At 33.1% G+C, this 144,179-nt stretch overlaps 6 protein-coding genes, 1 long non-coding RNA gene and 1 other non-coding gene across 13 annotated transcripts; 2 read left to right on the top strand and 6 right to left on the bottom strand.

The window, feature by feature from the left end:
- Positions 1 to 44,448: 44,448 nt before the first annotated feature.
- Positions 44,449 to 44,567, bottom strand: LOC113510230 (5S ribosomal RNA). The gene has a single exon (XR_003402087.1). It is a non-coding gene; the product is annotated as a 5S ribosomal RNA (ribosomal RNA).
- A 10,571-nt stretch (positions 44,568 to 55,138) lies between these two features.
- LOC113512683 (uncharacterized) lies at positions 55,139 to 63,277 on the bottom strand. Of its 4 annotated transcripts, none has more exons than XM_052902472.1 (3): positions 58,020 to 58,149; positions 57,537 to 57,651; positions 55,139 to 56,562 (listed from the first exon to the last, which is right to left on the bottom strand). In XM_052902472.1, exons 2-3 carry the CDS (start codon positions 57,630 to 57,632, stop codon positions 55,360 to 55,362), a joined length of 1,299 nt encoding a protein of 432 aa, XP_052758432.1. In that variant the 5' UTR covers positions 57,633 to 57,651; positions 58,020 to 58,149; the 3' UTR covers positions 55,139 to 55,359. The 4 variants fall into 4 exon arrangements, with proteins under 4 accessions (XP_052758432.1, XP_052758433.1, XP_052758430.1 ...); XM_052902473.1 differs by lacking the exon at positions 58,020 to 58,149 and adding an exon at positions 57,784 to 57,976; XM_052902470.1 differs by lacking the exon at positions 58,020 to 58,149 and adding an exon at positions 63,172 to 63,277 and having other exon boundaries at positions 55,140 to 56,562.
- Positions 63,278 to 65,216: 1,939 nt separating this feature from the next.
- On the bottom strand, positions 65,217 to 78,740 carry LOC113520871 (T-complex protein 1 subunit gamma). The gene is made up of 12 exons (XM_052902475.1): positions 78,606 to 78,740; positions 78,465 to 78,526; positions 78,196 to 78,372; positions 76,957 to 77,154; positions 76,126 to 76,250; positions 75,563 to 75,758; positions 73,998 to 74,152; positions 72,462 to 72,630; positions 71,027 to 71,119; positions 69,866 to 69,980; positions 68,874 to 69,055; positions 65,217 to 67,778 (listed from the first exon to the last, which is right to left on the bottom strand). The coding sequence occupies exons 1-12, from the start codon at positions 78,634 to 78,636 to the stop codon at positions 67,659 to 67,661; spliced, it is 1,623 nt and encodes a 540-aa protein (XP_052758435.1). The 5' UTR covers positions 78,637 to 78,740; the 3' UTR covers positions 65,217 to 67,658.
- A 4,624-nt stretch (positions 78,741 to 83,364) lies between these two features.
- LOC113517969 (uncharacterized) lies at positions 83,365 to 111,593 on the bottom strand. The gene is made up of 2 exons (XM_031907258.2): positions 111,513 to 111,593; positions 83,365 to 85,591 (listed from the first exon to the last, which is right to left on the bottom strand). The coding sequence occupies exon 2, from the start codon at positions 85,586 to 85,588 to the stop codon at positions 84,575 to 84,577; it is 1,014 nt and encodes a 337-aa protein (XP_031763118.2). The 5' UTR covers positions 85,589 to 85,591; positions 111,513 to 111,593; the 3' UTR covers positions 83,365 to 84,574.
- A 6,067-nt stretch (positions 111,594 to 117,660) lies between these two features.
- LOC113510653 (centrosome-associated zinc finger protein CP190) lies at positions 117,661 to 123,499 on the top strand. 2 transcript variants are annotated; one of them, XM_026894131.3, is made up of 2 exons: positions 117,661 to 117,816; positions 118,026 to 123,499. In XM_026894131.3, exon 2 carries the CDS (start codon positions 118,078 to 118,080, stop codon positions 122,146 to 122,148), a length of 4,071 nt encoding a protein of 1,356 aa, XP_026749932.2. In that variant the 5' UTR covers positions 117,661 to 117,816; positions 118,026 to 118,077; the 3' UTR covers positions 122,149 to 123,499. The 2 variants fall into 2 exon arrangements, with proteins under 2 accessions (XP_026749932.2, XP_026749931.2); XM_026894130.3 differs by having other exon boundaries at positions 118,023 to 123,499.
- A 32-nt stretch (positions 123,500 to 123,531) lies between these two features.
- LOC113510626 (ubiquitin-conjugating enzyme E2 J2-like) lies at positions 123,532 to 126,591 on the bottom strand. Its single transcript, XM_026894091.3, has one exon. It carries the CDS (start codon positions 126,420 to 126,422, stop codon positions 125,742 to 125,744), a length of 681 nt encoding a protein of 226 aa, XP_026749892.2. The 5' UTR covers positions 126,423 to 126,591; the 3' UTR covers positions 123,532 to 125,741.
- Positions 126,592 to 127,242: 651 nt separating this feature from the next.
- Positions 127,243 to 143,908, bottom strand: LOC113510785 (centrosomal protein of 120 kDa-like). 2 transcript variants are annotated; one of them, XM_052902509.1, is made up of 19 exons: positions 143,751 to 143,908; positions 143,532 to 143,679; positions 142,513 to 142,645; positions 140,754 to 140,864; positions 140,164 to 140,263; positions 139,294 to 139,442; positions 138,708 to 138,790; positions 138,137 to 138,288; positions 137,409 to 137,614; positions 136,889 to 137,058; positions 136,014 to 136,333; positions 135,159 to 135,262; positions 133,596 to 133,778; positions 132,976 to 133,152; positions 132,367 to 132,453; positions 130,973 to 131,133; positions 129,746 to 129,876; positions 129,047 to 129,089; positions 127,243 to 128,307 (listed from the first exon to the last, which is right to left on the bottom strand). In XM_052902509.1, exons 1-19 carry the CDS (start codon positions 143,800 to 143,802, stop codon positions 128,154 to 128,156), a joined length of 2,664 nt encoding a protein of 887 aa, XP_052758469.1. In that variant the 5' UTR covers positions 143,803 to 143,908; the 3' UTR covers positions 127,243 to 128,153. The 2 variants fall into 2 exon arrangements, with proteins under 2 accessions (XP_052758469.1, XP_052758470.1); XM_052902510.1 differs by having other exon boundaries at positions 127,243 to 128,301.
- LOC128202371 (uncharacterized) lies at positions 134,881 to 137,549 on the top strand. Its single transcript, XR_008253742.1, has 4 exons — positions 134,881 to 135,000; positions 136,445 to 136,615; positions 136,896 to 137,046; positions 137,424 to 137,549. It is a non-coding gene; the product is annotated as an uncharacterized LOC128202371 (long non-coding RNA).
- Positions 143,909 to 144,179: the final 271 nt, after the last annotated feature.

Genomic DNA, 144,179 nt, shown 5'->3' with positions numbered 1-144,179 from the left:
CAGCGTCATTTGTTAGCGCAGGCGGGGCTATTCCATTTTCACTCATCAAAAAAAAAAAATACATACATACATATCTGTCAAACCTGTCTTTCAATAAGGTAGATTTTATTATATTATTACTATTTAAAATATACTGTATAACCAAAGAGAGCCTGGAGAGATGTAGAATAGGTTAAGACCTAGTTCAGATTCAGTAAAAAGTAATTTTTTTTTTGTTGTCAAGTGATCTTTATTTCATATCCAATAAAATTTTTTATACACAATATAATAATTAAGCAACTATTTTATTAAAATACACGTGTTGATATATTAATATCCTCAATATCATTTCTCTAATTACATTATTTCTCGGTCTATTAAGTACCTACACAGTTTTGTTTCACTTATACCCCACAAATAACGAATTTTTTTACCACATAACCTTCAGATCGACATATACTGATATCAAATAATGATTGTAGCTTTATAACACAAAGGAAGAACCCGATGTTTCCAAACAATCGTCGTTCGAAGCGCTAACATCTCAATCTGGCTCCATTCATTCAGCCCATCGCTTCCATATCGCGAAGCGACCATTCAATTCGACGCCGGCGCATCTCGCGGCTCGATCGCCTGTCGCGGCCTGCAATTATGATCCATTTAACGATGTGAGTGAATAAGTACCATCCTCCACAGTTACTGCAAAATAACGTAGGAATAATGATAAAAATCAGTTGGTACTTGTGAATGTTTTGACACTCAATTTTTTAGTAATTTCCTTTTGTAAATTATATATTTTTTACAATGTACAGTCACTGATTAAAAATGTATTTGAGTTTATCATTGTTGCTTGATAATATAAATATAACTAATATAATAAAAAACAGTTTCAACGGCAGATTAAAAGCTGATATACCGGTGCAAAATGTACTTAATAACTAATTAAAATATAATATGTTACAAAGCATAAACAGTTAGAAAAAAATACATATGTAACCATACATACTTCGTACACGATAATATATTGTAAGTAATACCAATAAAGTAACGATAGAGATCAAAATTGATGATGAACTACTTATACAGCTTCTTCATAAGAGATTCATGGACTTTTTTTAAAAACAAATTTACCTTATAAATAACTTATAGCTATTCTTATGGTAAATCCTTGGCACATTGTAAAATCAATTCAGATGTTCATACGCCACCCACTTTGGAGCATTCAATGTCGTACTGTAACTCGATATGGGTATTGATGCTTTCAGAGATTGTAAATTAGATGTTGACTAACAATGGCCGTCTGTGACTCACCGTGTGAATTGAAAGGCATTCGCTAATCGACAATAGCAATGATGGTGGATTTATAGCTGTTTGTTTGGTCCACAATCTTAATGATGGGGAAAATTATAATTTACAAAAGGTTGCCATCTGTAAAATTAAACAATATCCAAATTTAATAATTAAATTCTATCCATTAGTTGTGATTATACAGAGTGTTTATTAGCTTTTTAGAAAAACAAATCAGAAAGAAGAAACATTTTTTTTATTTATATATATAAATATATAAAACTATAGTTTTTTTTTAAGAAATAAAATTTGAAAACGATTAAATATTTTTTTAAATGTGTGATAATGGTATGGTAACCCCGCCAGTGTATACCGATAGTATACATTGGCGCAGCACCAATGAGAGACGACGGATGAGGATGAAAGCAGGTCATTAGCCCATCCTGACGAATTCAACTAGAATTAAACACGATAGTTTCTAGGGGGAACCACGTGGAATTCGATCTGATAGGATATATTGCTAGTAATGAAGCTATTTGACCCCATTACCAACGATCCCTTTCCCCCAACAATTACTACTTGGTGTATATTACAACACTTTTAAGGAATGAATTACGTTAATTAACACACAGTATATACAAATTATGGCCGTGTGATCCCGGCATAGAATAGGCCACCCCTTCCTATCTCGTCAATGTCATAAGAACCGACTAAGAGAAGGCTAGGGATGGGCAGCAACGTCCCTCTTAAAACGTCTCTAAAGCCTAACTGCGGTTGCCATTCCGTCTGCCAAGCGTTGCAACTACTGGTGAAACACCCCAAAGAGGAGGCTTATGTTCAGCAGTGGACAGTTAAAGGCTGATATGATGATGATATCTTTATATGCAAATTATATGATGATGATGATGATAATGATGGTCTAATTTGTGCAAATCTAACGACTCACCTGATGGAAAGTGGTATCCGTTGCTAATACAAAATGAAATCAAAGTCAATAGCATCGTTATTAGATAGTGTTCAACAAGCGTAACTAAATATTTATCCTAAAGGAACGTAGACAGAAAAAAATGGTGCCTTCAACACAATAATTACGATTTCACTATACCTTTATATATATTTATAATTTGGTATTTTTAAATTGCTTCATGTATTGAAATCTGATTCAGTAGCCCATATCCAATCATCAATACAGTTTTTTTGGGGGAAAGGGATTGTTAGTAATGGAGACTGAGAATCCCATTGCTAGCAATATACCCAGCCAGATCGACCTCCTCGCGGTTCCTCCTGGAAACTATCATGGTTAATTTCTGATGAATTCATCATGATGGGCTAACTGGCCTGTTTTCAGTATCCCGTTAGCGCAGGCGGAGCTACCATACCAGTTTAACCCATAAAAAAAAATACATGGTTTTTTATTTTTATAATATCACAATAGGATAATTATATTTTTCTTGATTAATATAAATTATTATAATAAAAATAACAGGCAGGATTATTTTCAAAACTGACTCGGAAAAAGTTCATAACACTTAACCCTCTCTGTTCCGCACCGTTTTTCCGACCCCACCCAATAAAATTGCCGTGTAACCCTTCAGTTGTAAAATCTCGAAAAACTCCCCGAAGACGTCTATAAGACGGCATCAAGGACATAATTCATAATGAAAAAGTTAATTTTCACGGGGCAAAAACTCATTTGCATATTTTTGTGTACAATGCTCAATTATTTCAGTGTAGGTAACGGCTCACTCTTTCCTCGGGACCCCTAATAATGGTCCTCTGGGCCTCGTTCTGAATGCGGAACCCCTTCGCAGAATTAATTTTTCTTAGCCAATTAGCGAGCGATGTTAAGAGGATGTTCCTCTATTGATCTGCTTCTTAATGGTGAAATTTGCGTCAAAAGTCATACCGCGCTTTGCCCACGGGCTCTCTTAATAAAAAAAAATTTTAGTACTTCAAGATTATAATCATAAATATATAGTATGTCCTTAATCTCTTAATATCTCTTTAACCGGAGAACAGAGAGGAGATTTTTAGTAATGGAATTAGTGTCCCATTGTTAACAATATAACCTAACAGATAGGGGAAAGCAATATAATTATAGCAAAATCTATATATTGCAGTTATAATACTATGATATTCCGATCCAATAATAAATATATTAAACATCGGTTATACAACATATATAAATTAAAAACCCGGTATAAATGAATATAGATTTATAGGCGACTTATATTTATAGGTAAAATCAAAGTGGATGACCTTTTTCCCCATAACCCAATATATAGATATCAAAGTGATATTGATATTAATCATACCTACTAACATATCGACCTCCACCTGGTACCTGGAAACCATCGTGAGGAATTTTTAACGATGAGCCTAAGGATCCTCTTTTTTTTATAAATGTAATACTATAATTTAAAAAATATTTAATACTCGTATGCTAAATAGACTAAACTTTTCTTTTAACCAGCAAAGATTTTACTCCTGCAACTGTTTATTTAAAAATAAAAATTGGCACACAAGAATATTATTATACAAAAACATCAGAAGGTGTACTGTAAGAGACGTCCTATTTAGAGCGCCCATTGCGTTCCCTGAAAGCCTTTCGACCCGACCAGCACTCACTAATTGAGACCTGTCTACCCACTCAGACGTTATTCATGTCTTGCAATGTATACATTTTAATAAATGTATCGCCCGTGAATGGGGGCTTTTATTAAAAAGAAGCCCGCTTACATAATGTACAAAGTATACAAAAATATACGAATTAAGTGTAGGTGGTTGAATAGGCCCCGGGCGCGTATAAATGAGTGCTGTGCCCATGTACTTATTTAGGATTAAGTATACAATATCGGCGTTGAATTGAAACGTTCGTGCGAATAATGTAAGTGTGCTGAGGTGGTTTACATTTTACGTTGTGATTTATTTTAAGGTTGTTAAAAAATATATATTTTTTTTTTATAAATCACTAGCTTTTCGCCGCGACTTCGCGTGACCGGAATATTTTTACTGACCAGGATAAAAAATAGCCTATAAAGCTTCCCCATGCCATATAATACGTGTGTGTTAAATTCCATAGTGATCGATTAAGCTGTAAGGGCGATAAAAGGTGACAAACAAACAAATAAACTCACTTTCATATTTAGGTATAATATTAGTAAGGATTGTAGAGTCCTACAGGTGGTCGTTTAAATTTTATAAATCGGTTTAAAACTGACGGAGATGTGAGGTAAAAAACATAAAAAAAATACGAATATGAACTGAGAACCCCCTTCTTTTTGAAGTCGGTTGAGAAAAGAACAATACCTGACCTAAAAACGCAACAAAAAGTTAAAGTCGATAATTCAGTGAACTCCTTTTTTCGAGAAAGACGAGTTAGAGGAACAAAGGCTTCGGTAACGAAATAAAAGATGCGAACCGTTACTCCCCCCCCTCGCCCCCACCCTACAGGGTGAGTTGTGCTTGCGAAGTTGGTAGTTGTCGTTTTAAGTTATCTGAATATAGTAGTAGAAATTTTGAAAAAGGATTAGTTTTTTAAATTTTCGTTGCAATCGAGGAATGGGCAGCAGCGTCCCTCTAAATATGTTGCCAAAGCCAAACAGCGGTTGCCAACCCGATTGCCTAGCGTGGCTACTACTGCCAAAACCCTCCTTATGGGGAAAGCTTATATATATTCTTTATTGTACTATTTTTTATTATACAACTTAGAATGGCAAACAAGCTGACGGTCCACCTGATGGAAAGTGGTAACCGTCGCCTATAAACATGAGCAGTACCATGGACATAACAGAGTATACTGTTTCGCCCATGATACCCCCATGTTCCCATTCCTCTGTTCGTCATATTTCAACCGTGAACACAGTCATGTTTCACGCATGAATGTGTTTCGACTTTGTACAAAGTCTCTCTCTGGTAAAGCTGAAACTATTAAAACATACAGTAACAACAATAAGTTAATAACAATGTTAGCAAAGGCGAACTTATCTCTAAAAGAGATTTCTTCCAGTCAACCTAACACAGTGATCATTAAAGACTGATATGAAATAATTATTTAATAATAAATAATAAATTATTACCCTTTGTAATCTGTGTCATCCTTTGACAGGAACAATGAAGAATTTTCATTTGTTCTGTTCTTAGAAAAACCAATGGTAGTAATCCCAGACAATAAATTAACAGTCTTGTACCAGAGGGAGACTTTGTACAAAAATCAATTGCTTGGGTACCTCTGTCCCATTCGTGTTTCAACCGTAAAGCAGTTGTGTTTGAATGGCTGTGTTTTGGTTTGAAGGGTGAGATATGGCGTGAATTTACAGGGTACAAAGAAATAACACCTGAGTCCTCAGGAATGGCAACGCATGGGGAGTATCATGGGCGAAACAGTATACTTTGTTATGTCCATGGTACTGCTCATGTCTATAGGCGACGGTTATCACTTTCCATCAGATAGGCCGTCAGCTTGTTTGTCATTCTAAGTTGTATAAAAAAAAAACACAAAATCTTTACTAGAAACTTCTTTCTAAAAATATATCAAAATATAACATACAAATCAGTTTTTATTGCCTAGTAGTAACCGAGATATATTCACTAAACGAGATATAAAGTAGTCTATACCTTCTCCATCCCTTATAATACGCGTATAACAAATTTCATAGTAATTAACCATTAAGGCGTTATAAGGTAACAAACATACTCTCTTTCAAATTGATAAGTAATATTTATAAAGATGGTTAAATCCTTATAAACCTGTCTTTACCTAACTTCTTATAATACTTTTTAGTTTATATATTTATCAATAATTATATCTTTCTTTAAAGGAAAAAAGCGAAAAAGGAAAGTGCGTTTTTCAAGGCACTTTCTTCCTCGCACAACCATTCTTTGGAATCAACTTCCAGCAGCAGTGTTTCCGAACCGATACGATAACATAACCTTCAAGAATAGAGTATATTCCTTTTTAAAAGGCCGGCAACACACCTGCAATGCCGCTGGTGTTGTGGGTGATCATGGGCGGCGGTAGTCACTTGCCATCAAGTGAGCCGCATGCTCGTTTGCCCCCTGTGTTTTTAAAAAAAAAAAGTGAACCAAAAAGAATTTTTATTTACATTTTGATGTTACAAGGATCAGGCCATTAAGAAATTCCAATTTAACATTTTAAATTTTACCATTTAAATATCGAAACAATTTCAAATTTACACGAATACATTTTTATACAGGAGTAAAAACAGCATCAAGGACATAAGTAAGGGGTAACAGGTACGTATGTTATATCATGCTATCCTACTGATCACCGGTTAATATTTTTTTATGTGAAAATACTGAAAATATTTGTTATTTTTTTTTTATCTTTATGTATTTAGGAACTTTTGTCCTTTTAGGCACGTCAGTCCCATCGTATCTTAATCAATTTTAGGACATCATTGGATATATTTTAACAAAGTATAATCAAATTCAAAAGACACCGCCAAATCAAATAATATGAATGAAAGGAATGTCGTGGGACAAAAAAAAAACTTAATAATCTATAGTCCGATACAGGCCTCGAGGCAGGTAGATCTACATTAAAACCTACATTCAACCATATCATACACCAGCCTCGCGTCGTCAGACGAGAGGTCTGCTACAAGAAAATATTTGTTATCAAAGGCATTTGTTTAACGAAAGTTAAACTTAATAAAAACATAATTAATTTAAGTACAAAGTCTATTTATATCAGCTCTAATATCTTTCTTAATTAAAATAAAATGAACATATAATAAAGATTATTAAAGAATAACTCTTGTTACACAGAGTAATTATAAAATTAATTCCACTTACAAAACCTTAATAGGCTCCCAGCCTACCTACTAACCGCTTTAAGACTAAACAAGCATATCATATGAGAACTCTTTAAGTATACATAAAGTGAGCCTTATCCCTACCATAGACAATCTTGGAGGCTTTTTAAACGCAGTGACAAACCGAAGTTGTCTCCCTCTAGCCACGCCCATTGGCGACAAAGCCTTCGAGCACGCCCAACGCGACACTTTCCACCAATCAGAAACAGGATGGAACTTTTTTATGGAGACATTACGTCACTGGATAGCGCGGAATATTATGACAAGTTTAATATAAGAAGGCGGGAAACCGTGGATGGGTTTATAATGGTTATAACCAACTTAAGTCAATATGTTAATACTTATCACTAGTTATGTTTGTACTTACGTCATACTGTTAGATCCCTTACAAGTTGTATAGATAGTTCGAAGGGAAGACGACTTCTAAGAAAATATCATAAATTCAAATAAGTTTGTTCAATGTCTAATCTCATCTCTAATTATTACCCATTTCGGTACGAGCTCGTGCAAAATATGTACTTAGATTACGTACTTAGGTAGTGTCCTCTTAAGTGAGTAGTTGGTACCAACCTAAGTACTTCGTTACGCTTGAATTAATTTTTAAAGATTACTTTATAAAAAAAATAACAAATACATTGTTCAAAATAGAGAATACATAGGACATAGAACAAGAATTCCTAGACAGTACGTATTCAAATTACACCTACCTAAATACTTAACTTTATTTTTATCACAAAACATTTAATTGGATACTGTTTAATAATATTTTTGTATCTCGTTATTTTGTATTTTACTACAATTATTTTATTTCAGTTGTAAAAAAAGTATATAATTTAAAACACTTATCATCTTAAGTAGATACCATCATACTACCTATCTAATTTCATACTCCAATAACCGAATATCCTTTGAAATAATCAAGGGAAGTGAAATAAAACTGGGCATAAACATAAAAATGGCACAGAACAGCACCAGCAAGGGGGTGAGAGTGCGGCGCGGTGGGAGGGGGGAGCAAAAAGCTCAAGTGCAGAGGCTGTATCGATCCAGGGCGACCGGCGACATGGCCGGGTCACATCGGCAGGGGGTGGCCACGTATAATAAGAGGAGCGGGTAGCGGCTAGCGGCTAGCGGCTAGCGGAGCGTTGGTAAATAATGTAACACTACATAATATAAACAAAATAAAAATCTATTTGGTCTAATAATTTTAAATATTAATTATAAATACACATAGGTACTTATGAGTTTATAAAATAAAGAATTTATATTGTTATTATTTAAAAATAAATAAGTATATATTTATTTATTTTCTCCACAAATTTTACAGAAAAATACAGTTACATGAAAAAAATACAACAATATATGTATAATTACAATGGTCTGTAAAACTTGTGGGAAACTGGACTCTAAACTAGATCAGAGATCTGTATCTCAGAAATCCAGGCCCCCAACTCGGACACCATGTACATAATGAGCTTTCTTTAGAAATATTGGATAGTAATTCATCTGAGGATTTCTTCACGATCCTCATATAAACGTGAAGCATTTGTCATAAGGAAGACACCGTCATGTACTAATTTACAATTTAATTTCTTAATAAACTGAAGCTTATAACAGCAAAATGGATATTAGAGCAAAGATACCTTTTCATTTCAATATGGAATATCAAAATTTTTAGGATCAGGATATAAAAAACTCCTACATTACCAACCAGAGGGAGACTTTGTACAAAAGTCGAATGCTTGGATACTTCTGTCCCATTCGTGTTTCTACCGTGAAGCAGTTGTGTTTGCATGGCTGTGTTTCAATTTGAAGGGTGGGATATGGCGTGAATTTACAGGGTACAGAGAAATAACATCTGAGTCCTCAGGAATGCCAACGCATGGGGGGTATCATGGGCGAAACAGTATACTCTGTTATGTCCATGGTACTGCTCGTGTCTATAAGCGACAGTTACCACTTTCCATCAGGTGGGCCGTCAGCTTGTTTACCATTCTAAGTTGTATAAAAAAATAAACATTAATGCCAAATTACTCAGCGGGCTATGGAGAGAGCTATGCTCGAAGTCTCATTGAGTGATAGAATAGAATCCGAAACGAAGATATTCGCAAAAGAACCAAAGTAACCAACATAGTCCGAAGGATAAGCAGGCTGGTGGCAATGGGCTAGTCACATAGCTCGAAGAACCGACAACTGATGGGGAAGAAAAGTTCTTAAGTGGCGACCCCTTACGGGCAAGCGCAGTGTGAAACGACTCCCTACTAGATGGAGTGGCGACCTGAAATGCATTGCAGGTAGTCAGTGAATGCAGGTGGTTAAATAACCCCGCCTGCGTTAACGGGATACGCTGGTGGGGCACCAGTGAAGGGTGATTGATGAGGATAAAAACAGGCCAGTTAGCCCATCATAATGAATTCATCTAGAATTAATTATGATAGTTTCCAGGGGGAACCGCAAGGAGGTCGACCTGGTTGGGCATATTGCTAGCAATGAGATTCTTAGTTTCCATTACTAACAATCCCTTTCCCCCCGGACCTTATCTGTATTACCCCAGTCTATATGATAGCTTATGTCCAACAAACAGCGGACGAATAATGGCTGAAATGATGATGATGATGATTAATGGCAAAAAAAATTTAAATATCCTAAAAATTAGACGACTGGAAAAATTTTGATTGAAAATTTTCTTGATTCATAACGTTCATTTCTACTTCACCTTCATAGTTTCATGCTTCAATATCTTTCTGAAATCATATCCGGTTCATACAGACATAAAATAATAATATAAACAATATATTATTAATGTTATAAATATTTTTTTTATCTAAAACAGGATCAATAAATAATAATACGGTTGCCACTTTCCATCAGGTGAGCCGTCAGCTTGTTTGCCATTCTAAGTTGCATAAAAAAATGCCTAGAGGACACCGACTCTCAAATATTACTAGTTAGATCTTGCATTATTAATTTTAATAAAGATAATTTGCTTTCCCCGCTCAAATTCAAGCAAATAAATCGATATTTTTCTTATTTGAAATAAATACACATTTGCTGTGGGTTTCGTAAGAGGAGATTAAGGGAACTAAATAGTCGAGAGACGGACAGTAGTGCCCCTCTTAAAACATCACTAAAGCCTTACTATAGTTGCCAAATCACCTGTCAATCCTGGCAACTACTGGCATAACATCATTTATGAGGGAGGCCTAGTATAGATATAATATAACTTATGACTTTCGTATCTGTATACAAAACAATATTTTTTTAAAATAAACTGTGAATTCAAATTTAAAGATTAAATCATATGTCAGTTAATTTTAGAATGATCTAGTAATATTATCACCTAGGAAAAAACAAACAAACCACCAATATTTTCTTATAATTTCTAGGACATTTCTCACAAAAATGTATAATTAAAGGTTCTATACTATAATTAAAAATAATAAATATTGTAAGAAGACAAAACGACGGATTTTAAGATAGTCTAACTATAAACAAAAACAGGTGCGTGCAACAAGCCAATAAACCATACAAACCACTTGTACCGATAACGGCACATACATACATCTGTACATTTATCAATCATTACATCGACAAATAAACAAACGTAAACAAAAATGTCTCGGATCCCCAAAGAATAAGAGGTGTAAATCGTAAAGTGAAGTTAAAGAACACAAACAAACGATCTCTTGTAAATCATTCAGCGGAAGGCGCGAACGGAATTAATATCAGTTTTCTTCGTCTCCTCTGCAATTACACTTTTGTTCGTATCACTGCCGGCGATACGGGCAAAGACTAAAATCCACAGAAGGGCAATTGTGTTAAAAGAATAATGAGTATTCTAAATGTTACATTCGAATATTATTCCTGTTGTCACGGCGATTAATTCGTACATCCTTTGTCATTGTACTACCCCAAGCCATATTTTTGACCTTTCTATATAACATAACACTTAACTTTCCCTTTACCTGTCCCATGTAGATATTTCTTGACCCTCCTCTTTTACTTTCTACCTATCCTTCCAAGATCTTCTTTATAAGATGGTCATATCGTATAATACTAACAGTATAAAGATGTTAAAGAATTAATTTTAGTTATCTATTGGAATGAAATAAATAATTAATTCTATTTTTAACAGTAGATTAATAATATTTATTTAGCCTTTCAAATAAATTATTAAAGTAAACTATAAACTAAAGTTAAGGATCTAAGGAGAGTAACCTTCATCTTAGAATCTAAATCTTAGAATTATAAAACATAAGTGTAGATTCATATTGTTTTGTATTGAATACTTATTTGCCCTTTCTGCTTAAAATACGTATAATCTGTGGCCATGTCTCAAGAGAGCCTAATTTGACTCGCGACAACCCGGCGATTAAATTTTAATATTTGAAAAGCGAACTCGTCCGAGGCGACTGCAGGAACTGCGATGGGGCTGTCGTTTTGTAACTTCGCAATTCGCATTTTGATTGTGTTTCCCGCGTATTCCGCCCCGTAATGGCCGACTTGCTAAATAAATGAACAATATGAGCGTAGACAAAAAATGTTTGCTATTGGCGGCATAGACGTAATAGGATAATAGCATAGATTAAGGACCAACCAACTGTAGCAACCTCTTTCTACGGTTAATAACTATGTATAATGTACTCATTTAGCGATACCTCTGTTATAATTTAGTTAAGGAAATGACAGTCTTTTAAAATCTATAACAGGTATGGTTTCCATGGAATTTATACAATTTATTTAATAAAGAAAACATACTACATTTATTCACTTCATTATTAAATGAAGATTTTTGCTCCATGAAATATAGATACAAAAATTTCAACCGTAACAAAACTAATGCTATTAATTTATTATCATGATTTAGGCAAATTAAGTCTCCTTTTTAAAGCTTAAAACTTGTGTTAAATATATTGTTTTATATACATTTTATTTTCGTTTCGTTAATGATAAACTGAAATATTTTTTTTTTGCATTCTTTCCATATTCTAAATTCAAATACTTTAAACTTAACGCATCAATCTTGCATCTACAAAACATTTCATAATCCATAAAACTCGTCGAAACAGAAAGTAGTATAACTACACTAGGTAGTTAATATTAATTTTGTTTACATTGAAGTCACATTTTTTTAAAAGCTATACCTATGTAAGTTTATAAGTAAATCATTTCATAAATTACTATGTCACGTCTCAAACTTTGAGCAAAGTAAACACAGAGTTAACAGTCCGTAATATTTTGCCAATTACTGGGGTGCAAAGCCAAAGAGTTGTTTACGCTGGGGATCGAAGCTTGGGGCCAGCTATAAAGAATATGGACTCTTTGTCAGTTGGCTCTTATTTATTTATTGTTTTTAATTTATTACTTGTGAAATAACGATACTAGTGTATATAATCCATGGGATGCTTGACCTCCGAAAGACTCTCTCTTTGCATTGAGTGAAGCTTCTAGTTCGGATACTTTTTTTAATCCAAACGCTATTCTTGTTTTATAGAGAAAGTCATCTGTACTAAATAAATTTGTTACACTGTTTCTAAATAGATTAAGATAATATTATAAAATAAATAGTTTTAAACATACCACACAATGCTAATTAGTTCCATACTGATGGAAAAGGGATTGTTAATAATGGAATCTAACTACCCCATTGCAAGCAATATTCTATATCTGGTCAACTTCCTCGCGGTTCCCCCTGGAAACAATTGTGATTAATTTTTTTTTACTTCGACATGATGGACCAACTGACCTGCTTTATCTTCACCTATCATCCCGCACTGCTACCCTACCAGTAACAGTAACTTCGTCCTTTAAGAAGTATATAAATCCATGCTTCAATAAGCCATGTTGGAAAGCTTCATATATATTAAAGGTAGCCTAAAATCACTTGACGTCAAAAATAAAATTCATACAGAATAGCATAAATGCTAATTTATGATTATTCATTTAGTAACTTTTAGTGATATAAAGGGATTATTATATGTCCTATGGATTCTTACTCCGCCAACACACAGAGACCAAAAACACGCAAGCACGTCGCCAATTATAAATCCAAAAAACCCATAATCAGGATCCATTTCCTTATGATTTTGAGTAACATGCGATCCATCATGATTATGCAATTGTATCGCTGTACAAACATTTGAAATTACATTAAAACTGTCTGACCTTCTTTCACCTCCTTCCTTTACATGTGAGGGAGAGGGCAATATGTTTTCCACTTATAACTAATAGTAGCTGGGTTAACGAAATTTGGCATGCGTCTCAGAACTCGACAGACAAAATAAAACTTGCTCGGGGCGTAAAACAGGTAGCCAGGCAATCATTTAATTTGGACCTGTTAAAACTGCACACGATTGGTTTTGATATTTGGGAAAAAGTAGGCAGGTAACTACATATGTACAAAAATAATTGGCTCAAATTGAGTAGGTACTCCTTTTTGGAGTGGATTACAAAATTTTTATTATAATTAGTTTGCAATTAGAAAATTTATCAATCATATTTACATTAGAATGAAAATTCTCTCTTTTTCAACTGATTTCAAAAAAAGGAGGTTCTCAATTCTATTGCATTTTATTTTAAATTTGTTACCTTATAACTCCGTCAGTTCTAAACCGATTTGGAAATTTCTTTTTTTTTATCTGAAACGATATACTTACACATTGGTCCCATAGAAATTTTGTCAAATCGGTAAGATTAGTTTATAAATTAAAATAACTAACTTTGTCACAATTGAAATCGACTTTTTTCTTGTGAGACAGTATCTTTAATTATAATATTAATATAAAACCCCTGTAAATAATTTATGAAGAGATTACATGTGAATCGAATGGTATTGTGAGCACTACAATGTATTCAATGATATCTATGATATTATTCATTACTTGAAACTACAAACGATTTCCACGAAAAGTGGTAACAATCACTTATATTAATGAAGCTGATAATCTGTCTATCGAATCTGGCAAACCATTAGTTTGTTTGTCATTCTTTTCCTATTTAGATCTGCGGTCTTGTCGGTGAAGCTCTTGCCACTTACTACGATTTTCAGCGAGTCTCTTCACCTCTTGACACGACACGACTCCAATTTTTTCCTTAATCTGTCTGATGTAACTCCCCCATCTCGCCCTTTCCCTCCTTCCTTCTATTTTACCTTCTATTATAATGTTCATAAGTTCGTCGTGTCGTATCATGTGTCCAACATTTTCTCCCTTCTGATCTCAATACTTTTTATAATGTATCTCTTTTCCTTAAACCTAAATAGAACATGTCATTGTGATTATACGTACTATTAAACTAGTTCTATTCGTGTATCAAGTCATATAAATCCTTGTATACAGCCAGCAACAGTAATGGTTGTTTATTGAAATTCGCCGATTATTTTAATAGGATATCCGGTCATATTTGGAGATCATACCCTAATGGCACCGCAGTGGAACATCACCGAACCACATGAAGCTTTCGTAGTTAAGCATTAGGGTAATAATATAATAACGCGCTGTTCAGATTTTTTTTCTAATTAAAGGCTAAGCCATCATTTCGTATGCTAATTCACAGGTGCTTGAAGATTTGAGTGCAATACGAACTTTCCTAATTATATAGTGCTATTGTATTCGGTTGCTTCCAATATATCCTCCAGGTCAATGAACCTTTCATAATTGTTAAGTCTCGAAACGTCTTAGTTACCGTCAAGTCGTCAATCCTTTTATTTGTATGTAAGTTTAAAAACCATATCAGCTTTCACAAATTGCAGAATCCCAGGGGTCGTGGGTTTTTATAAATCATTTTTCAGAGAACAGATGAAATTTGCAGTGAAATTATAATATATAATAATAAATATATCTTTATTTCTTTAATCATATCTTTATTAAGATCAAACTTACAGAATAGCGGACAAAACCTGCTACTTCCTACATATTAATTTAAAAAATAGTAAAATCATTGAATTATGCTATTATACTACTTCTAGATGGCGTATCAAAATAAAACATATACCAAATTTTATGTTAGACTCTCAAGAATATTTATTTCTAAAATCAATTCCAATTTCGCATAGTAGGTTTGCATTAAACTGGAACAAACAGACGGATAGACAAAATTTGTAAAAAAATACTTATTAAGTAAGAGCAATAGAAGCCTATTGTCGAAAAAATTACATGAAAGATTTTAATCTTTCATATCAATCTTTCTTCTATGTACAGACATAGTGTAGTTACAATTTTATTATATTGCTAAGATCCTTTAAATAATAAAAAAAAAAAAATATTATTAAATTTCTCGAAAATAACAAAGGAAAGCCTTTTTACTCTAACCTTGTTCTAACAATATATACATAATCTAATACTTGGCAATTTAAAGGTAATATCATACCTATTTGAATCGAAACACAAATGTGTATAAATGTTCAAAAGAAAATAGAAAAACATTAAAAAAGAATGTTGGTAACTGTCAAGCAAACATCCAGCAAAGATTTTCCCACCATTCCAATCTTGGGTAAAGCTAAACTAGCCCACCTAGTATTGGCAGAATTCCCCAAGTCCCACAACGTGTCCGAGATCCCTTCCTGAGGGTCTTGAGTCACCCTTCTTGTGAATTTTATATACAGACGTAGTGTTCAGAGAACTAACAACTTATCTTATTATATTATTATAATAAAATTGTAAATAAACGATGTCTGTACATAAAATATTTAAAAAAATGGTGTTATTTTGATTTTTGACACAGGAAATTTATAATTTTTCATTTCTAATATAAGGATGAAGATTCCGAATTTATTAAAACGGCTCTTTTAACTTACTCAAAAAAAATTAAACCAACTTTATTTAATATATTAGTATAAGAATTTCACTTATACTTATTTTGGTTTATTTCTTTAAATAAAATAAATAAATAAATACGCTGTAAATATAAAATATAATTATTTATTTCTATATATATATATATATATATATATATATATATATATATATATATATATATATATATATATATATATATATATATATATATATATATATATATATATATATATAATATCATATATTAACTAAATTGTAACGTATATTAAAAATTATAAAAAGTAACCTTTTTCCTTATAATACGTACATATATACCAAATTTCATATTGAACGCTTAGGCCGTTAAAGCATTAAAAGTTAAAAAATAAATCCACTTTCACGTATACATTTTTAGTAAGGATATTTTAAATATGCAAAATCATCGAAAATAATTATATGATATTGTAGTTCATAATTTTACGAGTATGTTTGCCCACCGCTATACTCGTGTGTTCCCTGCATCAGGGGTCACGTTCGTGTCACACATCATTTGGATTGTCGCATTTCATCACACTACAAAGGGGGACACATTCCGAATCCATATTGACCCTTAGATGTGGCATTTTGTTGCAAGTGCCCATTATTTTTTTCCTTCCCATAAAGGTTATGGTAATGCCTTCACGATGGGGTTATGGGGTAGGGCGAGAAGTCGTGTAAGACAGATGTTATCATATTATATGCTTTTATAGTTAGTACGATAGCCGATTCGGAAGTTTGTGTTTTGAATATAAAACCGTTTGCTTAGTTTTTATTAATATTTAGTAGAAGGTATAAGACACTTTTCTATCAAAATTCCAATTGATAAAATTAGATATTGATATTACTTTCATTCTACTACATAAAAAATATATAATATTAAAAGAAACACATACAAATATGTAAGCAAAAATGTATGATAAAGTTCATACATTATTTTATTTCGTATTTTTAAAAACTTTAATAGAAAGTTAATCCGCATGATATAATTATTTATTTAGTATCCTTATGATTATGAACTTATAATAAAGAAAAATGCGTCATGTGGTCCCGGCATAGAATAGACCACCTCTTCCTTTCCCGTGAGTCTAATAAGAGGCGACTAAAGGATTTTATTTGTCGAGAGATGGGCAACAGCGTTCCTCTTTCATTTTTTCATAACGTCACCAAACCTGACTGACTGCGGTTGCTAACCCGCCTGCCAAGCGTGGCAAAGCCCGCTTTTGCAGATTGCCTATGTTCAGCAATGGACAGTTAACAGCTGATATGATGACGATGATGATGAATAAAGGAAAAATAGTCTGTAATTACTTAAATTTCAAATCCATAATGGAAAACGTATAACAAAAATATAAGGTTTTCTGTCTAGGGTTTTTTTTTTGTCTAAGTACAGAGCAATAATAATGATCAAATACAATATTGCAAGGAATGTGTCGCCATTTGCACTTTTCTAATCCTTACTTGTTTGTTTGTTATTCCATAGCACCTTAATGACTAAACCAATCGTCGTGAAATTGAGTAGGTATAATATTTAGGATGAAGAAGGACACAAGTTGCTACTCGTATCTTTCTCAGTCAATTAACATATCCAGGCCGGAGGGAAGAAATTTTTAATAATGGGGTCCCCTTGCTTGCAATGTACATTTTTTATGCAACTTAGAATGGCAAACAACCTGACGGTGAGTGGTAACCGTCGCCTATAGACTTGAGCAGTACCATGGACATAACAGAGTATGATTCCTCTGTACCCTGTAAATTCATTGCCATATCCCATCCTTCAAACCAAAACACAGTCATGCAAAACAACTGCTTCACAGTAGAAACACGAGTAGGACAGAAGTGCCCAGCAAACGACTTGTACTAAGTCTCCATCTAGTGACTCTACCAGGTCAACCTCCACACGGTTCATCCTGAAAACTATTGTAGTTAATTCTTGTTGAATTTATTACGAGTACAATAGGCTAACTGACCTACTTTTATCCTCATCCTTCATCATCCCTTACTGGTACCTCATCTACGAGAATGCAGGCAATGTTAACATTCCATTATCATCAGTAAAAAAATCTTACAGGCTAATCGACATATTCCGGCCACGAAAACGAAGTCACACATAAAAGCTAATAAAAGTAATTTTATATCGAATAGTTTTTACATCTGGTAACACAATATATCTTCTGCTAACAATATTTACTGCAATCTTTTGACATCTAAGATGTATAAGTGAGTTAATACTCTGTCCCCGTACTGCGTACACAATACTACCAACACGGACTGCCCTCTGAGGCTAAGTTTTCCACAAGTTATTGTAAGAACTTATCTCTTGCATAATGGATGTGCCCTGATAGGTTTCCGTAAGTGATTGATAGAGGCCGTCCTTGTGCACAGTTCGGAGAATGTGTTGAAATTTGATACTTCTGTGGAAAACAGTGTATTGAAGAAAACAATAAAAAATATTGTGTTAATTCTTTTCTTTGGTACAGTATTTATTTTTTGAGGCAACTCAATTAAGAAAGTACAAATATTTAGAGGCCAAAAACATGTATCAGAGCTATGATGTGCATAATACAAACCTTATTTTAAACAGCATAAAATTTTTATTCTTCCATGTTTATCACATGAATTATTACGCGAAAGCTATTATTATTAAGAGAAATAATTTTAAAATTCATTCGCTACAATGTACTACTATGTATTACAAAATAAGTGTCTTCTGTCATAAATAAAGTTTACCGCATTCCATTAGGTAGGTCTTCAGCTTATTTTCCATTTTAAGGTACATAAAAAAAAATAAGAATTTTAAGCATTGAATCTGCCGACCGCAACGTGACAGTCCGATCAAAATATCTCCATTAAAATATATCAGTAGTCACGCGATGACGGATCGACGTGTATTGTTGTGCAAATGTTGTTCAACGTTGCCAACCAACGTACGGAACTTTTAATGTGCTCGTCATATCTGCTCCTGTGGGCATTAGAACCAGAACCATATATGATAGAAAGCAGGAAAATATGTTTGCAACTTAGATTATAAAGTATACGGATTGGCAATGTAAAAGAGAGAAAACATAACAACATACATGTTAGAGCGAGACAGACAAGTAGGACACTCGCCTACACAATATAAGCTCAAAACTAAGTTGGCGAGAGTACAAAATAAGTTCTAATTATTTCTATATCCTGAAGTGAAATTAGGATTTAGTATCGCCGTGTGATCTTGGCAAAGAATAAGAGGTATCTTATTCCTCTTCCGTGGGTGTTGTAAGAAGCGTCTAAGGGAACTTAATAGTCAAGAGATGGGCAGTACGTAACCTATCTACGACTGCCAACTCGCTCGCCAAGCATGACAACTACTAGCAAAATCCCCCTTACGGGGGAAGCCTATATTTAACAATGGACAGTTAATGGCTGATATGATGACGATAATGGTGAAGTATGTAGTAACTGGATAAATTAGAAAAAAGAAGCACAGAATCGCATATATTTCACGTATTTCTGCTTTAAACATTTATTCCTTTAACATTGTTTCTGCCTACCCTAATGGGAGACAGGCGTGACAGATATGTATGTATGTATGTATTCTTTAAAAGCATTACTATAGAACGTTCAGAACACTATCGTACAAAGATTAGTAGAAAAACGTATCTAATTTAACCCAAGTAAAGTTGTAAACGTCCGCGAAGTAAAATTAAAATTGTGACAAACACGTGATTTTTTTTTTTTTTTGCTATTTTTGTAGTTTTAATTCCATATAAATTTAGAACTGTCACGTGTACACATTTACAAAATACGTACACCAGTGTAACCATTTTCTTATTTTGTTTTTGAGATTGCATTGCCAATCTGTTAGTACGTAATACGTTATACTACGTCTATAGTTTGGGAGGTAATAATTGTTATTGGAATAAAATTTAACTGGCCAGTGTTTTGGGTTAAAATGCCGGGACGGCATGCAAATAAAAAAAAAAGTATAATCTAAGTATCTAAGCACTAGTCTGATAAATAAATCAAAGAATTTATTAGTTTGTAAAATTATATTGAGCTTTTAAAAAAGGAAAATTCCATTTTCAAACATCAAATAACATTCAATACCCAAACACGGGTCTGGTAAATAATCAAAGAGTCGCAACGTTTATTTCGGAATGTCGACCCTTGACTGCCAGAATCGCAATGATGAATGATCCGTCAGCGGGGGAGACGCGATAGTAAAACGATTTGGTCGTACGAACACGGAAATTAACGCGCCCTCGCTTCGTTTGCGGCGCACTGACAGCTACGGAATCTTTCCTGCGACATCTGTGAAAGTGCACAGATAATTAATGAACAAAAATAAATGTACTAAACCATACAATACATAGTGTAAACAGCAGAATGAAATAGTAGAACATAACTATATATATTTCTCAATTTAGTCAAAAACACAAGACATATGTACCTATATATAATATACCAGAGGGAAAGTTTGTACAAAAGTCGTTTGCTTGGGCACCTCTGTCTCACTCGTGTTTCTACCGTGAATCAGTCGTCGTGTTTGCATTGTTGTGTTTCAGTTTGAAGGGTGGGATATGGCAGTGAATTTGCAGGGTACAGAGGAATAACATCTAAGTCCTCAGAAATGGCAACAAATGGGGGGTATCATGGACGAAACATTATACTCTGTTATATCCATGATACTGCTCATGTCTATGGGCGACGATTACAGCTTTCCATTAGGTGGGCCGTCAGCTTGTTTGCCATTCTAAGTTGCATAAAAAAAAATAAGAGACTGTGATATTTAAAAAACAACACATATTCTAAAAACATCAATGTCAACAGCCAGTATTAAAATTCCAACAGTACATATATTTATACATCTAGATGGAGCAAAGTGTCAAGAAACGGACCAAGAAAACGGTCAAAATTTTTTTTAAATGACGTACAATTTGTCCCTATTTACGTATAAGTTCATATCGGAGTATACGTGAATCTTAATATATAATATTCATAATTCTTACTAAAATTATGTGCAAATGAGTTTCCTTTTTTCTTTCTTCCTTTTTGAAAATGAAATTATTTTGACTCGTATTTTATTTATTTATGCTTGTCTAATATCCAAATTTACACTAATATAATCAAATTATACTAAAGATTTAATTTTATTGTAAGCTATAAATATATACCTGAAATAAAAACGTTTTATTTAGTTATTTATTTAGCGGCTTAATGGTTCAGCCAATAAATAATTATGAAATTTATTATACTTACTTATTTGTTATGAAGAAGATTATATTTTATCACAAAAAATCAATATATCCCGATTAACTATAAACTAATTATAAATAAAAAAAACTATTATAAATTTCATATAAATACCAAGTATACTTTCATGTACTTACCCTTCAAATCAGAACCATAAAAATAAATTTAGTCTTATGCCAGAATACTGCATAAAAAGAGATGCATGATAGCGTAAATAGAAAGGGCAGCAGACGACCTTATGAAAAGCTCCATCTAATAATTTTAATTACACATTTTCATGTTTTTAAATTACGAATGGCGTCATTTTTAAAAATGTCAGCTGTCACATTCAATGCAGCACTAAAAAAAGTCTAACAAAGTAACAAAGCTAGTCGTAACAGACAAAACGACAAAACCACAGCTAACGTAAACAGATTCCCAAAGTCAATTTCCAAATTGCGCCACGACTATAAAGTCAACCCTCCTTAATCCAATCACACCCCGTCCTTGTCAACGGTTTGTTTTTCTTTTTTCGGTTAACCCACCATTTAAATAAGACTTCTTGTTACAGAGTATGGAAACACTCTAATCTACGTAACATAAGGGTGAGTGAAATTCGTGGTAGATCATGGTTGAATGGTTGGAATGTAAAAGAACGTCCTGGCTGCAATACCAAAAATTGTTTAAAAAAAGAACACACGAAGAAATAATCCATTTAGCCGCGTCGCGTGGCGTGCAAATGCCTGTGTCGTTGGAGGGATACTACATATAAACAAGATCAAAAAAACATTTTTGTATTTGGAACATCAAAACTCTATATTTTGTAAGCCAACACTCTGGGGTTCGAAATTTAAATTGAAACTGTAAGTTCCTTTGCACCGTCTATAAAAAGTGAGTAATTTATTACTAAAAAAATCTCTAAATTAATTTTTCAATATTACAAATATTATTCAAACCATAATTATTATAAATAAACTAACATATATATATTTGCTAGTTTTAATACATATATATGTGTATGTTTTTAATTAATTATTAAAATCCGTAATTACAAACCAGAGCTCAGCGCATTCATTTTCTTTTTAATTTTCATTCCTACCAATTTCTAGTCCGTTAGTCATTCATAGTTAACATGAGTGATCTTTTATAGGGGCTCTCTGTGAAATTGGAGAGGGCAGTGTTTTTACCTTTTTACTAAATCGAAATTGCTTCTCAATGTCGCTGGCTACCGTAACATGAATAATGTTGTATAGGAATCTATCCATGTATGTAATTTTTCGCTTAAAAAGGGACGTTTTGATAGAAATGTACCTATTCATTAAGACTTATTTACAAAGTTACATAACAATTATTTCTCTTATAATCAAATGTAGAAAAATCATGTAGTGGAAGAAGACGGTTGTGCCTATAAGTACCTTGATAGTGGTTACTACAGGAACATAGCAATTATAGTATAGAAATATTGATAAAGATTCTTGCATCGACAACAATCACCAGTTACCGGTCTTATTAGGTGCTATGATATTGGTAACTCATGAAAATGATAAAAAATTATATTCTATTTTTCTTTAATTATCATATATACTTTTTAAGTTTTAAATTGTGCATGCCTAATTACGGCGAAATATGAGAACTTATACCTATTGTTAACATCTGTACACTTACCATGTTTCTTGTAAATAAATAAATAGAATTAATATTATTAGCCATCCGCCTCGGCTTCGCACGAGTGCACAAATGAACGATTTTTCAAACATTTTCCATACAATTACAAATACAACAAAAAATAATAATAGAAAGCAAATAGGTGCAACTGTTTTAAGCTTAGTACATTCGACCATTAAATTTTTAAAACTTTAAAATGTTCTAATTGCAAAATGATATAGTAAGAAATATTATTAAATGATATATAATGTTTTCAATATTAATTATTATTATATTATTACATATTAATGTTTTTTTTTTAATATTCATGTTTATTTATGTTTGCATTTTATTTTACCAAGGATGATATGATAGTTGGCAGAACTCCAGCCTAGGATATTATCTTAAAAAAACTTTATGATCAATTTATCATAATTATTAAATCTATACATAACAACGTACCCTCGAAAATACTGAAGTTGAAAATCAGTCGTATAACGTAAGTAAGTAGCTATATACTTAAGCTTACAAGTAGGTACAATACGTATTAATAAATCACATAACATTAAGTCTCAAAAATAAATATACATAGACAATTTTCTTTTTTTTATTCTACAAAACATGTTTTACAATTTTAATATTTTTACAGTTTTTTAAATTACATCGATTCCTCAAAAGCAGTTTTAAATCCACTTCAATCTCCCCCTGTCTTGGTGAAATGTGCCTTCAAGTGGCTCGTGACACACATTCTAATAGTTTTATTGGGAAAAAGTTCGCTTGAGTACAACTCACACTGGCCGTTTTAGTTTCAATAATTGATTTTTAAAAAAAAAAAAAAGAAAAAAGATTGAAAGAAAAAGTCGATTGAAAAAGGAAACAAATTTAAATATCGAATTCTTACTAGTGATTGAGATTTTTTATATTCCTTTTTTCTGATGCATGCATTTGATAGACGTATCTACCTAAATATGAATATACTAATAATATAAATGTTGTTACTTAGCCAAAAAGTATGCCTTTTGCCACCTTAATAGCTCAACTAATTGTCATGAAATTTAATATATGTGTAGTATTTTAAATGGAGAAGACCACTTTTTATCGCAGTTAACAAAGAGAGTGCGGTCACACGGGCGAAGTTACAAGTAACAATTCGTCGAACATAACTTGGAACATACCATAAAAAAAACAATAGTACTAGTTTCTTTTTTTAGTTAGTTTTAGTACACTGGCACATGTGAGTTAAACTTGTACCTAATCTATCGGAAACCGTTGAAAAAACATCACTTAAGGAATGCCCCCAGCAGTTGCGGAGATCCGGATATTTTCAATTGAATTTCAAGTGGAGGGACGTACGACACACGGTAGATTAACCACTGGTCAGTCGGTTCAATTCTCGTGGAAATCGTAAATCGTGTGCGTAACTTGATAGGAAATATTGGGGGCTCGAGATTTTTTAGAGTACTTACATGCCAGACATCGCTATAGTGAGCTATTTGTGAGTTCACCCACTACTTAGAATAGCTACCTTTAAATAGGTATACTCCAATACACCTACATTATATGTACTGAGAATAAACAATTACAATATGAATAAATCTTAGGAATAAATATATATCAATACTTAAGTAATAATATTACAGAAAATACGTACCTTATGTTAAAGAAATTGAGTATTGTTTTAAACTCATTAATTATTTTCTCTTTCCTACTTGCTGTTCATAATTAAACCTGCTTCAATATTTACCAACCACATTATGGAGTGCAATAAGAAATAAATAAATAAAATAAACAAATAAATACATTTCTTATAGAGGAAACTATTATCAAATAATTTCTATCAGACATTCTAAGGTTGACTGGAAGAAATCCCTTTTAGGGAATAAGTCCGATATTGTACTCATTCTTTTCTTAAGAACTCTATATCTTATAATTTAATATTTTGGTGTTCAATAAAGTATTACAAACTAGTATAATCTACTCTTAAATACACCATAGACAAAACAACAATTCGATTACTTTATATACGCTAATTAATATATCTTCATACATCTTTATATATTATTAATAATAAAAAACATAAAACACTGCATTATCTAAACTATGAACTTGAAATACAGTTCAATATGATTTTCAAAATTTACATACTTATTTAAGACAAAAATATTTTCTTTTTCTTTTGAATACTTACACTTATTATAAAAAATACTCCTGTCAAAATATTGTAAGCAATGACGTAAATATACCTATGTCTATAGAACACTGGTCATATCAACTATTATCTGTATACTGCTAAAAATAAGCAGCCTATAAAAAACTATATAGAAAACTCTGCTTCAAATCAGGTTTCCAAGCATCCCAGCATCCACTGACTCCATGAAATGTATTTGAGGTCATCGCTCCATCTACCTTTTATTTGTACGAGGTCGCCACTCAAGAAACTTTCTTCCTCATCGGTTGTCGTTTCTTCGAGCTATGTAACCATCCCATTACCACTTCAGCTTGATTATTCTTGGGGCTATGTCGATCACTTTGGTTCTTCTGCAGATATACTCATTTCGCATTCTATCACACAAAGAAACTCCGAGCATAGCTCGTTGAGTAACTTGAAACTTGAAACAAGTGAATTTGTAAGACCATGTTTCAGTTCCGTAAGACATTAGGTACTGCCAACACACACTGGTTAAAGACCTGCGTCTTAAAATTCCTAATCATTATTAATATTATAAATGTGGGTAAGTATGTTTATTGACCACTTAACTTATTCTCTTAAATTTACAGATTTCAACATTAACTCAATCTACTGTGAAAGCTATTTTGGCAGAACAGAAAAATACAATATAGGTCCCCAACCCCATAATAATCCCTAAGCATAACGTTAATTTTCACAAAAACCAAAATTGACTATAAATTTATTAATGTGACAACGAAGTAACCGAGCTAAAAACAAATTGTCGAATATTCAACTTTGTGTCCACGATATTAAAATACTAAAATCACTTTCGCAACTTTGCTATTGCTGATTTTAAACATCAATTCTCATTTTGTTAACCCTTAATGCGTATGGATTGGAGTTGAAAATTGTATGACAAAGCAGTTTTCAGAGGTGATCAAATGTTGGTAGAGAGTTGAGAAAGATACGTAGTTATGCATCACGTCGTACCTTCAGATCATCATCGCGACAGGCGGTCGCTTCCCGCAGCTCCCTGTACTCGGCTAATATCCAATATTCGCTCACCTCACAGAGTCACTACTTCCATTATTGACGAAATTTGTACCTCTTTCTTATGCTGCCTTCTTTCTTTATTTTGCAGTTTCATAGATACTCATACAGTAGTGAGTTGCTGTGTGTCGCAGAAGAGAATGTAATTTCTTTAGTTTTGTTTTTTTTTTTATTCGAATTTTAACTTCTTTTTATAATTTATTATTTATTTGTACATTTTAATCTATATTTTTTTCAAACCATGACTTTCCTTCTAATTAATATGTATAATGAATATTTTTTTTATATATAATTAAGTACTAGTTATTTAACAACTCTAATCTAGCTATCTACTGTTGCATAAAATCATAACGTGAGCATGAACTTTTTTTTACATATATTTATTTGGAAGCTTCCGGATATCTTCAAGCAGTGAGTTCCAGAGTTATGAAGCTAAGATGATTAACAAGTTCATTCGTTTTATTTTATGTAAATAATATTAAACTAAGTTAGTTTGTTTTAGGAAACAAATTTCTCTGAATTAGCGCGGATCTTGGTATTCTGGATAGTGCGTTATGCCCCCAAACATTTGTTGCCTGCTTCCTTATGATACTAGGCATCTTAGCTTGAAAACCAGGTCATAAGTATGATTGTATGGCACTTATTATTCGTCATTATCAGTACCTTGCCTTTTCCCATTTATTTGGAGTTAGCGCAGTATGTCTTCTTCTTCCACAAATCCCTGTCACTCCCTGTCTCGGTATGGTCATTAATAAAACCTGCTAATCTGTAATACAGGTTTATCCTACTTCAGACACCAGTTCTTCACAATACATTAACTTATGTAACCTTCAAAAATAAATATATTAGAATATAATAGATGTACAATTGGTATTGTGAAGAAAATAAATTTTATTATTATTATTAATACTATCAAGACAAATTAATTATTATAATATAATATTTGTTAGTAGCATATTTTCAATCTCGTCACCTTACCGAGAATATCGTGCGACGCAAGAAAATATTTCCTAAATATTAAAGGACTTTCTCCCCTGTCAAACGGTTGTGCGGCATCCCGCAAACGTCGCTGAGTTCGCGTAACGGCAGAACTGCGGAATTCCGCGGAAAAACTTCGCAGATCATATTTCACCGGCGCTTATATTCCACTGGAGCAGATCTTCTGCATTCATTTGTTTTCGCGGACCGCAAACTCGAGATGCAGGTCTTCGACATTTATTTTTTCGCCAACCGCAAACTTTGAACAGTCAGCGCTTAACACATGTCAAAAAATCACTAAGCTAAACGATAAATACAGTGTTTTGTAATATCACATTATATTAGAAAATATCTACATTAACTTAGTAAACTTAGCTCTGTGGGTACTTACTTATGAGAAATAAACCTTAATAACAATTTTTTATTTATTTATTTATAATTAATCCATAATTATTATAAATAAATTCAATTTTTTGAAGATTATACCAGTTTTTTTTTCATTGTTATACAATTTTTAAAAATTCAGGGCAATAATTAAATAACAACAACTTTAATTTCTAATTACTCTAACCTTTACAAAAGCAAAGTATCTATTACCGTATCACCAAATCTTTACACCAACATTTATATTTATACCTATATATTATGATAGGAAATTTATGAACTATTTACTACATAGACATACGACAAACACAGTAAGTTTGTAAAATTCCCATTGTGCATGTATGTAGAAATCGGTCAAAAATATACATAAGTTTTAAAAATAATATATATCTACTATTATTAATATCTATTATTAATTTTAACTGCATACTTTTACGAATTCCTAATAAAATGCATTCGGTTCTACATGTCACTACGAAGCTCTACGGGCCGCGCGTTGAATACAGCTGCGATAAAATATCTGGCAAGTTTGTCTGTCTTTGTTGTTTGTTTGTGCGAATTCTTTTCTGTTCGCTTTGTAGGCATAAATTAATTTTTATGTTTCAACGCATCGTCGTCGTATTCTTTGTTCTTTTGTTTATGAAAAAAGGGCCAGAATGTTTTTTGTCAACTTAAACAACGGTTGATTGCATGTTTTAATGAATTCTTTATTTAGTTAAGGTAAACAGAATGTTAAAGGTAAGAAATAACGATTGAAAAAAAAAAGAATAGACGATAAAATATCCACAGCAAGGAATATCCTGAGTAGGCAATTTTTTACTAGGAATTATCTGTTTTATATTAAGCAAATTTGTTTTATATTATATTGTTCACTATATTATATATAGGACGACGTTGGCCTCGTGTGTGTGGGTGCCTGAGGTAAATAATCCTATACTCTTTAGATTATTTATCTGAGGAAATCATTGTTTTTTATATCGTTTATTTTGTATACCGTTAACGCAAGCCGGGTTACCGGGGTTAAATGGGTGATGGAATCATCATCACCCATTTAAAAAAAAAACTCAAAATTCCCAAAAATATAATATAATTTACTAACCAATAACAACTTATTACTTATTTAACTTAATAAATAATAAGTACTCACTAACTTCTTTGTTTGCTGTGACTGATAACGATTTTCATTGACAAATCGTCGTGCCGCCGCCGGTGTCGCGACTTCCGACAAATATGGCGCGTCATTTCCTCCACCGCGGCCTAACGGAGCGTACATCACACATTGCGTGAGATTAATCGGCCGGCTAATATGAGGATTTATTTTATACTAGCATTTAACCGCGACTTCACCCACGTGACCGGTATATGTTCGCTGACCGGAACATAAATTATATATGGCCTTTTCCACCACTTATAGTACGTGTATACCAAATTTCATAGTGATTAAAATATTTTGAATCCTAAGAGGTAACAAACCAACTCACTTTCGCATTTTAATATTAGTAACGACTAACTGATGCCTGCCACCTCGCCTACATAGAATTAATACTTTGTCTATTTTTAATTCTATTCAATTCAATTCAAATTATTCGTAAGAATATTACATTCTATTGAATATTTTTATAAGTTATAAAAATGTATCATAAAATAATTTTTCACTAAAACTTCACAAAAATAATTTGTCCAAAAATTATAAATTAACAAATGTGTGACACATTGCGTGAAATTAATCGAACGGCTAATATGAGGATTTATTTTATACTAGCATTTACCCGCGACTTCACCCACGTGACCGGTATATGTTCACTGACCGGCGCCAAAAATTATATATGACTATGTGAAAAATGACATGGTCAAAAAGGAAATAACTAGTGAGATGACTGCAAATAGGAATAAATGGAAGAAAAATACGTATTATGCCGACCCCAAATGAATATGGGAAAAGGGGAGGAAGAAGAAGATTAAGAAGATTATGATTTCAATGTGCCTTAATAAAATAAATATATCATAATAAATAGCTTCTTTTATGCAACTTTGAATGGCAAACAATCTGAAGGCCCACCTGATTAAAAATGGTAACCGTCGCCTATAGACATGAGCAGTACTATGGACATAACAGAGTATACTGTTTCGCCCATGATACCCCCCATGCGTTGCTATTCCTGAGAACTCAGATGTTAATCCTCTGTACCCTGTAAATTCACTGCCATATCCCACCCTTCAAATCGAAATACAGCCATACAAACACAACTGTTTCACGGTAGAAATACAAATGGGACAGAGGAGCCCAAGCAAACGACTTTTATATAAAATCTTCCTCTGGTAAACTAGTACTAAGAAAACATGTCATTGAACGCTTATATGTATATTATACAATATGTATGTCCAACATCGTACACGAACCCCGAAACAGCGTGAACATTACTCACAGATTACGGAAACACTCATTCATTTCCTCATTTGGTGTTGTGCAAAATGAGACACCATTCCATCACGGCTGGGTGTCTGGAGGGCGCGGGGGGCGAGAAGGCCTACAAAAATACACAATAAGTGTACAAACGTGCCCCTTGTCCCCTGGCCCGCGTTTACGGTCCTGGCTAATGAAGCAAGCATATTGGCAGGGCGCGACCAACTCCAGAACAACGATCTTGAAATCACTAGAAGAGATAGAACATGAATCTTGTTTGCTTTAGTAAAATCTACATCATGTTACATCAACATCATTTTCGATGTCAAAGTCATCAAGGAAATCACGTCAGCTCTAACCGCTGGCGTTGATGCTTCTTTCCACTTTGGGTTTGCTGGTGCATTTACTTACCTCTTAGTTTTATATATTACTAGCGGCCCGTCCCGGCGTCGCACGGGTGGACATTTTTACATTTTAAAAAGTGACCATTAAGAAAAATTGAGTAACCTCTCTCATTTTCCCAACATTTCCCTTCACTGCTCTGCTTCTATTGATCGTAGCGTAATGAAAAGTATACTACAACCTGCCCAGAAGTATGAAAAATAATTGTACCAAATTTCGTTAAAATCCGTCAAGTAGTTTTTGTTTCTATAACGAACATACAGACAGACAGAAAAAAATTTTACTAATTGCATTTTTGGCATCAGTATCGATCCTAATCACCCCTGATAGTTATTTTGTAAATATATTTCATGTACAGAATTGACCTCTCTACAGATTTATTATAAGTATAGATATAGATTAGTGTGTACAATAAAGTATAAATAAAATAAAATATTAACTGTTCTCCTGTAAATCAGTATAAAAAATAACATATGTGTTAAATTAGAATATAACATATCCGTGTACCATATTTCACTCATATTAATTTAGTCTTTTAAACCTGAATGAGTAATAAACATCCTTCTAAGTTAATATGGAAGTTTCACATTTGTTTATTGAATGAATGAATGAATAAGTATACTTTATTTGCATTATACAATATAGGAAATAAACAAGACAATTTACAAACACAACGATACAATTGTATAAGTACAGTAAGGCGGTCTTATTGCTGAGAGCAATCTTTTCAAGACAACCTTAAGGTAATGGACTAATTGTTGTACAAGTATTAAAAATTATTGTTTTTCGATTCATGTTTATTTGGAAAAATTGTTTAATTTTCAGATATGATAATCATTACAATTATCGCGTAATCCATCCATTTTATTATGTAAATAGGCAATATCATCAGATTTTGACCAGATCATGAACATCAGATTATACTAGTCAGGTGGCAAATAAGCATACGGCTCGTTTGATGGTAAACAGGGTTACCGTACATTATGGACGCCTGTAACACCAGGGATATCACTCGGGCGTTGCCGACCCAGATGGGGCGTTAGTTTAGTTAAGTTTGCGTACGGAGGAATAACACCTGAGTCCTCAGGAATGGCAACGCATGAGGGGTATCATGGGTGAAACAGTATACTCTGTTATGTTCATGGTACTGCTCATGTCTATAGGCGACGGTTACCACTTTCCATCAGGTGGGCCGTCAGCTTGTTTGCCATTCTGAGTTGTATAAAAAAAGTTTGTATTTTTTTATTTATTATTTTATTACTGTATTCATCATGTCTGGTAACCTGGAAGACACCAATTTCTTTTGCCAAATATACCAATTTAAAAAATGTCGCAGGTGAGGGACTCAAATATTTACTGTTCGATTTCTTCCAATACATGTTATCCTAGTCTGCGATCCAAATATTTAAATGACTTTTTACAGTAACGTAGCAAAAAACAGACTTAAAGACTATCAATTAAGCTTCTCAAAAGATCATGTTTCATTTTCAAATAAATAAAAACTGCGAAATTCTACGTGTACTTTTAGCATCGAAACTTGTAGTACATCTATGTTCAGCGGACATTGGTTAATTACGTGCTATAGTTGGGAGCTCCTCGGTCCTCACGAGAGAATGATTGCTTCTCAGTAACGACGCTCTTCGAAACCCGTGCGGCCAGAAATATGGCGATTTGATGAGAATAGGTTACCACTACAGCAATATAACAACGGGAGAAATAGTCATATTTATCTTAGTCTCTTTTCATAGTCACGAACAATATGATGGTTGGAGAATTGAACAAATTAATTCTAATCAAATAATCAGTGATATGGACTTTCGCCAAATAACACCCAGGTCAGTAATATATATATATATATATATATATATATATATATATATATATATATATATATATATATGGGAAAACCGCAGCCGATTCAGTGCAATATGCCTTATTAGGTCGACCTTCACGTGGTTCCCCCTGGAAACCATCGTGAACAATTCTCGTCACGATGGGCTAACTGACCTGCTTCATCCTCACCTATCATCTTTCACTGGTGCCCTGTCGCTGTATACCAATAGCGCGGGTGGGGATACTATTCCATTATCATCCATTAAAAAAAATATCTCCCAATGTACAGACATCGTCTACTTACAATTTTATTATATTTACACCTAATATGTGATGTCCGCTGAGTGTATGGCCCGACCTGAGCAGCACGTAGCCAGTAATGTCATTGGCTAGTCGGCGCAACTGTGTTTAGTTTACGGCCGCACATCGCACTGTTCGCAAACTATACTCCAAGTTTATGTGGCCAGGTGATTATTTTATGGGCTCTCTTGTCGCTACCACCATTACTGTGCACTATTTTCTTACATGGGGTATTATTTTTGTCCGACTAGCGAAAAATTACGGGTGTGAATTTTCGAATGTGTGTATGGATTTTAACAGATAAGGAGTATTAAGGAGTGCTATAGACAAAATTTTACTTTTTTATGCTGTTATCTTGCTCTCTTATTATCTTAAGACTTATTATATTATATTTACTATTGTAATCTTTTGGAGGAAACAATAAAGAGTATCTATCTATCTATATTTAAATATATATTATTAATCTGGCCTCACCTTAGGGCAAGTAGCGAGAAGATAAAATGGAGAACTCGTTGTTAAGCAGTCACCAATAAACTATAAATATTAGACAGATTATATTAAAAAAGTGATATACTTTTTACTTACTTACGTATAATTTTTTCCTAAGGTTGAATGGAAAGGCATTAAGTCCGAAACTTTTACCACCAAATATTTTTTTATAAATGTTGTCAATAAAGAATAAATAAATAAATATTACATATATAATATTATTATCACTTTCAGTACACTTCTTTTGTCCTAGTACTTATTTTATGTCAAATTAACATAACCCTATTAAGCCCTAATCAAAATCAAGGGATGTTAATTTAATAACGTCATTTCACCGCTATTAATAATGATTAAAATCATATTATGCTTTTGAAATTAACAACAGCAATAAAATCACCCAAACTCTAAAACGATCCATCTTGTAAGCTGATCATTAAACTTAATTCAACGAAACTCATTCCAAACCCCCGGCAGGTACGGAAAACAAAAGCTATATCCCCTTAAACAAGTGACAAACACATAAACATTTGTCACTGAACGGACCGTCCAAGTAATTGCGATCCGCCATTATAAAACGACCATTTTAATGTGACCTCTCAAAAACACCTATTACCCCCTTTAAGATCCTGTTCCGTACCAAAACAAAGGGGAGAAGAGGACAAGATGATATGGTCCGGGTATTACTTATTGATGCCCAAAACGCTTAACCGATCCTGTTCTAAATTTGAACAAATAATTTACGAACGGTCACTCTTGACACCGAAATGTTTATAGGGTTGGCACTCGCTAATTGTTTTTTTAATAATGAATTAAAAATATATAATAAACAAATATATAAACAATAGCTAAATACTTGCATATTTTTTTATTCAGTAAGGCAGTTTACTTGCCACATTCTGTGAAATAGAAAAATGTTCTAGTTAATAAACAATTTAAAAGTCTTTCTGTACTTCGTGTCATAATAATTCCTTAGATAATATTTGGAAAATATATTAGATTTGTCGATTTTTTTTTATTATTTTAATATTAATTAAAAACGACGTACAATATTATGTATTATAATATCTGTTTCTTTTTTTTCTTAGTATAATAGGGGGTGTGATACTCATATTCACAGCGTAATCTTGTTCCGCACTAGATTAATATGATTAAAATACATATTTAAAATCAGTTATACACATTTTTTTCTTTTGTCACAACAATTAAAATAATTAATTATAAATAAAAACATAACTAATTCACTCAAACATTCTTATTAATTCTACTCATTTTATCACCTTTATTATCCATATATTTGCATTCTAATAGAATATTTTAAAAAACCATCTATCAAAGTCTATTTGAGGCAACCCTACTAGTCTGATGAATAATTACTGTGATGTCCCACGGCTGCAGGCTGCACACCAGGCATGTTGTGGCTCATTATTGATGTCCACCCACGGTCTCCGCAGTCACCAGTACTTGATACGAACTCACTCATTTCCCGAGCAAATTGCTTTTCTTAAAATTAAAAAATAAAATAAAATAGGAATATAAAAATTAAAAAGATTTTTATTAGGTAGATTACTTATTTTTGTATCGATAACTTGTAACCAAAGCCTATCAAATTAAAATAGTTAATGTTTTTAGAATTAAACATTACGTATATTGGGCAAAATTCGTCTATCTGTAGCATGCATCATTAGACCTCTAGATATGATAATCTAAATACAACTCCAAATTTGTATTGTCTACTGCCTTTACCTGATTATAATCAAAGAAATTTTCAGTATTCGTATTTTAATGGGTGAAAATGAAATAGTGACCCCGTCTGCGCTATCGGTATACACTGGTGGGGCATCAGTGAGAGGTGATAAGTGCGGATGAAAGCAGGTCAGTTAGTCCATCGTGACGAATTCACAAGAATTAACTTTATTACTAACAATTCCTTAATAAATAATAATAAAACAAATACAAATACGTTTTGTTACTGCATTCTGCTTTTGACCTCAGATATTCATAATGTTATACAATATATTAATTTATATATTCTAGCTGCTTTATACTGCAAATTTTCAAATACAATGAACTGGTTGCATAGATTTCTTATAAACGTCTTTTTGTTCGAAGTAACACGGTCTAGATTGTCACAAATTAATAGTATTGCACGACAATTTAATTGTAATTACATGCTCTAAAGTTGTACCAAAATCTACCAATAGAGTAGAAAACGAAAAGATAATAAAACAACAATAGTGTGATAATTACATCACCCATAACATAAGACAACGAAGCATAGACAAAACTCAACTAAAATTGCTGAATCGTGCGAATCTGTGCGTCTGGCTGCCGAGATAATTAATGTGAAGACGTCGTTACGTGTCTTATGGTCCTGCAACACTCCTCCCTCTCCTCACCCCATCCCCCCATTGCCCTCTAGCCCTTGCTGACCGCGACGCCTTTGTTGGACCCTTCTATATGTAGGGCTATACACAGTTGAATGATAACTGAACTATTTAATTTATTTGTGTTATTATTTAGCCATTTAACCAAAAGTAATACACAGAATTAGTGAAAATCAGTCGAGATATGGCGTAACCTTCATGGAAGGTTAAATTTCCATAAACATATTTCCTTATTTACAGAGAGTAATAGAGCATCGAGTGTAATAAGTCCAATAAGTGACACTTTTTTTAAATAGCATTTTTTCTCAATATTGTAAGCAAAATGTAAGTAATTAGGTTAAAAATAATCCAATGCAAGTCAATTTTTTAAATTAATTTTTGGGAACTATTTCCTTTTCTATTATAATATAAATATGTATATGTACATATTGCTTACAAATTAGTAATTATATATATATATATATATATATATATATATATATATATATATATATTAATAAACTAAGCAACTTTAAAACAAAAACCTATGTTAAGTAAATCTATATTATGGTCTGTCTATACTCAAAGAAAAATCAAAGTAACCAGGTAAAGATAAGCATCATTGAGAATTTTAACGCATTCTTTATCTTGTTCTTTCAAATATATTCTTAAAAATTGTCCTAAATTTTATCAGTATCTATTATATATCTCTATTATATAAAATCACTAAGAGTTCTTCAGTAATTGAATAGTATAAAATAATAACACTATGTGTTTACGAATCAAATAACTTTCAAATACTATGAGTACACAGTTAATGGAAAATGAATGCCTCATTATCTTTGTAATAACATTATTGATCTTTATGCCGATGGACAATACAAAAATTTACAAGAATATCGACGGCTCCAAATAAATATAAGCTTATTTATCGCATCAAACAAAGGGCGCGTGTAATTACTTAGAAGGACATCCAGGCTCCCCGCGGAGACACCTCGACACGCGCCGCATATAACACGCAATGGCGACTCTCGCTACATTATATTATGGTATTAGAAATCCATGCTAATATTTTTTTATTTTGTTTTTTTTACTCAAGTAAACTTAGATTTAAGCATTTTTTAATAGTAATTTTTTTCGTTACCGTCCATTCGGAACGCAATTTCAGCCAAGAAGAACGGACAAGAAACTCAGATGTTGCTTTTTTCAAAAAGTTTAACTACGAGTATATAAATAATTAATTTGTGTGATTACAAACTGCTATGCAGTATCAGATCATGAAGTTTAAAATATATAGTATATAATTTAAACAAAGGAATATTTTTTTTAATGAATGCGAGTTTATTTATTATTATTATTTATTATTTCAACCGATATGTAAATAGTTCATATACGATGTCGTTCTATCTACTAACATTGGTGCTCCTTTCCACTGTGAGTTTGCTGGAAGAGAACTCTTTTCGAGTTAAGCTCACCTTTGTATATTTACTCACCTCTGGCATATTTTTTATGTAGTATTAATATGTATAATAAATAAATAAATATAATTTAGTGCAGTAGAACGAAGACAGAAAACATAAGTTACCAAGATCGAGTGACCAACGCTTGAAGCACCTTAATGTTAAATTAGGTGATCCATCTAGGGGCAAAGGGCGCTAAGGGCCCTATAAATTAGAGCTGGGGACAGTGGGGATAATAAACACTGCTACGAAATGGCACTGCTAAATAACTTGTTACGAGTTGCCATGTCTTCCCCTATTGACTAATTACGACACTTTGTTTTCGAGGCAACAATAAGGAGTTCTTTGTCGAGTTGTACGCAATATATTGTTTACAAGTATCGCATACGATTTTGGTATTTTAGTTACTTATTATAGAAAACCATTCCAGCTTTACTCCGAATTTATTTATGTGGTTCCCCTTGGAAACCATCAAGGCTAATTCTAGTTGAATTCATCAGGATGGGCTAAGTGACCTGCTTTCATCCTCATCAGTCGTCTATCTATGGTGACCCGCTAGTGTATACCGAGAGCGCGGACGGGGTTACCATACCATTATCACCCATTAAAAAAAAGACCACATATAGATACATATAGATTTCATAAAAAATAGTCGAGCCATTTCAGAGAAGTGCGACAACAGACACCGTGACATGTGATTTTTATATGTATAGATTATATTCTACATGTCGCAGAATACAGGTATATTCTGCAACATGTCGAATATAATCTACGCTTTTTATTCTAGTCACGTGTAAAAATAAAAAATAAACTAAAAAGGCAGTTACGTGTCACGCTAAGCATGGGCTTCGTTTTCTTTGTCTAGCCTTTTCAAAAAGGATGAATAAGAAAAAAAAATAAGTATCGAAAAATTAAAAATAAATCGACCACACGATCGCACGGTTTGAACGAAAGGTGAAAAAAATATTTTCAATCCCTTTTTCCGTGATACCTTTAGGAATAAACTTAATTCCTTAGTAATATGATTTTTATTGGTTTCACCGTACAATAAGAAAAGCAAAATATTACACAACTTCTCCACGTTTATTAACTTAACCCCTCGATAGCCTATATGCGTTTTTCTAATAACAATAAAGATCACTGAGTTAACACGCCCTCCTGAAGTAAACTTGTGAACGTGGCCCACCAATAATCTAATACAAAACACATTTATTGCCTTGAATAACGTTTGTATAATGCACTCAATATTTTATACAATTTGTTTAAAAAAAAAGTCAATCTTTTATCGCAGACTTTTTTTTTATTTTATTTTTTATGCAATTTAGAATGGCAAACAAGCTGACGGCCCACCTAATGGAAAGTGGTAACCCTCGCCTATAGACACGAGCAGTACCATGGACATAACAAAGTATACTGTTGCGCCCATGATATGCGATGATGATGCGTTGCCATTCCTGAGGACTCAGGTGTTATTCCTCAGATGTTCTATGGTTGCAGTTGATTGAAAACGAGTAAGTATTATGGTTTAAAATATATAGCAGTTCCTATAATTTGTACGTATTTAATATATACTTATTTATAGTTAACTAGTTTTTACTTAGACTTCGTCTACGTGACCGGATTTTTTTTTTATACAACTTAGAATAGCGATCAAGCTGATGGCCCACCTGATGGAAAGTGGTAACCGTCGCCTATAGACATGAGCAGTACCATCGACATAACAGAGTATACTGTTTCGCCCATGATACCTCCCATACGTTGCCATTCCTGAGGACTCAAGTGTTATTCCTCTGTACCCAGTAAATTCACTGCCATATCCCACCCTTCAAACCGAAACACAGCCATGCAAACACAACTGCTTCATGGTAGAAACACGAATGAGACAGAGGTACCCAAGCAATCGACTTTTGTACAAAGTCTCCCTCTGATATGGAAAAGTATACATATAGCTAATAAAATATTTTTTTCGCAAAAGAATCTACCTTTGAATAAATTTAGGAGTATATCTAGAGCGGCTAGTCGGTATCAATCTACAATAGACCAACAGGCAATGAAACAGCAAAAAGCTGTCTTTTGCGATAAAACAAAGGCGCAGCGCCGCGGCGCGGTGCGGGCTCGCGATGCCGCGGGCCGCGGTGTCGATCGCGTTACGTACCGCGTCTATCAGCTAATCTACGCGGTTGCTTGTACATAAATCGTAGCAGATTCGGTTTACTCCACTTTGCAACTTAAAGCTTCAACCTAACAGATATTATTTAGATAGCTAATAAAATGGTGGAAATACGAAGATTTCATTAAATGGCTAACAAAATGGCAAAAATTTATGATAGCTTTAGTGAAATATAAAATAATTAATCTTTTAAATCCTTACTAGGTAATTTTATAAATATATAAAAGTAAATTTCTTTGTTAATAATAATCTCTCAGCGCCTTAACACTACGAAATTATATACGTACTATATGAGCTTTCTCTGCTTTTTTTTTATTGGTAGAAAATGGAATAGTAACCCCACCTGCGCTAACGGGATACGCTGGCGGGGCACCAGTGAAGGGTGATCGATGAGGATGAAAACAGGCCAGTTAGCCCATGATGATGAATTCATCAGGAATTAATCATGACAGTTTCCAGGGGAAACCGCGAGGAGGTCGACCTGGTTGGGTATATTGCTAACAATAGGATTCTCAATCTCCATTACTAACAATCCCTTTCCCCTTACTTATATCTGAAAGTAGCCTATATCTTTACATAAGCTACTACCAGTCAGTGGACATATCGCGGTCACATGGACGATGTCGCGAGTAAAACATAGTTTAAAATTAAATTATTATAAAGACCAGGAAAGATAATATTTATTGAACAGTTAAACAATGTTTGTTGTAACGAGTATGCTTAACAATAGTATTCCTTAAACTGAACAACTTTCCTTAAAAATTATAAAAATATTTTATAAATTTCCATTTTGTCAAAAAATTATTTGTATCATATTTCGAGGAGCACATTCTTAATTCAGTACAAAATATTATTACTGCTACTTCTATTTGCTATAACTATTACGATCTTTCTGTCAAAGGATCAAAATTTTTTTAAGATTTCATCCCATGTTTATATAAGAGAAATGTTTAGTTTTTCTGATAAACTACTCTTAAAAAGATGCCATTTGCTTCATCTCGTGTAGGAAGGGTCTATATTTCAGGTCGAAGGTGGCATAAAACAATGGATGCGCGGGCGCAAGCGTAAACCACTCGGTGTCGTACAAGGATGCCCACTCAGCCGCAAGATAGTGCGACAACGCGCCTTATCTTTAGCGGTGACAAATACTAGCCGGCCGACTACGGATCGCTCGGTGGAATACTGTGCGCGATTACCCGACTACGCCGATGAGGAGAGGATAATGTGTTTTACGGATCTTATTCTTGAAATATTACATAATTAATTAAATTATTAATTAATTAATTATTAAAAATTTATTAGTATTGTATTCGAACCCATAATCATAAAGAAGTAAAACAATGTGTTATTATCACTACACCACGAAGGTCGTCTAAGTAACGCCTGTTTTTACTTATTTATTTATATTTTATTGTGCACAACAATGTGTTGTAATTTATTTTGAATAAAAATGTACAACAAGCAAGCTTAACTCTGTAAGAGTTCTCTTCCAGCAAACCCTGAGTGGAAAGTAGCATTAATTAGTTTATAATTTTTTTTTTTTGTTTCTACCACTATTTGTCACTATCACTTAAATATTAACTAAAAGAAACACTTTTATAAGATAAACATCTAGTGAACCCTTTTACCGCACAATTTATATACATCTGTAAAGCAAATTTAAGTTAGTACATAAAATAATTATATGAATTTGGAGCCTACCTCATTGTTCGTCTGAATATTACTTTATCACCATAAACAATATGACACAAGCTACTTACAACTTCAAGTTACATTACGCGCGAAAAACAGTAATGTTTTTATTCGACCCTATGTAAGACAGCATTGAAAAACGACTTCAGCAAATCGTTGTAAGGTGACAATATTAATATACAATCTCAGTGCAGGGCCGTTATCGAATTACGATTTACACCTTTGAAAATATCTGTTGAAGCCCATGTCTCTGCTTGTTTATATTTTATTTTTTTGTCCTTTGTCGCGTTGTTTAGTGGAACATTCACGCTGTGATTGTGGGCGTAATAATATTTATGAATATCGAATATTGATTTAAAGAACTTGTAAGATTTAAGTATGGCCGATTAAAGTTCGGGTTTTCTGTATTGACAGTGTCGATTCAAAAACAAAACAAATTGTAAACGATATCCTGTAATCAATTTAATATATTATATTTTTGTTGTAGTTGGCCATAGATATTTAGATACCATTTTTCATTGCAATAATGTCTACATACATAAATTATAAAACTTACATACAATTTTATTTGTAAGTACGTAATTTAAAAAAAATATTATTATTATTAAAAAATATTATATAAAATCTATTAGTATCTTTGTCTATATACTATCCTCTTTATTCATAAAATATCATATCTCTTATAAACCTATTTTACATATTAAACTGTTTTGTTTCTTTCTTTTATGCTAAATTCCTAACTTGACAGAACCAGAGGGAGACTGTACAAAAGTCGTTTGCTTGGCTACCTCTGTCCCATTCGTGTTTCTACCGTGAAGCAGTTGTGTTTGCATGGCTGTGTTTCGGTTTGAAGGGTGGAATATGGCAGTGAATTTACAGGGTACAGAGGAATAACACCTGATTCCTCAGGAATGGCAACGCATGGGGGTATCATGGGCGAAACAGTATACTCTGTTATGTCCATGGTACTGCTCGTGTCTATAGGCGACGGTTACCACTTTCCATCAGGTGGCCCGTCAGCTTGTTTGCCATTCTAAGTTGTATAAAAAAAAAGTTATAAAACAATTTGATAGCTAAAATTATATAAAAAAATCTATACTTATTATGTGTAAGTATCAGGTATACATAGTATTAAGAGTTTTTTTTTTAAATAATTGTTTGTTATATATTCTTAGTATTTACCGAAAACAGAAAATCTGAAACAAAGTCACTTTATTTTGTCTACATTTCTAGTTTACTTACATTTCAAAGCATTTTTCTCGTAACTTCTAAAACTGTAACAAAATCGGAGTACACCGCCACTTACTTGACCAAAAGTGGCAATAACTCGTAAAGCTGGCTCAATCATAACCATGTTTTACAGAAACGATAGTAGTGCCGTTACTGTGAATGTTTCACGCGACCCGTAAGTGATGGGATGATTCGGTGATACGATGAACCTCTATAACTGATATGTCCCGTATTTTTTATACAGAGATGTATTAAGGATAGGGGTGGGCAATACAAAATAGTAACATAATATTTATAATGCTTCTTCGATTTTAGGATTTATTACAAGTAATTTTATAATACAAGTCAAATCTAAAATGTGTGATTAAAATGTATATATTTAATTTATAGTTTTATAAAACATATACCTATTGTGATTTTTTTTCATATAGATATTAAATGACATCAATTTATCAATTACATTTAACTTGACCTCTAAAATTATAATTAACAACATCAAATATTTAGTAAATTTTGTAAATATACTTGCAACCGGTTTTGTTTCAATCCTGGCGAGATGTTTCTCAGCTATTTCCCTAAAAACCATAAAAAAGATACAGTACCAAAATAAAGAAACCACATTGACTGTGCTAACAAAAGCTGTCAACCAAAGACGAGCCCTGGTATTCTGTGGTAGCCACAGATTAACAACACCGTACTTTATTTTATCGCAAGAAGTGACGCGTAGCGACCAAATTGGCAAAGAGAATCCCATTGCTAGCAATATACCCAACCAGGTCGACCTCCTCGCGGTTCTCCCTGGAAACTATCGTGGTTAATTCCTGATGAATTCATCATGATGGGCTAACTGGCCTGTTTTAATTCTCATCTATCACCCTTCACTGGTGCTCCGCCAGCGTATCTCGTTAACGCAGGCGGAGTTACCATACCATTATCACCCACAAAAAAACCCTATTAGTTCAATCTCCGTCCAATTGCTCCTAGAAACTATCGTGGTTAATTCTTGATAACTCCACCAGGATATGCCAAGCGACCTTTTTTTTAACGTCTGGAAAATGCTTTATGCAGATCCATACACCTTGTGTGAGGTGTGTACCCACCAAAAACCAGACGATATACCCTCGAGGTGCCATGCGCCGGTACATTGGCACATCCTCCAGGGAATACGCCAAGTGACCTGCGTTCATCCATCATCACTCACTGTTGCCCCGCCGACGTATACCGCTAGCACTGGCGGGGCTAACATTTTAATATGACCCGTTAAAAAAAATGAAGTGCCTTTACTCGTCTATAATGATTATTCTCGTCTCTAAAAGATATTTTTCTACCCTAAGTCCGTCACCGCAACTGGCCATCAATACTAACGGTCGCGCCCCGAGAGGGTCGTAGAGTCGCTACGAAAATCATTCCTACGCTAAAATATCAATAAAACACAAACGCCCGCGCTCCTCGCCGCCCGCGCCGCTAGCGCCGCGCGCCTCGCTCCTTAGCTCACTTGGGACTCGTTCAGATCGCTTCAGAATTACAAATGTGCGCCAAATACGGGCCTGCCCTTTTGATGGGACACTTTATTTTTTGTAATGGCCACCACCACCGCAGCTTGTGGTATTGCTTTATGAGATTTACATTTAGTCGTGTCGTTTTATTGTCGACGTAACGACGATACTGTACTGTCGGGGAATTCACTTTGGCCATGTGAAAAATTCATCGGGCGTAACTTTAACCTAAGGCACGTCACTCATGAATGGAACGGTCCTGAGTCTTTCTTCCCCATCAGTTGTCGGTTCTTCGAGCTATGTAACCAACTCATTGGCACTTCTGTTTGCTTATCCATCTGGCTATATTGGACACTTTAGTTATTTTGCTTGTTGTTTATCATTTCGGATTTGATCACCCAAGATACTCCGAGCATAGTCCTCTCCATAGTTCGCACATACATATACGCATAACGGGAACTTTATGAAGTCGAAACAACGCAGTAAGCTCATATAAATTCAAGTTGTGCATGTACGTAGGCATCATTAAAACGAACATTAGTTTTAAGAATAATAAACTAAATCGATGTAAATACTTCATTTCCCCATTCAAACACATAAACTCTGTTTACCATTAAACAGGTCGTATGCTTGTTTACCATTATAGTAATATAAAAAAGAACTGTAAACTTCATCAGCAGTTTTAACAGCTATATAATTAATTAGCTATCATCTTAATACAACATTATATACCGAGATCACAGCGAAGTCATTTAGTATCCTAAATAGCTCCTACGAACATTACAAAATCTCTCACGACGTACTGGTGGCTGAGAGAAGTAGGGAGGGTATTTATTGGCCGTAATTAAAAAGAAAACACAAAAGCCCCGCAGCTGATCGGAACGTGCTTAGAACACAAACTGTTTAGGGATGTGCCTTTTATCATGTCGATAAAAAAGAAAATATAAAATTTTTATGTTATCATATTATAGGTTTACGCTATCGAATTATTGTTTCTTATTTTAATGGATGAAAATGGCATAGTAACCTCGCCTGCGCTATCCGTGCCGTACCGTGTGTACAGTTTGCCCAGCCTATGGACACCTATTGTTTAAATGTTACGATTTGTTACTTATTACAGAGATTTTTGATAACAACAATATGTGAGTATCTTTTTATTAAATTCGAAAAATGAATTAGATTGACGGTGGGAAACAGTAAGTGAAACGTAATAAAACCAACATAACTGATAACAATAAAAAGAAAAAATAACTGCAAAAAGCCAACGTCACGCGGTGTTCCCAGGCGGTCACCCATCCAAGTACTGACCGCGCCCGACGTTGCTTAACTTCGGTGATCGGACGAGAACCGGTGTTTTCAACGTGGTATGGACGTTGGCGACAGTTCAATCGAATAACAACAACTAATACAATATTTGTGAATACAATCCCTACCACAATTTTGATAATCAGTAAAAAAGATAATAATAGAAATAGGTTCGAATTGATACTTGTGTTCATATTATTATTTGTGAAACTTAGTAATACTTGAATATTGTTACTTATTACATGTTTTTTTTAACCGGTGATAATGAAATGTTAACCCCACTTGCGCGATCGGTATCTATCGATCACTATCTTCAATTATAATAACGTCATTACTTAAATATAAATTATTTGTAAGTATTATCGATAAATATTGTCACTGCACTATAAAAGATCAGAACACAAGTCGGCCTGGCGAGAGAGGACTTTTATCAGTCGCGACCGATACCAACTCTCCTTTTGCCACGTAATTTATTGGCACCCTATTCATTTACCGATTTTATAAAATTAGATATATGTATATATACTCGTACAACATAATAAATCTTTATATTTCTTTTCCACTCAAATTTATTAGGTCCCATGTATCTATTTTTTTATTAAAATACCTTATTTTAAATTTAAATGTAATGTATAATCAATATTATCACTAATCACACCTATCTTTCAAGGGGGTAAGCAGATTTAATTAAACGATCGAGAACGCAGTGACTACACTACCTTCTTTACCGACATTAAAAAAGATAAGTATGTTTTTTTACCTAGATGTCAAATTAATCCAGTTGTAAAAAGTTATAAAATATTCCGCCTTGAGAAACATGCGAAAAATCGAACGAAAAGTCGTGTGAGTGTAAGTAACAGGCAACAAAGTGGCAAGAGCAGAATATAAAATAGTGGTATGAAAGATAGCACTTATGGGACGGTGATTCACAAGTTCCATCTGGCTGCCAACTTCAGTGCCTTTAGTACCTACAGTCGGCTAACTTCGACAACGCCACGTAACTGCGGTCGCAAAACTTCTCGCCGACTTGAAGCCTTCTTGATTTATATTTTTCGTAGAATTTAAGCATAATGTATGCGTCTTTTCAACCGACTTCAAAAAGAAGGTGGATTTTAATTGTTGTTTTTTTTATGTTTGTTTAGAAAATTCTTTTTTATCTAAAACAATATATTTACAGATTGGTCTTATAAATATTTTATAAAAAAACCATTCAGAAACATAATTTAATTATCGTGAAAGAAGTTCACTAACCGATTAGCGTACTTTGCATTTGAGATTTTATAATAAATAGATTACCGTGTGGTCCCGACACAGAATGGACCACTCCTTCCATTCCCATGGATATAGCAAGGGGCGACTAAGGTATATTAATGGTCAAAAGATGGGTAGCAGCATATCTCTAAAACATCACTATAATCTAACTGCAGTTGCCAACCGGTTTGCCAAATGTGACAACGACTGGCAAAATCCCTCAAGAGGGAGAGCCCTATGTTCAACAGTGGGCATTTAACGACTGATATAATGATGATGATAATAATGATGCACATGGATAAAGCCAAAGAGAAACGGCTAAGACTTGACAACATCCAGGAATTCATAATTTTTTTGCCAACTACAAACAACACAAAACATTATTTTGAAATAAACTTATTGTTATTATTAACAATTCGAAGTCATTCTTATCAGAATTAACACGCATTTTAACGTATTTTACACTATAATCATCACAGTTTATATTATGTCACAAATCACATAAAACAAAATATATAAAATGTCACAATTATATGTATATACCAGAGGGAGACTTTGTACAAAAGTCGATTGCTTGGGTACACCTCTGTCCCATTCGTGTTTCAACCGTGAAGCAGTTGTGTTTGCATGGCTGTGTTTCAGTTTGAAGGGTGGGATATGGCGTGAATTTACTGGGTACAGAGGAATAACACCTGAGTCCTCAGGAATGGCAACGCATAGGGGGTATCATGGGCGAAACAGTATACTCTGTTATGTCCATGTTACTGCTCATGTCTATAGGCGACGGTTACAATTTTCCATCAGGTGGGCCGTCAGCTTGTTTGCCATTTTAAGTTGTATAAAAAAAATCTATCAAACGACACCCAACCAACTTCGAACACTTGCGTTCAAGAAAGAATATACGAGTAAGTAGTCCGATATCTCTATAAAACCGCATGGCACGCCAGTGTTGATCGTAAATAATAAAAATATCCACCATAAAGACAATTGATACGTTATGAGCACCGGCCGTGTCGACTGGACGCGTATTTATGGTAGTGGGCACATCGACACGGTCGCAGGTTCCATACCCGGTCCACAAAAATTGTTTAACACAACGCGAGAGCGTAATATAATGCGAAATGATGGCCCGTAATGCGTGTATGGTGCGAAATATTACTGCCATGTTACTGTTCAACGGTCGGAGTTATGCTCTACTTGCGAGCATTATTATTACCAATTAAATGTTTTTTTTATATATTAATATTATAAAGAGAAAACATTTGTTTGTTTGTTTGTTTGTAATGAATAAACGAGCTGTAGAGGCAATGAGCTAGTCGCATAGAAGAACCGACAACCGATGCAAAAGAAATATTCTTTAATGAAGACCCTGTACAAGCAAATGCAGTGTAGGACGACCCCTCTACTAGATGTTGTGACGACCTCAAGTATATTGCAGGGAGTCAGTGGATATAAGTGATTCAGGATCGTTCCTTATGGCAGTCTATTGAAGAGGCTGTTCAAAATGTTTAGCAGTTGTCTGATAATGGCTGAGATGATGATGAAGGTGAATGGATAATCTCAAAAACTACTCAATCGACTTTAAAAATTCTTTCACCAATAGAAAGCCAAATTATCAGCGAATAACATATTTTTTGAAAAGTCTACCTACCCGTGAGAAGCCGGAGCGGAACACTAGTCAAAAATTAAATTACAGACTTCTTAGACATTTTATATATTTTATATTTACTATTATTGACTATTTATGTTATCAATTAGTACAAACTTGTTGCTACAAAAAAGTGTATGAAATTAAATAAAAATAAGTACTGTAACTGAATGAATAATGAAACTTGTAAATTCAAGTTTTATTTAGAAAAAGTATGATCTAAGTTTCTTGTCCGTTAAATTTATAAAGATATAAAAAAGCACTATTTTAAAATGCTTATAATTAATTTTATTTTAATAAAAAACATTTTTATTTATTTATTGAATACAAATTTTCGATCTAAAATAATTAAAAAAAATATATAATAAATGTAATTATTTTTTTATAATTATTACTTATTTTTAATTATTTTAATTTTGTTCATGACGGTACCTAATCTGCGATCTAAGATGCGATGCGTGACCAATATTCATATTTGCATTCTACAAACCCAAGTCACAGATAATATAAAACTATATACTAGCTCAAGTGGAGCATTCTGCGTTCGTCCTCACACGCCATCATCCCACAGCGAGGTTACTTTATAGTCGTGTCATATCGGTTAATGGCCGCTGAGCCTTTGTCGCGACGCCGCACCGCGCCGCGCGGCAAACAACCGCGTACATCAGCGGTATCAGGCGACATCGCGGTTGACGCGCGACAAGAAAATTCAGTAGAGCAATCTGCTTGATGTATGCTTTACGTTGAGCTTTGATCCAAGCTGACGTTCGATATTGTGAATATAATTCTATGTTGTTGAATAAACAGGTCCAAATGCAACTTAATTTGGGATATAGGTATGCGCATATATATATAACTAGACGACATACATACATAGAAGACAAAACGAACGACGAAAAATGTCTTTATCATCATCATCATGTCAGCATAAACTGTCCACTGCTGAACATAGGCCTCCCTTTATTGGAAAGTATGTTTGTTTATTACCTCTTAGTGTCTTGACTCTTATCACTATAAAATTTGGTTTACACGTACTATATGAGTTTTATAGATGAGGATGAAACAGGTCAATTAGCCCATCGTAACGAATTCAACGAGAATTGTTTACGATAGTTTCCAGGGGGAACTACGTGGAGGTTGACCTGATAGGGCATATTGCTAGCAATGGGGCTGTCAAACTCCATTGCTAACAATCCCTTTCCCCCCGTACTATATGAGTTGGAAAACAGAATTTTATACCGGTCAGTAAAAATATCCTTGTCACGTGAATTAAGTCGCGAATATTTTAATAAAGTGGAAAACCCAATCATCCGTCTTGCACTGTAAATCAATCACCCAATTGTTCCAAATACCAAATGAATACTGGCAATAAACGACCACATTAAATGACTAAAAATACGCCATAACCAATCCACAATAACAGTAGTAAAACATAACCTCAAAAGCATGTGTCATCAACAAACAAAACACAATAAATTCCAATACGTTACAAAGTATGCAAATTATTCTTTAATGCCAGATCTGAGGACAGATTCTTCTAAGAAACCAAATAATTCCTTTGTTGGACATCTGGATGGCAGCTAAAGGTCCAATAAAGTGTCCCATAAAGTAAAATGAGTAAGTCGAGAGGTGTGCGCCAAGTTCGATACTTCTCGGAAACATGCTTGACAATGTTTAACGATGCGACATTTTATAACGACTGTGACATTTGATTAAATATTTATGATAAGGCAGATAATAAATAAAAATAAATCACTACATAGTATAAAACAAAGTCACTTTCCGTCTGTCTATCCCTATGTATGCTTAGATCTTTAAAACTATTTAACGGATTTTGATGTGTATTTTTTTAATAGATAGAGTGGTTCAAGAGGAAGGTTTATGTGTATAATACATACATAATATAATAGAGAAACTTTGACAATTTTAGAGGTTTTTAAAGTGATGTGATGTAATGTGCACCGATGCGGCGCCGGGGCGGGTCGCTAGTATACTCATAAATGCAATCCTTTATAACGTATCTTGGTTATGAGTTAGTTTACCAATCCAGCTAGAGGGAATGGCAACTTCAAATTTGTTGCTCGAAATTTAGGGCTAGAAGTTACTCAGAACGTTTTCTCTTTATGCATAAAAATGGCAAACAATTAATAAATTTAAGTGCTTTATCTTGTATTCTTGATCTCTCTTAAAAAGAAGGTAAAAAAAACATCAATATTAAAAAAAAAAAACAAATATAAAATTATTTAGTTTTAACTAGCTTTATCTCGCGTTTTCATCCCCATGAAGCAGTATATAAAGTACTCTGTGTGCTAACTTAAGACATAACCTACCCGTGATCCAAATTATATTCAAATTCATTCAGTACTTTTTGCATGAAATAGTTACAAACATCCATCCATTTTTCGTTACAAAATTTCCTATTTTTTTAATATTAATAGGATAAATAGCTAATTGCAATTATTAAATGCCTATTCAAATTGTACAGCTTTCATTTGAAATTCCTTATATTATTATACATTCTATTGAAAACATAATTCCAACTAAAAGTCTAAATAGCAATTATGGCAAACAATTTGAAGTACACCAAAAGGTTAACCACGCGAATTAAATATTCATGAACGCATATGAAAACTTATTAGCAAATAGGAAATTGAGACTTCTAATTCCTATCTCACTACCATTACATTATTCGTCGAGTACCGGGCAAACCTAACAATTCCCAAATTAATTTAAACCGTGGGACAGAGGGACAATGGTTATAAATATTAATAACAGGAGCGACCCGGATCATAGCTACTTTAATGAATAACTAACGTAACGGTTAGGTTATTAGCCGGGAGAAAATTATCAATTTCCCGGAGTGTCCCGGGATTGCAGTCAGGACTCGGGACACTGCTCGACCCTTGACTTTAGGAATGTTTAAGTTACTAGGGTTGTCAATGACATTAATATTTTAAAAACATAAATCATTATGAAAATTATTGTAGTCCTATTTTGGTAATCAACTGATATCTTAATTTAACAGTGGATTAAAACTTATTATACATAGATACCTACTAATATTATAAATGTGAAAATGATTTCTTTTATTTATTTGTTATCTCTTAGCGCATTTGGTATTATATATAAAATTTGAGTTGGAGAATGTCATAGGATACTCTTATCCCAATCATCCTACCTTTTATGAAGAAATATTACGTATAATAATTTTAAATTTTATTCTACAAAAATGATTGTGAGTCCGGTCCTTACATCGCAACGTCTCACCTCACACATTAAATTCCTAATATTATATATATTAAAAAATGAACATAAATTTTAAAAATAATATGAACTCCGTAGTAATAACCCTAGTCTCACCCCTTTACAGTACTATCATACCCAAACAACATAAAAGCAATTCGGCAAATTGTTATTGACATGTTAAATAGTTTCGGTGTCGTGATGTCGCTAGCGTCGCGCCGCTGTCCGCTATTTACCATCATGCGTCCATGTTTAGGGTCTTCACAGCCCGTAACAATGTTTTGAGATTGCATTGGGAGTTGTAAGGGTCAATCGTTTGATGGGTAAAGACGCCATGGGCTAAATTAATAATTATATAGTATAATATGTACTATGGGAGAATTTATTTGTAGTGGATTTTAATTATTTTATTCGAATTCAACTGCCAACATTTGAGGCATCATCAGTCAATTAACAAACTAGATCCCATCCATCCCAACTATCCGGATGAGTGGCGGTCCTCCACCATGCGTTTTTCAAGGCACTTTCACGTGCAACCACACTTTGAAATCAAGTTCCAGCAGCAGTATTTCCGAACTGATACGACATCATAACCTCCAAGAAAAGAGCATATTCCTTTTTAAAAGGCCGGCAGCACACCTGCAATGCCGTTGGTGTTGTGGGTGACTATGGGCGGCGGTAGTCACTTACCATCAGGTGAGCCGCATGCTCGTTTGTCCCTTGTGTTATAAAAATATACATATCTAAATGTATGCTATCTATTTTATATATCTTATTATGTAATATATACTGTTATAAGTATTTAATACTGCTACTTTATATACTGCTACATGTATGTGCATGTGTATGCATATGATTGTTTGCATATGTTTTATTATCATGAGCGTTTTTTTTTTATTAAATACACTTCTTGCACCAAGTAGCTACCGTCTTTTTCTTTTCTCTTTTACGCAAAGATTGTCTAAAGGAAATTGCTTTAGCGATAAAACCGCCTTTTATACTTCATATTATCAGAGGGAGACTTTGTAGAAAAGTCGTTTGCTTGGGTACCTCTGTCCCATTCGTGTTTCTACCGTAAAGCATTTGTGTTTGCATGGCTGTGTATCGGTTTGAAGGGTGGGATATGGCGTGAATTTACAGGGTACAGAGGAATAACACCTGAGTCCTCAGGAATGGCAACGCATGGGGGGTATCAAAGGGCGAAACAGTATACTCTGTTATGTCCATGGTACTGTACATGTCTATAGGCTACGGTTACCACTTTCCATCAGGTGGGCCGTCAACTTGATTGCCATTCTAAGTTGTATAAAAAAATATGTAATTTTTATATATTATTCATTAAATGGTAAAAAGAAGAAGAAAAAAGAGTAAATAAATAATAAATGGACAGAGGTGGCCAAGCAAACGACTTTTGTACAGTCTCCCTCTGGTAAAAAAATTATAGTATTTTATATTATACTAGCGACCCGCCCCGGCTTTGCACGGGTGCACACTACATCTCATCACATTAGAAATCTCTAAAATTATCAGGGTTCCTCTACTATATCATACATATAAATTTTTCTCTTCAATCACTCTATCTATTAAAAAAACCGCTTCAAAATCCGTTGCGTTGTTTTAAACATTTAAGCATACATAGGAACGGATAGACACCGACAGCGACTTTATTTTATACTATGTAGTGATACTACCTTCTACCTGCGACTCCGTCCGCGTGACTGGAATATCTAATTACTAATCGGGATAAAAAGTATATATTCTTCTATATTCTTCTCCATCCCATACAACACAGTGTTCAATTAATCCGTTAAGGCCTTAAGGGGTAGGTAACAAATAAACTCACTTTCACATTAATAATATTAGTAAAGATGTACAATTTACTAGTAACAATATCGTACAGTAAATCCCTTCGGGCTACCACAGGGTTGCCAATTAGCATTCGCGTTTACCGTTCGGATTACATTAGGCTCTTCAGCAATTTGACTGACTCGGTAATGAATTTTGCCTCAAGACAACTGGCGTTATGTAACCGGTCAAGGGTTGTCAACTCATAACCCCTTTATGTAGGGTGACTATGAGAAAAGAAGGCAGTGGGATATTATTAAAAATACAATATACGTTCTAACTAATTTGAAAGTGAGTTTGTTACTTCTAGTTTTTTAATAGTATAAGCATAGTCTGGAACTTTGACATGCACATGGTATTTGGTATGAGAAAGAATATAGGAATACTTCACTGCTTGTGTTGTAACTAATTGTTGTGACCGTCTTTGATGTTCATGGCGCAATCAAATTAATTTCCACGGATACCATGGTTCATAAACATAAAAGAAAGCAGAAATTTCGTTATCACAACTCATAGATTACGCTCAGGATATTATCCAAATGCAAAATTCGCATATCTTATAAAAAAAAGTTAATCACCCAAATTGTGATGTTCGTAACACATTAGATGATGTTCAACATATGATATCCGAACATAAAAAATAATAAAAAAAAAACAGAAAGAGAAACCTTAGTACAGAAATATAGTCTAAATAGATAAGATATTGAATTATTTTGAAATATACACGCTGATCTACATTCTAACGAAATAAAAAAGGCAAAATTGGCAAATTTTCGGCAAAATCTTTAATTCCTGTTTTTTTTTATTAATGATTAACTCTATTTTAGTAAGTGAAATAACTAATTAAAGTTAAGGTATGATGGGGCTGACATATTCTTATAGGATAAATGCCTCTAAATAAAAAATATTTTAAAATATTTAATTAATTACATATTTTACATGTATCAAAGAAAATAAAATTATTTGTATTTGTTGAAACTTTATTATATCAACTGTTATGATATTATTCAAAATACTTACACTTTGTTCCACTGTGTTATTTACCGGACTGTGTTATTTATTATACAGTACTATTATCGAAGAGGACATATAGTCGTCACGCGAGCAAAGTCACAACCACAGCTAATTAGGATATAAATTGCCTCCTATAAAATTCAGGTCACCGCTAAAAATTAAAAAAAAGACATGTTTCACAAAGATCACTTTTGACTAGAAGAAACAGTGTTTCAATACTATCGAGAAGCAAATGCAAAAAAGCTACCTGGAGATGTAATTCATTTGTACTAATTATACTCGAAAGTAGTCAATTAAATAAATTTCTAAAGTTATTAATAAACACGTTTGTTTTTATTTTTCTCTGTATTTTTTCATTGAAATATCTATAGAGTGTTTTATATACATTTTTGATAATCTAAACTTAATATTTTGATTTATTTATTCCATAATCGTAGACAAAAATCATATTTTATGAAAGAATATTATGTTTTCTCTATCATAGCTATATTGAACCCATATATTATTAGTAATGAGCAACTCTATCAAGCGACTCGGACAGTTCGCAAACTTAATTACTGCTCGTCCTCGAGACACGAATTCCAGGAATCTCAGAGCAATCACGACGCGTGGTCACCTCACAGAGCCCACCCATAAATAATTCAACTCATCAGTGCACGATTGTGGCAATACCGCTTTGACCCGTCTGTTTGCTCGATAAATTGATATTTGGATAAATATAAGGTATTTTATATAAGTACTTATTGATAAAAGTATGCATTCAAAAATAATATATATAATATATAATAAATAATAATATTATACCTTTAAATCAAATTATTTCATTATTGGTTGGATCAATGTTATTGTAATTTCACATAAAATCCTAATTTTAATAATTATAGTCTTATTAATATAATTAATATGTATTATTATTCGTAATTATGGTATTAACGGGATTTTTAATATGTTTACGTTTTCTATCTTTTTACAGTTTAATACTATATTTTGTAGATCGAATTATAATAAAAATATTACAATGAGATCTACGAAATTTATTTACTTTAAATATAGCTAAATGCATCAAAGTATGTTATTATTTGTCCAATCCTTATGACTAAATTAAACAAGCTAATTCTTTAAAACTCGCCAATATTACAAAGTCTCAGGAGCTCAGGCCTTTCGCCCCGGCCGCGAACCCCAGCAAGACATTTAATTACCGTTAAATTTATCGCTGCCCCATTAATCCGCGACCGCTTCTGCCTCGACCAGTGAAAAAAAATAAAAAACCAAATCTATCCCCTTGATTACAAGCTGTCACGTCGTTGGATTTTTTCTAAGCCCTCAATTCTAATTAGTCACGTTGGTTTTGTAGCCGGAGCATCTCAAGTGAACATTCATTTTCTTAAATGCGCACTGTAATTGGCCCCCACCTCGAGATGTTGCCAGCCACAAAATTTATTGCTTAATTACCTCAAGAAAACACGTCGTGCCCGACATCTCGACAGATGTTTTTTATTCGCGCGGAAAAACAAAAACGGTTTAAGAATGACATTAATTAATTCTTAATGAAATTCATCTTCACCCTCCCGTGTTTTAATTTAAACGCTCGATTTATAGCTTGTACAATTTGTCGCGACTCCACCCCTTGTGTTGCAATTAAAACGAGAGCATTCGTAATTACATTTATTAGCGGCAACTTACACCAATAGTTTGTAAAATCTGCATTCAAATTGTAATGCATTATGACATTTACATCTATAAATAAATACTACAGTTTTATTATTAAATGCTGAAGACACAAAGCAACATCGGTAACATTCCTGGCTAGTTTTCAACTATTAAATAACGAGCCCAAAACGATAGCTGATTGCAACTAAATTGTTTAATATTTTCTTTGGTATGGATCTTCTATCGCAGTTTGGAATAGAGGCTCTTCAAATCTTAAATATCCGTCGTCTGGCCTCATGACGTCTTGAAAGGACTTGTGGGTTAACTGATCATTGTAGTCAATACCTTGACTGTCGTGATACTGATGACTGTTAATTAAATTCCTATTAATATTCCTATCGTTGGAATTATTTTTGAATTTCTCCTCCTTCTTCGGAAGAACAGCTGTAGGTGTTACTTTTTCCTCGACCTTCTTATCTTTGTTCGCAGTACCAGCTCCGGCCAAATCTCTATAATTCCTTTCCTCTTTTCTTAGAGGAGCGTAAGGGTATCTATTTCTAAATCTGTAGTCGTACCTACCCGATCTCGCGTAGTAATCATCATCGAAGCGTCTGTAAGGATCCGGGGAGTATCTATAACGCAAGTCAACACTTGGTGGCGTCCGAACAACTTCAGGTAGATGGGCATAGTAAATAATCCTTTTTGGTTTTCTAGGGACATAATTATCGACAGTATCATCATATCTATCGACTCTCGGGACATATCCCGGGATATATCGCCTTCGATCGTATAAATCATAATAAGGATCTCGCCTGTATAAATCATCAGCTGGATAATATCGATCATCGTAATACGGTCGCCTCGACTCCGCCGGGTAATATACTGCTTGTCGTGGGTACACGGGTTTATATGGCTTATTTCTATCATCCTCGCCAGGACGTACGAACTCCGTTCGAATATCATCGTTTCTTGATCTCTGAATCGATTCTTTATCGTTGCGAGATTCAGACGCTTCCAACTGTTTGTTCTGAGTCACGAAATTAACCCTTGGCATCCTGGAGTTAATCAAGTCCCCAGAAGGCTGTGGTGGTGTTAGAACATCGTTTCTTTGTGGTTCATCCCGATCAGGGTAAGGCAGTTTAATCCAGTTCTCGTTGGACGCCCTCGCCCCTCGACCTGTTGGTTTGTCTGTAACTCTCTCTGTGGTCTGATACAGAGGCAGTACTTCCTTGACTTCAGGATTAGTAATTGATATTTTAGTCGTTTGATCTTCGTTAGGAGGCAGTGGACCCGGAATCCATGGTTTCTGATGGTTTATATTATTATGGCTCTCTTTTCGCACATCAGAATGCATGTTATAAAATTTCTCTTCTTCGATGACATCACGCCGCCCTCTAGCCGTTTCATCTACGCTTAGCTGGAAATATGAAATAGTCAAAGTAAAATATTGTTTTAATTAGTCTTAAGGTATTAATTTACCAAATACATCTCATGAGGATATTTTCTTCAATGCAACTGTAAATTCAGACATTTAAAAATTAATAGATGAGACCTACTCATGACATATATTAGGAAATTAAAACATATACAAAAATAATAGTAAAAATTATATTAATAATTATTGGGACTTGGCCACTCAAATATAAACTTAATAGTTTTTAAGAAGAATTTTGCACTATATAATTTGTAAATTACTAGTGTTCTTTTAAAATTCTTTTTTTTTATTTGACGACAACACCGTCCATGAAAGTAATTAACCGAAAAGAGAATATGAAAAAAAAGAGAGTGGAAAGAGAATGGAAAGAATTAATTTCTCTTGGACTTTATAGGGATTTATTTGAGTGTATACCTATGTCTAAAATACTCATAGACGTTTTAAAGAAGAGGAGGCAAGTAGGCTATGTTCACTCTAGACTCAGAAGTATACCTTTCAGCTATGGGCAAACATATTTAAGAACACATATGCGCCTGTTTTAAAGGGTCAGCCCCACACAGGAAAATAATCTTAAATATGCCAATGAATTAAATAATTATCAGAGGGAGACTTTGTACAAAAGTCGATTGCTTGGGTACCTCTGTCCCATTTGTGTATCAACCGTAAAGCAATTGTGTTTGCATGGCTGTGTTTCGGTTTCAAGGGTGGGATATGGCGTGGATTTACTGGGTACGGAGGAATAACACCTGAGTCCTCAGGAATGGCAATGTATGGGGGGTATTATGGGCGAAACAGTATACTCTGTTATGTCCATGGTACTGCTCATGTCTATAGGCGACGGTTACCACTTTCCATCAGGTGGGCCGTCAGCTTGTTTGCCATTCTAAGTTGTATAATAAAAACTCAGGCCAAGTACGTTGTAATAAATTTAATAATAGAAATTATGTAGCAAGTACCTCTGTATGTTGCTCGTATGAATGTTGAATTTCAAGAGGAAATGCAGACTGAGCCAGAAGACAACACAAAAATACGAAAATCTTCTTAAACTCCATTTTACCCAGAATTCTGAATCTGAAACATTAAAAAATAAATATTATTTTCTAAAACTATACATTATGGACGAAGCCTCGACTAAAAATTAGTGCCGTGTTAGGTTTAAATTATCATGTAGTTATTTTTGATATCTCATCACAAAGCTGTTACCTTCTTTTTTAATGTTTTTCGTATTCTATAATTACTTTTTTTTATTTGTATCAGCTGTTGACGAGCCAACTGGCCTGTTTCATCCTCACCTTGATACGCTGGCATGGCCCCAGTGAAGGATGATTCCTTTACTGGTGCCACGCCAGCGTATCCCAATACCGCAGGCGGGGCGACCATTACATTATCATCCATTAAAAAAAAAAAAAACATATATATTTCATCAACTTTCACATTACAAAAATAATAGAATATTCTTAATAATAGCAATTGGAAATACGAAAAGCAATTTTATAAACCCATTACGCCACCTCTAATCCCACATTTGTGTACTTTCGCAGTAATTATAATAATAATAACATAATATCCATATATTGACGCATTTCCCGAGCTAGTGACCGGCGCGGGCGCAGGATGATGAAATCGGACGGAAGCGTCGCGCGGTCCGGCCAACCGTGATTATCGTCATATTATATCGGATAGAGGCCACAATTTGACTTTTGCCTAACATTTGAAGGTAAACATAATTATTTTAGCTGCTCGTAATTGTCCACTTTCAGTTGGAGCCGTTGAATGACATTGCATTACATATTATAATAATTTTGATTTGTAATAGGTATGTAAATAACTTCGATTGTAGGGAAATAATACCCTATTAAAATCTACGGTTACCTACTTATTTCATCTCACTGTAATAAATAAATACTCATATCGATATATGAAAGTGTTTATATATATAAACTTTTATATAATTTCAACATCATCATCTTCCTATCCTTGTCTCATCTCTATTTGAAATCGACACAATGTTTTTTTCCTCCATAATTACTCTTTGCAGCCATTTAAGTATTCACTCCCTTTCTGGCCATATCATCTTTGATCAACATTGCCAGTTTAGGTCTTTTTTCGGAATTTTGGTAAAAATTTATGTATTCGCGAAATTTTGAGAAAATTAAATATTTAAAAAACAAATTTATGGACAGAAATGAAATGGACGTAGATCTTTACAAGTTCTTTTTACTGTTTTGATGCTTTGGAGACCGTAGAACAGTGTATAAATTCATAAAATATATCAATGAAGATAGCAATGTGACATATGAGGTGAGGAAGTCACACGTTCAGATCAGCGTTTATTCATTTTTTCATGATTCGTGTAATAATTGCAATACAAAACGTAATGAAAACTGTCAGGTCTGTGACTAAGTAAACGAAATCGTATTATAATTTGGAGAAAAATATTTAACATTTAGGTAAGAATCGGAAATCGTATCTGGCAATCCCGTTTTTTACACAAACCATCCATCTCTCTTCTAATTTCCCTACACATACAACTCTACACATTCACTTTTTTTCTTTTTTTTTTATACAACTTAAAATGGCAAACAAGCTGACGGCCCACCTGATGGAAAGTGGTAACATGAGCAGTACCATGGACATAACAAAATATACTGTTTCGCCCATGACACTCCCCATGCGTTGCCATTCCTGAGGACTCAGGTGTTATTCCTCTGTACCCAGTAAATTCACGCTATATCCTACCCTTCAAACCGAAACACAGCCATGCAAAAACACAAGAGTATACGACTGAAGAGAGAGTAAGATCGCAACATATTTTAAAGTATACCTACATACCTATACCTATAATTTCGCCACCCATAGGATCTTTGTTGTCTGCTTATTTAGCTCTTTCAGGGCTAGATCTAACCCTGTTTTCCCTCATCCAGCATATTTTCGTTTGTCTCTTATATAATTTAAGATTTTGTTCCACAAAAAAACCGACTTCCATTGTAGCAAAATCAGTTATTTTAAAAACTACTGAATAGATTTTGATGAAATTTCTGTGGAACCAATCTGAAAGTATACCCTTTTGGATAAAAAAACAAATTTTCCAAATCAGTTTATAACTGACAGAGTTATAAGGTAACAAACATAAAAAAATTCACCGAATTAATAACTTCCTCCTTTTTTGAAGTTCGGTTGAAAACTAGCTCAAAACCTGAGTTGAAAATAAAGGAAAAGCTTGCTTTTACATAAATGAATTAAAATGTATTTATTGGAACCATAAAAAAATCATCAAAATTAGCCACTTTTAAAACGAACATGCTAACTTGATAGCTTAGTAAAACCTACATACGACAACAACATTGAAAATATATAAATATTTTTTTATAACACATAAGGCAAACAAGCATGCAGCTCGCCTGATGATAAGTGCCTACAAGAAAGAATTGCAGGCCTGTTACCAAGCTTTTAAAAAACAATATGCTCTTTTCTTGAAGGTTACAAATAATATAATAAACGTATGTGTTAAACATAAGAAAAAGGCATGAATACCTAAATAATTTATATAGAGGGGAAGGGATTGTTAGTAATGCAGACTACCAGCCCCATTGCTAGCAATATACTCTGTCAGATTGACCTTCACTGGGTCCCCCCTGGAAACCATCGTACTGAATTTTATTTATCAAAATGGGATAACTGACCCGCCTTTCATTCTCACCTATCATCCCTTACTGATGCTGTGCCAGCATATACCGTTAGCGCAGGCGAGGTTATAATTCCATTATCTTCCATTAAAAAAAATTTTATACATAGAAATAGGTACTATTTACTGGTTTATATTTCATATAATAAATAATACACTATACAAAATTCCCATAGACTATACAATGTTTTGTGCTGGAAGCGTGTGACAGACGGACAGACGTTCCGCTCCATATGGGTTGGTTATTGACAATGGCAATTTATCGATCACCGTTATCCTCACGATCCAAATACCGAATTCAATAGCTACAGCCAATAGTATAGTTGACCTAGATTTTGACAAGCCTACAACTACTAATTGTAAGCTACGCTTCGAATTATCAGTAGGTATAGTAATTTTATATAAAATCCAAAATTCAATTCCTGAACGGAATATTGTGAAAATAAAAAATTATAGGCTCGCCTATTTTCTTATATGTGACTTGCATATTATTACGCGAGCAAATCTGAGAGCCTACCATGAAATGTTTTCCGAAATTTCGGAGCTAAATGAAACAGAAATTTTATGTTATAATTACATAATACATGCCGTTTTGAAATATTAAAAAATGATTGCCAATTCACCTACCAATATTAGCAACTCCTGGCAAAACGAAAGGAGGTTTTGGGAAAGGCTTAGGTTCAGCAATGGACAGTTAATGGCTGAAAAGATGATATATACAGAGAGAAATGGAAATCAATATTCATCAATAAAACTAAATATTTTTCCTAAAGAAACAAGTACCTGTAGAAATGCGAAAAAAAAATTCCGCCGCTATGCTGAACTTGCCTGAAAGCTCTACTAAGCTTATGTTCAGCAGTATACACTCATAGTTGTGTGTTTATGTATTTATATATATCAGTAAGCTACGTAATCTTTATCTTTTTCTCTCAATGCCACACAGCGTAACTACGGTTGCTAATTCGCCTGCCAATTGTGGCAATTACTGGCAAACCCCTAAAGGGGAGGCTTATGTTCAGCAGTAAATAGTTAGGCTGATATGATGATGATGATAATATATTTTCCACGACCTTAGTGATATAGCGATTTCGATGATTGCGGGCGGCGACGGTGACCCTCACTGACCTCTCAATTCAATACCGCCGTCATAATCTTATTAATTATATTTTTATTGCGAATGAAATTGTAATTTCATGATTACAAAAAAATATTATCTCAAAATCTACCGCTCTAGGCTCCAGTCTACTCAGCTTACTGGTAAACGCACCCCTGGGTTTCGGGTTCAATTCCGCACAATTCATTCGTAAGTACATATTTGTTAATTTTGTTTGTATTAGTCTGGATCGTGTCCTATGCATTATGTCCTTAAATGTGTATGAAAATGGTATGATAACCCTGTCTACGTAGCGCAGATGCATTCCATAAAAAAAGATGATCAAAATATATTCGAAATAGTGATGTAAAAAACGTTGACTCAAAAGACTATTAAAAGACAGAATCCTAGAACAATACTCGCCTATGTCGCATGATTATTTTTTTAATGGTTGATAATGGAGTGGTAACCTCGCCCGCGCTAACGGTATATGCTGGCGGACCACCGGTGAGGGAAGATAGGTGAGAATGAAAAGGCAAATTATGAATTCACTTGGAATAGAACACAATAGTTTCCAGGGAAAGCTACAAATCCCCATTATTAACAATCCTTCCCCCCCCCCCCCCATTACATGATTGTAAGATATTAGTTTATAAGATGCAGGTAAAATATAATTTATTCAGGGTCATCTATAGACGTATTTAAGGGAGCCAGCTGAACTGTGCCTGACCCAGAATTGTCTAGTGCCCACCTCAGGATGCAAAGGAAGTTTCACAAAATTTACAATTGGCGAAGATCTCTACACTACTTTAATATAAATAAAATTAATATAAACATTTAATAAAAACGAATAATACCGTCAAATGTCCCTTCTAAATCGGTTAAAATGCAAATTCTACTTACTACATTAAATTAAAATATTTTTTTGTCGAAATATAGGGATTTACTATACGTCCACATAAGAGATTATAGTAAATATTTTTTTTTACACAATATCATAAATTTTTAGTTACTTTTATAATTTATTTTATTATCATGACGGAAAGCAAAATGCAATATTTATAGCACCTTTAAAGTGTACACAAACTTTAAAGTTTAAAGTACAAAAACCCAAACTTTAAAGTGTTTTATAAACTGCGACATTTTTAATATTATTAATAAATATTGAATTGTTATTTACGTACTGCCTAATAATATTTCTGTAAACACTTTGTTTACCTATTATAATTATGACAATAGAATTGTGTTTACAAACTTACTAGAAAATTTCTTCACGCTCTTACCTAACTACATTTACTTCAGAAGATAATAATATATATTTGAATATTAGTTTTAAACTTTTGCGTTTTTGACATATTTTAAACACACTATCGGGACTTAACGCAACGAAAATTGCAGGTAAATAATACCTACATACCTGTTTTTATTGTCGACGTTTTCGTTTCGTGTTTTTGTTCACACATAAATCGGGCCAGTAAATGGAGCTTAAAATTTCGTTCGTCATAAATCCTACCATAAAAGTCCCAAGGAATAATATTTTCATATTTTTAATGTTTTTAAACGGTAAGTATTATATAATTTTGACATTAAATTTGTGTTTCGTTCGGCTCCGAAATTTCGAAAAACATTTCATGGTAGACCCTCAGGTTGTGACCAAATTTTCCTTGCTTTAAGCCCCGATAGTGTATTTAAAATTCGAATATCTTTAATACAAATAACAATAATAAATATATATGCTCATGACTATAATTCAAATGAAGGGATAGTTGCAGGAATATTTTTTATACTGAGATTATAATATCAAACGGCTTACCTTCACATCCCACGAGGCGTCTCCATTCAGTGTGGACTGCTGAACCACAATGTGCAGGGGTGCCGTGGTCAACTGGTTCGTCACGCGATTTGACCATTTTGTTCGTCCGCACAATTGGTGTGCGTTCGCATTGTTAGTCGAAGAAATTTCACGTGACGGATAAGGATTAAAATTATAGAAATTGCAGATGTTTATAAAAAACGACGTAAAATAAAAATAATAATCCAAAATCCAGTGATAGGTTACTTATGAATTTTAACTTTGTTTCATACTAAATCGATAGTCTATGATAATACCTAGGCCAAATGACCAATAACTAAAATGATGATTAAATCAATTATGCGACAGCGCGATTAGGATGAGATTTTTTACTATAAAAAAAAATCTTGCTATTGACTTCAATCTCACCTGACGGAAATTGAGGACAAGATCAAGATCAGAGGCCCATAAACTATAATTAGCATAGTTTAATTACAAAAAAAAATCATAATGTTACAGTATAACTGGCTGACACGACAAAAGTTGTTTTCCCCCTAACCTCCACCTGCTAGACCCTTTTTCTAATCGAGACTAATTTTTTTTTATATTTTTAAGACTAACTTTTGCCCGCTACCTCATACGCGAGGAATTCAGAAATTTACCAATGAAATAATAGACCACAACTAGACAGGATATCAAAATAAAATAAACACCAGATTTTATGTTAAACCTTCAGGAATACAACTGCCAAAACCGCACACAATTTGATGCAATTGTTTTATTATTATGCCGAAAAAAAATTTTTTTTTTTACAACTTAGAATGGCAATCAAGCTGACGGTCCACCTGATGGAAAGTGGTAACCGTCGCCTATAGACATGAGCAGTACCATGGACATAACAGAGTGTACTGTTTCGCCCATGATACCCCCCATGCGTTGCCATTCCTGAGGACTCATGTGTTATTCCTCTGTACCCAGTAAATTCACGCCATATACCACCCTTCAAACTGAAACACAGCCATGCAAACACAACTGCTTCACGGTTGAAACACGAATGGGACAGAGGTACCCAACCAATCGACTTTTGTACAGTCTCCCTCTGACATGCAGACAGACAGACAACATTTCTAAAAATTATTCTATGGCTATCTGTTGGTCTTATTAAAGCCGCTCATATTCTATTTTCTCAAATATCCGCCATGTACAGACATCGGCTACTTACAAAATTTTATTATATTAGTCACATATAAAAATAATAACTCAATAACAGCCACGATATTTTTCACTCATACAGTGCAATTATGAATTTAAATCGTACGACAATGGACACGTGGCGTGTAACGGTGCTATTTTAAATATCTATTCGTTTAACAATGGCGACGCGGATGCGTGTCACCTGCCTGCCACCTCTATCAAACCGCCAACCTGATGAATTGCTCACTAAAACAATCTGACGCATGCGGTGATTTTATTTCTAATAAAGCCTTTTTATTTCTAATAAAGAAAACTTAGCTTAACTTGGAACAAGAATCTCGGTATATCTTTTTCTCAAGTAACTGTAAATGACAAACAAGCTGACGGCCCACCTAAAGGAATAACTTTAAATGACAAACAAGTTGACGGCCCACCTAAAGGAAAACGGTAACCATCGACGGGATCATGGATATCACAGAAAATATCCTGATTTCCATCCTTACATACTTTGCAATTTTAATAAAAAAAAAAAATGTTTTTATTGAGTATATTTATTATTGCAGTAAGGGGCAATAGTCTACCTTAAAAGGCTCAAAGCCCTACCTTAAAATGAAAGGCACCAAGAAAATAGACTTATTCGCTTTTCCGAATTCGCTCAAATATGGCTTCTGCCCTACTAAAAAACGTTCTTTTGCCCTACCTTAAACTTGGGTCTAGCTACGTTGGTTTAATGTCATATCATACATGGAGATTTTTGCTTCTCAAAATACAGACAAAACGAGATATCGCTCGATCAAAACGAAAATAAAAACTTTCCAGTAACTTTGAGTAGCAAAATCTTGAATTGTGAAAGAAAATAAAAGAAAGAAAAATTTAGTAGACATATTATAAAACTTTAATACTATTATTGTTCCATTTAAAATTGTAATACAGAACTTAAATGCACAAACGTTGCTGTGAGACGTTACAGATGTGACCATAAATAACAGAGACAAATATTATAAAACTAAACCTTATTGTAATGAAATAATAGCGATATTCGTCAAACATAATAATATCTCGAGATAAGTAAGGCATCGTTAGCACTAATGTAAGCAAAGCTAAATACGAGTTGGTACTATAACGTTAATTATTCATATGAGAAATATATTAGTCCCTTTTATAAAAAGAAAATACCTATAATGTAGGTAAAACAATATATTTTGCAATCTAAAACATATTATTGTAATAGTAATTATGGTATTTAATTCTTTGCTTAAAAGAAATTGAATTGTTAAAAATTGAACCTCTTCCAAAAGATCACAGAATTGGAAAGGTCAGCTTGAGAAGGGTAAACATATATTGTAGTATATTGGCTGTATTTAAACATAAAACAAATCGTATGAACCAAATATACCTTTTTATTTCAAATAAACCGCGCCTTAGACTAAATAGCTGAAGTAAAAACTCTCTCAGACATGAATAATTACCACTATGTTAGTACACGTAACTCGAATATAAAATATTCATGGACAAAATAAAGTTTGTGATGTATCTGTTACGTAGTTTTCATAGAGATAATATATATTCACATATTATGAACCAAATATTACTTTTTTATTAAAACCATTACGGTCTTTTTTAATGTTACCGTAACAGATTAACTTAAAAATTAACAAATACCTTCTAAATAATCCTCTAAGTATAATAGAAAACATACTTAAAGCCATGATACAGAATAAAACGCATTTATATTGATATAAGCAGGCTTTTACCATATTCTTTAAACTATAATATGTAATGCCCTAATATAAAATAATCTAGCGACTTAAAAAACTAATTTATTCGAATACAGCATCTATAAGTCTAAAAAAAAATGGGAATTTTGCCTGCATTACAGCAACACTTCATTATTAAATAAAATAAACCTATAATCTTAAGCCATAGCATGAAAATTTTATAGTAATATTAGTAAACATAATATGTTAGATATTGTTATTTGATAATTCAAATATGTAAGTAAAAATTCATTAAAAAACAATTTATTTTAGTGCTTACCAATGAACAGTACTGGATTTATATTTTTTTTAAGATATAGGCCACTGCATTCTGCCGTCCTTCTAGGAGAGAGACACTTGTATTATACTCAGACATTTATGTAGATATGAGCAGGTAAGGTAGGCATTACAATGTGGCTGTATAAATAATAGATTAAAAGGTACAAGTGTAAAATGAAACACTACAATTATTACAGGGTTTTATGTTTACAAAAATTTCTGTGTCGCGGCCTGTAATGGTCTATTGGTATAATCAGCATGGCTAATGCATGGCAACAAAGTCTCGTTTTTATGTACTATCATTTAGTATAAATCGTGACTATGGCCGCATGAATTATAACGCGACTAAGCCGAAATTCTGAATCCGTAAATTACTTACAAATGGTTTTGTTTTCAAAATATGATAAAGGTTTATTAGTTTCCTAGCCAGTTACATTTGAAACACTACATCGTTTTGTAACACTGTAAATCATGCATTTTAAATATGAGTAATCTCGTGTACAACATTTGGTATCAAACTTCAGCATAATTCATAATATTTCAACATACAAATTATTCAAAGGCTTTAAATTATTAGTGCAAACAATCGTTGACTGAGATAAGCGCTTAAAAGAAAGGTTGTTTATAATAAAATTGTTATATATCAACTTATCGTTCTGAAATTTGGCATATAGGACATCAGCCATCAGACTTGTTATCATCAAAGTCGCAGGCCAGTAAGCATAAAAAAGAACTATACATGAGACTTATGAAAGTGGATGAAGAGATTTGTGGTGCTATATCCTACACCGTAAGATACGTAAGCGGAGTGTAAATCAATAAAACATTTTTTAGAATAAAGATTTATAACTTAGATTATTAAGTTTAAAGTCTGATAATAATGTAGAAAATTCCTTTAGCAGGTTAACATTTGATTCAATAGAATGAATTCAAATCATATCAAATGTATGTTACCATTACATCATATTTAACATTTCTTCCATATGGTCGACCAGTGATATGGACTTCCACAAAATAAAATAACATTAAATCAATATAATATTCCATATAATTTCGTTCGCATTAAAAGTCGACCTGGTACTTGAATCGCGTACATTTGAATTTTTATAATAGCAAGGCATATGACCACACGGCCTTAGGCGAATTGAAAAGTAAAATTTCTTCCAAGCAATTGAGTACAGTATGCTGGTTCACTGGGTGCTTTTTCATGCTATGTATGTAGTATATTTTGTCCATGAATACATATAAAATTATTAGATATCTATGGATGTGTTCCAGTTATTCTTGGGCAGCCATAGCGGCGGGAGTGGGGGTTTCTTTATCCTTCTTTTTGGAGCCCGATACGATATCGTCGATCCGGAGCAACAATATCGCTGTCTCAACCGCTGTTTTGTAGACCTAGAATAAGAAATTTCGATTAGATAAAAATAAAATGATAACAAAATTAAAAGTATGGTGACTGAGAGGGAATGCTTTTAGCATTAAGTCCGTCATGTACCCATATTTGTACTAATGAATAAATAAAATAAATAAATAAAAGTGGAGGTAGAAATATAAAACGTTTATATGTAGAAAAAACATGGTTAGAAATGAAAATGTTTCATTTCTGTTATTTTCTAAGAGTTCTAAAGTTTTTAATATGCAGAATTAACAATATGAAATTGCATAAACAAGCTTATGTCCTTCCTTCAATTGAAAGTTTGTACTCAATACATTATTACTTTTTTATAAAATTTTCTATTTTACCCTAGGTTGACTGCTGCATTAAGTCCGTCTTTTGTATCATCTACCATTTGGTCGAAGAAATTTTAAAATAAATTGAATAAATTTAATCACAATGAAAAATTCAAACACATATGAAAAATTCTGTAGAATAGAAATAGAATAGGCAACCTCTTCCTTTCCCGTGGGTGTCATAAAAGACGACTAAGAAAGAGCGAGGGATGGGCAGCAGCATCCCTCTTAAAACATCTCCAAAGCCTAACTGCGGTTTCCAATACTCCTGCCAAGCATGGCAACTAGTGACAACATTCCTCAATAGGGGCTTATGTTCAGCAATGGACAGTTAAGGCTGATATGATGATAATAATATGAAAAATTGCGCGTAAGAACTGTAGTAGATTCTCTTTAACTCTAATATATCACAAAAAGTCCATAAACATACAATGATTTATAAAAAAAAATCTGTTGAAGTAGATTTCTCTAGGTAGGGATAATTCTCCTTAGGTAGAAGTATGCGTCTCTAAGGAGTAGGTCTCCCTATTATATAGTGGGTGTAGGTCTCCCTTGCTGAGTAGGTCTCCCTAAGTGGGTGTAAGCCTCTCTAGCTAGGAGTAGACCTCTTTATGAGAATGAAGACCTCCCTAGCTAGAAGTAGATCTCTTTATGCGAATGAAGATCTCCCTAGCTAGGAGTAGGCCTCCCTACGTTAGTGAAAACCTCCCTAGTTAGGAGCAGAGCTCCCTAGGTGGCAATAAAGATCCCTGTTCCGACCTGCAGCTTGACGGCGAGCGGCTCCCAGACGGCGCGGGGCGGCGCGGCCATGTCGGCCACCTCGCCGGTGATGCCGTCCACGCCGGCCGTGCTCGCGCCGCCCGCGTGCCGCGCACGCAGCGCCGTCAGAGTACGGATCGTGTTCGCGCCGCAATTCTGAGCCAGCGTGCGCGGAATTATCTCTGCAAAGAACATACATCATTTAAAATAAGAAAAAAAAAAGTACTGAAAATGTTTAAAATTAAAAACATAGTATTTGTGATAAAATTAAACCGTTTTCTATATTATGTTACGACACAAGTGTAATAACTTAATAATTTTAAACTATAGACATCATATCTACACACATCATATCTCACCACAGGGAGACTTTGTACAAAAGTCGATTGCTTGAGTACCTCTGTCCCATTCGTGTTTCAACCGTGAAGCAGTTGTGTTTGCATGGCTGTGTTTCGGTTTGAAGGGTGGAATATGGCGTGAATTTACTGGGTACAGAGGAATTTACTGGGTCAGCTTGTTTGCCATTCTAAGTTGTATAAAAAAAATCCTATCATGAGCGGTCAAATGACCACTTTAAAATAAAGTATACATCTTAATATAGAAAGAGATTTTAGCCAATTAATAAACAAGTAAATAATAGTAAGTTGTAAATATTGAAAAATGGGTCGTATGTATATTATAGGAGAGGTCAATAAGTTACATGGTGATACCGTAACGTTATACATGAAAATTTTTAAACAAAATTTCAAAAACAGACATTTGACCGCGCTTGCTTTTTTTTTTTGATGAGTGAAAATGGTATGGTAACCCTGCCTGCGCTAACAGGATACGCTGGCGGAGCACCAGTGAAGGGTGATAGATGAGAATAAAAACAGGCCAGTTAGCCCATCATGATGAATTCATCAGGAATTAACCATGATAGTTTCCACGCGCTCGGTAGGTTTAGTGTGAATGTTTTGAGCCCCGTATGTCATATTGAGAGTAGTACTAACCGAGCGCGTGTGCGACGGCGCGGTAGGGCGAGGCGTGCGGCGCGCGCGCGGCCAGCGCCTGCGACACGGCCATCTCGGTCGCGCCGCCGCCCGCCACCAGCCGCGGCGACACCACCTGCGCACGGACATACACTATACTATACGTATACATATACATATGAGGCCTAGAAAATCAAACAGCTAAAAATCCAACCCTATCAAATGATACCAGACAATCAAACAAAAAAGGGCTATAAGAACAATTTGTACGCATTTCACAAAGAGATTCCTGTAGAGAATATTTTGAAAAACTCGCAATTTTAACGGTTCCAAGTCTCTATATACTGGTTGACCTTGCTGATTTTGTAAAGGTCCTTCTGAAAACTGAAACAGAGCAAAATAGAAAAAAACGGGAGCACTTTTAGCATGGCACTTTTAGTCGCAATGCGCACGAGCGCGATGGCGCTCGTCGGCACTCAAAGGGTTAATAGGTTACCCACTGATATGAAAATCACTGATAATTTCAATACCTTCAAAATTAAGCTAAGAGCTATTTTATTGAAAGAATGTTTTTTATACTTTAGATAAATTGTCATGACAAGTAATTTATCTACTATCTATTATAAGCTATCATTTTGTTTGTTTTCTTTTTTTATTTTTGTATTATTTTTTAATTGACCTTATTGTTTATTTCTTTAATTTTTAGTTTATAAAATATTGTAACTTATTTCAAACACAACTGTATGATTATTATTCAATAAATAACTGAAATGAAAATGTTCAGGAAACTTCCAAAACTATTATTGCGTCAACTATTATTGTTTATATTATGAAACGATGTTCTATATTTTAAACCAGATTGAAAAAAATTAGAATATTAGTCATTTGAATTTTAATTAATAGAACTCCCTCAATATTTGAGTACAGAGTGAAATCGATTTTACGGCATTTAGTTGCCTTTGCTTTTATAGGCCTCATACCACGTCTGTCTCCCAATGAGAAATACTCCAATTTAAACACATCTTTTTCTCTTCCTCCACTTCGTCAATCTAATCATACAAGTGCAATAAAATTCACAGATACATTTTTAAAATGTATCTCTACAAATTATTTCTCCTTATTCCCAACATCAAAATGACCCATTCATCTCTAATGTTAAATACAAAAAAAAACTGAACTTACCAAATTTTTAGCAACATGTAGAGCGTCCTGTAGATTCCTTTCAATCTCGTTAAGTACATCCTTAGAAGCGCCACGCAGCAGTATCGTGCAAGCCTGAAACATTTTAAGATTACATACTTTAGAAAACCAAATACATTATGTGATAATTAAATTAAAAAAAAAATGTTCCTCAATAAATATTTAAATGAATAGAATGTAAATGTAATGCCGTTATATGTGAAATAAATAGTATTTGATAGTTTTATGTAGCCTTTTTAGAAGTTACAGAATACATTCTTAAAATATGAATTAATAGTGTTTGTCATCAAAGAGAATAGAAAACAAGAAAACTACATCACACATTCAAGACATTTGTTATAAATTATGTATCTTCTTTTCTACTGCCCTACCATCCAATGCACCAAACAAATTCACCTGAGAACTACCAAATGTGTCTCTTTTAAAATAAATCTATTAACAAAATATAAATATTTTAATCTTACACATTGAATGTTTTTTTTTATACAACTTAGAATGGCAAACAAGCTGACGGTCCACCTGATGAAAAGTGGTAACCGTCGCCTACAGACATGAGCAGTACCATAGACATAACAGAGTATTACTGTTTCGCCCATGATACCCGCCATGCGTTGCCATTCCTAAGGACTCAGGTGTTATTCCTCTGTACCCAGTAAATTCACGCTATATCCCACCCTTCAAACCGAAACACAGCCATACAAACACAACTGCTTACTAAAAATCCCATTGCTAGCAATATACCTAACCAGGTCGACCTCCACGCGGTTCCCCCTGGAAACTGTCATGGTTAATTCTTCATGATGAATTCATCATGATGGGCTAACTGGCCTGTTTTCATTCTCATCTATCACCCTTCACTGGTGCTCCGCCAGCGTATCCCGTTAGCGTAGACGGGGTTACCAATCCATTTTCATCCAACAAAAAAAAAAACAACTCTTCACGGTTGAAACACGAATGGGACAGAGGTATCCAAGCAATCGACTTTTGTACAAAACTGAGTATTCGTACATAATATGATTCAGAATATTTTGTCAATATCTACTGAATAACTATTAGATAATTTGCATTTTTTATTAACGTGAATGAACTACTCTTGAATAAAAAAAAAAATTAATTATATCCAGTTAGTCTTACAATTAAAATACTCTTAAAATTTTAAACACACTGTTTATACTGAAAAAAAAAAACAGGTATATTGGTACTACTTACCTGCAATCGCATCGTATTAGTTCTCGATAGTGGATTTAAAATATTCTCAATATATTGATTAGATGGTAGACTGATAATGGCATTATTTCTCTATGGACTATAAAAAAAAATCTACAATATCTTATAAATATTAGCTAGTAGGTGTTGCTTGTTAATCCTTGATTATGTATATTTGTAAAAACTATCGGATATACTATAACAATCCTACCTTGGGATTCTTGCACTCGGTAACAAATGTGAAGTACTCATCACCGATCTTCTTGATCTCGAACTTGCCGGCGCCGGTTCCGACGTCGCTCTCCTTCAGCTCCTCGGTGCGGTTGACGATGGTGGCGCCACAAGCGCGCGCCAATCGATTGTTATCTGTTTTGCGTAATCTGTGTACACAAATGCACATAATTGACATAAAGTTACCAACCTCATAACAAAAATGTTTTGAAACCTAATCAATCAATGTAAGCGTAGAGTATATATATATATATATATATATATATATATATATATATATATATATATATATATATATATATATATATATATATTACAAACTTTTATCGAAGACCAGACACAGGGACTACGTGAATCAGATTTATCCTTAACTTTCGCTTCCTTCATAATCATCATTTCAGCCATTATCCATCCACTGCTAGACATAGGCCTCCCTCAAGGAACGGTCCTGAGCCACCTGCATCTACTGACTCCCTGCAATGCAATTTAGGTCATCCCTCCATCTAGTGGAGGGTCGTCCTACACTTCTTTTGCCCATAGGGGATCGCCACTTAAGAATCTTTCTTTCCTATCAATTGTCAGTTCTTTGAGTTTTATTACAAATATTATAAATATGTGTGTTTCTTTGATAGAAAACAGGCTAATTGTTTTTAATTTCCATTGAAATATATTACTAATATAACCAAATTAAAACTACACAATGTTTGTACACGAGAGATCATCATCATCATTTCGGCGGCTAACTGTCTACTGCAGTACAGAAACCTTTCCCACGAGGGAAATTCTGCCAACTGTTTGCCACGTTTGGCAGGCGGGTTGGTCAACCACAACCACAGTTAGACTTTGATAATGTCTTAAGAGGGGCAGTGCTACTGATCCCTCGACCATTAAGTTCCATTACGACACCCATGGGAAAGGAAAGGGTGGCCTATTCTATGCTGGGACCAAACAGCCACATGAGAGTTATTTAAGAAATACTGATATAAGGGCTCTGTAGATTTGTTCTAGCATCACTCACGCAAGAAGGATTGTACCAAATTAAATGAGATTTTCACAGTTGTAAAACTTATATATATTTTATCTCGATATTCCATCTAGAAGTAGCTATTTCATTAATTAACCAATTTCTGAAATCACATGTACAAAAAAGCAGGCAGTAATTTATTATAAAAAGTAAGATAGAAGTTATTTTATAAAGTAACAAGTGTCACCACACTTTTCTCTCAAAATGTAATAAGAGGAACACACCAGTGCTAACACACAAGGAAAACTAAAAATAAAAAAGTATGTCAAATGGCCTAACTAGCTAATGGATGATTGTTACTAATGGGGACTTAACCCCATTCCTAGCAATATAAATCGACTTCGACACGGTCTCCTCAAGACGATTGTGATTAATTTCATCCTAATAAATTCATCGCAATCAGCTAACTGATCTAATAAAAAAAAAATACTACTACAACAGTCAGCGATCTACAAAATTTATATGTAAAAATTCTACTACTTAAGACTATACCTTCTTATAGCAGTAATGCCAGCTTTGACAAGATAATGCTGTGCCAAGTCTGATATGCCTTTTTCTGTAAATACAACATCAGGTTTGAAGGCAATGATGTCCTCGCATTGACGTTGCACATGCTCCTCCTCCAATTGCAGTAGTTTTGTAAAGTCCTGTAAAAAATAAAAAAATAACCTTCATCCAATATGTCTTTTATATTATATCTAAGTTATTAAATACGTAATCAGCTTGCATTCTAAAATAGCAAAATTGTTGTCTCAACTTCCTCCATGCAACACTATTGTCATAATCATAGCAATTCTAATGTAAGTTATTATATATATCAATTAAACAGCATTTTTTAATGTCTTTTATTAACGTCAATTTTAGCGAAACTAGTCAGACTCATCTTCATTTACAGGACAACATAACTACTAGTGCAATAAACTGTTTATACAATAGACTATGGAAATATATTCTTTATCGCACTAAAACCTACAGTAATAATAACAATTAGAAATAATGTAAGCAAAAGAGAGCATATCTCTAAAAGAAATCTCTTCCAGTCAACCTAACACCTACTGTGTTCATAGGAAGTAATAAGTGAACAGTAGTAGTGTAAAACAATCTAATCAACAATAAGTTTTACATAATATCACAGACAAAGGTGACTGGATCGATATTAATTTTGATAGTACTTTTGTAATTGTAAGTTGTTTTTTGTTAGTTGCTTTTGTACGAAATGTCTATAAATGTATAAAATGCTGCTGGTTCTTCTTATGGATATGGCGGCTTTAGTTGTTAAGCATTTAATAATAGTTGTAAGTTGTATATATTTGTTTTCTCTGTACTAATTGTTATAAATGTATCAATATATGCTGTGTTTGCCTATAATTTTTTTTTTATTACATTCATAAATTTGTATAACTACATGTGTGAATTTGACCTAGAAGACTTATATTACCATCTATTGTCATGTACCTATGTATCACAAAATAAATAATAAAATAAAAAAAAAATCAAAACAATGCCCACTTTGTAATTGTCTTAATGGTTTACTATATATCCTCCAATTAAATAGAATATAGGTAGACACTGTTCCAAGAAATGGTTTGATAATTTATTAAATAATAAAACTGTTTCAAAAAACATTTTTTTATACAGCTTAGAATGGCAAACACCCTGACAGCTCGCCTAATGGAAAATGGTAACTGTCGCCTATAGGTATGAGCAGTACCATGGACATAACAGAGTATACTGTTTCGCCCATGATAGCCCCCATGCGATGCCATTCCTGAGGACTTAGGTGTTAATCTTCTATACTCTGTAAATTCAGTTCTATATCCCATCCTTCAAACTGAAACACAGCCATGTAAACACAACTATTTCACTGTAGAAACATGAATGGGACAAAGGTGCCCAAGCAAACTTTATACAAAGACTGTTGTACAAAGTAGTGTAGTGTAGTCCCTCTGGTAGTTATGTATTTTTTTTTCAAAAGCTCAAAATAATAACCACACAATCTAAAAAAACATAGTATGTTTCACAAATGTGATGAATAGAAGACAAATTATTCTTCTCACCTGTTCACCAAGTATCTCGATGTTGGTTTGACTCTCTCCTTTCTTATACTCAAGTGGGCAGTCAAGCAAGACGATGCGCGGGTTCTCAATGTATCGCCGCATCTTGGGATGTGTCACATCCTTGTTGATCATCACACCATTTAACACGCGCGACTCTTCAATGCTTCCACCAGGGATCTTTTCGATTTTGGCATAACTGCAAAGAACAATGACAGATTACTTACAGACCATCTGATGATAAATGGTCACTGTAGCCTATGGACACCTGCAACAATAGGTGAATCACGTGTGCAGTGCTGACCCTTGGAAAATAAACTTCAATACTCGCTTTGTGAAGAACCCCACACTGTTGTATCTAGATATGACTATATGAACATAGATGTGGGAATCATTTCTAACAATTTCTCTGTACGTAACCCCTTATATAAACAATAGAAAGGGAAGCAAAATCTGGCCTTAAGCTTAAGAACACAATACCAACTGTGGATTTGGGATCACTGATAATTAAATAATAAACAAATATATAAATAAAACAAAATTGTTTGAATAAATTCCATACTCACTTCTTAATATCCACCTCAATCCTGCCATTTTCATTGACCGTAACCGTGTTGACAGCATCAAGAGCAATATCCACAGCAAGGTCCGACCAGCGGCCAATGTATTTTGTAGCAACACATGATCTGATCTGTGAATAATAAAATTGTTTTAAAAAATAGATGTCTAAAATTTTAAATTCCTGCAATTATGAGTGAATAATACAAAAATGTAATAATTGTAAAAACCTTTAAGCTAAGCGGAGCTAAACATAAATGCTCGAAAATGTGTTTTTATATAGGATATAGTTTTTTGCTCACTACTTTGTTTGCATCATGTCAAATGACTTACGACCACTTCTAAATGGAGTATTAAAAGATATACTAGTCAACTATAGATAGATATACTAGCCAAGTTACACTATCAGAAACACAACTGTAAAAACCACATTCAATTGCAGTAGTTTTTGTGTGATGTCAAATCAATCATACAGACAGACAGATAATAATTTTTAGCAATATTGTCTGTTTTATTAGTTTTATTAAAACCAATCATATTAATTTTTCTTATATATCTCCCATGTCGTCAAGACATTGCCAAGTTACAATTTTATTATATCAGTAAGATAAGAATTTTGGTCAAGTGATTTTGATTTTGTGTCAAATTCTTGATATGCCTGTCACTCAGTATAAAAGTAATCTATATGTATTTTAATGCATATAATTTGATCAACATAATTATAATTCATGTGTACCCAACTTCATACAAATCTAATCAACTAATAAACATTTAAACATCTTTATAAACTTTGACATTACACTAATAGGATAGTTTTATTTTGAAAATGAGAAACTTACCACTTCTTTAAGTTTTTCTCTGTCATTCAAATCTATAGGTATAGAGATCTTATCCTGAAGTAGTTGGATAGCATCCTCCAGAGCCTGGCGATACTCCCGGATGATCACAGTTGGATGGATATTCTGCGCCAGAAACTGTTCAGCAACTGCCAACATCTCCCCAGCTAATACTATGACTGATGTAGTACCATCTCCAACCTAAATATAAAATATTATGTTTATAAGTAACTAATATCACAAAATTCATATGTATGATTTTTGTAATTAACTCATACAGGAACTATCTAGCTAGATAAATATTATAATAATAATTAACTTTTATCATATATATAACATTCATTATCAACCTATTCAATACACTGCTGGGTATAGGCCACCTTTAATGCCTTTCAACCAATGTTGTCCTCTGTCTTTTCCATTAATTTTTCTCCAGCAATCTTGAAAATCGCTGGTCTATCAGAAGGGAAGCCACCACACAGGATATTTTCTATGTATGCGGTTCCAATTATAAGAGATTTCTCCCTATTGATCATCCATCATTCGACAGATGTGACCATTGTGACCAGCCCATTGCAACGGCAGCTTACAGAATTTGAGCTCTATATCAACCACTTTCACACATACAACAGCCCAAATAAAAGCCTAAGTAGAGAAATGGGAGTCCGATTCACATCACTGGTTCTGTCAGTCTGATCTTATTTAGATACATTTATTTCACAATTGGGCAATCTTATGAAAATCTTAGTAGAAATCACTACAAAAGAATTATAATTGTAGCTTCTTCTACACATATTTAGATTAAGTTATTAAATGAAATGCATCATTTTTAGCATGTGTTTTATATAAGGCTACATAATCAATTTAAAATTAAACATTTTAGATATTTTTAAATGCAATTATTAAATCAAATCCTCAGAGCCTTAAATATTCAACAGATTTGACAGCCAAAATTAATTTTCATATTAACATAGATAATACTAATTCATATCTAAATAGGTTTATTTTTCTTTAGTATATATTTGTAATTTATTTAATAATTATTACATATACTATACAAATCCCGACAGCTGTAGAAGACACTGCAAACTTATACTAACTTGAGTACTTTATCCTATGCAATTTTATGTATCCCATTTTAACAGACAAAAATGAACATCGATGATTATCATTTGTCAACGCCTTAAAGGCGGGCGACTCGTCACATAGTTTAAAAAAGCTAGATGACAAAGAATTTCTAACCTCTTCATCTTGCGTTCTAGCGATCTCAATCATAGACTTTGCAGCTGGATGTTGAACAGTGATTTCTCTCAGGATGGCATTTCCATCATTGGTTAAAACAATACCACCCATGGGATCCATCAACATTTTCAACATTGCTCGTGGGCCAAGACATGTTCGTATAACGTCCGCTATCGTCTAAAATAAAAAGAAATCTTTAGGTTTAGACACAAAAACATACTCTGCAAGATAGAAAATTTGTTTAAACATCAATAAAAATTTATAATTACTTTTCCAGCATTAATATTTTCGAGTTGAACCTTCCGGCCGGATTCACGTTTTGTGTTTTGGCCTGAAAGGGAAAATTAATATAGATAATAAATTCAACATTTTTAAAGTAAAAGTAATACAAAATGATCTTAAGTGCTTACTCAAAACTAAAATTGGCTGTTGACTGAACATTTTGATATTATTTTAGCGGAGAATATACTCTATTATAAAAATTAAAATTAATTTTTGCTCTTCAAAACCTCTCGCAAAAATCGCGTGGTGTTACTAAACTTGCCATATCATAAAATTATTTTACCTACCAAAAATCACAGACATATACGTCTGTGCCAAAAATAAATAATTTAATTTATAAATATAGTATTATTTTTGTACATAATACAAAATCTAGATAACCTTATTATTTATCTATACATGCCAATATTTGAAAATTTATCTTTATATAAATATTGCATTTTACACTGGCAATATTAAATGTAAAAAACTATAAAAAGTCAAAGTCAAATAATATTATTTTTTAAATCTGCAATGAAGCTAAAGTATAAAGATATAAAGCTATGCTTTCCTATAAAATGAAGTCCTCTTCCTTACGTAAAGGAGATAGGTAAAACAACATTTGCAACAAGCTCTAGAAACACTTGATGGCTTGAGTCAAACATATATCCATAAAGAGATTAAGATCGGGTTCCCACTAAGATCCAAATCACACTACAGTGCTGGTATCGCTACGCTCTCACTCTGCTTTTGGTCTGCTAAAATATTATTATTACGGACACCTGGTGTTACAAGTGTATATATCTATGATAACCTCGTTTACCATCAGACGGGCCGTATATCTGTTTGTCAGCATAGGAGTATAAAAAACATATAGATACAATGTATCTGTTCACACTATCAATAATGGTGCAGTTCCGCCCCAATCCCACTCCAGTCACGATCAATCTGAAAAAAATTATAATCCAAATCGATTCTAGCTCTATGTGTACCGATGATGTAAATGCTCTTTTGTTTCTAATTCAGTTAGATCTGCCGATACTGCCGAAACCAAAGAGTTAAAGAGTGACTAGGTTAAACTAAACTGATGTGAATAAAAAAAATGCATAAATATTATTTTTTAGAATGATATTTAAGTATCAAATGACAGATTTATGAACTAAATAGTATAAGAATATAACTACTTAATGGAATTTTATTACAGATGTGAATAATATAAATTTAATAGGTAAGTTATCATTATTCCTAAAATAATAAAATATTTTTCAGATGTATTGCTTCCTGAACTTTATAAAAGTAAACAAGGTTTCTACTATTTGGTTGCGAACCTTATTTTATTAGTATTAATAATTCTTGAAAAAAGTGGGATGAAATAAAAATTGTGTATTTGTTAATGTCGTTCTGCATTTTGTTCTTTTTTTTTCTTTTTAAATAAAATTAATAGCTTTTTTTTATTATGTTATCTTTTTGATTTCGGCATTTGATTTGATTTTTATGATTCTTTTTACACGACTTTTTTTTTAATGCCTCCGTCTAAGCATTTTGCTGAATTAAATCAATCAAGTTAGGCTACCAGACTGAAATCGGAGCGAGACCGTCACTATAGTGTGAATAGAGCCTAATGCCGATTTAGGTTCACTGTCGCTACATTCTTGGTATGGCCAGTAGAAACAATTCGAGATTGATCGGTATGAGACTGTACTTAATGCGCAGTAATATGCTGGACCATCCGTGAATGTTACTATCATTGAGCTTTTTCTAATGAGCTTAGTAGAACGAAATATGAAAAATATTATAATTTTATGGTAAGGTAATTAATATAAGATCAACTTAAGGATAATTAAACCTTATTAGTTACCTATACCTATTAATTGTGAAATTTGATCCCAAATTATCAATAATATCATATAATATACATTCACATACATACAATTTATAATATTAGTAAGGATGTCAGAACTTATTTTGCAAAATTAATCTTTTTTTTTTAGTACGTTTGTTCCGTTGTGGAACAGGCTAAGGTCGGAGACCATGCTGCCTAGTCTTCAATATGATAATTTGTCTGGAATGCAAAATTAATCATTGACTTATCACTTTACTTTTTATTTCGTATGGATTTAATACTTTTTTTTATTGTTAGGGAGGCAAACGACATAATAATGATGGTCCACTTGTTCATAAAGATATTACATACGCATTGCAAGCATTTTAAAATTTATAGGTACTTTTTCGAAAATACTTGTACCTTAGACATGTTTTTTTAAAGTTTTTCACTACTATGAATAAATATTTTTCACAGACATTATTATGATTATTTTATTCCACAAGAAAACCGATTTAATCGAGACAAGACAATGAAACCAAAAACGGAATTCACCTTCTCGTTTAAAAAACAAATATCTTAATCAAAATTAATAAAGAAAGAAAATATGGAAATAGTTGAAAATATATCCTTTTTTTTTCAAAGTCGGTTGAAAAGCAATACGTTGTTAGTTCTGAAATTACTCGCTAGATGCTCAGTAGGAAAATTTAATTTTTAATAAAAACATTTTACAATTTTTAACAAGTTTTTCAATTTTAAACAAAGCTTAAATTACCTAATATAATCCTTAAATAAGGCACTTATGTAATCCTACACAAGTAATTCTCTAATTTTAATAGATAGTTCATAACTCAATTGTTCTCCTTCTTATTAAGTACCTATGTTTTCATGAACCCAACTCACATAAGAACACGAAAGCATGATAAAGTAACTCATAAAAAATAAACATAGCAGAGTTTATTTAATATTGCTATTTTATAAGCGAGGTGTTACGAGTCATAACCTGTAGGTGGCGCTGCTAACTTTTACTTCTTTTGAATAAGTAATCATTTATTTAAAATTAGTTATAAAACTGTTCGTAATTAAGTTCATATTTAATAAAAGTGTTTTTTATATTAAAATTATATATTTATTTATTTGTTTAACACTATTGCACCAACATTATATTGTCATAAATGTCCATAATCAGTATTTAGATACCAGAACTATACCTTATAAACTTATCTTACAATTAGTTTACATGATGACTCGTATTGCTGCCACCAAACAGCTGTATTTGCATAGCTACGTTTTGTTTGCAAGGCGAGGTTTTTTTAGTGAAATTAATAGGTAAAGTGATATAAAACACCTTAATCCTCAGAAATGATGACAAATAAGAATAATGAACGCATTGGTGTCACTGTATATCTAATCTCCATATTGCTATTCATGTCTATAAGCAACGGTTAGGTACTACTTTGTTTTTGTATTGTACTACTTGTAGCCGCGTAGATTCCGGCATAGAATAAGCCACCCTGTCCTTTTCCGTGGATGTTTTTTTAATGGGTGATAATGGAATGGCAACCCCACCGGCAGGGCACCAGTGAAGGATTATAGGTGAGGATGAAGCAGGCCAGTTGGCCCATCGTGACGAATTCAACAAGAATTGTTCACGACGGTTTCCAGGGGGAACCACGTGGAGGTCAGCCTAACAGAGCACATTGCTAGCATTGGGGCTGTCAAACTCCATTGCTAACAATCCTTTTCCCCCCTTTCCGTGGATGTCGTAAGAGACGATTAATGGCGCTTATAGTGGATGAATCGGCAACAGCGTCCCTCTTAAAACATCACCAAAAGCCAAGCTGCGGTTGCCAACCCGCCTGCAAAGCGTGGCAACTACTGGCAAAACTCCCTTATGGGCTATATTTAGCAGTGTACAGTTAACAGCTAATACAACATGTACTACTTTGTAAGAGATAGGCTGTCAGCTTGTTTTTATTTTAATGGGTGATAATTGAATGATAACTCCGTCTGCGCTATCGGTATACGCTGGCGGGGCACCAATGAGAGACGACAGACAGTTCATCCTCATGTCCTACAGCCTCAATGGTCGTGTACTGCGCGATTTCAGAGATGTTTCCTCCCACGATCACTCAGGTTGTGAAATGAGCTCCCTGCCGAGGTTTTCCATAAAGATTACAGCATGGGGTTCTTCAAAAGGGGGGTAAAGAGGTTTCTTCAGGGTCGGCAACGCACGCGTAATACCTCTGGTATTGCAGGTGTTCATAGGCTACGGTAACCTCTTACCATCAGGTGGGCCGTATGCTTGTTAGCCACCTCAGTGGTAGAAAAAAAAAGATAAAGTTGAAAGCAGGTCAGTTAGCCCATCGTGACAAATTCCATAACGATTAACAACAATAGTTTTCAACGGGAACCATGTGGAAGTCGATATGATAGTGTATATTGCTAGCAATAGGGCTATTAGACCTCATAATTAATAAAATCTTTCCTTCCTGATAGATGAAAGTAGTTCAGATTGGAATTCTCCTTGAAAACTATCATGGTTAATTCTTGTCGAATTCGTCATGATCGACCAACTGACCTACACTTGTTCTCACCTATCATCCGTCACTGGTGCCCCGCCGGTGTATAGGTACCGGTAGCGCGGGCGGGGTTACCATTTCATTTTCACCCATTAAAAGACTTTCATCTATCGTTTTTTACCAGTCAGCATACGCTGATGGAGACCAGAGTATACTTTATATATGTAGATACTATTATACTTAACACCCACATAAAAAACTTATGTTTAACTCTAAATAAATGAAAATCACATTGATTTATTAACTTTAATAAAAACAAATCCTTTATTTATGATACGAGAAATAAATAAAAATTTATTATAAGTATTACACAAATATACATATTATAATTATTAAAAATAAAACTAATAGACAAAAACATATATTTTTATATAATTTAAATTTTATACTAAAAAATAATAATGACACAGCACAGTAAATATGTTATTAGATACTACGTAAGTACCTACCTATATTACAAAGAAACGATCTTATATTATATTCAAAAATAAAATCTTAAAAAGATTTACAGATTTGGGTACCTTTATTAATACATTTTTTATAAACAGACTGTTTTTGATTTATCATAATATTATCTATAATTAAATTATAGTTACCTACCTAACAATACAGTTTATCTAATTGCTAACATGTGCTACATTGCATATTTTTTATATAACCACAGGTATTAACAGAAATTGAAATATACGTACATATTTACAGACTGTTATAGTATTGACTAGATTATGACTATAAAGTAACATTTTATTATACCTACCTATACATAAATACTTAACTACCTATTTTATTTTTATACATCATTCATTTCACATAAAAATTTTACAAATACCCAATCCAAAGTAGATACCGACTAATGGATAAGCGCGAATTCTAACCAAAGGTCATTCTTTTCAAACTTTTTCAGTCACACAATAATTGGAATATGATTTTCATATTTTAATATTTTATTTAAACTATTCTGTAAGTAATTTATTAATTATAAGTAAAATTACAAAGTAGATTATTTTCAAGGGCATAGATAATATATTTTTTAATTGGCAATGCACAGGAGGATTGGAATCTGTAAAAAATATTTATCATCTATTATCCGTTTTGTAGTACGTATTACAAACATGGAATCCCGAAATCAACAATGCAACGTTGCTAGATTAGATATTTTTAAGCAATTTTGGGTAAAAAAATTCTGTTATGGAAATTTTGATAAAAATATTTTCTTAGAGAATTTATTGGAGAAAAATGGATGGGCTTTGAGAAATTTGTATAATTTTTCTACAGCTTTAATATTTATAAACTATATAACAGTATTAAAATACAATAAAATATATGATTAAATGTAGCAAAACAGAAGATGGGATAAGGACAGAGAAGGTAAGCAAAGCTAAATGTAGGGAGGCCGTTATTCCATCGTTCGCTTTATGTTATGTTTACACGAAAAAACAGAGAAAATCAATACAAGTTTATGTTTGAGTAAAAATGAAAGAAATCGTATCGATTTAAAGAAAAAATATTTGACATTTGGTTAAAAATAAAAATTGCAGCTACCAAGCCTTCAACAGTCTTTTAATAATTAAATAACAGGTCTCGAGTTATTGAGTCTCAATCCTTAAATTAAAAATAAACTTGTACAAAATTTACCTTAAACTATATATTATTTTAAGCAGTAAATAAATAAGTGGAATTTATGGAATATATTTCCATAGCATTTAATAATAATTTAATCTATAATATCCTCATCCACATCTGTCGACTCCGCTTTTGTTTCTTCCTCGTTGATTTCTTTGGAGACCTCCTTGTTCTGCACATTCTGCACATTTTCATAGACCCGTTTCAAATTCCTCATAATATAAGAAGTACCATTGACTTTACTAGATCTTAAACTATTGTGATCGAAATATTTCTCCTGGCCATCTACTGTAATATTTCCTGAACGTACAGGTACTGAAAACGCTGATAAATGACGGGGTCTTTGAGCGAAATCCCTTGGGAGCCGTTTGTCTAAACCTGGCTCTTCTGGCCTAATTTCTTGATTGATACTTGTATCAATACCTTCAGCAAGTGCGCGTTTCCTATCATAAATATGACCAGAGACGCGTAGGTCTATAAAGAAGTTCAAAGGGTCGACACCAAACTGCGGGTTGTACAGGGGAGGATACCACATAGGCGGTGGAGGAGGAAGTATTAGGTTTGATGGTGGTACAGCTGCAGCTGTATCGGTCGGATTCCTCCCAACGCATGGTGCTGGTTTAGGTAACTCTTCTGTACCAACGTCGACGTAAGCAGATTGTCTACCAGGTGGTCCAGGACTACCGCTGGGCTTTGTCTGTTCTACCTTCGGAGACAACCTCCTGGGAGACGGTTCACGTAGCTTCGGCTGTTTTTCTACGGTCAATTCCAAAGGAACTTCGGGTCGACTGTCTGATTCCTTCTTTTCTTCTTCAGGTTTAGGCCAGTCTCGTCGCCACTCGCTTTCGCTCTCGGCAAAATATTTGTGAGAACGACGCTTGAAACGACGATGGTAATGGGGTGGGCGGCAACCGTGCCGCGCGTTCACAAATGATCTAAGCATTTCACTAAAGAAGAATGCATGAGGTTGAAGCGGCAGTGCACTGTAGAGATATGGCGGAGTAGCCGCCAGCAGTCTCGATACTAATTCAGTATTTCGCAACTCTCGTACATGTGTTTTTGTTGGCGCCTCCGTGGGGGGTTTTTCTTCTTGCACGGAACTCATTTTCTGTAACAAAATATAAAGAGTATAAAAGAACAGAATCAATCTGCAAATGAGCGTGAGCGCTGTGGGGATTTCAATAGGATGAGATGCGAGAACTGTGTGGAGAGAATGCGATGGTTCGAGGGTGCTTTTACACTTTTCGATTCGCTAGATAAATGTAAATTCATTTTAAAATCGTCACATACTTCATGCCTTAGTGGGTTTTAATTTATATTTTTGCCAATATACATCCTAATTAATTTAATAATGTAAATACGTTCCTGCATATGAATTTGTTATGATCAATTTCATAATTTGTCTCAAATATGCTATTATGTTTTAAAGATGTACGTAAGAGAAAAACAGTGTACCAACAGTCTTCAGCTATTGGTACACCATTGTTCTCACCGTTTCTTATTCTTATGTCGTTTTATTGTCTTAGATATAGTAAATAGCACTATCGTTAAATTCTAGATTACGAAATACATTATTACATTAGAATATACTTATTTCGGTAGTGTAAAGTCTCACACAAGAAGCACTGTTACTTCTTTGTTTTTGTGTCAAAGATTATGCAGGATAACTTAGAATTTCTACAAACAAATATAAGTTGCCAATCCTACTTAATTATACTTAAAAATTGGATACTCGCGTGACAAATATCATGGACATTTCAAGACATGTCAACTTATTTACTATTCCTAGTAAAATAAAATATTACTAAATAATAAAATAGATTACAAAAAATCGTGCGGTATAAACAAAAGTGTCGTCCCGCTGTGATTCGAACACACTCGGACGGTGATTATCACGAGCTCTCAAACATACAACAATGCCTCGCGCCATTATATCTAAGTACTGTGCCGTCCCAACCGAGATGAGATTTCACTACATTAAAACTGAAAATGTATTTGAATTATCCGACATTTTTTGTTTTTTACTTTAAAATAAAAATTTAAGTAATCGTACCTATATAAATAGTTTAAATGAAAAATGCTTTGTAAGTATTACTACAACAAATATACTTCGCTCCACAAAGAAAAGTGACTTTAACCATAAACATGCATACATACTGCGATGAATAACGAGACATTGAGATTAGAACAGTTTAATTTTTTTTTAATTTGTAGTCGTTTACCTGTCGACTTAGTTTCGTAACAATCAATTCAAGAAAACAACAACCTCATTTGTCACAAAAATAATATGGGAACAACAAGTGTTCTCTTATACTCATCAATCGACGGTAGCCACTTTCCATCAAGTAGACCATCTGTTCATTTGCCTCCCAAACAATAAAAAAAAATTTGGAAAACATTTGTCAAAATTGGTTTGATTTAATGACGTCATCGCGCAACATATTCACAAAAATCCACCTAAAATAAAATTGAAAATTATACTGTGACGTGTAACTAATTCATATATCTAGTGATTGATATGACAGAAATAGATATGTAGTTTTATATGTATATTTAGACGAGCGATTGGATGCCGGTTCGTCTGTCGACATCGATTTTTCAGCTCATCGCTGTTTTATTGCCAATATTCGTATGAAGCTGATACACCCGCATTCCAAATAGACCGCGGATTCGGTTAAGCGTTTCTTTTTAATACCCTTGCCTATGAATGTGGAAATTTGCACTTCCATACTGAGTCCACATTTTTTTTTATATACAACTTAGAATGGCAAACAAGCTGACGGCCCACCTGATGTAAAGTGGTAACCGTCGCCTATAGACATGAGCAGTACCATAGACATAACAGAGTATACTGTTTCGTCCATGATACCACCCATGCGTTGCCATTCCTGAGGACTCAGATGTTATTCCTCTGTAACCAGTAAATTCACTGCCATATCCCACCCTTCAAACCGAAACACAGCCATGCAAACACAACTGCTTCACGGTTGAAACACGAATGGAACAGAGGTACCCAAGCAATCGACTTTTGTGCAAAGTCTCCCTCTGGTAGGGTAGAGACATGTCAATATTATTTCATTATTATTTGGATACCGACCAACAGCGAATTCTCTCTGAGTGTATAGTCCTTTTCTTAATGCATAAAATATAATGTACTATCTTTAGAAATACAGACAAAACTAAGCCTCATACTACCATTAGCTGTTCTGCGTGGCATTATTCCGCGTGCACCAGCATATACCATAAAGTATCCAATGTGTTAAGTCAGAATATAACCTACGCGTGTACTAGATTTCATTTAAATTCGTTCAGCTGTTTTAGAGTAATAAAAATACAGACATTTAAATATATTTACAGACTTCACATTTAGCATTAAAGATTTACCAGATCCATCACCTCACGCAACTCACCAGAATGAGGAAAATGCTTATTAATAATGTAAACTCTGGATCCATTAGTATCAAATAATATATCCTGTCGTGTCGATCTCCACGCGGTACTCCTTAGAAACCATCGTGGCTTAGTAAATTCGCCGTGATGGGCCAATTGACTTGACTAGGAGGAAGGGATTGTTAGTAATGGAAAGCTTAGTCCCCATTGCTATCAATACATCATATTAGGTCGACCTCCACGCGGTTCCCCTTGGAAACCATCGTGACTAGTTTATTGTTGAAATCATCACGATGAGCTAACTGACCTGTCTTTCCTTTCTCACCTATCAACCCTCATTGGTTTTCCGCCAGTATATACCAATAGTACAGATGGGTTACTATTCCATTATCATCCATAAAAAAACCGACTTGACTTGATCCTTAACTGTTTATTCCTTCATTAGAGCTTCGTCATTGTGATCCATTAGCGTAGTCTGATTACTATTCACTTTCATCAATAAAAACTCTGTCTTTATACATCTATAACGGGAATTTTATATATTTACTATTTTAGTCGTTTCCGTTAATTGTTTTGACTATATCCAAAAGTCTCTTTTAGGGAGCGTACGGCGCTTTGTGTCACAGCGTTTTGTCTAAAAAAACATAGTAAACATAGAAACCACAAACATAGCGATCTCATAAAAATCCCATTATACTTACGTATACAAGTATATGTAGAAATCGTTGGAAAACGAGCATAAGTTTTAAAAACAAAAGAACCTAAACGTTACATTTAATCGGGATAAGTACGAAATAATAAAAACTAATTTAAATTTATTATTTTAATTAATAAAGTTACATAATTTTAATTAATAAATACCACTCATCATACAAGTTTCAATGTGTCTGTTATCCCCCATATGGTATATTTGCAACACAAGCGTAGGTACCTACGTATAATTCAATCAACAACAAAGGATTCTATCCATACATTCTGTAATAAAGGATCCCTCAATGATAGGAATTAAATGTCACATTACCATATCGTCGAACGACAAGTGAAAGCGATACATCGGATTTGTGACAAAAGGGGGTGTGAGGGGTGTAAGGGGAAGAGGGGGGAGATTGTTCACAATAAATTCAGAGTGGCGTATCTCTATTCAAACAGTTGATACGCAGTGGAACGGGGATGAAATCTTACGTACGCGACGATGTGCAAACATGACGGGCTTCATACCCCCCCGCGCCACCCTACGCTGTTTAAAAAAGTCGTAGATTTTTAATCGGTACAAATCGTTCGTCGTCTACGATATGAGAAATGAGTAAGTGATTTGTAAAATATCAAACAAATCAAACATTATAATCAAATATTGAAAATATACAATTTAAGATTTTGTTCCACGAAAAAACAAAAAAAATTGAAAGTATGTTTATCCTTTCAGAAAATGTGAAGAATTTTGTCGAAATGTTAAGCTTCATTTACTGGATCGATTTTGGTAGGAACAAAAACACGAAATTGAGCCCGAAAATTCGGATTTTCGTTTCATGGTTGACCACCTGATCATTAAAAATTTCACGTGGACGAAGAGTATCATTTATAACATGTATACAATATAAATAACTTTACATTATATTTTCTAATTTTATGACCAATATTTTCTTGTTCATTATTATCCTCACTTTCACTACCTAAAAGTGCATTAAGAATTCAATTAGACAGAACATCTACAACGTGAATGTGTTGCAGTTTGACACGCACAGATACAATCCGATGTCTGTTACATTTTGAGCTTTGTTCCCATGTATTAAAGTCGTGTCGTGAGACAATAAAAAAAATTAATTCCCTTGTCGAGGTGTGCGGCGTCACACGGCAGCGAACGTTAATTTCCATATTAAAACCATCACAAAGGAAGCAGATTCAAAAACCACGCTGGCGGCGGCGGCAGGGCGTTAAAAGTGGCCGCGGAACCAGAAAACGAGGCCAATTAGATGCGGCTATTCAATTCACTTAAAGAAGATTATCGTATCTATAATTGAACGTACATAATTTTGATATAATAAATTTGTTACATATTACCTGTACCTCGTGGCCTCACATGCGTGAATCAGTATATAAAGTGTCCTAAATTGTCCTATCCATGTATCAGATTTAATTCTAATACGTTCAGTATTTTTTGCGTGACAGATCCATTAAGTGATCCGTTTACCGATAGTGTAGGCGGTTTTTTTTTCAATAAGTGATAATGCAATAGTAACGTCGCCTGCGCTAACGGTATACGCTGGCGGGGCACCAGTTAATGATGATAGATGAGGATGAAAAGGCAGGCCAGTTAGTCCATCGTGAAGAATTCCACGAGAAGTAACCACGATAGTTTCTATGGGGAACATAATAATAACATTGCTAGCATTGGGGCTGTTAGACCCCATTGCTAACAATCCCTTTCCCCCCGTGCAGGCGGGGTTACTATTCCAATATCATCATTAAAAAAATTGATAATAATAGATTTGATTGATTGATATTCCCTTACACTTTAGGTTTGCTAGAAGAAAACTTTTGTAAAGTTAAACTCTCCTTTGTACATTTGCTTTCCAGTGTTATAATTATTTATGCATTATTAGTGTGTAAAATAAAGTAAAAATTTATTTTTATTTTATTTTACACACATTTTTTATTTAATAAATAAAAAAAAACAGCGGTGGTCTGTGTAAGCAAATGATGAAAATATAGAAGATTGATATTAGTTTTAATAAACCAAAACGTAAATGTTCGTTTGTCGTGACATAACTCAAAAATATAAAAATATAAGCATATAAGGGATTTTTTCGGTCAGTCGCCAACACCTATAATGAACAATATCATGTCCATTTACCGTATCTTATTGAATCTGTAACCCACACAGCAAACAATATTGCGCTCAGATACCGTTGTCGGGGTATGATAATCGCGTCAAAACGCACGTGAAGTGCCACGATGGTGGGCCGAGGGGGGAAGGGGTGCTAAGCCGGTGATGGCTTTAAAACGTACCCGATTATCCTGCCGAGTGTACTTCGCCATGAGAGACGCCATAATTTATTGCGCTTATTGATTGCACAAGAATTTCTTGTCGATTTTAGTTTATTTATTTATTTATTTGGACATATTATATGACAAATATTTGGAAACAAGTACGAATCGTCATCAACAGATAGAATTATTTTATTGTTAAAAGTTTCATCACACGTTATATTTTAATGTAACAACTACCGGTTTAATTTACGTGTAAGTAGCAGGGCCGTGCCTGGGTATATGGCCGCCTGCGTGCCAGTCTGTATGGCCGCCCCCAGGATAACATTAAAAAAAACTACTTTAATTTTTAATGTTTATTATTATACACAGGGCATCAAACCGGGAAAAAAATCAGTTTTTGGTTAACCGAAATCGGCCCAGTAAACAACTTGTAACGATTTGGCCGCCTCTTAATTTCGGCCGCCTGCGTGCGGTGCACGCAATGAACGTCCGTCAGGCACGGCCCTGGTAAGTAGATCGAGAAAGCTCGATTAGTTTCAGTCAGTTAGGTTGTTTTCAGTTTTAGTCAGGCTCGCGATCGCGTACAGTCACTCATGGCTAAGGATCACGAATCGATCCTGAAACTAGTCGAGCTTTCTCGATCTAATTACACGTAAGTTAAACCAGTAGTTATTACTTTAAAAGATAGAATTAAAATTCAATTAAATAATTAAAGTAAATATTTTATAAGTAAATATTATTTATATATATTTACAATCCTAAGTATTTTAATTATTTATCTGATATTAAGGTAACCGCCAACTGATAAGGTATCCAGGAGGAGCTAAGTGACTTACCGCATTGCCACGCTGAACAAGGATAGAAATACCTTCTAGTCGCCAGATTTAATAAAATATCTAAATTTGATATAGGTACCTATAAATTGTTTAGTGTCATCTAAAACTCTCTTCATGCGGTATTACATTTTCATATACAATATCCCGTGTAGGTCATTAAACATACGCATAGTCAGTGTTTCCATTTGTATACAAATAGTGACGGATCTCTAAATAAAGCTGTCTCGCTGCATACGCTCGCAAATAAAACATGGACTCTGTTTGATGAATGATTCATACGCTTCGGATATCTAGTTGAATTTTTTTTTTCTTTCACATTCAGTTTTATGTAACTTATCTGTGCAGTGTTTTACATATAATAATAATAATAATAATAAATCAAGTTATTTATACAATTTTCATTCATGAGCTTTTCAAAGGAGACTGTATAATTTAGTTTTTGATAAATTGGTTTTTATTTCATACACATAGCCTTACAAACAGCATTACGTCTAGCCTTATAAAAAGTGATAATCATCATCGTAAACATGATTATCACATTATGATATCCATGTACATTTATAGATTATCTATAATGTGTCACTGATAAAAATATTCAGTACCTTTACTGCATATCACAAAGTATAATTTACATAGATAAAGAGTATATTAAAATCTCATATGATATTTTGTTTATACAACTTTGAATGGCAAACAAGCTGACGGCCCACCTGATGGAAAGTGGTAACGGTCGCCTATAGACATGAGCAGTACCATGGACATAACCGAGTATACTGTTTCGCCCATCATACCCCACAATTCATGGTAACATATGCCTGACCATTGAAATATGTATATATTATATTATAAAATAATTCATATAATATTAAGTAATCAACTATTATTCAAAAAGCTTTTATTTGTTATAAGCAATTATTACAAAAATTAAATACTTCCATGTTGCATTGATAACCTTAAATGAATGACTTACAAAGACTGATTGACATAGACAAAGCTATCATAGATTAAATATGTAAACCCATTACAATTTAATTACTATTTTTTATAACACAGTGACAAATAAGCTTACGGCTCGCCTAATGGCAAGTGCTTATCACCGCCCATGAGCATCCGCAACTCGCAACACCGAAGGAATTGCAAGCCTTTTAAAAAAGAATACACTCTTTTCTTGAATTCATCATCATCATATCAGTTGTTATCTGTCCATTACTAAACATAGACCTCTCCCATAAGATAAGTTCTGCCAGTAGTTGCCACGCTTGGTAGGCGGATTGACCACTGCAGTTAAGTTTTGGTGATGTTTTAAAAAAGACACGACCACTACCGACGGTGGTAAGGTCTCATAGTCGCCTCTTACGACACCCACTACATATGAAGGGGTAACTCGTTCTATGACGGAACTACAAGACTTTTCTCGCATTATACAATCTTAATTGAATAGGTACTAAGAAGATTATTATGCGGCTTAAATCGAAAACTACACCGAGTTTCCTACCCTTAAATTAAAACAACAGCCCACACAAACCACAGACAAGTAAATTAAATAAAAAAAAGTCTTCATAAGCAATCATGGAAGCCGGAACCACAAACCACTAATAACCAAACCAACTCGCCTAGAAAGCTGAATGTAGCCAATTTCCCAATGAGATCTATCGGTCTTGATAACGAGCAGTTATTACGCGACGAATGATACGAAAAGAACGAATGAGTGAATGTAATGATGCTCGAATGAATAATTGTAATGTAGGCAATTTTGTTCCACTTGCAAAATGTAGATTTGTGAAACTTTTAGACATGATATTTACATACCTACGTACAATTATGTGTATTATTGCATAATAATGCTAAATGAATTCTACCGCGTATTAATAAGTTTCTCTTATTTCTTTTTTTTCTTGGCAACTTGAACTGGCCATCCAGCAGACAGACCTGAAACTTGATATCGAATTTAATCTAAAAATTGATATAGAAATAAAACTTGAAACCGTCGTCTATAGAAATGAATAATTTATTATGTGAAATTTGTAAAGACATTAACATGGTTTGAACTGATTTTAAACAAATTTTGAAAATTCAAAATTTAAAACTCAGTAACATATATTAAGGATAGTACCTACAACTGAATATATGTATATTACAAAGACCGTACCCTAAATACCCCAGTAGGGCCTTACAAAATGGGTCAGTCATTACAAAAAGACACGTTCCAATTTAAAAAAAAAACAGCGGTTTCTGTCTTGACAAAACATACTTATGAACGACAAGTGTGGCAACTACTGGCAACCCCCAAAGGGGCAGGCTTATGTTCAGAAGTGAATATTTAACGGTGATATGATTATAATGATAATAGTAAAAAAGAAAACAAAAGAAAATTGCGTGTCTATGAGTGTATTCTTTTGTACTACACGTAACAACCATCCTAAAGAAAAAAAGGTAGCTTTAGTCATCTAAAAATAATATAGGAATCAAACTGTTTACGGAGAAAAATCCATAATTCGCTTCAACCACTTCGAGAAACCTAACGACAACAAATATTTAACTTTTGCTATGTATTTAATGTTCATATTAATTATCGCACCCCATTATACAATAGTGTGAAATATACTAATTGTTTGTATATATATGTGTGCCACTATGTATACAAACTATGGTGTCTTTGCTTTACTTAATCAAAGGCATATAATGAGTTACTGTCTAATTAAAACACATATGTATAACCACATCATAAATGTATCTATTTTTGATTATCTTATTTAGTAAAGTAATATCATTTAGGTAGGTAATAATCTCTATTTAATAAATTTAATAACCCCCCTCATAGATGAGGATTATGTCCAGCAGTGGGCAGAAAATGGCTGATATGATGATGATTAAATTTAATATTTGATTATTCATAATCTTTTTTTTTATACTACAAAGGTCACAAATAAGTTATGGTAAACAGTCACAGTGCCTAATTATTAATGCGAAAATTTCGATTTTTTTATACAACTTAGAATGGCAAATAAGCTGACGGTCCACCTGATGGAAAGTGATAACCGTCGCCTATAGACATGAGCAGTACCATGGACATAACAGAGTATACTGTTTCGCACATGATACCGCCCATGCGTTGCCATTCCTGAGGACTCAAGTGTTATTCCTCTGTACCCAGTAAAGTCACACCATATCCCACCCTTCAAACCGAAACACAGTCATGCAAACGCAACTGCTTCACGGTTGAAACACGAATGGGACAGAGGTACCCAAGCAATCTACTTTTGTACAAAGTCTCCCTCTGGTAAAATGAGGTAGGAAAATAATTAATCTTTTCACACAACACTATAAAATATGAAAATTTATAAAGATGTTCAGGTATTTAGATGTTTCCACTTTAATAGCCTCTTATGACATCCTAGAGCTAAAAAGTAATGATCATACAAGAGTACACTCTTATACTCTTACTCCGTTATTATATATAGAAATTAATTTTTATATAAAACTAGCTAACGTGTGCAAACGTGGCCGACGTACTGCCCTACCATCATTTACTGGGTACATTATCGAGATAAATCTATTTCAGAATTAGTTTGATCATTTTTAATATGTAACAACCTATATACATGAACAGTACAAGTTGGTGTACTTGATTATTTACATTTAAAAAATTCATTAAAATCCATTGATCACTTTCTGAGATTAACGTGTACGAGTACATACATCGTAAAACTTGTTTCTTACGTATAATATTATTATTTTTTTTTATACAACTTAGAATGGCAAACAAGCTGACGGCCCACCTGATGGAAAGTGGTAACCGTCGCCTATAGACATGAGCAGTACCATGGACATAACAGAGTATACTGTTTCGCCCATGATACCCCCCATGCGTTGCCATTCCTGAGGACTCAGGTGTTATTCCTCTGTACCCAGTAAATTCACGCCATTATTATAGGAATTAAGATAGGAATTACTACAAGTATACTTGAATGAACTATTCTATCACTCCACATGGTTTTTCTCTTTCAGTTTTTCTTTGAAATACAAAGAAATACATATTTTTAACGTAATAACGTATAAAACCAGCGCGACACAGTCGACTGGCGTGCTCGACTCTTTTTATTTCATTTCCTCCCTTCAGCAGCCTAATAATAATAAAAGCGTTATCGTATCGCAACACAATAGCATACTGTCGTTTGCATTCCGTCAAAGCACGCACAAAGATCTACAAAGATGTCTGTGATCAAAATATATACATTTGTTTATTTGAAAAACATTACAAAAAAAATATGTATTTGGTGCAAAAGGCGAACTTAATGCTGTATAGCATTCTCTCTCAGTCAAACTTTGGAAAAACAAAAATGTAATTATGCGGTGAAAATCAATGAAAATTGTTGTGAGTAAATATTATTTATTATTATTTAGCACATTTAAAAAACATATTTATAGCCTTAGAGGTTCCTCTTAAATGTCGAAAAATAGGGATTAAATCCCAGATACTTAATGAGTTGATTATGTCCTACATACATTATGCTATAAATATAAAATCGACAATTTATTTTTAATAATCAAGAATTTAAGATTATGTCTCATAAAAAAATACAACTTTAGTTATTTAGGCGTAAAAACTAAACTTATTTTCATAAATTTTCTATGGGACTATTTGTAAGTATATCCTTTCAGATAAAAAAATCAATTTTCCAAATGGGTTCATAACTAACAAAGTTATGATATACAAAAAAATACTAAATATTGAAAATCTCTTTCTTTTTAGAGTCTATTGAATAAATAAATAAATAATTGAACAATAAATCATTCATAGCAAACTTAAATGTTTTTATAGTTTTTTATGTAGTCTGTAATCTGAATAAATCCAAAAGTGAAAATAACGATAACTTATCTTAGTAGATAATATATACATATATCCCGTGTGGTCCCGGCATATAATGGGCCACCCCTTTCCTTTCCCGTGGGTGTTATAAGAGGCGACTAAGAGTGGGCAAGGGATGGGCAGCAGCATCCCTCTTAAAACATTACCAAAGCAACTGCGATTGCCAATCCGTCTGTTAAGCGTAGTAATTACTGGCAAATGCTCACTAGGGGAGGCTTATGTTCAGCAGTGGACAGCTAAAAGCTGATATGATGATGATGATCAAGCATATAATATATTTATATGATGTAATTTACTAATAAAATTATTTAGTTAACAAAATAGTAAATTCTTCATACATATAGGTAAAAAATAATAATACTAAAATGCTCATAAACATGTTTCGTAACTCAGTGGTCGCCTTTTCAGTGCCGCGTAGCGCGGTTTCTTTGTAGCATCGTAGGCAATAAAGGTACAGTGCTCTATTGCTACATCGCTATCCCGCGCCGTCTCTACGCCGTAGCTACACGATCCTTCGACAATCTACGAGCATAAATTTATATTTTGATTTTGGAACCGTGTTCTATATAAATCTGTTTTATTTTTATATAGTTAACGGTTTTTTTTTAAATCAATGATGTTAATACTACTTTTTTTGGATTAAAAAAGTAATTATGAGTTTGATTAACAGTCCATTTATACCTGTATTATATTTTTTCATAAGTACGATGAATATCACAGTGGATTCTGTTTTGTCTATGACAATGTTCACATATATAGGAGAGGGTTACCGCTTTCCATCAATTGGGCCGTCAGATTTTTTGGGATACTAAGTATCTAAAAAAAGGCATAAACGATCCTGGTAATATACACAAAATCACAGTAAATAATTGAATGTTATAATAATCACAGAACAACAAACAGACATCGCAAGAATAAATTCTTATAACTGTACACGATAAATAAGTACCTATTTGTTACAAACACTTCTCAATCCAAAACCAAATACAAGTGCTGTCGATACAATCAACTCGACATTTTACAGAACACGTATCGGATCTGCGATTGGAGTTCGCTGTGACGATATTTAAATGTGCTGTGAGTGGGTTTGCTTGTATCAGTCCATCACTGAAATGTAGAAGGAAACCGATATCCCCGCCGAGGTAAATGTACCTATCTATATGCAGTTAGAAAGCGAGAAAATGGAATGCCTATACAACAGATAAAAAAATCTGACGTATTTTTGAGACAGAATGAGGTGTTCAGTTTAATAGCATTTTTTGTGTATTTATTAAAATTATAAAAAATTAGAGAAGATTTTAATGTTTTCTTTTTTATTCTGTATCAATATAAAAAAAAGACACTACACAATGGTAATAAAAAGATTGTTTCCGCAGAAAATTCTTAGACAAATTACAAGGGACTACTATAAATATGACCCCAACGTCTCTATATTTAAAATTAAATTATATTAGCAATTTGATATGAGAAGAAATTTTACGAAAACAATTATTATAATATAATAATAATAAAACAAAAAAATGCTCTACAAAAAGAACAACATTGGGTTATTGGTTAAAATTAATATAAATATAGGTACTTAATAGATAGTTCCATTAAACCAAAAATTTATAATTTATCTCTAATATGAGATAAATAAGAGACGAAAACGACCTTCAGCAATGAAAATTAGTGTAATTATGAACGAATATAATAATAACTATGCCGCACGCCTACATTACTTTTTTTTATATATATGAAAGAATGACAAATAAGCATGCTGTGCACCTGATGATAAACGATTGATTTATACATTTTTATCCCAGTCAGTCTACTGTTACATATTATAATATAACACTCTCATTTTTTTTCTTCTTCTTTTGAAAAAAGAAGTTCTTAATTGCTTGAACTACTCAATAAAATTTTTTTATACCTAAGATAGACGCTGGCACAACAGAGTAATATCTGGAAATGGTTTAGTTAAATGTAATGTGACTTCATGAACTGATTTCGCAGGCTCGTTCTTGTGCACTTCAATATGCATATGGGAACAGAAATCCGTTGTTTCTAATGAGCAAACAGCGGGAGAACGAAATTGAGTCTTGTGTTTACTTAAGGCTTACCTGTCTAGACTTTACTTAGTGCTAGAAATGTAATAAAGGGTGATTACTACAGAAATAAATAGAATGCTTTATATTTATCTCTATAATACTAGAATGTTCTATTTCATTAATATTTATTAATATATCTTTATTTATTAATTTACAAGTAGGGGACAACTTTTAATTTATTTTAAATAATAAAGGAGTATAAATTATCATTTAATTTTTATTATTGCATAAAACTAGATATCTAGTGAAAAATCCACATTCATGGATAGAGGATATTAACAAGATAAAATTAGTCCTTAAAATAACCATTTCGCTGTGCTATTTATTATTTATTTATTTATTCTCTATTGATTACATTACAAAAAAAAAATGTCTGGAACAAAAGGCGGACTTATTATATAGTAATATGGTATTCTTTTCAAGTCGACCTTTGACAAAACAGAAATGTAATTATGTGGTATTTAAATAAACCATTACAAGTACGTACAATTTATATTGACTTACAAATCATAACAATACAATAATACTATTAAATTAAATAGCATCTCCCCATCTAATCAATCAATCTACCCCAATGTGTGTGAAATATAACGCAGCCACAAATCCTTAATAATTAATAATACACTATTAATTATTTTTAAATAATATTATCGGTTTGAAAGGTGGATATGGCAATGAATTTACAGGGTACAAAGAATAACACCTGAGTCCTCAGGAATGGCAACGCATGGGGTGTATCATGGGCGAAATATTATACTCTGTTATGTCCATGGTACTGCTCATGTCTATAGGCGAGGGTTCCCAATTTCCATCAGGTGGACCGTCAGATTGTTTGCCATTTTAAATTGCGTAAAAAAATATTTATTACGTTTCATTTTAATGATAAAATCTTTTATATTATCGCGGAACTCTGAAACCGTCGCGTCCATTGATTCCTAGCAGATTCACTAACAATGGCACGTCGCCGCGCAAATGGACTGAAAGCTTTATTGTTTAGCAGGCCGGAGCCCGGATGATGTCGCGACGGGCGGCTCGTGTGGTCGTACCTTTACTTTTTACATGTACGTTAGTTGTACAATCAGGTGAATACATTAAAAAATAAAAGGTAAAAAGTAGGAATGAACATTTTATTCCGAATTCATCGTACTCGAGTAAAAAGCACTTTGAAGAAATTTCTATATAATATTCTATTATCTTTCTAAATATCTATATATTCTAAGGATAGGCTCAGGTTACCATGGACTATTACTACTACCATAACCAAGTACTAGTTATTATATTGTAAGAGCCCCACCTACTTACAAATAAAAAAAGTTCTAGCCATTATCGGACATGCTATGCTTTCACCACAGCATTTAATTTGAAACGCACGTTGTATTAGGAGATATAAAGAATAAACGAGGAGACGATATTAATTTAAATCAAACATTCTAAATTGGCGATGACACTGTAATGTGAAAAAGCGACGGTTTACTTGTCATCAGATAAACCGTCAAATTGTTTGCCATTTGCAGCTGTATAAAAAATACATACTACAGAATCTAAATTTACGAACTGAGTAAAGTGCAGTATTAAGCTTTTAATTTTAATTCTAATTTAATATAACAGCGAAATCTTTACTCTTAAGGAACAAAATGAACAAAATTTCTAATAAATTTAAAATAATTTTTTTATAAATTGACTTTATGATGATCCATAAAACAGTAATGTTACGAAAATATCAAATTAAAATATTAGGTTAAGAGATAAGTTTTAAAAAAATCGCTTTTCAGAATCGATCCCATTCTTTCTAATAATGACCATATAAAATATAATTTTAAATAAACATACCTATTTCAAACGAATATTAATCGTTTACTTGTAAGATTCCACAAAATGTCTCATCCAATATCCAACAAGCGCGTTCAAACAATAAGCGAGCTATGACAATCGGGGATACCTTCAAATCTCATCTGCAAATATCTCGAGTAAATCTTAATCCGTGCTTAAATCCCCCCACGCCGCAGCCTTTGTCTACAACTAATAACGCGATTGCAAGTCAAAAGCAGGCGTCTACAGAAATTAATGTAATGGGACTGTTAAGATAATTTGAAAGTGCCTTCGGCCATTCGTCTGTCGACACACTGCCATTGATTTATATTGTTTGACAGCTCCTTTGCTCTCTATAGATACATATTCTCCCGCGTCACACAAGTTACTCTGACAAGGGATACTGAATATTAGTTATTAACTCTTGCCTTCTGTTGTTGTCACATTGTCCTTGTATTCTAACATTAATTTTTATACATATAACTGAAATGAGCAGTAAAAAACTAAGTAAATTATGGAATTATTTATTTGTTTTTAAATAACAACTATTTATATTTTTTTAAATTAGAAGGAATTTATATTTCATTCAAATTATAATCATCTAATATTTCACTAACTCTACAGACTTTGTTTTGTTCAAATTCCATGTTTATCTACTATTAAAAGCTTTAATCAAAATATTACGAATATTTAAAAAAAATGTCATCGGTTCACTCATTTTCTAGTATTACATTTACCAACCAATAGCCGAAGAAAGGAGGTTCTCAATACGTCCGAATGGGGGGAAAAGGGATCGTTAATAAAGGGGTCTAACTGCCCTATTGCTAGCAATACAAGATGGGTTAACTGACTTTCAACATCACCTTTTATTCCTCACTGGTGCCCCGCCAGCGTATACCGATAGTGCAGGCGGGATTACCATTCTATTATCACATATTAAAAAAAATGCGCCTGAATATTTTTATTTTGCAATTATGTTACGAAATTCCGGGCCCATTTTCACAACTCTTTTTTATTGTTATTTTATTTTATAATTATTAATTATTAATCGTATTGGATCCGTATTAACTTTGAGATATTTTTCTTTACAAAACAAAAAAACTGGTGCTACTACTGCAAAGTAAAATATACTTGTAGGTTTTATATTTTTATATATTTATTTGTATCGCCTGTATATCCTGTGTAAGTATATCCTGTGACGTCCATGACGCTGTCTATAGGCGACATGGTTACCGCTTTACATCAGCTGAGTCGCCAGTTTGATTGTCATTTTAAGTTTCATAAAAAAAAAGAAATATAGATTTACAAAGCACAATTTGCCTAACAATAATACATATACCTAAATATTAATTAAAAAATTGTAAACAAAATGTGAATCTTATTTACCGTCTTCAAATTATAATAACTGGTTAGGTATCTTTATACATTTCTATTTACGAAAGCAATAATCCTTACTTGTTGAATCTTAAATCCTCCCTACAAGAAAATAATCAACCCTTCCCTCGCGGAAACTCGTCGCCAAGAATTTATTGCTCGGCTATAAATATTAAAAAGTTGGGCGCATAAATCTCTGGTTTTATGAATATAAGCTTTACCAAAGAGTAAGTTGTCAAGCGTCATATGCGAAGGTAATATTCCGTAGGTACTTATTGTGCAAAAAAAGTAATTTATGGAATTGAGGCCGGTAGGTTAGAAATATTAGCAATATCGATTACGGAATTTTGCAATAAAATATTATCTATAAACAATGCATATTCTTCACAAAATGTCAAGTAAATATTAATATCTACATTTTAGTATATTTAGTTAATGGGTAGGACAGATCGGTCAACTTTTTCATACAAATCTACATAATAAAGAGTTGAGTGATTCCTTTATAACTTCTATATTTATTTTGTCTTATAAATTCTGCACTTTTTTATGCGTACAACTCATTTTATTTATTAATTAATTAAATATAGATACGTCGAGATACATCCTGTGCGTAAGTATATAAAACATTAATAAAAAAACGAGTCAGCTAATTTGACAAAAACTTAAATCGTTTTTGAGGCTCGATCTATATAATCTACGGTGAAGAGATATGAATAAATTATTGTTATTATAATATTTCTTTTAAACAAAATATTTTATTACTATTACATTATTACTTACAAATGACAAAAATGCAGAGCCCTTATGAAACTCTTGACACTGAAATAGTAAAACCCCTAAAAAGAGATATTTCAATAACCAACCAAATATTAATTACCGAGGGATTACAAGCCAGTACTGTTAGGGAGATCCCTTGAAACGTGAGCCAGCAAACAAAAATTCAATCCCGGGATGATTGTCCCGCCACAAAAGACGCCATTTGCTTACAAACTTCCCGGGTGGTCCAACTCTATGGTAACTCTCTGTGGAAATAAGGCGACTTTTGATTAATTAGCGCTATTCTTTCCTCGAACCGACAGGAAGCGTCGCCATTAATCCGCGAGAAACAATATGGCGGACGTACGCTGTTTTAAATTGGGAAATATCCGGTTGCTACAGTGCAAGGAATAAAGTCATTTAACTGGGAATTTCTTGTAATGCTTCCATTAGAAAATTTATATAATTAATTATAAATCTACAAAAAAATTATCAACCTTTGAAAAACTTAAATATTCGAATGTATACCAATGTCGATACAACCCTAATACAATTCATGGTATCTATCCATTTGTAATTTGTTTATAATTTCATAGTACGGTGTGATATAAGAATTTACTATCACATTATAAATCATCATCAGCGTCATATCAGCTGTTAACTGTCTACTATTGAACATAGGCCTCCCCCTATTAGGGGATTTTGCCAGTAGATGACATGCTTGGCAGGCGAATTCGCATTCGCAGTTAGGATTTAGTGATGTTTAAAGAGGGACGCCATCTCTCAACCTTTAAGTTCCCTTAGTCGCCTATGCCCACGGAAAAGGAAGAGGTGGCCCATTTTATGCCGGGGCCATACAGCCATACGGCCACAACATAAATAAGAAAACCAAAATATATTCAAGACAAACGTGACGTTTACGTATGTATGTATATAAATATATGTATGCAATTATATGAAAACGCTTAAAAAGTTTCGTGACGATATTGCAGAAGTCGCAACAGATTAAAAGCATTTTCATAGATTTGCATACATTTTGCTCTCGTATTATGGCACCGTGAAGGTATCCCTTATCGTTATGCTATACAGTTATTACGTCTACGTTATTGTGGGGAAAAATAAAAACTGTTTCTACATCGTGCCGCATACGGAAAATTTTAAAACGCACAAGTGTACAAGCTCTGCTTAGTTTGGAACTAAACTGCACTATGATGAATGATACATATTTATTTATTGAGCACAACCTGAAAAATATTCCTAGTTCGGATCCTGTCTCTGATATCTAAGGATCCAAAATAATTTAAAATATTTTTAATAAAAACAAACATCGCATCTAACCAACCTTACACTATCCAATGCATTATTGTAATTGACAAGCAGTGTCGTATAAAAGAACGCAATGTAAGTACCCCTAAAACCAAGTTTTATTTGTTTAAAAAGACTTTCGCCGCGGGGTAACGGGCGACGGGTGACGACTGAAAGGGGAGAATCAAAGTTGCTAGATATCTTGGTGGTTTCATTGCTAATTAATACCCGTCAATTCTCCCCTGAATTCATTTCACTGTTGCCTAATTGTTTTTAAAACAGATTCTTGTTAATTTGTCGTTTGTCAGCGGATTTATGAGTATTAGAATCTATTCAAAGTTAAGAATACGTAATAGTATATTTATTTAAGTGCACATGTAAGAAGCTACAAAATTATCTGCATTTTCTTTTATTGAAATTGACATTATTTATGAAAGTTTATTACATGACTGTTGGCTATATAAAAAGTCTTCAAGTCTCTAAGCGAGTAGAGGGAGAGGAAGATAGCCCGTTTCGCTACAAAATATAATCGAAAATAAAGAACTGCATAAAATATGTATTCTGTTGCATTCTGTAGATGCTCGAAAGTTCGGTAGTCTACCGAATAAAATAGTAATGTGCCAATGCAATCATCAACACTAACGATATACAATGACGTGGTACCAGTGGAAGATGAAATGATGAGTATAAAGCTAGGTTAGATTGTTCCATTATAACGTATTCACTAGAAACTAACCATGATGATTTCCAAAGATAATCGCGTGTAATTCAACCTGACAGAGTGCTAGCAATGTGAACTAACCTCTTCATTGCTGACAGTCCCTTCCCTGAATAGGTCAATCATATAAATTGACCAATGACTAATACAGAAGAATAGATTTCTAGCAGCGATTTTCCACTAGACGAACGGACGATGACGAGTGGTGTTCGCGCGTTTCTTTAATTTTATATATTTTTCGTAATAATATTATTATAAATTTATTCTAATTAATAATATGCTAGTTCAATAATAATAATAATAATCGGTACCTAGTACTAAATTCATTTCCCTTGATTCTATCCTATCCAATTATCGTCATCGTCTTTACCTCCGAGTTACAACAACCAATGAGGACGCTGGAAGATTATAAGAAACTTCAGAGCTGTCTTCAATCTTAACCGTCAATGTGACCTCCGCAATTAACGAGCAATTACGTGTATAAAAAAATTTCGTTCCTTAAGGTAGTCTATGAAGATGAAACCTAAGTTTAACAATAAACCATAAACCCTTATTCACATGTATATTAAAGCAATTTCGAAAAAGAAGGTATAAAGAGGGTAAAATGAATAGTAGACTGAGTCTACTATTTTTTTTTTTTTGTATATGATATTTTTGCAATCGATTGTATTTAATATATTAATTTAAATTCAATTGAAATTGCTGTATTTTTTGCGGCGCAAAAGATTAAATTATTAAAAAAAAAAACTCCTTGTTATCACGCCATCATGGAATCGCCGTATCAAAGGTAGCTATTTATTTTTTATACCTCCCTCCAACATTATACTTATTCTGTCAAAACGGTTCAATAGTTGGCAGTTATTGAATAAAATGATTGGTTTTAGAACAAAACCGCTAAACACGAGGGGTGAACTGACGCTTCGAGTTCCAATAACGGCATTAACACATAACCTCATATTAAATGATTGTGGGGTAAGTACAGTTGATTACAGCCTTCACAAATAAAAAGAGAGCTGGAAATTTACTAAGCAGTTATCTTAATAAAAGCGACAAAAACTAAAACAATGTTTTTTAGAATTCTATCTATCTGTCTGTATTACAAAACTACTACACCAAATTGGAGGCGATTTTAACAGAATTTCTAAAGGTCTAGCTTAAAATTTGGTGTGTCTTTAATATGTTATCTGGAAGTGGTCACCGGTTGCTCTTACTTTTTAACTAATACAATAAAATTCTATTTAGATATCCATACATAGATGTTTCATAATTGTTGTTTGATAGCATTTTATACCTCGATGAGCTATTTCGAAGAGATAATTCTCAAATTATCTCTTTCTTATGACGGTATTTGTTAATTGTACTCCAAAGTACTATAAATAGCCTTCACCTATTCTGAACCAATTTTATTCTTTTTTGTAATATAAAATTAATAAAAAAATATATAAAATATCCTATCGTAAACTTATTTTATTGGTTCAAATAATTTTATTTTGTCGCGATTAAAGCAGCCCATTTTACTTGCGGAACAAAATTTACTGGTTAGATATACGATTTCACGTTCTAAATTCAAATATTTACCTTTAAAATAATATTTATATAATATATAATATTAAATTAATATATAATATTTCTATAAAGAGATATCAGTCAATATTAATTTCATAACGATCTTACTAATTTTTCTTTTTTTGCAGATCCCAGTCACATGACTTTTATAAACTTGGTTTACGTTATAACACCTTTGTGTGCGAGTGTACATGGGACAATCATGTGCCCGCTAAATGTCGCAGACGTCGTAATTCCCATAACGAGCACGATTCGTCGCGCTCCGCTGTGGCGTGGCGTTCCGTACGTACTACGTACGCAATAGAAATGTCAAATTGTAAACGCAAATGTATCGTGCATTTGAGGGTAGCCAACGAGACACTAGGTAGCTACTAATGTTAAAATATATTAAAAAACCAGAAAACGAATGGTCAGGTTGTCGTAATAATTATTAATTTCAGTTTTTCATAATCTATTGATGAGCATAGGCCTACTTTCCTCGTAGATATCTCGTAGACCTCCCTCTGACCTGTCTTACAGACAACCTCAAGCAGCTGTGCCATGAGTTAACCCCAATCAATTACAGATATAAATTCATTTACTGAAAAAACTATTCAATTTGAATAACTGATCAGTCAATTTCTTTAGACATTAATTAGACCTAATTTCGTGTGAAAATAAACGTAACATGGACATAATCAGTGCACAAAATATAACTAATATCTCAAATTATAGACTTTTATAATTTTTTCATACTATCATGAAACAATTTAAGCCATCACTGCACTACAGAACTCAGATACGCAAAAAGTATTATCCACATTTTTACAACAATCGGCTAAAAATAACGTCCATCGCGTGAACAATGCTTACCTACAGACAAAACCTTGCACTTGGCACGTGCATCTGTGTACGATATTAGATTACACACATTCGAGCTCCAATTCGACCATTCACCAGTCCCTATGCGTCTCTTTATAAAGTTCGAATTTACATATTACACCTGCATACACAGTTTGTGGCCATGGAATGATTGACGCATCAACAATGACAGGGTTGTGAATGGAGGGTGGGTGCAAGCGGACCGGGGGTGCATTCATTACTCTTCATTCGAGAGGGCAAAATCGGATTACAGGGTTTTTTAAATGCTGCAAATAATTATGGCTGTAGACATCGAAATTATGACCAATGAATGCACTCACTGTTGCCTCGAGCTAGTTTAAAAGTTGCCAAGAAAAAAATAAGGTGTGAGCAAACGCGACCACTCGAGAAAATGGGAAAAATTAAAAAGTAATAAAAACACAAATGAGGACTTTCAATCATCCCTCTGACAACGTTGTCGAGAGGAAGAGCGTGCGGGAGGCGACGGGGGGTGACGTCACATGAGATTAAAAAGTTTGACGGGCTCTCCCACGGAAATTAGCATTTCGCTCCAGGCTTCATTTGCATACCGTCTGATCTAATTTTTATCTTTGTTATTAATATTACTCCCAGATATTCGAGCATGAATCTATTATGCCCCATTGCACATTCAAATGATACATAACTATACCACAAACAATAGGTATTATAGTACTATACTAGTGCCAATAAAATTGTAATATCTGTACATATATATAATTTGGACATGATGTCAGAAGATAAAGCAGGAAGATTACTTTTCAGAACTAGGTATTATATTCCAGAAATTCATTGGATAGTCAATTAGAATTATTTTGTTTAATTCCGTTACCATTAGTATGTGTGCGACTGCCAACATTTGAAGATTAAATACTATTATCAGTAGAAATTCAATGCTGGCAGTCACAAACATTGCAGAATAAAAGAAAATAATTCTAATCGTCAAATCAGGAACATTACTTTGAGGAAAGTCTAAAGTCTGTTCTGTAAGTAAGAAAGCAGATAAAGTTTTTTCATAGATATATCCGAATAATTCATGACTATATTAATTTTTAATTCCATGAAAACAGTTATGCACAATAAGCCTAATCTGTATGAGTTACTAATTTCGACAAGTAATATTTAGTTAAGTAGGTAGGTAGGTAGATTTTTTTTATACAACATAGAATGGCAAACAAGCTGACGGTCCACCTGATGGAAAGTGGTAACCGTCGCCTATAGACATGAACAGTACCATGGAGTAACAGAGTATACTGGTTTGCCCATGATACCCCCCATGCGTTGCCATTCCTGAGGACTCAGGTGTTATTCCTCTGTACCCAGTAAATTCACGCCATATCCCACCCTTCAAACCGAAACACAGCCATACAAACACAACTGCTTCACGGTTGAAACACGAATGAGACAGAGGTACCCAATCCATCGACTTTTGTACAAAGTCTCCCTCTACATCGAAGATGGATCCATTAGATATTTACCTAGCTATTATACTCCAAGTGACGGCATAATAAATTCACGAAGTAAAAAGCTTTTAAAGAAACAAAACAAAAAATGCAAAATGCGCTTTTAAACTAGCTTCACTTTGCCATTTGCACGAATCGCTTCCTTCCATTATTCAGTTGAATTGTCTTCAGTATAAGTAGGTGGTCTTTTTATGAAATTTTCAAAATTAACAGACGACAGTTGGTGCAAATGAAAGAAAATTATTTCTCAATTCCTATTTACACATACACTAACTAAAAACATCTTTAAAAAAAATTAAAGATGTACTAGTTTGAAACTGTCTTAATCACAGAATATCTGCCTGATATTTATGTATATGACACATCATTTTTAAGATTCCATACCGAAAACTAGCGCGACTTTGTCTGTACGTCTGTCTGTTATACTGCTTTATCTCAGTAAGTAGAAGGGCTATCAATTTAAAATTTAGAACAATTTTTAGTATCATTGCCCTTCATTGAATTGCAAAAGAAATGGAGTAAATATACAGAAAACAAATAAAAAATATAAGAATAAATACTTTTATTTTCTTACTTCAAAAGTAGCCCCAAAATATCGAAATTTTGTAGTCCAAGTAGAGTATTATACGAAAGGGATTTATTTATATATATTTTAAAACAGATTTTTATTTATTTTTATATCACATACATTTTCTTTACTTATGCTGAATCTAAATTAAAAATGGCCATTTCACCACTTTATCACTGAAATTTGTGAAGCAACAAATCTAAAATAATTACATTTAAAAAAAGATTATGAGAAAATTACATGAAAGAGAAAACGATGGTTCTAACTTGCATAGAAGGAATAACACCTGAGTCCTCAGGAATGGCAACGCATGAGGGGTATCATGAGCGAAACAGTATACTCTGTTATGTCCATAGTACTGCTCATGTCTATAGGCGACGGTTACCACTTTCCATCAGGTGAGCCGTCAGCTTGTTTGCCATTCTAAGTTGAATAAAAAATAATATATACGTCCAAAAGAACCCAATATATAAATATTGAAGTGGTACCAATAGTACCCATGCCTACTCAGTACAGTATACCGATAGTGCAAGCAGTAAATCTATATGTAAACCACAGCGAATTTACTGATTTATTTTAATTCATTTTAAAAACATTAAAAGGCTTAATAAGTTTTTTGGTATCATTAGATTCGATTAAATTATGGCAATTCTATTTAATAGACAAATTCCATGGTACTGCTCATGTCTATAGGCGACGGTTACCACTTTTCACCATCAGCATGTTTGCCATTCTAAGTTAACTAAGTTAACACTTGTCTTCAAAATCTTTACAGTTGTAAATTGTTATGCCTTACAATTAAGAACTTAAAAAAAATACGCAGGTAAAAATCATGATTAAAAAAGGAAAATTCTTAATTCGTCTGATTTGTTTTAACTGACACCAAAAAAAAATGAAAAATTCTCTGTTTCTTTACATTTTTTTTTATGTTTGTTACCTCAGAACTCCATCATTTATATTAAACCGATTTAGAAAAATCCTTTTTTATTTAAATGAATATATGTACTTTAAGATTACTCTTATAGACATTTTTCCAAAATCAGTGCAGTACTTTGCTTTTTAAATAAAAATAACTGGTTTTACCATAGTTTTTTATTTTTATAAATAGTAAAATCTACTTGCTGTGATTATGTTACGCGAATACACTACCAATTCTAAATCCATTCATACAATTTAGTTGTAGTTAGTTTTAGTTGTCCATAGAGTTTAATCTTATATTGATTATTTATTAATTTTGTTAAATTAAATAAAAATCGCCGTTTTATTTTGTAAAGCAAAATACTGCTTGCGTCGTAACCATGGCTACCTACCGACGTCCATACGAAACATCTCGTCGTTCGTCGGTCTGTATGTGTTCACGATTGGAATCGGCTTTTTTGTGAACCAATATTTTACGTAGATTTGTTCAACAAAAAAATCTATTTCAATAGTTATTTTGATTTAAAAACCAAACTACTGAACCGACTTGATGAAATTTCTGTAGAACCAATCTGAAAGTATCTTATAGATAAAAAAATAATAATTTCCCAAATCAGTTTTTAAATGACGAACTTTTGAGGTAACAAACATAAAAAAAAAACAAATACAACCGAATTGAGAAACTCCTTTTTTCAAGTCGGTTGAAAGAAAACTGTTAAATTTGTACACATTTATTTAATAAAAACTTTCTTATATGACAAGTTACCTATACTACAATATCTAGCTCTGTCTCAATCCTGTCACTAAGCACTTGTGCTTTCATAGTTGTATAGTTGTGTTGTTGTATCAGTTTCAAGAGTGAGATACTGAAATGAAATTACTAAGTAAATAGATAAAGATAAAACCATAGTCCTCACATACACGTAGCAAAAGAATTCTATGAATTCTATGTCGTTCTAGTTACCACATCATCTTTATCGTATAATGTGTGATCAAGAAATATAAATTATAAATAAATAATTAAATAAATCAAGGTCAAATCTACATTTATGTACATATTATAAAACTGCAACTAGATCGTATCTGTAAATGCTGCATGCAAAAAATGCAGGACCGATTTTGATAAAATTTGCCGTAGTAATAGATAAATACCCAGGTGGAACTGATATCTACTAATTATATTAATATTTTTTAAATAAAAACTACTGAATATTGTTTTTTAAAAACTATATCTATTACAAAAAATACACATACTTAGGTATATATAATATATGATACACATTAAAATCATTGCTAATTATATCAATGTAATATAATCATTGACTTAATATTAAAATTAATAATTTCTTGAATAAATATCAAGTGAACAGAAAGTACTTGGAACAAACTTAAGACTCGATATTATTTTAACTGTGGCTAAAACAACTTTTTACTAACGGTAAAATAAAATAAAATTAAACAAAAGACATTTAAAAAAAGAAAACAAATTACTTACATACCTGAATATCACCAAAACCGTGGAAAATGACACTTCAACGATACAATTTATGAATGACGTGTATTCTACACAAGGATTGAATACCGACTGATTCGGATTTCCCGACTTTAAGCCGCCCAGCGGAGGTAGGCGGAGCGACCGCTGGGCGGGACTGTTGCCAGCAAATCAGCTTCTCCATACTTCTTTTCTTTCCTTACCAAGAAGTGGAGTGGTCAGCTGATCTAAGTGGGCAAGCTTCAGTAAAGCTGCGGTAAACCTACTTAGCACTTGTTGTAAAACTTAACTACGCTACCAGTAGATTTTATCGGGGAATAACTGTTTGTTACATATCCATTGTTCGGTTTTAAGGGACTTTTGTAGTATAAAATATATAGGATCATATGTATGTATGTCTGAGGGCTTTATTTAACTGACAAATATTATTATAATAATGTATCCTTAATAATGCTTGCTTTACTATTTTAAATGTGAAAGAGTGTTTGTTACCACTTAGTGTCTTAATAGCGCAACCAAATCACCGTCGTCATTTTAGCCTGTACTCGTATCTATTCACTGCTGGGTACAGGTCTTCCGCAATACCTTGCAACATGCGCGATCTTCCACTTTTCGCACTGAGGTTCACACATTATTGGTCATTTCATTGAAAAGTTTATGCTTAAAAATCACAACACTGGATAAGCGGGTTGGTGACTAGAATTTTTAAAAGAAGGTTTAGGTGAATTTTGAAAAGGTTTTTAAAGGAGTTTATAGGAAAGGATAGGATGTCACTAAGTGGGAGGATGTGGGATACGATGGTGACAGCTATGGCCACCATAGATGTGTACGTACCGGTCTTTATCGGAAAAACTAAATACCAAACACTATAAAATTACTATTGGGGATGGAGAAGGACATAGGGTATTTTTAATGCCAGTTAGTGAATATATCCCGGTTACGCGAACAAAGTTGCGGGTAAAAGCTAGTACTTACTATAAATGTACAAGTAAGCACGTTGATTTATTTATTTGTTACCTCTTATTACCTTAACCGCTTAAACAATCACTATTAAATTTGGTATACGCGTACTTTATTACATGGAAAAGGACATAAGCTACGTCATCGCCTTCCGTCAGGTGAGATCGTGATCAATCGTGGAACTAATATATATATCGTATAGTATAGTTATATTTATATAGTAAAAAATATTTATTTTTATTTATAATATTATATTACGAATAAAAATCCTAAACATAAGGACGATAAAAATCCTAAACAAAGTTACGGGTAAAAGCTAGTTTATAAAATTTTTGAGTTTTAAATACAGAAAAAGAACAAAATATAAACTCATTAAGTAAAAAAGTTAAACAAGTCATTAACCAAACTTTAAAATGACCAGCGTCAACTACGATTAAATAAATAAAATAAAAATATTTTTTATTCAAGTAAACTTAATTATAAGCATTTTTAATAGTCATTTTTTATGAATCTTCTGCGCAGTTTAGAATGTACAGCTAAGAAGGACGAACAAGAAACTTGGCTGTTGCTTTTGGTATATTATTATGCAATTTCGGTACATTATTCAATAGAAACATGTTTCATGGTACTTAAATAATAAATATTTTCATTAAAATTGTGTATCAATTAAAAGTGCTTTATACCAACATGAGCTGAAACTATTTAATAAAAGAGGCGTCATGCGCTGTATTATTTGACTGGTCATTAGTGGAATGAAAAAAAAAATGAAACAGGTGCAACTATATATAGTTACACCTGTCTCAGTTTTTTTTTTTTTTTATTTCTATGAACATTTGCAATAATAAAGAGATATTTATTTTTTATATTCTGTGATATGTGGTTTTTATAAATTCTATCCCTCAGACGAGAAAAAGAGTGGCGAATTTTTATTTTTATTTTTTAGGGTAACTATGTATGTATGATCAAATTTGCTAAAAAAAACTTTATATAAAAGTATATATTTCTATGTGCAAATAATGAAATGCAAAATACCAATAAATACCAACCAATAGGGAAGTGCAAAAAATACTTTTTCTTTATACAAACTTCATTATCATAGTGAAATTTATATAAATAAAACGCACTTCTATAGCAGTTTGACGAACATGAAACTCTGTATAAATGTATAAAAATGTGCAAAGAAAATCTTGAGCCCTCGGTTGCTTGCCATGTTGCCATGTGGTCCCGGCACAGAATGAACTACCCCTTCCACCACCACAACAACCACCAAAGCGACTAAGAAAACTTGACGGTCGAGGGATGGGCTGCAGCGTTCCTCTTTAAACCTAACCAAACTGTGGTTGCCAACCCGCCTGTGAAGCGTGGCAACGACTGCCAAACTCCTCTTATGGAGAATGCTTATGTTCAGCAGTGGCCTGTTAACAGCTGATGATTTAAAAACAAATGCCGTAGTATAGTTCTTTGGTAACCAGAATTATATTCTATGCTTCTTACTCTGAAAATCGCAAACTTCCATTCCATATAACCTGTCCTTTATTTATTACGTACGAGCGAAACCGCAGACAATAGCTAGTAGAAATTTAAAAATAAACATGATCCCGATTATAATGTCTTGTTATAATATCATACTTTTCTCGACTGTCACCGTTGTGATGAAAATAATACATAGCAAGTTCATATTGCGTTCATAAGCACATTCAAATAGTAACTGATATATGGTATGTAGGTACTTTCGCACTATCAAAAGTTTGTTAAATCCGAATATTTTACGTAGTTTTATTGTAGTTATGATGATAAATCATCAAAATAGTCTTCATGCAACCTTGGTCAAGCGAATTCATTATGTGTACACACATTTTTGGAAAGCATAGAACAAAAAATGTATTGTCATCCTTATTGTTATAGTAATTAAGTCGATTCTGAGCCGCCGTTACTTTAAACCTATTATTTTTTAATTAAATAGTTATGCAATATTACTATCTTAAACTGAATATCTTAATAGAAATTTCATTCATATATTGGTCCTTAAAATATAAAATAAAAGAATTTTTAATTTTAGGGACAGGTGTAGAGAGACAAATAATATCTATTGCAAAAATAATTTTCAAAGTGGACTCAGAATTTGCGAAGATATCACGAAACTTACCTGCATACCTTCTTAACTGAATTTGCATTCCGAAGTGGGTGGTAGGATTTTTTTTACAACCCAAGGGGCAAACGTGCATGCGATTCACCTGATGGTAAGTGACTACCGCCGCGCATGATCACCCACAACACTAGCGGCATTGCAGGTGTGCAATGTGCAGTTTCATTAAAAAATGCTTATAATTATGTTTACTTATATTAATATATTTTTTTTTTATTTTATTCTATGCATAAAAAGAATCTCTTTTTGCCGTATGCATATAAATTTATATTTATGCACAAAATAATGTATGCACCTTAGTGTGTAATAAATATATTTTACTTCACAGAAGAATGTATGCGCTTTAGTGTGTAATATATTTTACACAACAAAAGAATATATAAACTTTAATGTGTAACAAACATATTTCACTCTACAAGAAAATTTATGCACCTTATCATCAACATCATCATCATCTCAGCCATTATCTGTCTATTGCTGTACATAAGCCTTCTCCATAAACTGCCACATGGAACGATCCTGAGCCATCTGTATCCACTGACTCTGCAATGTATCTGAGGTCGTCACTCCATCTAGTGGGATTGTCCTACACTACGTTTGGCCATATGGGGTCGCCACTCAAGAAACTTTCTTCCCCATCGGTTGTAGGATCTTCGAGCTATGTGACCAACCCATTGCCACTTTAGTTTGCTTATCCTTACTGTCAAACAAATATACTTTGTTCTACAAAAGAATATATGTTCTCTAATGTGTGGCAAATATATTTAATTCTACAACAGCATTTATGCACCGTACTATGTAACGAGCAGAGCAGTGTCTTTAATCGCAACGAAAAACTATGTGCGTTTCGTTAAAGGCAAGATGTTTTTAAAATAACATTGATTAAAAATTATTGAAAAGAACGCGGCAGCGTATTTGTTATAGAAGTATACATGATACATCATCTCGAAATTTTATTTAATTGGTTTTTTTTTTTAACTCTGAAATTCATGCATATGAAGTAGCGGGCAAAAAGCTAACGAGATAATTCACTCCTTGATACCGCATCAATATAAAACATACACTAGATTTTAAGTTAAATCTTCAGAAATACAACGGTGAAAACTGCATCCAATTTGACGCAGTAGTTTTTGTATAATACTGGAACAAACAATCAGACAGACAGACAAAATTTCTAAAATACCTATATTGTTTTGGCTTCTTCTTCTTCTCATGTAGTATTATATAAACGTAAGTGAATAGATACGACATTGTAACCTTCAAGAAAACAGCATATTCCTTCTAAAAAACGGAAATATCTCTGATGTTGCTGGTACCTACAGACGGCGCTAATCGCTTACCAACAGGTGAGCCGTATGGTCGTTTGGCCCGTATGTTATAAAAAAAAAAGTAATTTTCAAAAATCATTTTTTGATGTCGATTACTTAAATAAATTATTAATAGTATGGTGTATTGAGGAGAAAGGATTGTTAGTAATGCGGTTTATTATGGCAGTCCCATTGATAACATATATCTGGTCAATATAACAGGTCGACCTCCCAGTGGTCCCCCCTGGAAACTATCGTGTTGAATTCCAAGTGTATTTATCACAATGACCTAACTAACCTGCATTTTCATTTTCACCTATCAACCCTCATTGGTGCCCCGGCAACGTATACTGTTAGCACTGACGGGATTACTATTCCATTACCATATATTAAAAAAATTGGTCTGTTTCAGCAGAACACAATTAATATGTAAATAAACTAATAATTGGCCCGCCCATGAGACGACCTGCTGATGACAACAGGTAATACGCATAAAAAACGATTCATACTTCATCCACTATTGGAGTTCGAATCTAACCGAGACTAAAATCTTAAATTTCTAGAATTATAATTAGAATTCATCTATTTTAATTTATTTATTCAATTAATTAGAATTAGATTTCATATAATAACTTAATTCTTCGTTGATACAAAACATTCCTAACAAACCAAATTAATCCAAGTGACTATTAAAAGTTTCTTCCCCAATGCTTTTCGGGTACAACCAAAAGTACCACTACGTGGATCAGTATAAATTCTCCACAATTATAGTCGACAAATGCCTCTAATTGAGGGAAAAAGGGATATTAGTAATGGGAATTACTACTACCCCATTATTAATAATATACACCATCAGGTCGACCTCTACGCGGTTCCCCCTAAAATTGAAACCATCATGTCTGATTTATTGTTAAATTCGTCACGATGGGCTAACTGACCTGCTTCATCATCACCCCTCATGATCATCCGTCACTGGTACCCCGCCAGTGTATACCGATATCGTTGGTGCTACTATTCCGTTATCATCCATTAAAAAAAATACATCTGACGCTTAGGTCTGGCGTTATCCCATAAGACCTTAAGACATTACATGATGAGCATATTTTTTTTTTTATTTTATATAGATGCTTACTATAAAATTTAATATAGTACTCTAATTCAACATTATCTAACTAACCTTCAACGATAAAGTCAAGAATGCTTACATCTTTAACCTATTATATATATTAATTCTAGTATATTAATTACCTACATTTAATGTAAATTATTTTTCAATAAAAATACGCCTCCAACTAAATATTTGAACATAATTAACCTTCTTACTGTATCTTAAACATAATTATACTTTTCAAAAACATTTTTGAACTCCACATAGTGCCATCTATTATCGTTTAATAGATATTGCTATAATAGAGCATTGAAGTACCGTTTTGCGTGATGCGTCATTTTGGCTTTGAGATTCCATGACTTATTTTAGAACAACTGTACCAGTATGCAATCAATAGTTTTCATTGATTTGCTCGTCGCAGATGTCAGCACTGATGCATTATGCGCAATCAAACATAATTCTCATATTTTTTAATTATTAAAAACAATCATTATTATCATTCTGCTATACATATTTTCATCTATTAATTATATTTCATAATGTATGATTTTATTGAATAATGTTTTGTATTTAATCATAATTTAAATCACAATTTGACTCATATGTCAAACATAGGTGATAACGACCCCGGCACCAGAAAGCGTCGCTGTTACATAGAGCAGCCAAACACCGCCATCTTGCGTTCCTATTGTCAACTTCCTTCAATCGTATTCAGTAAATGCAGTACGGTAATTTTGTGTTGTGACGAAGGCAAGAATTGAAATACTAACTAGTGTTTGTACTTTTATTGGTAAGTTTCATGAATATATACTAATAAAGTGGCGGAAAATTCAATTTACATTTCGAAAAAAAACATAGATTTATGAGTCGTAAATGTAACTCTTTGCTAAGTTACATGTCAGTAGTAAACGCATTAAAACGATCAATACTTATAGATTTCGTTTTATATTGGCTTAATTTTAAATATAAAAAACATAAATATTTAATTTGTTTCAGTAGTTGAAATGGGGCATCAATAACCTGTAATAATAAGATCCAATCTGTAGACACTATGTCCGACGTAAAGCAAGTGAAAGTTGACAACTGGGGAATATATTTCCTCCAGAGATTAAAACATTTTTTTAATCGCACCGATTATTGCGATCTCACACTTCAATTCCAAGATAATGCCCAGCTAAAAGTACACAGACTTGTACTTAATGCATGTACAGAGTATTTCGAGCTCCTTGAGAGAACATGTGAAATGTATGAAGATTGTCTAGTGATGCCTGACGACTTGCAAGCTGATGTTGTTGTTCCTATTGTAAACTTCATGTACACAGGCCAACTAGAATTCAAGATGGATACATTAGAAAAAATGTATCAAACATCAATAATTATGAATATGCCTGTATTATCTAAATTACTTGAAGCTCACAGAATACATCCTGTGAAAGCTTCATCCCAAAGTTATGGTGGTATTAAACGAAGCTCTAAACCTAACAGTTTTAATAAACAAACATACCAACCATCTCATTCAACATCTTCAAACAAACGCTCGTATAGTAAAGCTTTTGAGAATACTGCAAGTACTACCTACAAAGAGAAGAAAAAAGTTCTCTCAAGTAAACCTGAACATCTAAACTTAACAAGTATTGCAAGTGCTTCTTCATCTATCATACAAGAAAGCACAAGTCCTAAGAAAAATATGTTAGCAGATTCTCGACCTACCAGATATGAATTGCCAGAAGAATTAGACACCGATAACATTTTTGAAAACTCATTTTCCAATATATCATATACTTCTAAACCTTTAATGGTACATCCAGAAACTACTAAGCGATATCCAGCAAAAAAAGGTGGTTTATTCTGTGATCCAATGGATTCAAAAAGATCTAGTAATAAAACATCAACTTTGGATATAGTTGAATGCAAAAAAATTATTAAAACTGACATATTTGATGATGATAACATGGGAGAGGAAATTGATGATACTGATATATTTTCATCAAACTATTCAAAGGCTGAATTGCGTAAAGATACAAATCAACTATTCGATCAGATTTTAGACAACAGAGATGGTCCAAAAGTAACTATAGAATCAAAAGATAATAAACAAGTAAATAACATTGATCATGCTAAAATCATTAGTGAAGTACTAAAGAAATATCCACACTTAATGAATAGTAATAAGAATATTAAATTAAAGATACTTAATACACCAAATAAAAATAAAAAATCCAAAAGCAATGAAGAAAAGGAGGTAAAAACAAAACTTGAAACTCCAGATTATACCTATGAGACAGATGTTTTAGACTCAAAGGAAGCAGCAAAATTAATTGCTATGGGGGCTGAAAATATTAAAGGTCCATGGATATGTCTCATATGTGGGACCCCAGGAAGGGCTTTACATTTTCCTTCATATTACAAATTCCGTAGACATTTAGTCAATGTGCACAATGAAAAACCTGTGTCAACAATATGTGAACATTGTGGCTTTAAGTCATATAAAAGAAATTACATGTTACACCATATGTATACTAAGCATGATATCACACCACCACCACAGGTCAACTTCCCTAAGTGTAATCTATGCAATTATGTTGCCTTAACTGAAGGGTTTCTTGTAAAACATAGATTAAATCATACAGAAGGTAAGAATTTCAGATGCAATGTCTGCAGCACATCTTTCGGCAGTGTCAGTCAGTTCATGGCACACATGCAGAAAACAGGTCATACATGTAGTGCAGACAAAAAATCTAATTTGCAGTGTATTTACTGCCTTAAAATATTCTTAAGAGAAGCTAACTTGTATACTCATCTAAAAACCCATCATAAACAAGCTGCAAAGAGAGATGGTATTGTTGAAGATTCTGATGATGACAAGCCTATAGAGGAAACGCCAAAGTTAAATCATGGATATGTTAAATCTGAGTCTTATAACAATAATGAATCTGAAGAAATTGATGTCCAATTTCAAATTCCACAAAGACTAGATCGAAATGTAAATGTTATGTCTAAAAAACCAAGAGTACAATCAGCACAAATTCAAAAGCAGAAAATTTTGAATGCTAGTTTTAGTACACCTGCTCTTAAAATATCACAAACTCAGAAACCAAAAATTGTTCGACATCATTCCACCCTTCATGAATATAATCAAGATAGTGCTCAATTGCCTCAAAATGTTTTAAATGAAGAAAACATAGTTGTAATTGATAACACTGAATATATTATGAGAGATAATCAACTGATACCCAGAAAAACTAAAACGGGAGAAAGTGAATATATAATATCTGATATTATAGACACAGATGCTAATCATACTATAGATGCAATAACACCGTCAACGTCGGTACAATATGCTGACTTACAAAATACTGAAAACGTACAACAACCTAAAATGATGTTGAAGAAATCAAACATAAGTCAACCTATACAAATTGTTGTTTCAAATAAAGAGGAATACAAAGCCCTTATGTCTTCCAATCATTCAATAATATTTGATAATAGTGATGCAAATAAAACATTTTCAGTGCTCGCTGCACCACATAGTGCAACATTGGATACTACAGCCATAGATTTGGACAGCACTCAATCAAATGATATGATGATCATTCAAGATGAGTATCCACTTAATGTATCTGAAGCCGTTGTGACAGATAACTCAAATATTGTTGTTGTATATAGTCACCAAGTGAGACATGTTGATGATCCTGATAAACAGTATCAAATAATATCTTCTCAAGATATTGGAACACAATATGTTCAATCATCAACAATGATATCACAAAATTATGAAACTGTTACAACATCTACTCCGGTAATGAGTGCACATGTTATTGATACACAAGTAGTAGAATCTTGGCAAAACAATAGTGAACAAAATATACATAATGAGCAGATTCATATAACTCAAGAAGCACCATTACAAACGATTATTCAAGCTAACTCTGAAGCAATAAAAAATGAAACAAATACCACCTTTATAGAACTTCCTGAAGTTCAGTTAGTACCAACATCAAAAGAAATGCCTGCTGAATTAAATGAAATACATACTGCTCTATCTCATCCTAATATCATCGATATTCAAAATATTGTCCAAAAAGATAATACAGAGACAATACAAGAAATGGTCATAAAAGAAATACAAAATCCAACCCCGTCAGAAAATAACCCATCTGAAACCATCTCTGAAAAAGAAACAAGTATAGCTACAACAATCGACAGTTCACCAAAGGCGGCAGTGGAATCTGAAAACGTTTCTCTAATAGAACAAAATTTTAATATTGTCGAAAATTATCCTGACAATATCAATGAACAAACTAAACCACAAGTAGAGCAGTCTATCGAAAATGGTTCAACTCTCACGCATGCTACGAATGTTGTTGTACAGGTAATGAACAGCCCAACTGAACCTAGTAATATTGCAGAAATAATACCTATAAATCCAGAAAATCCTACTTCAAATATAGCGAAAGCACAAATTCAAAATTTAACATCTGAATGGTCTGAAGATGAATATGAGGCAACAACGCAAGATTCGAGTGCAGTCAACGAAAATGATACTAAACCAATAACAGATAATACAATATCTGAAGAAAACCCAGCAGAACTCGAAGAATCTATTGAAAATATTCAACAGGAAATGAAAAAACAAATGGCAGAAGCTACTGAAGCAGATGCCACTGAATTAGTGAATTCATCACAAGAAATGGTCCAAAGCAGTGCAAGTCCTTCATCACACGATGACACAACACATGCACACACTAATGTGGAACTGTCGCCAAATATAAATAATGCTGAAGGAGGCCAAGAAAAACTGACATCACTTTTAAATGATTGGGAAGACAATGATTCCCAAGAGGAAAATAATACCCCAAATACCAATGAATGTGAACAAGAAAATAAATGTGAACAAAACATTGCATGTGAACAAGGCAATGAATGTGAGCAAGAAAATGAACATGCACAAGAAAATGGTAATGAAACTTTGTTAGAAAACAATATTACAGCTGAAATTATTCCAGACTTAAACCCAGAAGCAAGTGATAATTCTATTGAAAGAGAAGATTCAAATAAAAATCATAACATAAAGAACTTGGTAAGTGACTGGGATGATGATGAAGAAGAAAATAAAGATTAAATATCAGTTTCATGCATATTTTAACAATGTGAAATTACGTTGTGTAGTATTTAATACAGTTTGTCTATATAAAGTAGAACCTAAGATTTAACTAAAAGGCCTTATTAATGAAAATCATTTAGTTATAACGAAATTAATTCATTAATGAGTTCATATTTTAATAATTAATTGAAAATACATACTTACGGAAGTTAGGGGTCTAATAATGTTGATATGTATAAAAGATTGATAATTTTAATTGACATCACATTAGTATTTATCAATAGAAACTAATTTGATAATATGGAATATAAGACTACCATTTATTAATTGTAAGAGTATACAGAAAATGTATCAATATACATTATATAAATGTAAAAAGTGTGTAACGAACTAGAAACATCACAATACACATCTAATATATTCTTTTATTTAATTTATATATTTACTTTTCAACAATTTAAAAATGACATTTCAAATATGTGTACTACTGTGTAGTATAATTTCATTAAAGATAATTAGATACTATATCTATATTCAATGCCAAGTCCCTAATGGAATTGGCAGGGATAATTAATTTGATATTATATAATATTTTGGAAATTTTGTTATTGTAAGTATAATAAAAACCTACAAGCACATAAGAATCTGGATCATAACATTAAATAGAATTATATTAATTTAAAAAATTGTCATTTTTCATATATTTATTTTTTAAATATTTAATACTATATATATATATATATATATATATATATATATATATATATATATATATATATATATATATATATATATATATATACAGTGGACACTCTATATAAGCAATATTCTTTATATTTTATTTATTCTACTTAGCTTAGTAAAAGAAATAAGTAAAAATATTTTCTGAATGGTAAGTATTTTTATACTCCTTTTTTTTCCCCATAGCAGCTTTTCCCAATAAGAAACTTTTTTATTGAATTTGGTTTAAATGAGCTGCTGTCATGTCGTATAGGGAGGTCAAGGATATGGCCTGGGATAGAACTGGCTGGAAGATGCATGAATTAGTTGCACTAACAAGAGGAAACTGTTAAATGAAAAGAGAGAGCTGCTTATATAGAGCATTCACTGTATATCGTTTGCTAAATTATATTGTAATAAGTCATAAAGTCGATTTTGATTTGAAATGTAATTGCGAAGTTTATAAAATAGATTACGTGACATAGACCCTATGAAATATCAATAGGTGCATATGATTTAAACTCTTAGATTGGTGTAGGATTTTAGGATATATTATGTAGGATATTAGGTATGCTTATGCTTTTATTATTGGTGATTTAGTATAATATTATTATGACTTGAAAAATGTAAATAAATAATTAAAAAACAATGGTGATTTTTTTTTTAAATAAAACTAAATAATCAATATAAAAATACACTTTACTTGCAGTTTAAACAAATTGCTTTACAGATATAATAAGGTACAGTGTAGTACTAATAACTACATATCTGTGGTAGTGTTTGTAGCTAGGCAATACATCTAATGTTCACCCATTTACTTTGTGACAAATGCTAATATGTGAAAATAAATTCAATCCACTGAACAATCTCAAGTTTAAACATGACCAAATAAGTTATTTTTTTAAATTTACTTCAATGTTAACCATTTACTATGTAAGCGTAATATCAAAACAAATTGTAGGCAAGTACATTAGGTATATACTTAACATATTTATTAAACAAATTTTAAGTCTTACAAATAGCTAGAATAAAAAGGTTTTAAACCTTTGTTCATTTCTATTTTATTGTCTGAATTTTTTTTTCTGTTAAAAACAATAATTTTTATAGCCAACTTCGAAAAAAAGATATGCTAAGTTTGTTTTATTAAGTAAATATGTCAAGTACAACAAAACAAATATATTGTACATATTATCAGAATAGGTAAAATGTGAAGTACCTATGTATGTACTTACCCATAATATTGAAACTTATAACTTCATTATGTAAAATCAAATGCTCTACAATAATAGTCACAAAGTTGCTAATATGCATCTATATAAGTAGTGAATTTAAAATAATTAGGTGTTAATATGTATAAATGCAATACTTAAAAAATTAAGTAATGTTAGGAAACTTTTTATACATAATTTAAGTTACATTTTAATAGAAATATATCCATTTATTTGAAAGTTACATTTGATACCAAATGCCTGAATAATTTTCAAATTTGCTGGATAAGCACATATAAAGTATGAAGTTAATCTAATGTCCAACATGAAGATAAACCCTTGGTGATAGGTACAATAATACTATGATTTTCCTCAAATCTAGCTCTCTTGCAGGTTACAAACGTTACTACATGAAAATTATATTTTCAGCTTATACAAAACATTTAAATCCAGTACAAAGATTGTTATAGAATAATAAATACTCTAATAGGGAACTGAAACTTTAATTAGTTACATTTACAGATAATTAATAAGATTCTTACGAATCTATTAATGAAAATTTGAATGATAAAAAGTTTTTGGGAATAATATAAATTAGTAACTACCCAGGAATATTGAAAATTGTCAGAAAATTACCACACTTCAATATGATTAATAATAACATCACACAATCAAATAGATTGCTTAGTTCTTAAAATGTATTGTAAACCACATGACAATGTCAATATACAATCCTAAGTTATTTAGAAATACTGGCCCACCATTAAAAATCAATTGGGAAGTTAAATTTATGCAAAATAATATGCTACAGCATCTTACAATTTCAAATTAGATTTATTTTCCTTATTTCAAACCATTAATACAGAGATCTGTATGAAGTGATTACATTTTTCATTCTTTCAAGCATTCCCAGTGGTACAAAAGCACTACCTGCCACATTAAACCTTTAGTCAATTCAATTTTTTTATCCAGAATTAAACAAAATTGGTTAAAAAAATGTACATTGATCATATAATACTGCACTTAAAATTTCAATCTACAATTTAAAATGTTTTGGAAATTCCTTAATTATATATGACTACACCTACCTTCGTTTTAGCAATGTCATTTCAATACAAAGTACTATGGTTAAAATATATATTATGGTTATAATATATAATATTGGAATTGTTTTTAAGTAAATTCTATATTTTCAATTTAGAGATAAAGAAATAGCAAATAAGTTTAATTCTTGAATAAATAACAATATAGAATATAGTTATTTATCTAAGATTCAACTAGTCTATTCCACACTATGTGTGATGTGTCAATATTTTGGTATAATGTTGCATCTCAGTACATTGACAATTTAAATTGAAAATAGCACTTTCACTTCATAGTGAGAGTTAAGATATATAAGTATGCAAACAATTGTTCTATGCCATTTCTATTTATTGTGGATTTACATCATATATTAATTACAAATTTTCATTCTTATTATCAAATCAAAAAATAAGAGCTATAAATATTATTAAGCACCATTTTAATTTAATGAAATTTTAAAAAGTGTAAAAACATAATTATTTTGAAATAAAACAGAGTTGCAAACATATACCAAAATAAATTAACATTATTTGCATCTAATGGAATATATATTTACAAAATAAATTACAATATGTACATTAAACAACAGAGTAACATTGCCTAATCATTAGATATTGAAACTAAAACATATTTAACCATATATGCCAAAAAAATAAAGCCAACTAACACAAACAAATTATTCATAATGTAATACATGCTGGATGGCTGTTCTGTAGTCACATCACTTTCACTATTGATATTGGTGTTATCAGATTGGAGCATAGCCTCTTGTCGCTGTTTCAACAACTGTTCTATCTCTTCCACATATTCAGGAAACAACTCGCAAAACATCTTATTTTTCAAATTTATCTCCAAAGACTCAGCTGCCAAACATCGCTTTTGATAGTCTGAAGTCTCTATTGATCCCAGTGTTGGTGTCTTTTCCAACATGAAGCTGAGTAATCCTGTCAATATGGTGGAAATAGACCAGGCTGGATTCCATGTATCTGGATGAAAATCAGTTATACTAAGGCACAGTCTTGTGTTCGTTTTAAACCTACCGTTCGGCGTAATCATGTAAATAGACGGTGGTTTAAAGGGAAACTCTCTCGGAAATATAATTTTTCCGTGGTAATAACCTCCTTCGTAAGGACTCTTCTCTGGCCCTTTCACAACGTAATGCCATTCTAAAATATTTGAGGGTACTGGTTCTGCAGTCACATATGGAACAGGGTCGTTTTTTAGTCTGAGGTAATCCTGCTTCAGTCTACTAGTAGCGCCTGTAACTTTAGTTTTGGCCATTGTTCACCATATATAATGGCTGTAACATGAAAACGGTTGTATATTTCCTGGAATACACTATAGAGAATAATATAGAACACTGAAGTTAGTTTTCTATATCAAATAATTAGTTTTGAGTCAGGTCAAGTCTACGCCATAAAATGAATAAATAAATACGTCAAAAGGACATGCGACATGAACGTCAATCTAATTAAATCTTACTCTAGAGTAATGCCATAGATTATTAATATATTATGGCTACGTACACGGTCAATAAAACGAAAGTCTAAATTCCATTAATAACTAATAGGGATTAATATTTAATAATATCTATACATTTTAATTACAATTTCTACATAATGGCATAGTAATGAATATGGCAAACGTGTGGTATCAAATATTTAATATCGAATTGAAGAATTCGATCGAAATTAATATAGATATTCGACCGGTATGGACGGTATCGAAATTGGTGGTGATGACCTTTCTGCCATGAATGTTTAGAGGAACCCAATATATAAATATTAAAGCAGCATCGATATTGTCCATGCCTAGTAATAACCAACAATGTCATAAAACAAACAATGCGTACCTTTGTTTAAATATTAGATTAAATCTATAGTCGGTAAGTATAGAATTATAAAATTTAAAAAAATGTAATAACCAAAAATTTAACTGAAATTGTTTATATTTATTCTTGATATTTTTTGTATTACGTAGTGCGATACTTTGCCTTCTGCAGAGCGATTTATGAACTAAAATCACTTGGTTACTTGAGTCTATTAGTTTGCTTTGATGATCATATTGGAAGTAGTGCTGCCATTTGGTAAACATGGTGATATTTAAGGGTGGTAGTTTTGTTTTTTAACTCAACATAAGATAATGAAAGAGAAATCTGAATCAGTGCAGTTTAATTATCTTATATCTCGTATTTAATGAAAGTGATTGAATCGAGGAATCATTATAATGAGAAGGAAGCTAAAATATGGCTCAATCACAATTTGATCATGACTAAATAAGAAAGACAATTTAAAAAAATAGATTTATTTCATAACAATATTTATAAATTGAATACTCATATATGACAAAAATATAACAACATTTTAGTAAAATAATAAAATCATTATTACTATCATTTATAATACTAATAGTAATACATATACGATTTCAAAAATAAAAGCAATTAAATTGTAAATGTAGATTATTTTCACTTTGTTAAACTTCTTCTGTGTAGTAGTGTAAAACCAATTTTTTTTTATATGAAGCATAATTAGAGAGTACACCCTTATATTTGATACATTTGTCACATAATAACATGTAATAATTGAATACACGACTGATGTTTACAATAAGTTATTTCTAAAACGAAATCACTCATGTTGTAAATACACAACGAAAAACTATTATCATTACAAGTGAAACTGATTTTATTATTTTTTAAAATATATATGTTACATTATTCAGTCTAATGTCACGTGTTTTAAGATTAACAGGCAATTTTATAACCTGGGGATTTAAAGAAATAAATTTTATATACACCTAATTGAAGCTAATCGCACTGGTTAAGAGGCACAATGTTGCCAACATATATGATATATATAATATTACATTTTCAAAATAAATCGATGGTATCATTTATTTGCCACCAAATATGTTGTAATTTTCAATTGGTTACATAGTTTTATATTTATTAGTTTCACCCAAACAAGACAATATTTTCTTGCGTGCATGCAGCCAGCATTATATCTCTGATCACGTTCCACTGTTGAGCAGCATGCTTCGTATTTCATAATTGAGTTGTTTAATGTGATCTTCGTCTGGATTTTCTTGCTGGATAAGCCGGTCCCTTTGAGCCATGAGGTCATTTAGCTTGTCGTTTATTGGATTCCTTGGGGCACTCCTGTAACTTATAAGATAAAATTGTACATCCAAAGTGATTTTCTTTTTTTTTTGTGCAACAGCAGATAATCGGTTTCATCTATCTAAGGAACTTGAAAACAGAATTTTCTTGCAGGTAATAACATAAAATTACACAAATTGCCTGGATCCGTAAATTAGAATACCTTATGTTATGAGAAATACTACAAGATATACTCATACCATAGATAACGAAAAACGCGTTACGTAACTTTTTTATTTAAATAAATGAGTAGGGAATTAAAATCTCTCAAGTTGGCAACTCTTTTCGTTTACATTTTACGGGGATCCCCCAACTGTATTTATGTTTTCGTTTTTAGTATTCTTTAGTGTTGTGATTTTTAGGTAAAAATAATCACTTGGGTGTTATATAAAGTTTAGGAAGGGGAAGTATAAATAAAATATTAGGGCGCGTTACATGGAGCAGGGAGATTTAAAAATTTCCAAAAATTGCGTTACGTAACACTTAAACGTCTCTTAATAATCTACCATTATGTTTCACGTCACATCACGATATCGCTATACCAGGGTCAACTAAACCCATGTTTAAGGTAGGACAAAAGAACTTCTTGGTAAAGCAGAAACCATAATTAAGTGACTTCGAAAAAGCAAATCTGTTTAATTTTCTTGGGGTGTTTTATTTTAAAGTAGAGCATGGCCCTTCAATACCCCCCTTCCCCCTAGCTACGGCCATGCGTTACACTGTAATTTTTTTTTAATACACTTACTTCATGCTTTTAAAGATGTCCATACCATCTGGAATTGAGTCACCTGAAACAAGAAAATACGCAATAAAAAATAGTTAACTAAAATGTTAATCGTGCAATAAATAACATTCTCATTAACTGTTATTGAAAAATTGGACTTTAGTGACAAAAAAAGAACTGCTCATGTCTATAGGCGACGGTTACCACTTTCCATCAAGTGGGTCGTCAGCTTGTTTGCCATTCTAAGTTGTATAAAAAGAAAAAAAAAATGCTGTAACATCTGTGATTGATTTATGTGCAACTATGATTAACAGTTTAATATCATTCAAATATCTTTCAATTACCTTTCAGAAATATTAAGAATCATTGAATGTTTTCAGATGTTTAAACCCCAGCACTTTTATGTGGTAAGTAGAGAGAACACTCGCTTCTCTCTACTTACCACATATTCATATTTTTATATTCACCATTATCATATCAGACTTTAACTGTCCACTGCTGAACATAGCCCCTCCCTTGGGGGGATTTGCCAGTAATTGTCACGCTTTGCAGGCGAGTTGGTAACCGCAGTTAGGCTTTGGAGATGTTTTAAGAAGGACGTTGCTAGCCATCCCTCGCCGTTCCTTAGTCGCCTCTTACGACACCCACGAGAAAGGAAGGGGCGGCCTATTCTATGCGGATCACAGGGGATAAATATAATAGTTTTATATTATTACTTACTAATAATAGAATGAGATTCTAATGCTGGAGTATTGGCTAATATATCTACTAGGAAATCATCTTTTAACTTCTTTATATCAACATTGTTTTGGTTTGTTTTATCCTCCTCTTGATCTTGAATTGTGTCCAGTCTGTAAAATAATAATTTAATGATTACTGATTATAAAGTATCCTATGTGTTATATTAATGTAATATACCTATAATATCAACAATTGAAACAAACAATGGTTAGCTTTAATGTCTATGCCCAAGAGACTACAGCATGAGGTTCTTCAAAAGGAGGGTAAAGAGGTTTCTTCAGGGTCAGCAACGCGCGCGTAATACCAGAGGTATTGCAGGCGTTCATAGGCTACGGTAACCGCTTACCATCAGGTGGGTCGTATGCTTGTTTTCACCTCAGCGGTATAAAAAAAAATTCTATTAGCAATGTCTCGCCGCCGTAGATTTAAAAGCGACAATGTTATTAAATTAAAATTAGTTGATAATATATGACGTATAACATATAACAACAATACCATATATGAAACATATGATATATAAAAGACGTGTGTTTTTGGGACCCTAAATTGATATTCGAAAGTGAACAAAACAACCAAAAAAAGATGGCCGTGTGCCAAATTTCATTCAAATCCGTTCAATAGTTTTTGCGCGAAAAAGTAACAAAAATCCATCCACTTATCGTTACAAACTTTCATATTTATAATATTAATAGGACTAGGTGTATTCCCCAAGTTTTTTCATGTGAAAACTAACATTTTAATATTAATGGGACTGATAATTTCATTAGTAATTATTATTTTAAAGTTTAATTAAATATTAACATTAGACCGTCACAAAACAATAAAATGGGGCGCTTTTATAATATGATTCTAGAGATATATATATGTATACACAATAATTGCCGTGTAGTCTCGGCATAGATTAAGCCCCCTCCCCCCAATCCTAAGGGAGATTATGGTCGAGGGATTGGCAACAGCGTTCTTCATAAAACATAACTAAAAGCCAAACTGCGGTTGTCTACCCGCTTGCCAATCGTAGCAACTACTGGCAAAACTCCCCTTATGTAGGAGACTACGTTCAGCAGATTAATAATATGGATGTTCTACATCAAAATCAAATACTTGTTGTTTCCAAAGTTATGTGATTCGCTGTCTCAGCGGCCACACTTTGAACACCACAGACATAGTTTATATAATATAAATATAAGGAGCAGTAAAGCGGCTGACCCCATATCGCCAAGCTCTCGCCGGTGCGACTGCAGCTGTGTGAGCACGTGCTTGCGCGCGTGCAGTTTGCTGAGGTGCAGCTCGCGGACGGCACGGCCCCACTGCTCCTTGAAGAATGCTTTCGACTGCACCGCGCTGTCTAACTTCTCTTCTAAGCAACGCTAAAATAAAACATAATAATTATTTACTAGCAATTGCCTGAAACTTAGTAGCTGTAGATTTTGGATGTAAAGTAACCAATAATATCGACCCTAAATGGCGTAACAAGATACGATGCGATTAACTAAGAAAAGTCTGCCATAGGTAACACTATTATGTATATTTTCTCAAACATGCTTGGAAATGTGAGCATTATTTTGACAATCTTCTTAGAGACAAATCAAAATTGCCGTACTGGCCAAGATACATGCGGGCAGCGGTCGGCAAAAGTTGTATGAAAATCCATATCTGTCGTATTTTGCGGCCAGATAAATTACTATGTAAACTCATATCTGTCCTGTAATTTAAAAATGGAATGACTTTTTACTTCGAAACATGGCTACCAAGGAGGTAACGTACACAAGGTTTTATTTAAATTTCGAACTGTCTTGCAAATAGAATTGAAAAAAAAATAAAGGAATATTATGGCGCGTGAAAAATTGTTATTGTTCGTTATTCGTCATTGAATTTAAAAAGTAAAATTGTGTTTTTGATTTCCGCGCATTGTTTGTGAAAAGTACTATACAAGCCTTGGCCACAACTAGGCATTAATGGCCTCTCTGATGGATTTGACAAATATTACACATAAAGATCCGTCAGTATTCTACGACTATGACGATATGTTAAAAGTCAGTTACCCAAAAAGTTATTTATTATTAATAAACAGTTATTTAATATTAACAAACTTTTAACATATTCGAAAATTGATATCAGATCGATATGAGCGGTATCGAAATGGGTGATGACCTTTTTCCCGCCATCAATGTCCAGATCTAATATACAGATATTGGAACGGTATCCATATTACCCATGCCTAGTTTTTTAATGATGCTAGAACAAACAGATAATTCTAAAAAAAAACCGTCCAACATAATTATTTTCTTATACAATTTATTAATATTTCTATTTTAACCAAATGTTCTCCTTTAACCAAAGGTTGTATGTAAGAGATTGCCCTAGCGATAAGACTGCCTTTTGTACCTTTATGTGTATATTTCAATCTGTATTTATGTTACTGTATTTCACTTGAATTATTCACTTGTCATTGTACATTTTTATTTATGGTGCAATAAAGAGTTAAATAAATAAATAAATAAAAATAATACTTCTAATTTTTTACGCTATCTATTTTGTATTCTTTGTTTGTTAATATTTATTAAATTTATTTAACGAAACTATATAATGGCTAGACTTACTAGTTCCTGAATGAGACTGGCTGTCTGATCTTTTGTCAGTCCAGAGTATCTATTCTCAGCATCTTTTTCACAATTCTTCAAATTAGTCTGTAATAACAACAATTTTTGAGTTTAAATAAACAATATAACAAAAAATATAACTGTATTTTACACTGGGCTTAATACAAAAATGTCAAAATGAAATTTAGTGAAATACTAAAGAAAAAAAAAGGACATCATTTTTCTTTAAACAATATTTTTAGGAATATGTGTGGTATCCTCTCTTATTATAACTCTGGTGGTAAAATTAGACAATATCATGCTGTGCTTTCTATGTATTGTTTATCTCCTAGCGCCTTAACGGCTTAACCGATCTATTATGAAACTTAGTAAATACATACTACATTGAATGGAGAAGGACCTAGTAGAGGCAATTTTTTTACTCGACCAATGAACACATTCCTGTCACGCCGACGAAGTCACAAGTACAAGCTAGTAGTAAATTATAAAAGCTTAGACTCGTAGTTTTATGTATAGATGCAAGTGAAATAAATACCTAGTAAAGATACCTTAAGCTACGCAGACAAAGCTGCGATTTACTACTAGTTTAAAATATATATTTCTTCCCACCTTGAGCACTTCCACATGTTTATCCAATTGCTTCACCTTCAGTTCCAACTCTTCGATCCTCATGTCTTTCAGTTTCAACTGGTGATTCATATCATCTTCCATTTTCTGGGAGGCCTCGCGCAACTCTTGATACTTGGCTGTGTAGTGTGCTTCTAGCGCTTTTTTCGCTTCCAATAACTAAAATAATATAATAATTAACTTACTTTTGTCTTTGTAAGAAATAAAATAAAAAATCCTTTTATTTGTTGTAGCATATTTTTTTTATAATATTGAAATAATATCCATATTTGAGTCATATTTATTGCTAATACTGGCAATACAAACTCATTAAAGACTTTTGTTTCTAAACTTTACAGCTATTTAGATTTATTCACAAAGTTATGGTTTAATATATAAAATAATAATGTAAATATATACATAATATATATATAGCTGTACATACGTAGCAGTTTTATATTTTCATTTAATATTATTACTTAGCAGGGCTTTTACATAGTACTGACACCTATATTAGACCATTCCAATGTACAAGGGTCTAGCGGCTACCGATAGCGATCAGGAGGTACTTATGTCGATCGTCAAAATTTCTATAATTATAATTATTTCTATAATAAAGTTACCTTTTTCTCCCTGTCGACGTTACGATACCCGCGGAGGCGGAAATCGTCGGAGGCGCGCGCGAGGTCTGCCGCCAGAGTGCGGCACTGTTCTATGCCGCGACTGAGTTTGCACTCCAACTCCACCCGCTTCTTGGCCCACTCCTTCGCCAGCAACTCTAGGTGATACTCCTCCTTACGTTTTAGCTGTTGAGAGTATAATGAAGAAATAAAAATATATTTTATATATTTGAAATTTTTTTTTATGAATTTTTCGTCCAATTTGGAATGCAGTTTCAGCGGAGTAACTAATATATCCCATATTGATTCCAAGACAAGAAAGAGAATATGTCTTACTCTATGTCAAAAAATATGTATAAGCCAAATTTCATAAAGATTAACGAGTTACCAAGGTGCCAATAAATAAATACAAATATAGACGCTTTTTTATTCCCAATATTTGTAAGAGTTAATACACTATTATATAATACTAACGATCCGCCTCAAATTAACACGGATACATAGATAGAAAGATAAATTAGTATTATATATTAGTTTCAATAGAAATTTTTTGATACTCTGGATTACATTATTGTAATCTTCTTAGGGATCTCTAATTTTTTTTTAATAATATATAGCCTAGTTTACTCACTGAAAATGTAGCTTTATACGAGTGAAAGAATTTTTAAAATCGATTAAGTAGTTTAAAGTTTATCCATTATAAACATACAAAAAATAAAAATTTTCCTCTTTATAATCCTTATCAATGTTATGTCTATATACATATATGAGCTGGAGAAGGATGGAGAGATCGAATTGATAATGAGGAAGTCCTACTTAGGGTTAAGAAAAAGAGACAAATTATAAGAACTATCGAAGTCAGAAGAGACTTGATTAAATGAAGAGACTTGTAATAAATCGTAGTGAGTGACAAGAGCTCCACTGGGGGTGGGGGGGGGGGGATTGTTAGTAATGGAGACTAAGTATCCCATTGCTAGCAATATACCCAACCAGGTCGACCTCCTCGCGGTTCTCCCTGGAAACTATCATGGTTAACTCCTTGTGAATTCGTCATGATGGGCTAACTGGCCTGTTTTCATTCTCATCGATCACCCTTTACTGGTGCTCCGTCAGTGTATCCAGTTAACGCAGGCGGGGTTACCATTCCATTTTCACATATAAATAAAAAGGGCTCCACCGACAAGAGCGCAGTTTATAAATAGGACAGATATATGTGTAAAACGGGAAATTTTATCAACTTACTATGCTTATCGTTTCTGACAACTGTTTTGACTTCATCCGAACTTTATAAATGTAAAAATGAGTTTACTTGCTTTCAACGGTTTAACCAAAACACTATAAAATTTAATATAAACGTACTATATCAACCATATGGTACTGAGAAGGACATAGGCTACTTATTATCCTGGTTAGTGAACTAATTCCGGTCATGCCGGCAAAGTCGCGGGTAAAAGCTAGTATTAGTATAGATATAGAAGCCTTTATAAAAAATACTTTATTATTATTCTATTATCTTAATATGTTTCTAACGAACATTGCTATTTATATTAATTTGAAGATACTTACTTGACACTTGTATAATTCCTGTTGCTTCTCCTTCCAATCTTCCAGTTCATCGACAAACCCCTGCATGATGGCGTCACGGTCCGTAGGCGATATCAGCAATTTTACTGCATCCAATTAAAATGTACATAAAAATAATAATACTTATTACAATTAAACATTACATTATTCAAAAATGCTCTTCTGTTAATTCAGCTGCCGTGCAGCTCGCTTGAATGCTGTGTTCCGGTTTCAAAGTAAATTATGGCGGTAAATTTAATAAATAGATACTGTAACTCAAGATATCCATTAGATAAATATTTGTCAAAATCCATATAGATGTGAACTAATTGTAACGATTATAACCATTGAAGTTGCATAAAAAAAAAAACATGTAAGATTAGAACACTGCCTAAGTAAGCGGTTACGTGAACTAAAAAACCTCTTACTCCATTTTGGTACAACATTCTGCCCCGCGTTTATCATATTTTACATTATTATAAAATCTCATATGAAATTAATATAATTAATATAGATCAACTATAATGGGTTCCATTGAAAACTCAAATACATTCAACATTTATGTTTTACGACGAACAACTTTAGAGATGAGCATGTAATATTTTCATTAAAGTATATTAAGTAAAAAGCACACAGTGGTTCTCAGTGAGTTCCAAATATGTCAATTTTTTAAAGCAAATAAGTAAGATATGACATAACTTTTATAAAATAGCAAAGGAAAGTAAGTTTAAGAGTAAGTACTTCATGTTATAAAGATCGACAGCGCGCTAAGTCTTTGGTACTACATTTATAAGCTAAGCATTTGTTTGTCACTCATATAATTTATAAAAAAAATATTAGAACTTTAAAATTAATCACCTTTCTCAGTCTGCGATGTACATGCATCACTCTTGCTCGTTTCTAACTTGATATTCTCACTGGGTCTATTCTCAATGTTATTCTCTGCTGTATTATCTATAACTTCTCTTGTAAGTTCCTCGACTTTTGTATCTTCTTTTTGATTCACATGTGAATCTTGTTGTATCGGCTCGCACTGTACTTGCATATCGCTGGTTAGTGGTCGAGAGCGAGACGCCAGTAACCTCTCTTGGCTTTGTGCAAAAGAGTCACACATTTTCTTTATTAATTCCGCGATCTCGTTCGATTTTATAATTGACTCACCCGATGCGTCTTTGTATCTGTATGTCAAGAACAACTCATCAGATGTTAAATAAATCATATTGAACTAGGTTCCCTATTATCAAAATTGGGCGTATAACATGACACATGCAACTTTGTTTTAAAAACAGGGCAAGTGATGGTTTGATGGACAAAGTATGGTGAATGTATTTTGGATTATCATCATTATAAGCAGTCCCATGATGCCATGGGTAAAAAAGTTGACAGGGAGCGTCAGGAAGATCGAAGCCCGCCATGGTTACAAGAACCCTTTATCATTCCTGCTGCTATCATACTACTGGGTACGAACTCTTATATATATCAGACATATAATACATTATACACTAACGATCTAAGCAGACTTTGCACAGATAGATAGAATTTTTGAAAGTAAAGCCTATACTACTTGCTGATAATGTAGTTTTCTATAGGTGAAAGAATTTTTAAAATTGTTCAATTTGTTTTTAAGTTCCATTATAAACAAACAATCACGTCTTGCCTATTTACAATACTAATAAAGTTAAATAATGCCTTAATATATACAGAATATGTACAAAACATTATTTTCTTCTCACCTGGCAGTATTCCTGGCAGCGACGCTGGTATACGCCACACCGCCGACATTCGGGTCCAAATCGGTGCAGCTGCCACTCTTATAGTCTATGGTAGGATCCTGGTGTACTGGCTCTCGCTGTACATTACTGTCCAGCTGTGTGGCACTGCGAGCTGTCAGGTTCTTTGGTTTCTACAAATTTATTACATTTTATGTAAAATTAAATATGTAAAACAAATTTGTGTTAGTTAACTTTAAAATTTGTTTGCTTCAAATATGTCTTAATAACAAATATTTTTAATACAATTGCACGTTATAATAGTATATACATACCTGATTTTTATTGCCGCCATTTCGACGTGGATTGCACCACGTCGTCTGCCAGAAAACGTCGCTCACTTCAGTATAGTCCTGGCCATGACATGGTTTAATCCACATCGAAACGTCGGCAATAAAAATTAGATGTGTATGTACTATTTACCTGTAATTTTCAACGCGTAAATATATATATGACAACTTATTCTTATATACAAAATATTTACCTCTTTATCCTGCAGTCCAACGTACTTCAAACTCATTTCGACGTCCACAAACGGGCGCCTACCTTCCTCTCTGGCCACACCCTCACAGCGTAGAATGAAACATCGCTCGTGTATCGTCAACGCTCGCTCCGCATTACAAAACTTATTCAAGAAGTCATTTGTATCATCTGTTGGCACCAGTTTACGAAGATCCAGGCTGCAGATACCTATAATATATATACATAATTATTAATTTACTTAAAATTTATCATTATTTATTTATTATTATTTCTCACCACAAACAATTAAGGACTTACTACCTATAACTTGAAGAACATTTTAACAATATTAAACCCGTTATTGTTGAACCTGTATTACAAGTCACTGACTGTTTACCCGTTTATTTCTTTTAAATCAGGGAATGAATGAGAGAAGGGATTGTCAATTGATTAGAATTCTTTAGTTTAATTCCGCTACCATTAATATGCGATACCGACTACTTTAAGTAGAGGTCCTATGACGTTCCATATCGATCATCAATCTCCGATCATTATTAAGTCCACACACATGTTGCGACAAGTGTTTCACCTTTAAATAAGGCAATTTCAGGTAATTAATCAATTGCAGGTTGAAGCCTAGTGTTGACCAATTGGCGCCAAGGCTTGACCCATTTAGGCGTTTTAGCAAGTTTATAAATGTTGCCAGTTTTAAAGTAAAAAAACCTCTTTATGAAATATTGCCAAACACACCTATGTTTATGTCCCCGGCGCAAACCTTCGTGACGAGGTGCGGACACTCGGCGAAGTACCTGCCGAGGTCCGGTAGCGATCCGCGCAGCCGCAGCGAGGATCGTTGGTTAAACTGCGCACTCGTTCTTCCGCTGCCAACGCTCGCACCCACCCTGACATACAACTAGACATTACAAACTATACACTACAGCGGATCCTCGACATCAGGAGAAAGCACCGCGTTGTGTTCAAATTTTGCCCAGGACCACCTCGTTAAAAGGTCTAAAACTTATTCAGATATCAGAGGCTAAAACTGGCCCTAGCAATGGCAAAATAGAATGATGGCTCTTCTATTGGGAAGCGGTTTTGTAACATCAGTTTAATATATTTTATTTCAAAGACAAGTGGCCACAGATGGCTACCATATAAAAATGAAAAAAAGTGGACCTCTGATCTCTACAAAACTACAAAATACAGATTGGAATGTGTATGCAGGAACTACATGATTTCCACCAACCTTTCACTCATCGGAAGTGGAGTCGAGTGTAAATTAAATACTGCTAAATAGAATACATTAGAAACTTTCACATACCTGTCTGTCATGATGTTATGTGTGAAAACAGAATATGTAATATAGCAATAGACATTTTTGTTGGAAATACTACTGGGTAGAAGCTGAAACAAAGAACATAACACTATAATATGAAGTGTGCATACATGTATACATCAAGTATAAAAAGGGAAACTCCAATAATAGTGTACATGTCATTAAACAATTACCTGCAAGGAACGTACCTATACATGTTGAAATAATATATTAATACTTAGCCCATTAAAATATTCAATTTTTGTTAACCACTTTTGATAAGGTGATATTTATGGAAAAAAATAATATTTAACATAAATCGCTTCATCTTCATTTCAAGTATTACCAGTAAGAAATATAGTGATGGCTATATGTAAGCACAACTTTAGCAAAAATTGGTCATACATTAGTAACCATTACTATAGTTTGATAGAAGGAAGAATACGTGGTAAATACTCTAAAATTAGAATAGTAATAAACTTCGCCTGTGTAGTTAGACTTTAGATCTAGGAGTTATCAGTGTTGCCATTTACTATTGATGAAAAAAAAAATCCTGAAACAAAAAAGGACTTTACCATAAACAAAACATTACCAAATCCAAATTTTCCACAGCTCCAATAACTAGACTGAGTACAAAGAGATGCCTCCCACTACCAATTTGTATGAGGCCCTCGTCACACATCAATATTGGCTGAAGGTCAGGAGAGGTGACAGTCTTCTTACTCTCTTCTATATACTCATCTAAATAATAAAAAAAACAAACAAACTATGTTATAATGTCATACCACAAATTGTAACGAGAGCAAGAAACTTTAGAACATTGAAATATGAATTCTAATAATCAAATATTAGTATTGTTTATGGTTATTTAATTGCAAATGGGAAGAAAAAAATAATATAATTATCAAAACATTGAGGCCAATTCTGAGATGCTTTTATAAATTTATCTTTAAAATTAATATTTTATTCCATTATACTACTATTTTCTGAACCGTTACAAACTACGTTTATAATAGTTTCGACTTAAATCTATCAGAAATTTAGTTCACATTACAAGATTTAGCTAGTATTGTGATCTTGGTATCAAATTGAAATTTGAATTTAGACATAAGTTTAGATATTATTTATAACAAATATGAATGTTTGTAAAGATGAAATGTGCGATGGACAGAGGTTTGTTTGTTAGTATACCAAATTTGTTACACATATGAAGAGCCCTTTGAGAAAAATCGATTGAATACTGCATACACATACACATGCCTTTATAAAGCTTGGTTATTCAGATCAGAATTTTGATATTTTTAGTAACAGTATTAGCAATTGTTAATTTACTTCAATTTTTATTTCAGATATTTTACTAGTTGGCCTCCTTACTTTTATATCTTCATTCAACTGAAATTTTGCTAGATTCTCTTTCTGTTGGAGAGGAATATATAATGTTGAGTATTTGATAACTACTTACTTAAAGTCAGAAGGACTGATTTCCCAGTAACACTAGTACTGGTAGGGTAAGTGGATGGGTATGCCACTTCGTTGCTGTGGAACATTCTCAACTCATTTCTCTGTAATCAATGACGGGCATTTAAATTCTATTATGTAATTTATTAATACAGCTAAAGGGGTATAAGATGCACATAAATAATTTATATTAAGGAAAATATTTCTATAAATTATATGATTATTATGAAAGATTAAATTTGTTTTCATAGTTTGACCTACAAACTAAAAACAAAAACAAACTTATAGCATAATAAATCTGCATTTACCAGTGGAAGACTTCATACAAAAAATTTGTGCATTAGTAGCATCTCTGTCCCACTGTTTATTTTACCACTGCATATGCTTATATAGCTATTATTTTGAAAAATTGAATATGCCAGTGAAATTACAGGATATGGAAGTATAATATTTTAGTCCTCAAGAATAGTAATGTAAGGTACCAAGAGTGTCACAATGTAATCTGTGACATCCACACAGTCATTCAAGTCTACTACTTGCCATTTAGTTGGCAATCAGCTTTGTTATCTTTTCAAATTACATAAAAAAACTTACAGGAGTTGGAGTGTTCGCTCTGTCCTCAACAGACAGACTTAACAGCAACTGTGGATGGCAACACTTGCCTTCAGACTTTACACCCAAAAGCCTTTGCCATGTGTGTTTAATCTGAAATAAATATTTTAAGAAGAAAGAATAATTAAAAATTTTCTATATACAGACTATAACATACTAAATATGAGAGTGTGGAGGAAGAGATTGCTAGTAATTGAGACTATCAACTCCATTGATAGCAAAATAGGGCATATTGCTATATCAAATATTATCATCATATAACTGTCATTGTATTAAAAAATTAACATAATTTTTTAAAATAATACCCTGTCAGGTCGACTTTCAAGCATTCCCCCATTGACATCATTTTGATTAAAATGGAATTATCAATATTAAAGTTATTGCACTGAAGATGGTGTATACAATATGGACAAAAAATCCAGTAAAATAATTGAGGAATTCTCCAAGTGTACGAGGTCTGTCCGGAAAGTTCGTATAAAAGTGTTCTGGAATGCGAGAAAGAGGAGTGGGGAGGCCAGGTAAGCGCAGGACCCCTTCCTTATGTCCCTAACAATGCTTCAGTTCTGGTCTGACCGCCGTGCGGTGCGAACTGGCTTGTTACGCCATCTGTGAAGTTACCTCTTAACGAAACCCCGTCGGCATGGAGCCCGCTTCCGTTGAAGAGCAGCGCGTCGTAATCAAGTTTCTCTCGAAACTCGGCAAGAATGGCCGTGAAATTTTTGCATCTCAGAACAGTGGAATGACATGTGAAGGAACCAACGTCCACAAAAAAATCAAAAAATTCAGAGATGTCAAGACAATGTTGATTGTTTTTTTCGATGTTCGGGGGATTGTCCATCAAGAATTCGTCCCTCCAGGCCATACAGTTGATGGAAAATTCTACGTCGATGTGCTCAGACGCCTCAAAGCTCGTGTGGCACGAGTTCGTCCAGAATTGGCGCGAGAGGGGCGTTGGATTCTTCACCACGACAATGCCCCTGCCCACACCTCTCTTGTTGTCCGTGAGTTTTTGAGTAAAAATTCCATTACGGTGACCGAACACCCCCCTATTCGCCGGATTTGGCCCCGTGTGACTTCTTCTTGTTCCCAAAAACCAAATTGGTACTTCGGGGGCGGCATTTGGGGGACATAAATGAGATAAAAAAAGCTACGACGGGGCAGCTGAGAAACCTACAACCAGAGGACTTTCAAGGAGCCTTCTCACAGTGGAAACGGCGTTGGCACAAGTGCATTATGTCACAGGGGGAGTACTTTGAAGGGGATAAAATTGATTTACCTGAATAATTGTAAAATAAAATTTTTAAAAAACTTTTATACGTACTTTCCGGACAAACCTCGTATCATATGAATCTAGCAATTAGGAAGCAATCATGTTATGTAGTATCACTGTTTCTTACAATAAAGTGTTCATGCAGTATTTGTTAAATTATAAGAGGTTATTTAGCTTGCCTGATATTTTCATAAATAAGTAGATTTTGTTCTAACACTTATGTGAACACACAAGACTTCAATTATGGCAATTAAAAAAGACAAACAAATTTTGATTTAAGCATTAAACAACTATGGAACCAATCTGAAAACATACTCTTTTAAATAAAAAAAAAATTCCAAATCAGTTTATGAATGGTAAAATTCTGATATACCAAATTTGAAAAAAAGTGAGTAGTTTTTTTTTTTTAAATCTATTAAAAACGTAGTCCTTGTCAATAATTGTTATTCATAACATAAAAACAATACTCACATCTATAACTTTATTGGACGGACAAGGTTGAGCACCAAGCAGACTAAGTAATAAGTATCCAACTTTATCCTTTCGACCCTGTGTACTCGTTGTATAAACTTCCACTTTAACTGGGACATTTTGTACTCGCAAACTAAAATAAAAGGCATTTCATTTAAGCCTACAGCAAAAAAATAGTAGCTTTTTACTACATAGACTTGCTTTAGTTTATAACTAAATATGGTAATGTCCCAATTTTTTTTTTTTTTTTTTTTTTTTTTATAAAACTTAGAATGGCAAAAAAGCATATGGCCCACCTGATGGAAAGTGGTAACCGTTGCCTATAGACATGAGCAGTACCATGGACATAACAGAGTATACTGTTTCGCCCATGATACCCCCCATGCGTTGCCATTCCTGAGGACTCAGGTGTTATTCCTCTGTACCCAGTAAATTCACGCCATATCCCACCCTTCAAACCGAAACACAGCCATGCAAACACAACTGCTTCACGGTTGAAACACGAATGGGACAGAGGTACCCAAGCAATCGACTTTTGTACAAAGTCTCCCTCTGGTAATTATCAATAAATGTTCAAATACAGTTAAACATTTTTCCACGTTTTTGTCTGATTATTTAAAAAAGGCTACACTTGCGAACTAAACATTAATCATGCAGTAAGATTCTTTTTTTATTAAACTGTCTCTGAAAATATTGATTTTAATAGCAAAAATGTATTTAAAAAATTCGTAAGCAAAATATGAAGTACATGCAAAGTTTATAATGATAGAGTAATATTTAATATATTCTATGATAAACATTTGAGTTCGCTGGCAGAGCACTTTTTAATAAGTTAGAAACCTTGAAAAATAATATATTGGTTTTGAAAATTGACAAATGTTACGCTATCACTCTTCAGTAAATAAAAGTCATAAACGATATTAAGTAATAAAAATAACGATAAACTTAATTAACAACAATGTAAACCGTGTAATAATTTTATAGGTGTAAATAAGTACAAAGTTATTACACACTCATACCTCCTAAACCTTCTCTTGTCCGCTTCCCAAACAAGTTCAGCGTCAAATATTGGTGCATGTGTTGGGACCACAGGATCTGTCTCCAGCATATAGCCATTCAAAGAACCGCTTACTACAAATGGAGTCCGTAAAAAACCAAAACCTAGCCCTGAAATTGATAGGTACAAGTTTTATAATTATGAGTTTTTTGCATGAATTTTCTACTTAAAAACAATATACCTTCTTTCACATGGAGAACTATTTGGATGTTGGGACCGCGCAGTTCGTCCATGAATATTTATGAAAATTAGCAAAATATTAAGAAAATTAAATTCAAACAAAACGTAAACATTTCTTTCGAAAATCAAAGTTTGACATTTGACAATTACTTGCCATGACAGATTATAGTACTTTGAAATTGCCATATTAAACTATCAAAGCAACTTTTAAATTTTGTAATTGCATAGGCAGTGTATTGAAAACAAGACTAACAATTCAAATTATTATATTCTAAAATATTTGAATACATATCACGTTGCAATTTATGCTTCTCATGATTTATCAACAGCATTATGTTATCTGATGTTTATCCAATCTATTGTACCCACAGACGATGTACATAACGAATAACTTTGAATCGAATATGGATACACGAATACCTATTCAACA

The sequence above is a fragment of the Galleria mellonella genome, unplaced genomic scaffold (genome assembly GCF_026898425.1).
Source record: "Galleria mellonella isolate WM207_F2 unplaced genomic scaffold, CSIRO_AGI_GalMel_v1 utg905, whole genome shotgun sequence".
Taxonomy (NCBI): domain Eukaryota; kingdom Metazoa; phylum Arthropoda; class Insecta; order Lepidoptera; family Pyralidae; genus Galleria; species Galleria mellonella.
This window is presented reverse-complemented; position numbering and strand designations above follow the sequence as displayed.

Coding starts and splice junctions, on each gene's coding strand:
- LOC113512683 (XM_052902470.1), bottom strand. CDS start 57,632: ATGGAGTTTAAGAAGATTTTCGTATTTTTGTGTTGTCTTCTGGCTCAG. Junction 56,563..57,536: donor CATACGAGCAACATACAGAG/GTACTTGCTACA, acceptor TCATATTTCCAG/CTAAGCGTAGATGAAACGGC.
- LOC113520871 (XM_052902475.1), bottom strand. CDS start 78,636: ATGTTCAGTCAACAGCCAATTTTAGTTTTGA. Junction 72,631..73,997: donor GGCATTACTGCTATAAGAAG/GTATAGTCTTAA, acceptor TTGTGTACACAG/ATTACGCAAAACAGATAACA. Junction 71,120..72,461: donor CCGAGTGCAAGAATCCCAAG/GTAGGATTGTTA, acceptor AAAATGTTTCAG/GCTTGCACGATACTGCTGCG.
- LOC113517969 (XM_031907258.2), bottom strand. CDS start 85,588: ATGAGTTCCGTGCAAGAAGAAAAACCCCCCACGGAGGCGCCAACAAAA.
- LOC113510653 (XM_026894131.3), top strand. CDS start 118,078: ATGTCCGACGTAAAGCAAGTGAAAGTTGACAACTGGGGAATATATTTC.
- LOC113510626 (XM_026894091.3), bottom strand. CDS start 126,422: ATGGCCAAAACTAAAGTTACAGGCGCTACTAGTAGACTGAAGCAGGAT.
- LOC113510785 (XM_052902509.1), bottom strand. CDS start 143,802: ATGGACGAACTGCGCGGTCCCAACATCCAAATAGTTCTCCATGTGAAA. Junction 135,263..136,013: donor TACATCGCAGACTGAGAAAG/GTGATTAATTTT, acceptor AATTGGATGCAG/TAAAATTGCTGATATCGCCT. Junction 129,090..129,745: donor AGAATCTCATTCTATTATTA/GTAAGTAATAAT, acceptor TTCTTGTTTCAG/GTGACTCAATTCCAGATGGT.